Source organism: Mustelus asterias, chromosome 20 (genome assembly GCF_964213995.1).
Source record: "Mustelus asterias chromosome 20, sMusAst1.hap1.1, whole genome shotgun sequence".
NCBI classification, from domain to species: Eukaryota; Metazoa; Chordata; class Chondrichthyes; order Carcharhiniformes; family Triakidae; genus Mustelus; species Mustelus asterias.
This window is the reverse complement of record NC_135820.1, coordinates 64,586,216-64,730,394: the sequence shown is the minus strand read 5'-3', so window position 1 is coordinate 64,730,394 and position 144,179 is coordinate 64,586,216. Positions and strand designations below refer to the sequence as shown.

Below are 144,179 nucleotides of genomic sequence, written 5' to 3'. Positions count from 1 at the left end.
ACATCCCCACAACAGACGGAAGAGGATTGGGGAGCATTAGATTGTTAAAAAACTGACCCCAATCTGCCACTAACGTTTAGCTGTGGTGAGTTTGAAAAATCTGAATAGCCTGCCCTGGAGAGACAGGTCCATAATTATAGCATTTAAATCAGACATCATTTCCCAAATCTTCAAAGCCATTTAATTTAAATAGCCTCAGGCCAAATTTCCCAGTGTTCAGAAAATGCAGCCGTTGAAGCAAGGGAGATGGGAGGTGCCACATTCTCCAGGTTAGTGCTTTTCCAGCACGGCTTGTGGGTCCGGAGGAGCAGGAACCCTCCTGCCTTTCAAGCAATTCTTCTGCCATGATCTCTCTCCTTAGTGCAAATGCTTAACAACTACCCTAAACAAATACCTTGACTACAGCTCTTCACACCCCACATCCTGTAAGGGCTCCATCCCATTCCCTCAGATCCTTTGCCTCTGCCACATCTGCTCTGATGATGCCACTTCCCAAAATAGCACTGCTGATATGTCTTCCTTCCTGAGTCGTGGTTTTCCACCCACCGTGGTTGACAGGGCTCTCAACTGCCAATCTCTGCATTCAAAGGATCATCCTTTGCCATTTCTGCCAACTCCATGCATGATGCCACCACTCAACACATCTTCCCCTCACCCCCCCTGTCAGCGTTCCGTAGGGATCATTGTCTCCGGGACACCCAGGTCCACTCCTCCATCACACCCAAAATCTCACCCCCTGCCCACAACACCTTCCCATGCAATCGTAGAAAGTGTAACACCTGCCTTTTTACCTCCTCCCTGCTCACTGTCCCAGGTCCTAAGCACCCCTTTCAGGTGAAACAACGCTTCACATGCACCTCCTTCAATCTGGTCTATTGCATTCGCTGCTCCTAATGCGGTCTACTCTACATCGGAGAAACTAAATGCAGACTGGGTGACCGCTTTGCTGAACACCTTCAGTCCATCCACAAGCAGGGCCCAGACCTTCCTGTCGCTTGCCACTTCAACACACCATCCTATTCTCCTGTCCACATGTCCGTCCTTGGCCTTTTGCAATATTCCAGTGAACCCCAACGCAAACTGGAGGAACAGTACCTCATCTTCCGATTGGACACTTTACAGCCTTCCAGACTGAACTTTGAGTTCAACATCGTCAGAGCATGAACTCTCCCCTCCACCTTCACCCCATTTCCATTTATTATATTTCAGGGACCAATATCCTGGCGGGAAGGTTGGCTAAGGCTACTGGAGAGACTTTAAACTAGAAAGGTTGGGGGGAGGGAATCGAAATGAGGGGACTGAGAGCGAGGAGGTTAGCTCGCAAATAGATAAGGAATGTAAACAGGGTAAGAGGGAGGTTAGACGAGTGATGGAGAAGGGAAGTGCTCAGGCTGAAGGTCTGAGATGTGTCTATTTTAATGCCAGGAGTGTAGTGAATAAAGTGGATGAGCTTAGAGCGTGGATTGCTGCTTCGAATTGTGATGTGGTGGCCATTACGGAGACTTGGATGTCTCAGGGACAGGACTGGGTGCTTCAGGTGCCGGGTTTTAGATGTTTCAGGAAGGACAGGGAGGGAGGCAAGAGAGGGGGGGGAGTGGCACTGTTGATCAGGGATAGTGTCACGGCTGTAGAGAAGGTGGACGCCGTGGAGGGATTGACTACGGAGTCTCTGTGGGTGGAGGTTAGGAACAGGAAGGGGTCGGTAACGTTGCTGGGTGTTTTCTATAGGCCGCCCAATAGTAACAGAGATGTTGAGGAGCAGATGGGGAAACAGATCCTAGAGAGATGTAGGAATAACAGAGTTGTCGTGATGGGAGATTTTAATTTCCCAAACATAGATTGGAATATCCCTAGGGCTAGGGATTTGGATGGAGAGGAGTTTGTTAGGTGTGTCCAGGAGAGTTTCCTGACACAGTATGTGGATAAGCCTACTAGAGGAGAGGCTGTACTTGATCTGGTGCTGGCTAATGAACCTGGACAGGTGGAGGATCTCTCGGTGGGTGAGCATCTTGGGGATAGCGATCATAATTCTATCTCCTTCACGATAGCATTGGAAAGAGATAGGATCAGGCAGGCTAGGAAAGTGTTTCTCTGGAGTAAAGGGAAATACAGTGTCATCAGGGAGGAAATTAGACGGGTAAATTGGAAGGAGGCATTCTTGGGGAAAAGTACCGAAGGAAAGTGGAGGATTTTCAAGGAATGTTTGTCTGGAGCTCTGCATGACAACGTTCCGATGAGACAGGGGGGTGTTGGTAGGGTACGGGAACCGTGGTGCACGAAGGTTGTGATGAACCTGGTGAATAAGAAAAGAGAGGCGTACAGAAGGTTCAGAGAGCTAGGAGGTGTTAAGGATTTAGAGGAGTATACGGGATGTAGGAAGGAGCTTAAGAAGGAAATTAGGAGAGCGAGAAGGGGTCATGAGAAGGCCTTGGCGGGTAAGATTAAGGAGAACCCCAAGGCTTTCTACAAATATGTCAAGAGTAAAAGGATGAGATGTGAAGGCATAGGACCCTTAAAAGGTGAAGGGGGAAAAGTTTGTGCGGAACCGTCAGAAATGGCGGAGCTGCTTAATGAATACTTTACCTCGGTATTCACGGTGGAAAGGGATCTGGGTGGTTGTACTGCTGGTTTGCGGTGGACAGAAAGGATCGAGCATGTGGACATAAAGAAAGAGGATGTGTTGGAACTATTGAATGGCATCAAGGTTGGTAAGTCGCCGGGACCGGATGGGATGTACCCCAGGTTACTGTGGGAGGCGAGGGAGGAGATTGCGGAGCCTTTGGCGATGATCTTTGCATCGTCGATGGAGACGGGAGAGGTTCCGGAGGATTGGAGGATTGCAGATGTGGTCCCTATATTCAAGAAAGGGAACAGGGACAGCCCGGGAAATTACCGACCGGTGAGTCTAACCTCAGTGGTTGATAAGTTGATGGAGAGGATCCTGAGAGACAGGATTTATGATCATCTAGAGAAGTTTAGTATGATCAAAAGTAGTCAGCACGGCTTTGTCAAGGGCAGGTCGTGCCTTACGAGCCTGGTTGAGTTCTTTGAAAATGTGACCAAACACATTGACGAAGGAAGAGCGGTGGATGTGGTCTATATGGACTTCAGCAAGGCGTTCGATAAGGTCCCCCATGCAAGACTTCTTGAGAAAGTGAGAGGGCATGGGATCCAAGGGGCTGTTGCCTGCAGAAGGCAGAGAGTGGCTGTGGAGGGGTCTTTCTCTGCATGGCGGTCAGTGACCAGTGGAGTGCCCCAGGGATCTGTTCTGGGACCCTTGCTGTTTGTCATTTTCATAAATGACCTGGATGAGGAAGTGGAGGGATGGGTTGGTAAGTTTGCTGACGACACCAAGGTAGGTGGTATTGTGGATAGTTTGGAGGGATGTCAGAAGATGCAGCGAGACATAGATAGAATGCAAGACTGGGCGGAGAAGTGGCAGATGGACTTCAACCCGGATAAGTGTGTGGTGATCCATTTTGGCAGATCCAATGGGATGAAGCAGCAGTATAATATGAAGGGTACCATTCTTAGCAGTGTAGAGGATCAGAAGGACCTTGGGGTCCGGGTCCATAGGACTCTTAAATCGGCCTCGCAGGTGGAGGATGCGGTCAAGAAGGCGTACGGCGTACTGGCCTTCATTAATCGAGGGATTGAGTTTAGGAGTCGGGAGATAATGCTGCAGCTTTATAGGACCCTGGTTAGACCCCACTTGGAGTACTGCGCGCAGTTCTGGTCACCTCATTACAGGAAAGATGTTGAAGCCATTGAAAGGGTGCAGAGGAGATTTACAAGGATGTTGCCTGGATTGGGGGGCATGCCTTATGAGGATAGGTTGAGGGAGCTTGGTCTCTTCTCCCTGGAGAGACGAAGGATGAGAGGTGACCTGATAGAGGTTTACAAGATGTTGAGAGGTCTGGATAGGGTAGACTCTCAGAGGCTATTTCCAAGGGCTGAAATGGTTGCTACGAGAGGACACAGGTTTAAGGTGCTGGGGGGTAGGTACAGAGGAGATGTCAGGGGTAAGTTTTTCACTCAGAGGGTGGTGGGTGAGTGGAATCGGCTGACATCGGTGGTGGTGGAGGCAAACTCGTTGGGGTCTTTTAAGAAACTTCTGGATGAGTACATGGGATTTAATGGGATTGAGGGCTATAGATAGGCCTAGAGGTGGGGATGTGATCGGCGCAACCTGTGGGCCGAAGGGCCTGTTTGTGCTGTGGCTTTCTATGTTCTATGTTCTATGTTCATCTCATTCATTCATTTTATCATCCTTCTTTCTCACTTCCATTTTTCCACTTCTCCATTCCAGCTCTCCTTCTTGCCCCCACCCCACCTCCCGCCTTCAGTGGGCAACTGCCACATTCCTCAGGCAGTCCTTTAACAATCTGTACCTCTGTTCTGCCATTCACGCATTCTGATCACTTAATGGGCACTTTTAGCACCTTCTCAGCACTCTGTATCCTCATTTACATTCCCTTTGTTCCTTTTCCCCGCCCCCCACCCTCATAGTATAACTCCCTGCTGATTGTCTTTGTTCTCAGCTCTGACAAAGGGTCATCTAGACTCGAAACGTTGGCCCTTTTCTCTCCCCACGGATGCTGCCAAACCTGCTGAGATTTTCCAGCATTTTCTGAAATTACGAATGATGTCCGACTGTTAAATTCAGTGGGGCCTTCAACTTCCTGGTATTTCTAGGAGCCCTGGTGGCAGACACATACCCCATGCTCTCCCTAACTCTTTGTAAGCATTGTGGTCAATGTCATGCAAATTAAGGTGTTCAGTTTTTGTCAGATTTCTCCAACATTGCATTTCAGTATTAACTTCTCATTATTGTTAATTAGTTTAATCAATCCTATCCTTGCTATCGTTTGAAAAGTGGTTGGACATTAAAGCATAAACAAGGATGAAGGGGCGGCACGGTGACACAGTGCTTAGCACACTGCTGCCTCACAGCTCCAGGGACCTGGGCTCAATTCCCGATTTGGGTCACTGTCTGTGTAGAGTTTGCACGTTCTCCCTGCATCTGTGTGGGATTCCTCCGGGTGCTCCGGTTTCCTCCCATAGTCCAAAGATGTGCAGGTTAGGTGGATTGGCCATGCTAAATTGACCCTTAATGTTAGGGGGAGTGGCTAGGGCAAATGTATGGGATTATGGGGATAGAGTCTGGGTGGGATTGTAGTCGATGCAGACTCGATGGGCCAAATGGCCTCCTTCTGCACTGTAGGATTCTATGATTCTATAGAATAACTGAGCCTTAGACTGCAAGGGATTAGTCTGAGGTCTGTACACATCTTTGATGCTAACTATTGACTTGGTGGAAAATTGCTTCTTACAGCAAACTGTTTTAAACTGTCAAGAAGACTACTCAAAGACTTGCAGGAAAATGACCATCATAGATTGGTGCTTCAATGGAGTATTGGAGTTTATTTCCTATTCCACACTTGTTCACCCATTGGCCCTGAACCTGCTGATCAACATTAACTACTAGTCCACCAATAGCTTAATTTTTTACAGATACATCCTTATGGTGAAGCCCCTCAATGCAATCTCCACCAGCCCCACCAACCTTCCAAGAATTCTGCATCCCTGAGTCCCTTTGCCTCACTGTTGATGACTGTACCTTCAGCCTAAACTCTGGAATTCCTTCTCAAAACCTGCGGCCTTTCCAGCTCTCTCACCATAGCTGTAACAGTAAGAAGTCTCACAACAGGTTTATTTGGTAGCACGAGCTTTCGGAGCATTGTCCCTTCATCAGGTGAGTGAAGAGTTCAGTTCACAAACAGGGCATATATAGACACAAACTCAATTACAACATAATGCTTGGAATGCGAGTCTTAACAGGTAATCAAGTCTTTATAGATGCAGACAATGTGAGTGGAGAAAGGGTTAAGCACAGGTTAAAGAGGTGTGAATTGTCTCCAGCTAGGATAGTTAGTGAGATTTTTCAAACCCAGGCAATTCGTGGGGGTTACAGATAGTGTGACATGAACCCAAGGTCCCGGTTGAGGCCATCCTCATCTGTGCGGAACTTGGCTATCAGTTTCTGCTCAGCGATTCTGTGTTGTCGTGTGTCGTGAAAGCCACCTTGGAGAACGCTTACCCGAAGATCAGAGGCTGAAAGCCCTTGACTGCTGAAGTGTTCCCCGACAGGAAGGGAACACTCTGCCAGGTGATTGTCGAGCGGTGTTCATTCATCCGTTGTCATAGCATCTGCATGGTTTCCCCAACGTACCATGCCTCGGGACATCCTTTCCTGCAGCGTGTCAGGTAGACAACGTTGGCCGAATCACAAGAGTATGTACCGTGTACCTGTTGGATGGTGTTCTCACGTGAGATGTTGGCATCCATGTTGATGATCCGACACATCTTGCAGCAGTTGCTGTGGCAGGGTTGTGTGGTGTCGTGGTCACTGTTCTCCTGAAAACTGGGCAATTTGCTGCGGACAATGGTCTGTTTGAGGTTGTGCGGTTGTTGGAAGGCAAGAAGTGGGGGTGTGGGGATGGCCTTGGTGAGATGTTCATCTTCATTGATGACATGTTGAAGGCTCTGGAGAAGATGTCATAACGTCCCTGCTCCGGGGACGTACTGGACGACGAAGGGTACTCTGTCCGTCGTGTCCCGTGTTTGTCTTCTGAAGAAGTCTGTGCGGTTTTTCACTGTGGCACGTTGGAACTGTCGATCGATGAGTTGAGCACCATATCCTGTTATTACGAGGGCGCCTTTCAGCATCTGTAGGTGTCTGTTGCGATCCTCCTCATCTGAGCAGATCCTGTGTATACGGAGGGCTTGTCCGTTGGGGATGGCTTCATGAGCGTGTTTAGGGTGGAAGCTGAAGAATTGGAACATCGTGTGGTTATCCGTGGGCTTGCGGTACAGTGAAGTGCTGAGGTGACTGTCCTTGATGGAGATGTTTGTGTCCAAGAATGCAACCAATTCTGGAGAGTAATCCATGGTGAGTCTGATGGTGGGATGGAACTTGTTGATGTCATCATGTAGTTGTTTCAGTGATTGTTCACCATGAATCCAAAGGAAGAAAATGTCATCAATGTATCTAGTGTACAGCATCGGTTGAAGGTCCTGTGCGGTGAAGAGGTCTTGTTCGAACCTGTGCATGAAGACGTTGGCATATTGAGGTGCAAATTTGGTCCCCATGGCTGTTCCATCTGTCTGGATGAAGAACTGTTTGTTGAAGGTGAAGACCTTGTGGTCCAGGATGAAGCGAATGAGTTGCAGAATCGCATCTGGGGATTGGCAGTTGTCGGCGTTGAGTACTGAGGCAGTTGCAGCAATGCCGTTGTTGTGGGGGATGGTGGTGTAGAGTGCCGAGACATCCATTGTGATGAGGAGTGCTCCTGGTTCAACTGCTCCATGGGTGCTGAGTTTCTGTAAGAAGTCCGTAGTGTCGCAACAGAAGCTGGAGGTTCTTTGTAAAATAGGTTTCAGGATGCCCTCGACGTAGCCAGAGAAGTTCTCACACAGGGTTCCATTGCACGATACGATGGGACGGCCGGGTGTGTTGGCCTTGTGTATCTTCAAAGGCAGTACAGATCTCCAATGCGAGGGGTAAGTGGGATGAGAGAACGGTGGGTGCTCTGAAGGTCCGGATCAAAGGTCTTGATCAGTCTTTGAGTTGACGGGTGTGTTCTTTGGTCGGATCTGCGGGTAACTGTCTGTAGTATTCCTCGTTGTTCAGTTGTCGGTACACTTCGTTGCAGTAATCCGTTCTGTTCAGTATGACGATGACGTCTCCTTTGTCTGCTGGTTTGAGGACAATGTTGCGGTTGGTCTTGAGAGCGCGGATGGCGTTGCGTTGTGCTTGGGTGATGTTCGGGGTTGTCTTGTGAGTGCGGCTGATGAATCTGGCATTAACGCACTTCCTGACAGCTTGGACATACATGTTGAGCCGAGGGCAGGGGCCTCCCGGAGGGGTCCAATTCGACTCTTTCCTCTTCGGTCGCTGCACAGCAGATCTCTCTGTCAGCTGTTCTGGTTCATTGGCTGACTCAGTGTGTTGGCCTCTTGGGGTTTGTGGAAGAACTCCCGGAGCCTCATTCGCCTGATTAATTCTTCTGTGTCTGCGGCGAGGCTGATGGGGTCTATTTTGGTGGTGGGGCAAAAATTGAGTCTTAGGCTGAGAACTTCAATTTTGTCTGGTTGAAGTGTGTAGTCTGACAAGTTGATAATGGACTTCCCTGCAGTGGTACTGTTTTCTACTGTGGTTCCGGGGGAGATTTGGCTATTGCTTCTGATGATGCCGAGTTTCTCAAGTTTCCTGTTCTTGGTGTGCATGTAGATGGCGTCGTTTCGTTGTCTCGTCTGCTTGAGAACACCATCCACCAGGTACACAGTACATACTCTTGTGACTTGGCCAACATTGTCTACCTGATACGCTGCAGGAAAGGATGTCCCGAGGCATGGTACATTGGCGAGACCATGCAGACGCTACGACAACGGATGAACGAGCATCGTTCAACAATCACCAGGCAGGAGTGTTCCCTTCCTGTCAGGGAACACTTCAGCAGTCACGGGCATTCAGCCTCTGATCTTTGGGTAAGCGTTCTCCAAGGTGGCCTTCATGACACACGACAACGCAGAATCGCTGAGCAGAAACTGATAGCCAAGTTCCGCACACATAAGGACGGCCTCAACCGGGACCTTGGGTTCAGGTCACACTATCTGTAACCCCCACGAATTGCCTGGGTTTGAAAAATCTCACTAACTGTCCTGGCTGGAGACAATTCACACCTCTTTAACCTGTGCTTAACCCTCTCTCCACTCACATTGTCTGCATCTATAAAGACTTGATTACCTGTTAAGACTCGCATTCCAACCATTATCTTGTAATTGAGTTTGTGTCTATATATGTAAATGGAGTTGAAATCAACCATGATTGAATGGTGGAGTGGACTCGATGCTCCTTAGTGTCAGGGGGACTGGTTAGGGTAAATGGAGTTGAAATCAACCATGATTGAATGGTGGAGTGGACTCGATGGGCCGAATGGCCTTACTTCCGCTCCTATGTCTTATGGTCTTATGGTCTTATATGCCCTGTTTGTGAACTGAACTCTTCACTCACCTGATGAAGGGGCAACGCTCCGAAAGCTCGTGCTACCAAATAAATCTGTTGGACTTTAACCTGATGTTGTGAGACTACTTACTGTGCCTACCCCAGTCCAACGCTTGCAACTCCACATCATAGCTGTAACATCAGCACAAAGCAAAACCTAGGCCATAGATTTATTGTAAACTATAAACCTGACGAAGCACCTGACTTTAACTTTATGTAAACAAATAGATTTTCAGGGCGTTAAAATCAAGACTAAGTTACCAAATACCCATCAGCAAATTAAATCCAAATGTATTGTGATGGTTGGGTTCCAAATTAAACATTTTATGGACGACGGCCTTAAAATCCTGTTTGTTCCACTTGTGTGGCCCTTGGTCTAATAGAACAAATGAATGCTTTTATAGAATAACTAGAGTAGGTACTGCAGCTTAAGCCAGCCCTCCATGCTCATGCCAGGATCATCAGAGTTGCTGCAATTTAACATTGGGCGCCATGATGACATAGTGGTTAGCACTGCTGCCTTACAACACCAGGGACCCGGGGGTCTGATTCCCAGCTTGGGTCACTGTCCGTGTGGAGTTTGCACGTTCTCCCCGTGTCTGCATGGATTTTCCTCCGGTTCCTCCGGTTTCTTCCCACAGTCCGAAAGACGTGCTGGTTAGGTTCATTGACCCGAACAGGTGCCAGAGTGTGGTGACTCAGGGAATTCCACAGTAACTTCATTGTAGTATTAATGTAAGCCTTACTTGTGACTAATAAATAATCTTTAAAACTTTAAACAGGGACCCGGGTTTCATTCCCGGCTTGGGTCACTGTCGGTGTGGAGTTTGCACATTCTCCTCGTGTCTGTGTGGGTTTGCTCTGGGTGCTCCGGTTGCCTCCCACAGTCAAGAGGATGTGCGGGTTAGGCGGATTGGCCATGCTAAATTGCTCCTTAGTGTCAGGGGGACTGGTTAGGGTAAATGTATGGGAATATGGGGATAGGGCCTGAGTGGGATTGTGGTCAGTGCAGACTCGATGGGCCGAATGGCCTCCTTCTGCACTGTAGGATTCTATGATTCTTCATCAGTCCATAAAGTCTGCTACGAATACCAACATTAAAATAAAACTGCCTGGAACATTTAAGAATGATATCACTTTCTGAGCTAGCATAGTTGCACATTTTTGACTCTATTTTGCAGCCCAGTACAGTTTCTCAAAGGAATCTAATTCATCCAAATCATTCTTGTTAGCATTCACAAGGTCAGTATTGTGAGCTATCTAATGATTAATGCGTCTCTAACTGCCTGACGCTTTATACAAAAACAAAGAGATGTGACGCATTAACAACCCTATTTGTAAGAATGCCTTTTCAAAAATACTTTAACTGATTGGTATGCAACTCAATTGAGCCCTGGAGTAATAAGTGAGATAGCTATGGTGAATGCCTATGTATTATTTATGCCACAGGTAGCAGTCCAATACAGCTCCTAGCTCGACAGAAACTTCCCGTTACAGAGCACATATCTCTCTACGCTGATCGATTTTCCGAACTGTAATTTTTAAAACGAATAAATCTCAGCAACAGAAAATATCTCATTGCTGAATAAACACTTGTGCTTGCAAAATAGACAGACAATGGGCTGGGTTTTCCAACCGCGTTCACCCCAAGGCTGGAAAACCCCGCCTGAGGTCCACGGACCTTTGCATAGAGTCATAGAGGTTTGCAGCATGGAAACAGGCCCTTCGGCCCATCTTGTCCATGCCGCCCTTTTTTTTAAACCCCTAAGCTAGTCCAAATTGCCCGTGTTTGGCCCATATCCCTCTATACCCATCTTACCCATGTAACTATCTAAACGCTTTTTAAAAGACAAAATTGTCCCCGCCTCTACTACTACCTCTGGCAGCTTGTTCCAGACACTCACCACCCTCTGTGTGAAAAAACTGCCCCTCTGGACACTTTTGTATCTCTCCCCTCTCATCTTAAACCTATGCCCTCTAGTTTTAGACTCCCCTACCTTTGTCCGGGTCCGTGTCCCGTCCATTATGATTCTGCGGTGGGTGGGACAGGAAAATTCCGCCCGATGGCATTTTAGTCACCAACTGAAGAGAGGAGGGGCACTGCAGATGAGAGGAACTTTGAAACTAAGAGAGAAATGTGATAAATTAGAAACATAGAAAACAGGAGCAGGAGTAGAACATTTGGCCCATCGAGTCTGTTCCAACATTCAATGTGGTCATGGCTGGCCTTCTATCTCGACACCATACTCCCGCTCTCTCCCCATACTCCCTGACACCATTAGTGTCTAGAAATCTATCTATTTATTTCTTAAATACATTCAGTGACTTGGTCTCCACAGCCTCATGTGGTAGAGGATTCCACAGTGTTACTATCCCAGTTGATGTTACTGCTGGACTAATGGAATCCCGGCTCAAAGGGCCGTAACTGTTAACTTTTGTCAGAAAACGTGGAGGACCACAGGACTTCCAATTAACTTTTAGTAACAGAATAAAAACATTGATTAAACATGAAAAATTTGACTATAATACAAGACTCCTTCACTCCTGCTTACCTTCACAAATGTACACAGATTTTAAGGATAATACAGTTTACAAAACATATTTCATGCTATAATGTTCTCAGTAGACACACAGTCCCTGTAACCCAGGCTAACTGTGGTCAGACAACACCCCACTCTGAAACCAAGTGGCATCTGCCATCCAATTGAACTTCTGTGGATTTCTTTGCAGATGATCATCACATTGTGCACAAACTGGTCTCAGTAGGCTCTGGCTCCCACATGAGTGCTCCCAAACTCCATTCCTGAAAAGACATGCCTTAGAATCTTCTTTCAAACAACTCTTTCCTCAGCTGCCTTCAACGAGGATCCACTTCCAGGATTTCCAACTCTCCTTTCAGTATTCCTCTGTCTTGAATTGCCACATGCATTCAAGCTGCCACACAATCTCTCAGATATTCATCCATACCAATAGAACACTGTTGCTTCACAGGCTGTACTAAATGTAAAGCAATCCAACTTGAGTATTGCTTTAGATTTCTATCTTCTTGTTAACCGACTTCACCAGGCCTGCACCTTTCAGCTCTGTCTATAACTTGAATGAACAATGTCTTGTTCAAATTCCAATTCTCTTTACCCCTTTGACTGCAATCTTCCTGGAATTTCTCTTTTCATTCTCTGGTTTTTAGAACATTTGTTCTTCAGTTTCTCAGACTTGCTTTCTTCCCATTATTTCATGTCCTGTTGTTACCTCAGGCGGAGCTGTGAGAGTTGTTTCCTCTCCAGCTGCTAAGTTCCAACTGCCTTGGGTCCACTTATAACTAAACTCAATAGGTTTTTTCTCACCTAAAGGTGGCCTTGGTTGATAAGCAATAGCCAGGATTCTCCGACCATGTTCGCCCTGCTATTGCAGCCAGCGAGAACGGAGAATTTGGCGCTCGGCCAAAACTCCATTCACTGCAGCGGGACTGGAGAATTCCAGCCATGGGTGAGGTCAGAGAATTCCAACCAATAGCTCAGTCCTTTTTTTTAAATATTCATTTACGGGATACGGCGTCGCTGGTTAGGCCAACATTTATTGCCCTCCCTCATTGCCCTTCAGAAGGTGGTGGTGAGCTGCCTTCTTGAACCGCTGCAGTTTCTAACAGTGCTGTTAGGGAAGGAATTTCAGGATTTTAACCCAACAACTGTGAAGGAACGGCAATATATTTCCAAGTTAGGATGGTGAGTGACCTGGAGGGGAACCTCTTGATGGTGGTGTTCCCAGATATCTGTTGCTATTGTCCTTCAGGATGGTAGTGGTCGTGGGTTTGGAAGGTGCTGCTGAAGGAACTTTGGTGAGTTCCTAGAGTTCAATTCCTTCTTCTCTAAGCTCTGTTTTCTTTTCACGTCTTAAACTCTCTAAGCACAATACAGACATAGAAGCATAGAAACTAGAAGCAGGAGTAGGCCCTTCAGGCCTGCTCCACCATTCATTATGATCATGGCTGATCATCGAATTCAATATCCTAATCCCACCCTTCCCCCCATATTCCTTGATCCCTTTATCCCCAAGAGCTATATCTAATTTCTTCTTGAAATCAGACAACGTTTTGGCTTCAACTACTTTCTGTGGTAGTGAATTCCACACATTTACCACTCTCTGGGTGAAGAAATTTCTCCTCACCTCCATTCTAAAAGGTTTCCCTCTTATCCTCAAACTATGACCCCTCGTTCTGGACTCCCCCACCATTGGGAACATTCTTTCTGACTCTACCTTGTCTAACCCTGTTAGAATTTTATAAGTTTCTATGAGATCCCCTCTCACTCTTCTAAACTCCAGTGAATATAATCCTAAATTTGAAATTAAACCAAATCACCCATGCATGCAGCACCTTTGTTTAATATGAATCTAACTAAGGCCTTACCAGAAAAACTAAATTAAACCCACTTAAATCTACACCTTATTTCTAATATCCAACAATACATAGGTTACTTAAAACTACCTTTGCTCCCTGACAACAGGTTTACCATCCTCTAAGTGAAGGTATTTCTCCTCATCTCAGTTCTAACTGGCCTACCCAGGATGGCACGATAGTACAGTGGTTAGCACTGCTGCCTCACAGTGCCAGGGACCCAGGTTCAATTCCAGCCTCGCGTGACTGTCTGTGTGGAGTTTGCACGTTCTCCCTGTGTCTGTGTGGGTTTCGTGTGGTTTAGTTGGATTGGCCATGCCAAATTATCCCTTAGTCTCTAAAGATGTGTAGATTAGGAGGATTAGTCACGGTAAATGCACAGGGTTACTGGAATATGGTGGAGGTAAGAATATGGGTAAGAAGCTGTTTCGGTGAGTCGTTGCAGACTCGATGGGCTGAATGGCCTCCTTCTACACTATAGGGATTCTATGGTTCATACAACTCACAATTCCATCTAGTTTTTTGTCATCAGTAAACGTTGAAATATTACACCTTTGTTTAACATTTAATTATTTTCCTCATCCAAATCATGAATATATATTGTGAATATTTGGGGCCCAAACACTGATCCCTGTGTTACCCCACTAGTCACTGTCTTCCACTCAAAAAAAGACCCATTTATTCTTTCTCTTTGTTTCCTGCCTGCTAGCAATTCTCAATTCATGCCAGTATATTTCCCACAATCGCATGTGCTTTAACTTTACACAGTAGCCTCTTCTGTGGGACTTCATCAAAAACTTTCTGAAAATTCAAACGCCCACATCTACTCATTCTCCCTGATATATTCTACAAGCTGATCGTCCAAAAACTCCAGCAAACTTGTCAAACATGATTTCCCTTTCATAAATCCATGTTGACATTACCTAATCCCGTTGATATTTTCTAAGTGTCCTTTATCGCATCTTTTATAATAGACTCTAGCATTTTCCCCGCTACTGATGGTAGACTAATTGTTAAAGGTTATTCATTAGTGTCACAAGTAGGCTTACATTAACACTGCAATGAAGTTACTGTGAAAATCCCCAAGTCGCCACACTGTGGCGCCTATTCGGGTAACACTGAGGGAGAATTTAGCATGGCCAATGCACCTAACCAGCACATCTTTCGGACTGTGGGAGGAAACTAGGGCTCCCGGAGGAAACCCACGCAGACACGGGAAGAACGTGCAGACTCCGCACAGACAGTAACCCAAGCTGGGAATCGAACCCGGAAACCTGGCACTGTGAGGCAGCAATGCCAACCACTGTGCCACCGTGCCGGTCTGTAATTCCGTGTTTCCTCTCTCCCTCCTTTTTTAAATAGCAGTATTACTTTGGTCACCCTCCAATCTGTTGGGACTTTTACAGAATCTACAGAATTTTGGAAAATGATAACCATCACATCCATTATTTCCATGGCCCCCTCTGGGATGTAGATTATCAGCCCCTGAGGATTTATCAGCATTCAGTCCCATTAATTTCTCCAGCACGCTGTTTTCACTATTACTAATTTCCTTCAATTCCTCCTTCTTAGACATGACAGTTTACTGGAAAACCTCCATAGGAAAGCAATATTATTCACTCACATTCCATCATTAGACTGTGACATAGTAAAATTTCTGGTGTGGTGAAATTTTATTCTGTGAATATATCAACTTCATATAAATTGTATAATTTTATCAGATGCAATGACTGAACAAGAGTTTTTTAAAAGCTGGTACAGTTTATTCTGCTGTGGTTTAATGAATTTTTCATTAGGATTGATGCCCTGATTACGCACACTGCTGCAGACACACGAGTAGTGGTAAAAATTGACTCCCCTACTTTATAACTCCAAGTCTGGCCGTAGCAGGGCATTTTGTGAATTTAGAAGGATGAAGGAATTCACTCAATGTCTCTGTTTAACCATTCTTGTGCTGATTTCAAAGAACTGAGCCTGGCAGGTTTTCTTGAGGTTTAAAACACAAAGGAGATATGTCTCATTGAGTTAAAAACTCACCCACATAAATATAGCAAGGGATTTAAAGCCTGCACTTCTCAAACCTTCGTGACCTTCATTCACACCCATACAAGCATGCAAAATTTACAAGTTATACTGTGGGTGATTCATTGCTCACTGGTCTATAATTACCAGGGTTGTCCCTACTCCCCTTCTTGAACAAGGGGACAACATTTGCTGTCCTCCAGTCTTCTGGCACTATTCCTGTAGACAATGACGACATGAAGATCAAAGCCAAAGGCTCTGCAATCTCCTCCCTAGCCTCCCAGAGAATCCTAGAATAAATCCCATCCGGCCCAGGGGACTTACCTATTTTCACACTTTCCAAAATTGCTAACACCTCCTCCTTATGAATCTCAATCCTGTTTAGTCTAATAGCCTGTATTCTCCTCGACAACATTGTCTTTTTCCTGTGTGAATACTGTCGAAAAATATTCATTTAGCGTCTCTCCTATCTCTTTGGACTCCACTTACAACTTCCCACTACTGTCCTTGACTGGCCCTAATCTTACTCTAGTCATTCTTTTATTCCTGACATACCTATAGAAAGCTTTAGGGTTTTCCTTGATCCTACCTGCCAAAGACTTCTCATGTCCCCCCCTGGCTCTTCTTAGCTCTCTCTTGAGGTCCTTCCTGGCTAACTTGTAACTCTCAAGCACCCTAACTGAGCCTTCACATCTCATCTTTACATAAGTCTCCTTCTTCCTCTTCACAAGAGATTCAACTTCTTTAGTAAACCACGATTCCCTCACACGACCACTTCCTCCCTGCCTGACAGGTACATACTTATCAAGGACACGCAGTAGCTATTCCTTGAACAAGCTCCACAGTTCAATTGTGCCTATCCCCTGCAGTTTCCTTTCACATCCTATGCATCCTAAATCTCGCCTAATCGCATCATAATTTCCTTTCCCCCAGCTATAACTCTTGGCCTGCGGTGTATACATATCCCTTTCCATCGCTAAAGTAAACGTAACCGAATTGTGGTCACTATCGCCAAAGTGTTCACCTACCTCCAAATCTAACACCTGGCCTGGTTCATTACCCAGTACCAAATCCAATGTGGCCTTGCCTCTTGTTGGCCTATCTACATACTGTGTCAGGAAACCCTTCTGTAGACATTGGACAAAAACTGACCCATCTAAAGTACCCAAACTATAGCTTTTCCAGTCAATATTTGTAAAGTTAAAGTCCCCCGTAACGACTACCCTGTTACTTTCGCTCCTATCCAGAATCATCTTTGCAATCCTTTCCTCGACATCTCTGGAACTTTTCGGAGGCCTATAGAAAACTCCCAACAGGGTGACCTCTCCTTTCCTGTTTCTAACCTCTGCCCATACTACCTCAGTAAACGAGTCCTCATCAAACGTCCTTTCTGCCACCGTAATACTGTCCTTGACTAACAATGCCACACCTCCCCCTCTTTTACCACCTTCCCTGATCTTACCGAAACATCTAAACCCCGGAACCTGCAACAACCATTCCTGTCCCTGCTCTATCCATGAGTTTGTGGACAGCTGTCAGCAGAGCGAAAAGTGAGTGCTGCCCCTTCACCACTGTTCGAAAATCCAGGCCAGTATCTTTATTAATTATTATTCCAGGCTTTCACAACATAGCTAAATTATATCTTCCTTTTACAAAACTATCAAACCTCGTATTACTCCTAGTAAGCTGGAAGATCTGCTATTTAATAATAACAGACATATTACTGACAAAATTTAATGGGGAAAAGTGACAGGGTGTAAGTGTGATGCTTACTGGAAGTGCATGGCACGCAGAAGACATTTAATATACTACAAGCGAACATTCATTGGCCTTGCTAATGGTTTGCGAGGTGAGGTCTAATTGCATTTGTTCTAACAAATTGAGAGAGGTTACATGGCCCCCTCTAGAGCAAGTATGAGCAACAGGCAGGACAGCAGCTGGATACTAAGTGCTCTGCGACACCTCAAAACACTTCAAAGGCTCTCCACCAGCCGCAAGGCTCATGTCAGGAGTATAACGGATATCCATTATTCACTTGCATCAGCGCAGTTCCAACAGCATTCAAGAAATGCAGCACTATCAGGGCAATGTAATCTGTATGATCAGTGCCTCCAACACTGAACTCCTAATCATCACTTCATCACCAGTAGCATCATGTCTACAGGATGGACTGCAGTAACTCACCTCCCTCCCACTCCTTTCACCAACATGAAGGCAGAAGCAATGTCCTGATGTTACAATTTTAGGTCTGCTATTAATATCTTTTAGGGTTCAGTTGACCCTTTAAGTGGTGTGAGTGTCATCCTCTTGAAGGGCGTTGTCTCAAACTTCCCATATTTATCCCAAGTTTAGCCACCCTAGTTTTCAAAAAAATCTGTGTTTTTCTTCAAAGCACATCTCCCTGGAAGATGGGTGGCACGGTAGCACAGTGGTTAGCACTGTTGCTTCACAGCTCCAGGGACCTGGGTTCGATTCCCGGCTTGGGTCACTGTCTGTGTGGAGTTTGCACATTCTCCTTGTGTCTGCGTGGGTTTCCTCCGGGTGCTCCGGTTTCCTCCCACAGTCCAAAGATGTGCGGGTTAGGTTGATTGGCCATGCTAAAATTGCCCCTTAGTGTCCTGAGATGCATAGGTTAGAGGGATTAGCGGGTAAAGTATGTAGGGATAAGAGGGTAGGGCCTGGGTGGGATTGTGGTCGGTGCAGACTCGATGGGCCAAATGGCCTCTTTCTACACTGTAGGGTTTCTATGATTTCTATGAATATAACATTAAGATCAACAGTTAGATTGATTCCACCAGTTCAATCAGTTCCACTTACATTTACATCCTGTGCATCTCCACATCAGTAGATAATGACCCAGATCTTCTAGTCACTGCATCATCAGAGACTATCTGTACCTGCCAGTATACCCATTGAAACCCCTCGGGAGTCCCAATGCAATGATGCCAGGGAAGTTTGAATTTCTGACAGGCAATTCCCAGGATCCCCAGACTTCCGAAAAAGTCACCAACTCTGAGTTAGAGTCGGAGACTTTGGATGGTTTGACTTACTTACCTGAATAGTTACTCAGGAAATGTTATTCAGATTAAACCTAGCCTAACTCCTGGGTAACCATATAACTGCCCCATCCTGCAACCACTCACCTTAATACCCCCAACTCCCACCCCCACCCCCCTGACTGCCCCCAACCCCCAGTCATCGCTCTGACCTGACTTGACCAGATCCACCACTCAAACTACCCACCACCCGACTCGCCTACCACCCTATCCACACACCCACTTACCAACTAATTAACTTACCACACAACCCACATACCACCCTGCCCATCTATCATCCAGCCAACAACCTTTCAAGCACCATTCTGACCTGAAACTCAACCCACTTACCACACAACACGCCTTCCACCCTACCCACCTACCATTCTATCCACCTACTCACTTACCATCCAATCCACTTACCACCCGACCCGCCTACAATCATACTGACTTGACACCCAACTCACTTACCACTCTACCCACCGACTACCCACTCACCACCTTACCCCAATTACCACCCTATTCAACTGTCATCCTACTCACCTGCTATCCTACACACTCACCAACCTACTATCTCACCCATCTGCAATCTTACCCCGTTAATCATTTACCTCACCCACTCTAGCCCCTTACCTACCTACACACTCATCCATTCACTTATCCATTCACTCATACACCCAGACACTGAAAAGCTGCTTAAATGTCCCAAGTTTTCAGAGTGTTAGTGAGCACTGACCAGAATATGGCAGCTAGTGCTGTAAAAAGATGACATGGCCTGTCTTCCCCCAGTGATCGAGCACATCATGGTTAATGATGTCTGCTCTCGAATGGAGAGGAACGTGCAGTAAGAGTAGAACATAGAACATAGAACAGTACAGCACAGAACAGGCCCTTCAGCCCACGATGTTGTGCCGAGCTTTATCTGAAAGCAAGATCAAGCTATCCCACTCCCTATCATCCTGGTGTGCTCCATGTGCCCATCCAATAACCACTTAAATGTTCCTAAAGTGTCTGACTCCACTATCACTGCAGGCAGTCCATTCCACACCCCAACCACTCTCTGCGTAAAGAACCTACCTCTGATATCCTTCCTATATCTCCCACCATGAACCACATAATTATGCCCCCTTGTAATAGCTCCATCCACCCGAGGAAATAGGGGGCTCTAGTGCGGGTGGTCCGTATTAATGCCAATGACATAGGTGGAACTTTTTTTGCTTCAGCCATGCTGTGCCACAGCTCTGGCAAGTCATATAACTAGAGGAGTAGAGAAGGCTTTAAACTAAATAGTGAGGGCAAAAGTAGATGTGATGAAGTAGGCAGAAGCAGTTGGATTGAGATACGCTCTGTGTTTCTGAAGAGGCCGGGCATTGAACTCCTGCCGAGAAATGTGGAACTCTGGTGTGACAAAGGAAAGTAGGAGTGGAGCAGCAAACTGACGGTGATTGCTGCTCCTTGGAAGATTCGGGCCAATATTTGACTTGAACAAGAGGGAATAGAACAATTGCTCATTGTAACTCGAGCAAAGGTTTAGTAAAAACCCCAGAGAACTGCTCAACGGGACTTACATAGTTCAAGACTTGATTCATGGGGTTGTACAGTTTGTGGTAAGGTTAACAGCAAACCTCATGAAAGTCTGACCCTGCCTCACATCTGGTGGCACACTGCCACCATTGTAATCCTAGACTCTCATAGTTCTCTCTTCTTTTTCCCGTCACCTCTGATCTCTCTGTCTCAGTCTGTCTGGGCCTGTTGAGGTTTCTCCCTCAACTTCATGCTTCAAGTTTTTAGGTGTCCAGATCACCAACAATCTGTTCTGGCCCCCCCATGCTGGCACGATAGTTAAGACAGCCCATGAATGCCCCTACTTTCTCAAGAGGCTAAGGAAATTTGGTGTGTCCATTACGACTCTCACCAACTTTTACAGATGCACCATAGAAAGCATTCTTTCTAGTTGTATCACAGCTTGGTATGGCTCCTGCTCTGCCCAAGACTGCAAGCAACTACAGAGGGTTGTGAACAAAGCCCAAGCCATCACTCAAACCAGCCTCCCATCCTTTGACTCTGTCTACACTTCCTGGTGCCTCAGAAAAGCAGCCAACATAATCAAGGATCCCAAGCACCCTGGACATACTCTCTTCCATCTTCTTCCATCGGGAAAAGATACAAAAATACAAAAGTCTGAGGTCATGTACCAACTGACCCAAGAACAGCTTCTTCCCTGCTGCAATCAGACTTTTGAATGAACCTACCTCACATTAAGTTGATCTTTCTCTACACCCTAGCTATAGAATCCTACAGTGCAGAACGAGGCGATTCTCAGCCCATCGAGTCTGCACTAACCACAATCCCACTCAGGCCCTATCCCCATAACCCCACGCATTTATCCTAGCTAGTCCCCCTGACATTAAGGGGCAATTTAGCATGGCCAATCCACCTAACCTGCACATCTTTGGATTTGGGAGAAAACCGGAGCACCCGGAGGAAACCCACACAGACATAGGCTGAATATCCACATAGACAGTGATCCAGGCCGAGAATCGAACCTGGGTCCCTGGTGCTGTGAGGCAGCAGTACTAACCACTGTACCACCGTGCCACCCCCGATTGTAACACTACATTCTGCACTCTCTCTTTTCCTTCTCTATGAACGGTATGCTTAGTCTGTATAGTGTGCAAGAAACAATACTTTTAACTTTATATTAATACATGTGACAGTAATAAATCAAATCAAATCAAATCAAAATCATGTAGGAGTATCAACTCCAACCCTGGCTTTTGGAAGAGGTGAAAGCTTTCAGGTAAATACTTCAGTCAATTTAATTGATATTCAATTACCTTATTATGACCCAAGCATTTTGTTCCTCTATTTTAAATCCATATTTTGGCCATCAGTTATTTCAGTAAGCAATAAACTGAATAGCAATGAGGAACAATTTAGAAGTTATTTTGTAGGATTTGTGGAATCTGGTAGTCAATCTGAGTAACAATCACAGGCAAAATCCATTATGAATTTGAAATGGAAAAAAGGAAATACAGAAAGATGTGCCACAGATCAATGTGACAATATGTCATTTGAATATTTATAGCAACCAGGTGCAGTATATTCATTTCTCCATGACAAACTCAATGATCACACAAAATCTTGCAAGTGTTTTGGATATGTTGTCACTTATTTGAAATGTCAGAAATTATTTTCAACAATGCGTAGACTCTTCATATCTGGGAACAGGGAACACTGAGGATGTAAGTTGACTTATTCGAAAAAGCAATCGTTTTATTATATTATTTATAAAAAAATATAGATTTTCTTCAAAAATGGATCAATGTTGCCAGTACAAATTTGGCTTCTGTAGATCTAATGTTTGTGGGTTGTACTGTAAACTCAGGGTATGTTATTTATAATTCATAATGGTTCTCTGATTTGTTTTATATAACACAGACAAGCCCTGAAACCTTCTTTTAACTTCTTTCAACTCAATTTATATTAAGCAGTTTTGCATTTGGAATATTACTATTTCAAGTCCATTCCCAAAAGTGGAAGGTTGATCTTTTATTTTATACAAAGATTCAACAGAAGGGCACGTGGACATGAGATTATGCATGAGTTCGATGTAGGATGCGAATTTGTGCCCACATCTGCCACGAGCGCAAACAGCGACGCAGGTGCAAAATCTCATGAGAATTGGAAAATAAAATGCTTTTCAAAAATGTGACCCACCAGGGGTGCACAGGTAAGTATAACCCCTGGGGGGAGAGGGGCATGCCTGCACTGCCCCCAGCCACCCTGGCAGTGCCACCGTGTCAATGCCAGGGAACAGTGCCAGTGGTGGGCCTTCTGGGGAGCTCCATTATTGCGGTTCCCATTATGCGTGTGGGGGTTGCCCCAGTTTGTGTGGGCGGGGGAAGTTCCCTCTTTACATGGGGGAAGGAGGGGTCGCCCCTGTGCATCTGGCGGGGGGGTCATTTTGCCCCAGTGGTCATGTGCAGGGTGGGGTTACTCGTACCTATAGGGGGGAGGGGGCAGGCACATGCATTTCGTTAAGTGCAGAGCGTGGCGCCCTTTCCCACCCTGCCAATGCGATGGCACGGACCATGTCTCCAGATTTTCTGTGCACAGAGTGCCGGACTATCTGGACAGGAATCCCAACACAGAGTGAACACAGAGTGCAAAGTAACACCCGCATAGTGAATCAGGTGCTGGAAATCTGGTTCAGGTGGTGAGTTCCGGTAAAGCTTTTCTTAAGTTTAAATTTAGATTGGAAATGGCAGGTTCTTACTTTCAAACATTGTTAGATGAAAGCTAAGCCACCGAGTGAGTCATCAGAAGCTATATATATATAAACACTCCATCTGTCTAAATTATTAACTAATTGATTCATTAAATAAATAAGGTTGGACAGGGCTGGTGATGGTGCTGTAACTACAGCATGCGGAAATCTGTGGAATGCATTGCAATCTGGGGTATATCTGCGGAAAGTGTCTACAGCTTAGGCAACTTCTGCCCCAAGTTGCTGAGTTGGAGTCTGTTTTATGGGCAATGCAGGGTATCGGGGGGGGTGGGGGGTGGAGGGGTGGGGGGGGGGGTAGTTACCTGGGCACTTTGTTCCAGGAGGCAGTCACACCCCTTAGGTTAGGCAGAACTTTAGAGTTGGTCAATGGTCAGGGACAAGAAGGTGTCGGGCAGTTCAGGGGAACCAACATGTAGTGATGGAGGAGTCTTAGCCCCTAACTTTGTACAACAGGTAAGAACGAGATGCTTGCTACCTGTATGGATGAGGAGAAGGACTGCAAGGTTGATGGGCAGACTGAGCACGGCATCATGGTGAAGGATACCATTCAGGTGGGAGGAATGAAGAGGAATGTGATAGTGATAGGATACAGTAGACTCAGGGTGATAAATTCTGTTCACTGCAGTGAAGAACTTGAGTCCAGATGGCTGTGCTGTCTGCCTAGTGCCATGGTTAATGATGTCTTCTCTCGAATGGAGATGAACGTGCAGTAAGAGTAGGGGGCTCCAGTGCGGGTGGTCCGTATTGATGCTAGTGACATAGGTGGGACTTTTTTTGCTTCAACCATGCTGTGCCACAGTTCTGGCAAGTCATATAACTAGAGGAGTAGAGAAGGCTTTAAACTAAATAGTGAGGGCAAGAGTAGACGTGATGAAGTAAAGAAAGAGGAGAAGGTTAGAGAGCAGGATAGTAATAAGGGTCATGATTCTGTGATGGTGTCTACAGATTGGAAGGTAGCAAATGTGACCCTAATATTTAAGAAAGGAGGGAGAGAGAAAACAGGGAACTACAGACCTGTTAGCCTGACAGAGCAAAGGGAAAATCCTACAACCTATTTTAAAGGATGTGATATGGGCATTTAGAAAATAATATCTGATTGGGCAGAGTCAACATAGATTTATGAAAAGGAACTTACGTTTGACAAGCCTATTGGAACTTTTTGAGGATGTTACTAACAGGCTAGATAAGGGAGAACCAGTGAACATGGTTTATTTGGATTTTCAGAAGGCTTTTAATAATGTCCCAAGCAGGAGGTTAGTAAGCAAAATTAAAACCCATGGGATTTGAGAAAAGAGACTGGCATGGATTGAGAATTAGTTAGCAAACAGAAAACAGAAAGGATCTTTGTCAGGTTGGTTGAAAAAAAGAAAATGCACAGTATTTCTTAAATAGGGAGAGATTGGGAAATGTTGGTGTCCAAAGAAATCTGGGTGCTTGTGTTCATAAGTCACTGAAAGCTAACATGCAGGTGCAACAAACAACTAGAAAGGCAAATAGTATGTTAACCTTTATTGCAAGAGGATTTGAGTACAGCAATAAGGATGTCTATAAATAACCTTGGTGAGACTGTGCCTGGAGTATTGTGTGCAGTTTTGGTCTCCCTGTCAAAGGAGGGATATATTTGCCACAGAGGAAGTTCAATGGAAGTTCACCAGACCAATCCTGGAAATGGTGAGATTCCTCTATGAGGAAAGATTAAGGAGACTGGACCAGTATTCTCTTGAGTTTAGAAGAATGAGATGTGATCTCATTGATGTGTCCAAATTTCTTATTCCCCTCACTTCCCTCTGTCTTCCATTATTTGTCTTCTTCATCCACCTCCTTGCCCCTCTGCCTGCCATTATGAACCCTCACTTTTTCCCCTCCCGCCCTTATACATTCATAGAATCATAGAATCCATACAGTGCAGAAAGAGGACATTCGGAGGGGGGGATCATCTGTGCCGACTCTCTGGCAACAGGCCCACCCCATTCCCCATAATCCCACGCATTTACCCCTCTAAGCCCCCTAACCCACACATATTGGGACACTAAGGGACAATTTAGCATAGCCAATCAATATAACCTGCCCATCTTTGGAGTGTGGGAGGAAACCGGAGCACCCGGAAGAAACTCACGCAGACACAGGGAGAATGCGCAATTTCCACACAGAGAGTTACCCAATGCACTCCACACATTGGCTGCCTTGTCTCCGTCAGGCCTCCAGAATCCCATAATGCCACTGGCGGGGGCTGGGGACAATCGCGACATGACCTGCTGCCGACATATAACATTGCCAGTCACATCCGATACGAACATGAGCACAAAATCCTAGCCACAGCTTGTGATGACAAATTGTTCAGAAAAAATGGTCACTAATATAAAGCACACAGTGTATCATAAGGGGTGGTATTTTCCATGTAACCGACCATGTGACCCGTGGTGGTGGAGGCAGCCTGCTATTGGCCAGCAGTGAGATATTTTGGCCCCACCATTGTCAACCTGCAGCGGGGGTGCAGGGTCGGTGGGACCAGAATATGCCGCCGGCGCGGACATCCAGAAAGTTCCGGCCATGATACGCAGGTTACCCTGAAAATTGCACTTGTTTTGAGAAGTGCTTTTTCCTTTCTAAGTTACTGCTCAAACACATTGGCATATCATCAATAGTGAAATCTGACATGAGCCAGCATCTGAATTTTATAATTTATATTATAAAATGTAATCTTTTTTTGAAAATAAAAGTTTTTTAAAAATTCATTTTTAGTGTTACAAGTAGACTTACATTAACACTGCAATGAAGTTACTGTGAAAATCCCCTAGTCATCACACTCCGACACTTGTTTGGGTACACTGGAGGTGAATTTAGCATGGCCAATGCACCTAACCAGCATGTCTTTCGGACTGTGGGAGGAAACCGGGACACCTGGAGGAAACTCACGCAGACACGGGGAGAGAACATGCAGACTCTGCACAAATAGTGACCTAAGCGAGGAATCAGACCTGGGTCCCTGGCGCTTTGAGGCAGCAGTGCTAACTACTGTGCCACCGTGCTTTATAAGATATTCCTTGATGTATTTATGAGTAGTCACTTGGTAAAGTTAGATTAATACAGCTAAAAATGGAGTTATCTAAAAAAAAAGCATTTTTAATTACAGTGTCAATTCTCCACTTGTAAGTCACCCAATTTTAAATAATCAAAGTAAGCAAAATACTGCAATTGCTGGAACTTAAAAACAAGAACAAAGGATGCTAGAAAAACTCAGCAAGGCAGTATGGTGGCACAATGGTTAGCAATGCTGCCTTACAGCGCCAGGGACTCGGGTTCGATTCCTGGTTTGGGTCACTGTCTGTGTGGAGTCTGCATATTCTCCCTGTGTCTGTGTAGGTTTCCTCCGACAATCTGAAAGACATGCTGGTTAGATGCATTGACCATGCTAAATTCTCCCTCAGTTTACCTGAACAGGTGCCGGAGTGTGGCGACTAGGCGATTTTCACAGTAACTTCATTGCAGTGTTAATGTAAGTCTACTTGTGGCACTAATAAATAAATTTAACCGTAAGTCTGGCAGCACCTGTAAGGAGAGAAAGCAGAGTTAACGTTTCGAGTCCTTTTGGCTCTTCATCAGAACTTCTGTTAAATAATTGATAACAACTTTGAAAAATATACAGAATTATTTCCCAGTTTCTTCGACTTTTCTTTTCCAAGCACCACATTCAAGCAGTTTCAAAACATGCCTATTCGTGTCCCTGCACCCGGCTGAACAAGTTTAATTTTTAAAAACCTGCTCGAAGGGTTGTAACTGAACACGAGCAGCAGAAACACCCAACGGTGATTAATTCATCTTGGGGACACGGCCAGTTATTGTCATGGGACCACAGACTCACACATTTCTTAGACTAGAGCGAAAGGTCGCAGAAACTAGACTCGCACGACATATAACTGATGCTTAAAGTTCCACAATCTGCCTTGTTGGAGCGAGTTTGGGCAAATTGACGTTAAAAAAATCTAGCACAACCAAACCCCCAGATGTTTATCTTTGCTGTTGAATATTTATCAAAAGTATAATCCGAGGGCAGTAACAAGGAAACCCCATGTTAGGTGAAATCACTAACATATTCTTGCCTTTGCTACTGAATGTATTTCTCCTATTTTCCAGCAAGTGGATTCATAAATACTTTAATGAGACAAGGCTAATTATAAACCAAAATCCTGATTTATTTTGCATGAGAAAGGAATAAAATTAATAGTAACTTTTATCTCTTAATAGCCTAATAATGATAGATTTATTTTGTCAGCCAAATATATTAAGGGCCCCTGATCATCGAAGCGCTGAGCTGATGACAGGATGGGTGAATCAGGGGCCATCCACCAGGGATAAGTGGTGGAACCCCTACTCCTAAATCCTGCATTATAAAGCAGAAAAATCTGTCATTGCCATTGGCAGCCTCAACGCTTCATTTCTCAGCCTTTGCCAATACATGAGAAATTCCCACCAAGGGATTTTTCACCAGATCTGTGCAAATAGATCTCCCTTTCTTCTCTCCCTTCCCCGGCCACCCCCCCCCCCCCCCCCCCACCCCCCCCCCCACCCCGCACCCCTTCCATTGGTGCAAAGGGAGCCAAAATGTTGACCCACCTCCCACTGCTGTTTATCCCCAATTATTGGCAAGTTGAAGTGTCAATTGAACTACCATCATGGTTGCAGATTCCAGGCATTTACCCTTCCCACTGACTCAGTATTATATGTGATTTTTTAAAAAATTACTTCAAGGGATATTGGGATTACTGGCTTGGCCTGCACATGTTGCGCATTCCTAGTTGTCCTTGAGAAGGTGGTGGTGAGCTGCCTTCTTATAAATATTCATAGAATGACTTTAATGGACTTCTGTTGTCTGAAATTGATCTTGTACACATCTGGACAGGTATTTCATCTGAGTTCTAAACTGGATTGCCAGAAGCTGCTATTTGTGATTGCATTCCCTTGTAAGCTAAATCTTACTTAACAACAACATTTTATTTAAATTACCTGAAGCATCTTCCGAGTCAAATCACCAATAATCCTGAAATGATAGTTGCAGCACCCAGGTTATGCTAATAATTTCCTGATTTACCTATGAAAATGATGAACAGGAGAGTCTAGCAGGTCCAGTGAGCGCGTCCATACAGATCCAATGTATTGTTATCTGTGTTGACAGCTACTCCAAGCAATATAAATAATGACTCCTATGTGAAAACCTTGGAAGAGTTATTTTAAAATGCATTAAAATAAAATGTCAGTAATGACAATATAACACAGATATAACTGTAAGCAGCATAGGTTATACAATTCAGCAAAGTGCTGCCAATTGTACTTTTAAGATGTGAACCTTTATTGAGCTATTCCTCAGTAAGATGCATTGGACGCATGCCAGAAGTCATGCTTAATGTCAAAGAGCTCTTTCTTTTTTCCTTTTGTTTGGATAACATGCCAGCTTCAATAATTCAATCTACCTAAATGTTATAATGTCCAGTTCCTTAACTGGTTTGATTCTAGCAACAAAAAACTGATTTACGTGCGTTTTTATCACTTTTGTGTGCAAATCATTTGGAGTCTTGGCATTTGTAAAGATAAGATCATAGAAACTTAGGGCACAGACGGAGGCCATCCAGTTTGTCATATCCTGGACTATTGTGTGTAGTTTTGGTGCCCTTATCTGAGGTAGGATGTCCTTGCTATAGAGGGAGTGCAGCGAAGGTTTACCAGGTTGATTCCTGGGATGGCAGGTCTGTCGCATGAGGAGAGACTGGCCAGGATTTTACGACCTCGCTCGGGTGAAGCTCGTAAAATCCTACCCGAGGCCAACGAAGAATTCCGTTCTGCGAGCCCCAGAATCGGGGCAGGCGTGGGGGTAAGATTCCGGTCACTAAGTCGGTTAGAATTACATTCACTGGAGTTTAGAAGAGTGAGAGGGGATCTCATAGAAACATATAAAATTCTAACAGGGTTAGACAGGGTAGATTCGGAAAGAATATTCCCGATAGTGGTGGAGTCCAGAACTAGGAGTCATAGTTTGAGGATAATGGGGTAAACCTTTTAGGATTGAGGTGAGGAGAAATTTGTTCACCGTGAGAGTGGTGAATGTGTGGAATTCACTACCACAGAAAGTAGTTGAGGCTAAAACGTTGTGTGATTTAAAAAAGAAATTAGATATAGCTCTTGGGGCTAAAGGGATCAATGGATATGGGAAGAAGGGCGGATCAGGATATTGAATTTGATGATCAGCTATGACCAAAATGAATGGTGGAGCAGGCTCGAAGCGCCAAATGGCCTACTCGCCATTCTAGTTTCTATCTTTCTATGTTTCTATCCTCTCTGCTCAGGGGAACAGGTAATTCCTACTCAGTCTATCTTGCTATCTTGTTCATTACAATTAAACTTAGCTGAATTTCATATTTGGGGAGCAAGATGAGAGAGGAACAAATTTATTTTGTTTTATTGGTCACTCCTTGTTCTTAAAAACAAACAAATGGTATTTTATTCTGTTGACATGAGGTGAATAACATGAGGGACATTCTACTAACAACGCTGCATTTTAAACTTTTGTAACTGCTCTTGAGCCAAGAGAAGAGAATAGTAAATACAATAAAAATAATGGGCAGAATTTAACGGACATGGTGGTGAGCCCTACTACTGGCTGGAAACATTGCTGTGATCATACTAGCAACGCTGACAGGATTATAATTTGGTCATTAACTGCCTGCCCTCGGGGTTTCCTTACCTTCAAAGGAGAAGATCCTGCCCTCAAAAATCAATGATCAATTAGACAGCCAGCAGACCTTCTGTCCCAACAGTGCCCACAGGAGTGGTGCCCGTGGCTGGGACTGCAGGGTGCTCCGCAGTAGCTATCATGAAAGAGGGCATAAAATTGGGTGGGTTCACTGGGACCAATCAGGCAGGCCCAGCAAGGGGTTGGACATATGCTATGGAGGTCAGATTGGCTCTTGCCAATGGGCTTGGGCAACACGCAAGGTGCCCCAGAAGGAGGGACCCCTCTGAGCTGCAAGGGTATACAAGGCGTTCACCTGACATTGCATATAACTCTTCCCCCAATCAACAGTGATGGAATGAGGCCCTTAATTGGACACTGAAGGACTTCAATTTGCCTCAGGGCCATCTTTGATCTGCCCCTGCTGCTTACCTAATGGACTGGGGGAGTGTTGAAAAGGCAATGGGCTCTTCAACCTGTGCCTTCCCACCTGATCATACACCCACCCCCCAACCCACCCCTCCCCCCGCCCCCCCCCAAGCACCCCACCTTCTGCCTCCCAGCCCACTTCCTGGGAGGGGGGTGATTAAAATCAACCAATCTATACACTTAGCAGTAACTAATTTCAAAAAATTACAATGTCTAACCTCGGTTATTTTGTGACTTTTAAAAAAATACTGAGAAAAATGACTGTCACCCACTGTGCCTTTCTACATGACAACAGTCACTACAGGCTGAATTTCCGGCTGGGTTTTCACCTGCTCTTATGTATCTGGGCTGAGAGCCCAGACTTACCCTCAAGTACTTAAACACCTGAGTCCCAGGAAAAACATTACTTGATTGGCAACTTTGGCTCTCTGATCCAGGCTGTCAATTGCACAATCTTTATTTACTCATGATAAGGTGGCTTCAAGTGCCTGCAGTTTCTCCCACTGATACTTAAATGGGTCTGTATGATTGACACTTTAATTGGGCTATAGTAAAATGGAGCGTTTTTCAGAAAGTGGAAACTTATTAATGAATGAATGAATGCTTTTTTAAAGCTTTTTTTGCACCACCAATTGTCACTATGGTATATAACGGGTGATTGGGCATGTTCCATAGCTTGGCATGGGGGCAGAGTGGTGGGGGGGGTGGCTATGAGGGGCCATTAGGAGTAGGTGGAGTGTGTCCTTTGGCATGGTGGGTGTGAGAGGCCAGAGGGAGTGGGTGAGAAGACACCCCTTGGCACAAGGGCATGACTGTCCATGAGGGGCTGGATGGGGGAATATCTATTGGCATGGAAGCGTGAGGAGGACCTTTTTGAACTTAGCTTTCAAAGGATTTGCTCATGCAGACTGTGATTCACGACACCTCTGAGATGTTGTGACCCACGACCCTTTGAGAAGCTGGACCACCTCCATGAAAACAGCAGAGGAGTGAAGCGTACCTAACCCCACAATGCAGCTGGCCAGGTCAGGGATGCAGGGTACTGGCTCATGATCCAAACCAGTCCACACCCTGTTAAAAATCAGAAACACCAGGCATGGGGTCAGGAATCCTGGAATCGGGTTCCGGATGCCATTTTTAAAGGTTTGCAGACTACAGCTCAGAAATAACTCAGTGGACGTACCAAGGTTGTGAAAGATGCGAAACAAGTACAAGCTTTTTTCTTCTTTCCTTCAAAGCCTTCCACCTGAACAATGCAGAAGTGCTGAAGTAAAAGATCAATCGGAAAAGAAAATTAATGGAAAACCAGACCTCAGAAAAAGTTATAATCAGAGATGCTTGTTCCTATTGTATCATCCTCAGAGCATAAAGCAAAGGACATTCAAAGAGCAGTTTTCTTGGCTTTGCTTGGTCCAACATTGAGAATATGATGTGTCATACCTCATTTGGTATCTTGTTGAAGTTGTACAAGTCATTGGTAAGGCCACACTTGGAATACTGTGCACAGTTCTGGTCACCCTATTATAGAAAGGATATTCATAGAATCATAGAATCATGGAAACCCTACAGTGCAGAAAGAGGCCATTGGGCGCATCAAGTCTGCACCAACCACAATCCCACCCAGGCCCTACCCCCATATCCCTACATATTTACCCACTAATCCCTCCAACCTACGCATGTCAGGACACTAAGGGCAATTTTTAGCATGGCCAATCAACCTAACCCGCACATCTTTGGATATTATTAAACTAGAAATAATCAAACCAGTTACATTTTCCTCCAAATCATTTATATATATTACAAACAGCAAAGGTACCAACACTGATCACTGAAGAATGCCACTTGTCACAGCCCTCCATTCAGAAACGCACCCTTCCACTGCTACCCTCCGTCTTCTATGACCGAGCCAGTTTTGTATGCACCTTGCCAGCTCACTTCTGATCCCATGTGACTTCACCTTCTGCACCAGTCTGCCATGAGGGATCTTGTCAAAAGCCTTACTGAAGTCCATGTAGACAACATCCACTGCCCTACCCTCATCAATCATCTTTGTCACTTCCTCAAAAAACTCGATCAAGTTAGTGAGACACGACCTCCCCTTCACAAAACCAGGTTGCCTCTCGCTAATACGTCCATTAATTTCCAAGTGGGAATAAATTCTGTCTCGAGGAATCCTCTCCAATAATTTCCCTACTACTGATGTAAAACTCACAGGCCTGTAATTACCTGAATTATTTTTGAACAAAGGAACAACATTGGCTATTCTCCAATCCTCTGGGATATCCCCTGTAGCCAACGAGATACAAAAATTTCTCTCAAGACCTGAGCAATTTTCTCCCTTGCCTCTCTCAGTATTCTGGGGTATATCCCATCAGGCCCTGAGGACTTGTCTACCTTAATGTTTCTCAAGAACCCCAAAACCTCCTCCTTTTTGATCTCAACATGACTCAAACTATCTACACACCCTTTCCCAGATTCAACATCTATCAAGTCCTTCTCTTTGGTGAATACTGACACAAAGTACTCTTTTAATACCTTACCCATTTCCTCTGGCTCCACACGTAGATTCCCTCTCCTGTCCTTGAGTGGGCCAACCCACTCCCTGGCTACCCTCTTGCTCTTTATATATGCATAAAAAGCCTTGGGATTTTCCTTAATCCTGCTGGCCAATGATTTTTCGTGACCCCTTTTAGCCCTCCTTATTTCTTGCTCAAGTTTCTTTCCACTTTCCTTGTATTCCACACTTGCTTCATGTGTTCCCAGCCTCCTAGCCTTGACAAATGCTTCCTTTTTCTCTTTGACTAGGCTCACGATGTCTCTCATTATCCAAGGTTCCCAAAACTTGCCATATTTATCCTTCAGTCGGTGCAGGCTCGATGGGCCAAATGGCGTCCTTCTGTACTGTAGGGATTCTATTCCAAGAATTGGTATTTTCAAAATATAGGCTTTAAAAATGAATGATACAAGATAAGTATATTGCCTTAACAATCTAATTCACAGGCATGATGGCTGTATATTTTAAAGCTTAATAAAGCTCTTCAACTAAGTGACACCTCCTCCTATTTCAGGTACCATGGACCAGGAGGACATTGGTGATCATGGACTTCCATTGAATACGTCCAGGATTATGCTTGGCAAATAAACTGTAGTTGTTCAACCGAGTAACAGTGCCAGGATTTTCCATGCTTGCTAACCTTCTTGGGAGGTCTTACTGTGCAGTGACTTTGCCTCCAGGTTCGAGACCCACCTCAAGGCCAAGGAAGGTGAAAATTCTTCCAACGCACACCAATGACCGGTGGTAAGAACGGGAGAGATTCCTGGACAGTCATGTGATGGGAAAAATGTTGGAGCCTCTAACATCATTAAGCATAGCTCCAGATTATAATATGACTGTCGAAGTGTAAGTTGCCACAGCAACTTGGGCTTGCTGAGTGCACTGAGCACAGTATATTCACTAACCTTCTTACAACCATTTTTTTTCCAGTCAACTTTTAGTAAAATTTTCCACTAAACCAAAAGGTCGTGAATGTAGCCCAATCCATCATGCAAACAGTCTCCCAGCCATTGACTCTGTCTACACTTCACACTGCCTCGGAAAAGCAGCCAGCATAATTAAGGACCTCACGCACCCCGGACATTCTCTCTTCCACCTTCTTCTGTCGGGAAAATGATACAAAAGTCTGAGGTCACGTACCGACCGACTCAAGAACAGCTTCTTCTTTGCTGCTGTCAGACTTTTGAATGGACTTACCTCGCATTAAGTTGATCTTTCTCTACACACTAGCTATGACTGTAACTCTATATTCTGCACTCTCTCGTTTCCTTCTCTATGAACGGTATGCTTTGTCTGCATAGCGCACAAGAAACAATACTTTTCACCGTATGTTAATACATGTGACAATAATAAATCAAAGCAAATCAAGTGAAAAATCAAAGATCAAAAATCTTAACCAGCCAGATATATAGGGCAGGATTGTCCCCACCCCAAACTCCCCCAAGGACATGTCTTCTGGTGGCTGAGGCAGCTCACCATTGGCTGCCTGTAGGATCGCCTGGTCCCGCTGATGTCTACGGCATTTTGTGTGACACTCTCATTCCACCGCCGGGGACCCTGCAGTGGGGAGGACGTCTTCGGTGGGACCAGAACATCCCGCCGGTGGGATGGGCCATAAACCCTTACACCTGTACACTTCAAACAGAATTTAGAGGAAGCTGGAAGTAAAGAACAAAGGAAAGCTTAAGATTGTAATGGATACCAGTCAATTCATAAATGAATAGCGCAGCAGGAGCCAATTAATTAAATGGACCACTGGATACCTTGATAAATCAATAAATGAATGCAGTAACGGGCAATATTGAATAAATAAAGACATGGAGCATTGAGCATTAGTGCAATCAATGGAGCAGCAGGCAGCAATGAATTATCGAATTTCCAGATTTAGATAGTTTCTGACTACATGATGTGGAACACAACTCAATGATGAAGGATAGCTTGCATACCATCTTGCTTGGTATTAACACACTGCGTTTGTTTTAACCTTAAGGTCTGACATGGTGAGCACACACGTTTGATATAGTATTACCATTAGGAACTAAAACCGGGATTTTACGACCTCACCCGGGTGAGGCTCATAAAATCCCGCGCGAGGCCAACAGAGAATTCCATTCTGCGAGCCTCCCCCCCCGCCCCTTGCCCCCCGATTCCAGTGCAGGCGTGGCGGTAAAATTCCGGCCTAAATCTCTATTCCACAATGAGAACGTTGCAGATACTGAAATATCACAAGCCTACGGTGCCTGGTCTGTCAGCTGGGCTATGATGAGGTGCTGGTCACTGTTAAAGGTGCAAACAAATGGCAAAATCAGAGGCATTTGCCTATCCCCAACACAGGAGGTAACAGAAACAGGAAGGCAGATTACTGTCTGAATGGCCATAGATTGAGAGAAGGGAATGTGCAACAAGGCATGGGTGTCCTTGTAATATCAGTTGCTGAAAGTAAGCATGCGCGTGCAGCAGATGGTAAAGAAAGAGGATTCGAGTACAGGAGCAGGGATGTGTTGTTGCAATACAGGGCCTTGGTGAGGCCACACCTGGAATATTGTGTGCCATTTTGGTCTCTTTATCTGAGGAAGGATGTTCATGCTGTGTAGGAAGTGCAGTGAAGATTTAGCAGCCTGATTCCTGGGTTGGCAGGACTGAGGGAAGAGGGAGATTGAGTCGGTTAGGATTTTATTTGCTGGATTTCAAAAGAATGAGGCAGGCTGTCATAGAATCCTTAAAATTCTAACAGGACTAGACAGGGTAGATGCAGGAAGGATGTTCCCGATGGTGGGGGAGTCCAGAACCAGGGGTCACAGAGTGAGAATATGGGGTAGATCGTTTGGGACAGAGATGAGGAGAAATCCCTTCACCCAGAGAGTTGTAAGCCTGTGGAATTCTCTAGCACAGAAAACAGTTGAGACCAAAACATTGTTTGTTTTCACAAAGGCGTTAGATATAGCTCTTGGGGCAAAAGAGGTCAAAGGATATGGGGGTAAAGTGGGTTGGATGATCAGCCATGATCATAATGAATGACGGAGCAGGTTTGAAGGGCCAAATGGCCTATTTCTGCTCCCATTTACTATGTTTCGATGTTTCTATGACAACAGACAGGAAGGGCCTTTAACCGTGCTATTTAAATGGCCTATTCTTACAGATCACTTACTCCTTTGTCCTTTTAGACTGTTGGTTAACTCTTGGGCGTCCTGTTTTTAATTTTTTTTCTACATTCCACAACAAATTTGTGAGTTATGTCAACAACATTTTTCTGTCACTGCACAACTTTCATCTGCCTTCAAATAAATTTTGTTACAAGGCATGGATGACCTGGAGTGTCTGCCTTTGGGGCTGGAGAACTTTGAAGTTGGTTATTTGACAACAATTTCTGTCCCCTTCAGAAATGACTCACAACTCCTGTCAGCAACCCAAGCCGAGATCCGGGGCTGGCTCACAATGAGGGCCGTGCACCTAGAATCATAGAAGCATCATAGAATCCTACAGCGCAGAAGGAGGCCATTCGGCCCATCGAGTCTGCATCGACCACAATCCCACCCAGGCCCTATCCCCGTAACCCCAAATATTTACCCTGCTAATTCCCTGACACAAGGGTCAATTTAGCATGGCCAATCAACCTAATCCACACATCTTTGGACTATAGGAGAAAACCGGAGCACCCGGAGGAAACCCACGCAGACACAGGAAGAACATGCAAACTCCACACAGACAGTGACCCAAGGCCGGAATTGAACTGGGGTCCCTGGCGCTGTGAAGCAGCAGTGCTAACCACTGTGCCACCGTGCCGCCTTAATCATCCACCTGATTAGTGGACGATCAGCATGCTTCAGCAATGTCTCTGATAGCCGATCTGCGGTAGAGTCCTAACATGTCTCCCAGTTGTGATTATGTGCTGCATGCCACCTAGCTTTAGGATAATGAAGGGGCCAGCCCTTACCATCACCCAGGCAACAAGAAGTACAGGAAGAGGAGAATGGACAAGGGCGGGATACCGTCTGATAAAAAGGATGCACTGTTTAAATTTTAAAAAGGTTTGTATTTATTCATTGTCTTCACAAGCTAATCATGGCCCGAAACTCTTTGCAGGCAGTGGAGTACTTTTGAAGTGTAGTCACTTATAACTCATTGGAAGACCATAGGAAAGAATACAAGGGTGTTGATAAGATGGGGAATGGATTAAAAAGGGGGCTGATGGATAGATTTAAATGCCAGTCAGTGTAAGGTGCTGCATTTTGATAAAGGAAATAACAACAGTAATTATGTTTTGAATGGAAGTAAGCTAAGTGCTGTTGGGAGAGCAGACTTGGCACTTCGGGGGAAGGGCGGGGGGTTGGGTTAGGTTCACAGAACATTGGCAGCACTTCAGACTGATAAACCAATGCAAAAAAAAAGCTAAAGTACTTCTGGGTTTTATTCCAAGAAGTATAGACTATATAAGCCTAGACTGAATGATAAGCCTATGTAAAATGTTAATAAGATCTTAGTTACAATGGGGGCATAGTTTTAGGTTAAGGGGCAGGAGATTCAGAGGGAATTTGAGAAAAAAAGTTTTCACTCAGAGGGTGGTGGGAATCTGGAATGAACTGTCTGGGCAGGTAGTGGAGGCCGGAAACCTTACAACCTTTAAAAACTATTTGGATGAGAATTTGAAATAGCATAACATTCTAGGATATGGGATAAGTGCAGGAAAATAGGATTAGTGAGCAGTTAGTGGTAGTTATTGTCAGTGCAGACTCGATGGGCCGAAGGGCCTTTTCTGTGCTGTAAAACTCCATGACTCTATGACAATGCTTTGTTCACAGTTAGGTTCCACATCATAGCAAGGGTATTGAGGCTTTTGAGACTATATAATGAGAATGACAGGGATAGTGTCTGGTGTGAGGAGATACACGTGGAAATCTGGGGATCTGGTCATTCTCTTGCAATAGTTTATTTTAAAAGTGGACATCAATGAATATTCAGCTGACAGAAGCCCCTGACCCCCTGTGTTATCCCAACATCGAAAGCTAATTTTATCTCCCTGATTACCCAACACCACTTAAGTGTTGTCCTGCAGTCTTCACAATAGCTGCTTCTTTTGTATTATATATTTTAATAACCCTACAGAAAAAAATATTTTACCTTCCCCCTTGTGCTTAGTAGCATTGATTGTATAAGTTATGCTCTTTAATTTTGAGATGTTAGCAAAGGCAAGGGCTTCAGCAAGCAAATGCCATGCAAATGATACGATATAAAGGGAGCATCCAACGAATTTTGTATTTGTAATTATTCGACATTACAAATATTACTTTCTTATTTTGTATTGTTTTTTAAACAGATGTTTCTAACAGATGTGGAGTTAAAGTGAAATGTTCCAGTGCTTTTTTAATAAATACCAGCTACAACATCCATGCGCATATGCTGACACCAATCTGGATGACTTGCTGGTATGGATGAATCAATACTGATTGTATGAAACCTAATTACTAATCCACGGTCTGCATGAACCTTCTTTCATTTTGCACAATGTCATTCAGTTTTTGTGTGATTTTGGCATGAGTGTTTGATCTACAAGGGAGTCAAGCATTATGATGGAACAGGCAGGAAAGTGGAGAGAAGACCACAATCAGTTCAGCCACAATCTTATTGAATGGTGGATGTAAACTTGAGAGAACAAATGGTCACCTTCCTTCTCCTACTTATTATGTTCTTATGAACACACAGAGAAATATCCCACTTAACTATCAATCTTCAGCTGAGTAACAACCTGCTCAAAAAAGAGCAGAACAAGAGTTAAGGGCAGCAAAACACAGACACACACACACCCATACACACACAGACACCCACATACACACACACACACAGACACCCACATACACACACAGACACCCACATACACACACACACACAGACACCCACATACACACATACACACACAGACACCCACATACACACACGCACACCCATAAACACTCACAGATACACACAGAGAGATGCATACACACACACAAACACGCACACATAGCCAAACACACATAAACACACACACATAGCCAAACACACAAAGACACACACACACAGGTACACATACAAAGACACACACAGACACACGCACATACACAAACATGCATACATAGCCAAACATGCATAAACACACACACATCCACACATACACACACAAACACACACAGATACACACACACAGACACACACACATGCACAAACACGCATACATAGCCAAACACACATAAACACACACACATAGACACAGATGCACACACACACAAACATAAACACACAGGGATGCACATACAGAGACATACACATAAACATACACAAACACACGGATACACACTAAAACACACACATAGACAAGCACAGAAACACATGCACACAGACACACACCAGACAGACAGACAGACACACACACACACATACATAAGCACAGACACACACATAAACAGACACATGCACAAACACACAGACACATAAACACACATACAAACACACACAAACACATGCAAGCACAAACCACATACACACACACACACACACATACACATAGGGTAAGAAATAGAATTACTTGTAAAGTGTCTAAGAGGACAAGGAATGGTTAAATGACTGGAGTGCTTTAAGCAAGGGTCAATCAGGAGACACAATGAAAGGAATAAGACAAGCAGAAGAACTCAGTTGATAATATTTCTTTTAGGTGGCAATATTTCTTTTAGGTGGCTGCACTAAACGTAGCAATAAATCAGACAGTGGATGCTAATTCACTATCTGCGACCGACAATTTCACACCCAGAGTTTGTGAACATTTTCAATAAGTGGGAGAGTGACTGGCGAAAAGGAAAACATGAAAACTGGGTTCTCTTCATGCTTGTCTCTGGTTTTCCCTCCTTGTCCCTTAGTTCTGTTGTTCGTTAAATATTGTTCACCAATAATACCTTCTGGTTTTCACAAAGGGTCTGTAGATTTGAAATCTATTGACTTGCCTGTTCTCTAAAGGGTGCTTCCAACATTTTCAATTCTTACTTAAAACATTTGTGGTATGTTTTCTTTAAAATTCGATAGGTTATTAACATCACAAACAATTAAATAAAACAAGAACAACACATTAATCTTACTTGACTGCTTGTTGAGATAAAATGGTGATAAATAACCATGCTCATATGTAACAGTGAAGTTTAAAATGCCTCAGACCATGCCAGATTCAAAACATTTTCTGTTTGAAAGCACAGAATGTCAATTTTGCGGATGTTTGGCTCAATTGAATTTTAGCTCAAAGTGCAGTCACTGTTGATGTTTATTGTATTGTTTTCAAGGCTCCTGACCACAATACTTCAATTGGTACAAAACTTTGGATGGAAACACAACAGATCACCTTTTAAAAGATAGGGAGGTGGGCGGGGTGGGGGGGACTGTTGGTGAGGGTGTGGCCGGGGGGTTACTTAATACACCTGCTTGAAAGTCTGGATTTAGAATGCAGTTTGGGTCCTAATTACTGATTACCATAACTTGAACTTGCCATCGAATGTTAAAGACAGTGACACCTTCAGGTTTAGCACTCAAACACTGTTGAGATACATTTTATAAAGAGTGGTATATACATATATATGTGGATTCCATGCACCCACTTCCATTGGGGATGTGAAGTGGGCAGAATGACACACAGTGGCAGGTTTCAGGGTGACCCAGGGACCACCGGAGAGGGTGCACAGATGCACGGAGACGGGACTGGAGGTGGTGGAGGAGATCCGAAGGAGGAGGGTTTTCCTGGAACAGGGAGAAGGAGTCCACATCCCCCTCCTGACCCTCTCTCCTCCAGCAGGTGGTGCTGTTCTGCCTCGCCTCATGTCCGTCTCATAACCCTGATGCAGACAAAGGGAGCCCCCTAGCAAGATGCCCAAGACTGAGCTTCTAGTCACTCTCTATAAGGAGTCCAATAAAGTACAGTTTCACAATACTTAATCCCATAAGGAAAGACTTCAGAGAATCTCAAGATTAAGCGTTGGTGAAGACCTATCAAGGTTTCTGAGAAAGTCTCTAGATTTGTTTCAGAATTCCTGTTCAAAGCTTCAGCGGCAAGTGACCAGTGAAAGATTGAAATCCACTGCAATGATGTGTTTGTTTGGAGCCCCCCAGCAAGATGTCCAAGGCTTAACTTCTAGTCCATAGTCCATAGGCATAGAAAGTGTGAGATATTTAATGGTGGCACGGTAGCACAGTGGTTAGCACTGCTGCTTCACAGCTCCTGGGACCTGGGTTCGATTCCCGGCTTGGGTCACTGTCTGTGTGGAGTTTGCACATTCTCCTCGTGTTTGCGTGGGTTTCCTCCGGGTGCTCCGGTTTCCTCCCACAGTCCAAAGATGTGCGGGTTAGGTTGATTGGCCATGCTAAAAATTGCCTTTAGTGTCCTGAGATGCGTAGGTTGGGGGGATTAGTGGGTAGATATGGGGGTGGGGCCTGGGTGGGATTGTGGTCGGTGCAGACTCGATGGGCCGAATGGCCTCTTTCTGTACTGTAGGGTTTCTATGATTCTATGATTGTACTGGAGGGTGAGGGAATGAAAGATGAGTCATAGCCACAGAAACAAGGGGAAAGGCTGCTAATGGCAGCCCATAGAGAGAATAGAAAGTGTGAATGGCCAAACGGCAGAGAAGCTGGAATCAGAGGATAAGCTGTGACAGGTGAAGATGTAGGGGGAGGGGGAAGATGTGTGGGGAGAGAGGTAAAATTGAGAAAAAGGGGGAAAAAGGAAGTAAAGGGGGAGAAAAGATAAGAAAAGGGGGATAAAATAGGGGGAAATAATGAAGAGGAAGAAAAATAAAGAAAGACAATAAAGAAATAAAAGGTAGAGAACTGGGAGGCACGGTGGCACAGTGGTTAGCACTGCTGCCTCATAGCTCCAGGGACCTGCGTTCGATTCCTGGCTTGGGTCACTGTGTTGAGTTTGCACGTTCTCCCTGTGTCTGCGTGGGTTTCCTCCAGGTGCTCTGGTTTCCTCCCAAAGTCCAAAGATGTGCAGGTTAGGTGCATTGGCCATGCTGAATTGCCCCTTAGTGTCCCGGGATGCGTAGGTTAGAGGGAGTAGTGGGGTAAATATGTGGGGTTACGTGGATAGGGCTTGGGTGGGATTGTTGTCAGTGCAGACTCGATGGGCCAAATGGCCTCCTTCTGCACTGTAGGGTTTCTATGAAAAATTAAATAAAATGAAAACAGAGGGGGCTGAGGTGGGGTAGAGCTAATCATCTGAAGTTGTTGAATTTGATGTTGAGACTGGAAGGCTGTAAAGTGCCTAGCTGGAAGATGAGATGCTGTTCCTCCAGTTTGCGTTGAGCTTCACTGGAACATTGCAGCAGGCCAAGAACAGACATGTGGGCATGGGAGCAGGATCGTCTGTAAAAATGGCAAAGAACCAGAAGGTCAGGGTCCTGATTGCGCACAGACCGAAGGCGCTCAGCAAAGCGATCACCCAGTCTACGCTTGGTCTCTCCGATATAGAGGAGATTACTTTGGGAGCAATGAATGCAATAGACCAAATTGAGAGAGGTGCAAGTGAAACGCTGCTAACCCAGGAATGAGTGTTTTGTGGCTATGATTCATCTTTTATTCCCTCATCCCACAGTATAAATATTTCCCACTTTCTATGCCTTCTATCTTTGACAAAGGGTCATCTGGGCTCGAAACATCAGCTCTTTTCTCTCCTTGCAGATGCTGCCAGATCTGCTGAGATTTTCCAGCATTTTCTCTTTTGGTTTCGGATTCCAGCATCCGCAGTAACTTGCTTTTATCCTAAGCTTCTCGTCATTTGGGAACCCCCAAATATGACATTGGGGAGCCAGGAACTCTCTCCTTCAACTCCACCCCATTTCCATTTATTTTCTTTTATTTAATTCACCTCTTTTATTTATTTTTTGTTTTCATTTCTTCCATTATTTCATTTTCCACCTTTTTTTAGAATCTTACTTTCCATCTTTCCCCGCCCCTGCCAAGGTTCCCCCGCCCCCCATCCCACTAGGGACATCTGTTACATGTCTCAGGTTGTCCTTTGACACTCTGCTTAACTTTGTTCCTGCCATTTACACATTCTGATCTTTTAATGGCCGCTATTAGCACCCTTCTTAGCCATGATCCCCACCACTTTGTCTTTTTGTCTACAGCATCGTTGTCAATCGCCCCTCACCCCCCCAACCCACCCCCACCCTAACAGTATAAGACTCACCCAATGTTCTATTGTCTTCAGCTCTGAAGAGTCACCCAGACTCGAAACATTGGCTCTCTTCTCTCTCCACAGATGCTGTCAGACCTGCTGAGATTTTCCAGCATTTTCTGTTTTTTGTTTCAGATTCCAGCATCCACAATAATTTGCTTTTATCTTTAGAATTGGATCTTGCTCCTTCAATTCTAGTTCCACTGAGATGAATAAGACCCAGCCATCCATGGTAGATTGAGTTAACTGTTAATAGCTGGGTCACTTTATATGGGGAAGTTTAGTTTGTCTTTCAGAGATACTGGAGTTATTCAGAATGTACATCAGGTTTGGCAAAAGAGGTTTGCATGATAATATCATCTCAAATCCTACCTTTAAAATTCAATAGAATTTTGTTTTGAACGATCAGTCAATGATGCTTGAAGGAGGATGAAGCATCAGAATATTTTTGCTTAGTAACTTCATTTGTATTTATGAGATTACTATTGTAGCTGCCTGTCATGATAAACAAGATATTGGAACTTGGGAACACAATAGAATATTATTTTAAAAGGAGGCAAGTTTATTGCAATTAGTTTTTTTTAAATTCCACATTCATAACATGCGTCATCGTTGAGAAGCTGGACTGGGTGTTGAATTTAAAATACTTTTACGCTGAAACCATCAGATAATCAAAAAGCTTTATTGATTTGGTGGTTATTGTTTTGCAAACCATGACTGAATCGAATTTTTATTTCTGACAGAATGCTCCAAGTTTGCATGAGGGCATCCATTCTGAATTAAATAACAAAGATTTGGTATATGTTTCTTTCTTTTCCTTTTCCTTTCCCACTTTTTCCTTAATAATGTTGAAAAAGAACAAAAGGAAACTTATAAGCTAAATTTGTAATGGCCCATGTCTCACTGGCTCCTCAGTGACGCATTTGGGGGGAGTGCCACAAAGATGCACTGGGGAATCCCTCTCAGATGTTCGCAGATAAGGCTTTACCTGGCAATTGCCAAGAAGCGCTAACCTACCCCGGACAATTGCGCTGGGCTGGGAACTCAAAGCGATTTAAATTGCTAATTTTGGATGGTTCTGCCAGTGTTACACAAATAGTTACTCAGAAAAAGTTAGAACAAATAAAACCATTTCTAACTTCAGCGTAACTATTCTAAATACCCAGATTGATCCATGCCTGGATACTCCTGACCTTCCTGTCTCTTCCTGTGGGGGGGCACTTCAGCAGTCACGGGCATTCAGCCTCTGATCTTCAGGCAAGTGTTCTCCAAGGCGGCCTTCACAACACACGACAGCGCAGAGTCGCTGAGCAGAAACTGATAGCCACGTTCCGCACACATGAGGACAGCCTAAACCGGGATGTTGGATTTATGTCACATTATCAGTAACCCCCACAGCTTGCCTCCTGGACTTGCGGGCTGTCCTGTCTGGAGACAATACACATCTCTTTAACCTGTGCTTAATGCTCCCTCCACCCACATTGTCTGTATCTTTAAGATCTGGTTGGTTGTAGGGATTCGCATTCTAATCAGTATTCTGTAACTTGATTTTGTGTCTCTGTGCCCTGTTTGAGAGCACATTTCCACTCCATCTGATGAAGGAGCAGCGCTCCGAAAGCTAATGGTATTTGCTACCAAATAAACCTGTTGGACTTTAACCTGGTGTTGTTAAAACTCTTACTGTACTCCTGACCACCCAGGGGGTTTCCCCACCCCCAACCCATAAGCACCTCCCCCCTCCCACAATATTCCAGACCCACAACAAACACACCCATACTTCAGGTGGTCCTGAAACATTTTCCCACCTTCTGTTTGTTTTTCCTTCCTTCTGCTTTTCTAATGCTTCTTCCTAAATTCCCCCTCTCAACATTTGCTTAGTTCAATTAATTTATCTTGTCCTGATAATGTCAGAATATATTGTCCCTGGACTATTGCCAATACCTCCTCAATAATTTACTTCCCCATCCATTTTTCTTTCTCCACGCGTCTCCAACCCACTTCTTCCTAGAAGTCTGACTTCTCAATGTCCAAGTTCCAGTACCAGATTACATAGCAAACTCTTTTCTATTTTTTTCTTCTGTTCTCCAACCAATTATCCAGGTAAAAGCCTGTTCCAATTATTAAACACAGCTATATCGATTGTAATTCTAGCATTCTTGGCACATCTGCTACATTTGGTCATTATATTTCCCAGCTATTTAAGTTGTCTCACTTAATCCAATTATTCCTAATAAAATGTTCACTCTTCTACCTTCATTACTAAAAACCATCATAAACAATGTGATGTACCTTCCAGAATTAATTATTTGTGGCATTGTCATCACTAGTAGTGTCTTCAGCAGTAATTGAGCTTCAAGGGCTATCTTCCTTAATCACAATGGAAGTATTACTGAAAAGAGAGACTTGTTGAAACTTTTTGTTTTGCACTCATCAGGACAGATGCAAGAATGTCAAATTTTAAAGGAAGCAACAATTAATACTTGTAGGAGCTTTTCAGAGACATATGTATTATGCTGGCTTTCATGTGAGAGATTTCTCTTTATTAAATACAGCTCAGCAAATACAAAGAACTCACAGAGACTTTGAAACATATGGTCCTCTGATTGAAGCTGCTTTAGCATCTGGAATTTTAATCACCTTATCATTAATGGCCTTGTCTTCGGTTGACTGGGCCATAATCTTTGGAACTCCCTCCTTCTGCGGCACCATTCAAACCCACGACTTCTACCATCTCGAAGGACAAGAGTAGCAGATGCATGGGAACACCACCATCTGGAAGTTCCCCTCCAAGCCGCACACTGTCCCGACTCACCATTCCTTCACGGTCGCTGGGTCAAAATCCTGACTTTCGCTAACGGCGCTGTGGGTCTACCTACACCTCAGGGACTGCAGCGGTTCAAGAAGGCCGCTCACCACCACCTTCTCAGGGGCAATTACGAACGGACAATAAAAATGTTGTCTCCGCCAGAAACACCCATGACCCACAAAAGAATTAAAAAAGAAACCTCTCTGTCTCTCAATCTTGCAAGACATGAACTAAAACCTATCTCTATGGCCAGACGTTTGGCCATCTGACCTAACATCGCCTCAAGTGACTTGGTGTCTGTAATGACTTTAATCAGGCCATTGAAGTTGGCCTATTGGAGTATGAACTCCTTGATTAAAAGGATGCACCAGGTGGGGAGGGGGATGGGGAAGGAGGAGGACCCTCTCATGAACCTGCTCCTGGGTCTGGCAAGGCGTGCCATCTACAGGTCCTGGCAGGGGGCATCCAACTTGACCGTCTGCCCCTCTTACCGTGGCTGTATTCACGCCCGGGTGTCCCTGGAAAGGAAGCATGCGGTGTCTGAGGGCACCGTTGATGCTTTCCATGCCCGCTGGGCACCGCAGGGACTGGGGTGTATTATTGACCTCTTTAATCACATTTTAATTTGATGTTTTAAGTTTCCTTTCCGCTTTGTCTTTTGGTTCGGGCGGTTCCCCTCCTTTTAGGGAGCTGCCTCTTTTGAGTTGTCCCTAAGTTAAGTTGATTTTGTTTATTTGGTTAAACGCAAAAAGATGTCCCTGATTAAAGGGGCAATTGATGGGCCAGTCAGGGAGACTTTAGTTTGTATATCACCGGGAGTGTCAGTTCCTCTATCACTCCTGAAGGTAGACTGCTGCAATCTGTGTACTGCTGTTGGAACTATAAATAATGGGATTCTGGTAAAGGGACTTCTGCTTCTGTGAGCTTATTACAGTGTCACATTTTGTTTTATAATCTTCCTCTGAAGGACCTTTGGATGATTTATCGTGGTAAAGGTGATGTATGAATACGAGTCACTGATATTAATAATATTTTAATGGTTCTGATATGAAAAATCATAGCTACCTCGAGTTTGTAAAGAATGTTATTGACAAAGTTAAATCAACTCAATCTTACTTTTCAATTGGGCTGATTTCAGTGAAGAATTGGATTTTGTGGGTCTGAATGGTAGTGATTAAATAAACATCATGAAATGACCAATTTCTTATTCAATTAGCTTAATGTGGAAATTAATTTGTGGCAATGAAACTTGCTCCCTTTATTTGTTTCTTCCCATCTGATTAATTTATTCTGATGTGGTCATGATCTGAATCTGTCAATCCCATCAAGTCAGCTGTGGCCTGCCAATTACAGATCTCAGCAATCACTCTGGCAGTCAAAATACTGCCTGCAACCACTGGGCAAAGACCTAAAGGCTGCAATAAGATGTGCGGCGTCTGATAAAATCACAGTATTTCTGAATTCCAGAAGTTGGTAGAAGAGAAAGACTGCAAATGTTTGCACGTAACAATATTACATCTTTGTTGAGTAAATATAGACATGTGAAATACATTTGTCTTATTGTGAGTGCATGTAAGGTTCTTCCTGCTAAATTATAGCATGTAGCTAAAACAATTCCAACGTTCTATTGGACAACACTGCTGCATCATAAACCTCTAGGTAAAAGAAATCTTGTGCATATATGGCATCTTTAATGAGTTTAGGACTATAATATGACTTTCTACATCATACTGTGAGCAGTACTGTTTTCCTGTCCCACGTTAACCCTTGCTCTGCCATTATATTACAATGTGGAGATGACGGTGTTGGACTGGGGTAAATACAGTAAGAGTTTTAACAACACCAGGTTAAAGTCCAACAGGTTTATTTGGTAGCAAATGCCGTTAGCTTTTGGAGCGCTGATCCTTTGTCAGATGGAGTGGATATCCACTCCATCGGTATTCACGAAGGAGAGGGACGTGTTAACCGGGAGTGTCTCGGAGGGAGGTGTTGACCCGTTAGAGAGAATCTCCATTACAAGGGAGGAAGTGTTAGGTTTTTTAGGGAACATTAAAACTGACAAAGCCCCAGGGCCTGATGGCATCTATCCTAGACTGCTCAGGGAGACGAGAGATGAAATTGCTGGGCCTCTGATGGAAATCTTTGTCACTTCTTTGGACACTGGTGAGGTCCCTGAGGATTGGAGGATAGCGAATGTGGTCCCGTTGTTTAAGAAGGGTAGCAGGGATAACCCGGGAAATTATAGGCCGGTGAGCTTGACGTCCGTGGTAGGGAAGTTGTTGGAGAGGATTCTTAGAGACAGGATATATGTGCATTTAGACTGGAACAACCTCATTAGTGACAGACAGCATGGTTTTGTAAGAGGGAGGTCGTGCCTTACAAATTTGGTGGAGTTTTTTGAGGAAGTGACAAAAACGGTTGACGAAGGAAGGGCCGTGGATGTTGTCAATATGGATTTCAGTAAGGCATTTGACAAAGTCCCACATGGCAGGTTGGTTAAGAAGGTTAAGGCTCATGGGATACAAGGAGAAGTGGCTAGATGGGTGGAGAACTGGCTTGGCCATAGGAGACAGAGGGTAGCGGTCGAAGGGTCTTTTTCTGGCTGGAGGTCTGTGACCAGTGGTGTTCCGCAGGGCTCTGTATTGGGACCTCTGCTATTTGTGATATATATAAATGATTTGGAAGAAGGTGTAACTGGTGTTATCAGCAAGTTTGCGGATGACACAAAGATGGCTGGAACTGCGGATAGCGATGAGAATTGTCGGGCAATACAGCAGGATATAGATAGGCTGGAAAATTGGGCGGAGAGGTGGCAGATGGAATTTAATCCAGATAAATGCGAAGTGATGCATTTTGGAAGAAATAATGTAGGGAGGAGTTATACAATAAATGGCAGAGCCATCAAGAGTATAGAAACACAGAGGGACCTAGGTGTGCAAATCCACAAATCCTTGAAGGTGGCAACACAGGTGGAGAAGGTGGTGCAGAAGGCATATGGTATGCTTGCCTTTATAGGACGGGGTATAGAGTATAAAAGCTGGAGTCCGATGATGCAGCTGTATAGAACGCTGGTTAGGCCACATTTGGAGTACTGCGTCCAGTTCTGGTCACCACACTGCCAGAAGGACATGAAGGCGTTAGAGAGAGTGCAGAGAAGGTTTACCAGGATGTTGACTGGTATAGAGGGTCTTAGCTATGAGGAGAGATTGGGTAAATTGGGGTTGTTCTCCCTGGAAAGACGGAGAATGAGGGGAGATCTAATAGAGGTGTACAAGATTATGAAGGGGATAGATAGGGTGAACGGTGGGAAGCTTTTTCCCAGATCAGAAGTGACGATCACGCGGGGTCACGGGCTCAAGGTGAGACGGGCGAAGTATAACTCAGATATTAGAGGGATGTTTTTTACACAGAGGGTGGTGGGGGCCTGGAATGCGCTGCTAAGTAGGGTGGTGGAGGCAGACACGCTGACATCATTTAAGACTTACCTGGATAGTCACATGAGCAGCCTGGGAATGGAGGGATACAAACGATTGGTCTAGTTGGACCAAGGAGCAGCACAGGCTTGGAGGGCTGAAGGGCCTGTTTCCTGTGCTGTACTGTTTTTTGTTCTTTGTACTTTGAATTTAACCTGGTGTTGTTAAAAATCTTACTGTATTATGTTACAAGGCATGCTGCTACCACTTAAAAGCATATACAACACAACCAGCCAGATCTTGTAAATATTTGTACGTGATGTGAAAGATCTGGGGTGGCACAGTGGTTAGCACTGCTGCCTCACAGTGTCAGGGACCCGGGTTCAATTCCAGCCAGTTCTCCCAGTGTCTGCGTGGATTTACTCCGGGTGCTCCGATTTCCTCCCACAGTGCAAAGATATGCGGGTTAGGTGGATTGGCCATGCTAAATTGCCCCTTTAGTGTCAGGGGGACTAGCTAGGGTAAATGCATGGGGTTATGGGGTTAGGGCTTGGGTGGGATTGTGGTCGGTGCAGACATGATGGGCCGAATGGCCTCCTTCTGCACTGTAGGAATTCTATGCTTATCCTACAATATAATCAGGCCATGCAGGCCACTATATGTGCCTGGTTGCATTGCAATTATATACACCACCTCGCTCAATGGATACCTCTGCCTTCAATTGATTTTTTAAAAACTGTTTTGATCCAATTTTGGCTGGAAAAATGGCATCCTTTTTGAATACCGTTTTCTTCACTTTGTTACCTTGGCTCAGCGAGGTGAACTTACAATCTGAACATCTCCTTTTTATTGGGTATTTAAGAATCAACAGAACTGGAAACACAACAGACAGGAGACCTGGAACTGGCACACTTAAAACATTGCACATGTTTGCACATTAATTGGTAACATGCACAATGACCGTACACTCAAGTCCCCTTGATCTTTTACAGTTGTCCTTTAAACCCGCCATTGGAATGAATCTTTACACCAATCCTACACGTTCAGGGGCTGAAATAATGAATGCAGATTTTCAGTTGCGCAAGGAGACAATCATTTTAATGGTTTCCCATTTGCGTTTTTTTTGAATAGTGTTAAAAATATTTATATTTATTGAGGTCTGCTCTGTATTTTCTGTTTCCTTTGATGCATTTTTATGGCATAAACCTAGTCATGTTAAAAATGGAAAACTTCCTTCATCCCAAAATCTTAAATATGTTATGCTTGATGTGCATGAATGATGGTCAAATGAGTTCAATTTTAAATTTTCACATTCAAAGGAGAAATATACCAGTGGAGCTTCCTTAGGCCCCAGTTGTCTTTGCTGATTTATGTTCATTTTAATTTCAACCCTGTTCTAATGCAATTGGAAGGATACTTGGGCCAACATTTGACTTGTGCACAACGGACACAACATTGGTTTCAATTTTCATGACGACCTCTTGGTTCTATCCCAGGAGGAAGCTTCAGGCTCACAGAGCCTGGGCTATTACCTTATTACTCAATGACATACAATTTTCTTTCATTGCTGTTTGCTCAAAACAATCTTCAAAGCAACTACTTCTAGTTCAAAGGAAAAGATCCCTTTTTGAAAGCAAATTACTGCGGATGCTGGAATCTGAAGCCAAAAGAGAAAATGCTGGAAAATCGCAGCAGGTCTGGCAGCATCTGTAAGGAGAGAAAAGAGCTGACGTTTCAAGTCCAGGTGACCCTTTGTCAAAGCTATAAGGCATAGGAAGTGGGAGATATTTATACTGCAGGGTGAGGGAATGAAAGATGAGTCATAGCCACAAAAACAAGGGGAAAAGCTGTTAATGGCAGTTCATAGAGAGAATCATAGAATCATAGAAACCCTACAGTGCAGAAGGAGGCCATTCGGCCCATCGAGTCTGCACCGACCACAATCCCACCCAGGCCCTACCCGCTAATCCCCTTTTTTTTTTACCCGCTAATTTGCCCGCTAATCCCTCTAACCTACGCATCCCAGGACTCTAAGGGGCAATTTTTAACCTGGCCAATCAACCTAACCCGCACATCTTTAATAAAAGGTGTGAAAGGCCAAATGGCAAAGAAGCTGAAATCAAAGGGTAAACTGTGACAGATGAAGGTGTGGGGGGTTGGGTGGGAGAGAGGTAAAATTGAGAAAAAGGGGGGATAAAATAGGGGGAAAGGGTGGTGGGGGGGAAGAAAAATAAGGACAATAAAAAAGTAAAAAGTAGCTTTGACAAAGGGTCATCTGGACTCAATGTCAGTTTTTTTTTCTCTCCTTACAGATGCTGCCAGACCTGCTGAGATTTTCCAGCACTTTCTCTTTTGGTTTCAGATCCCTTATGATCCAGGTTCTTTTGCATGTTCTTCAATGGGGTGACACAGTGGTTAGCACTGCAGCCTCACAGCTCCAGGGACGTGGGTTCGATTCCCGGCTTGGGTTGCTGTATGCGCGGAGTCTGCATGTGCTCCCTGTGTCTGCTTGAGCTTCCTCCAGGTGCTCCGGTTTCCTCCCACAGTCCAAAAATGTGCAGGTTAGATGAATTGGCCATGCTAAATTCTCCCTCAATGTGCCCGAACAGGTGCTGAAGTGTGGTGACGAGGGAAATTTCACAGTAACTTCATTGCGGTGTTAGCCTTACTTGTGACTAATAAATGAACTTTAAACTGTATTCAGGAGGTGGCTAGATATAGCACTTGGGGCGAATGGGATCAAAGGTTATGGTGAGAAAGCAGGATTAGGCTACTGAGTTGGACGATTAGCCATGATCGTAATAAATGATGGAGCAGGCTTGAAGGACAAATGGCCTCCTCCTCCTCCTATCTTCTATGTTTCTATGTAACTCTGCAAGATATAATTTTACATAATCTTTTCATTCTGTAAGAAATATTAGTCTTTCAGAACTTTTCAATACTTACATTCTTGAATAATGATGCTCACAACTGCTCCTTTGATGTCTAACTTGCCTAAGTGTCACCCAAATGACTCTCAGGATCTATTTTTTTAGTAGGACATTGATTGGCATATTAACAGGACCTCCAACTTGAAATAGGGAGGCAATTCTTCTATCCATTGCTAGCCGAATATAGAACAGAAATGGGATGCTAAGATTTTTCCCTTGATTTTCAGGTGACTTTGGAGAAAGTAAGAATTCACCCAAAACTTATAAAAAATTATTAAACATTGCACCTAACCAGCACATATTTCAGAATCTGAGAGGAAACCAGAACACCTGGAGGAAACTCACATAGACATGGGGAGAACGTGCAAACTCCACACAGACAGTGACCCAAGCTGGGAATTGAACCCGGGTCCCTGGTGCTGTGAAGCAGCAGTGCTGACCACTGTGCTGCCATTCAATGTACATTCAATGTTTTGGCATCAACTATTTCCTGTGGTAATAATTTCCGCAGGCTCACCACTCTTTGGGTGAAAAAATGTTTCCTCACCTCTGTCCTAAATGGTCTACCCCGAATCCTCAGACTATGACCCCTGGTTCTGGACTCCCCCACCATCGGAAATATCCTCCCTGCATCTACCCTGTCTAGTCCTCACTCACCTGAGGAAGGAGTAGTGCTCCGAAAGCTCGTGATTCCAAATAAACCTGTTGGACTTTAACCTGGTGTGGTGAGACTTCTTGCTCTGTCTAGTCCTGTTAGAATTTTATAAGTCTCTAGGAGATCCCCTCTTATTTGTCTGAACTCCAGCGAAAACAATCCTAACCTAGTCAATCTCTCCTCATACATCAGTCGCGCCATCCCCGGAATTAGCCTGGTAAACCTTTGCTGCACTCCCTCGAGAGCAAGAACATCCTTCCTCAGAAAAGGAGACCAAAACTGCACACAATATTCGAGGTGTGGCCTCACCTAGGCCCTGTATAATTGCAACAACACATCCCTGCTCCTGTATTCGAAACCTCTCGCAATGAAGGCCAACATACCATTTGCCTTCTTTACTGCCTGTTGCACCTTCAGCGGCTGGTGCACAAGGACACCCAGGTCCCGCTGCACACTCCCCTCTCCTAATTTGCAGCCATAGTTCTTGTTACCTCCCAGATTTATCGAGTCTCAGTGAAGGGAAGCAGTAAGATAACAGTTATAAATCATGGCCTCCAGTTGCCATCTTAGATGCAACTGAAGATTCACCCAGATCTGCACCCATTGTGCCAAAGTCAAGTCATTCCCTGGGTATCCTTCCAATCTCATTCGAACCTGTACTTGAAATAGGCAGAAAGCAGTGTAAACAACTGGAGCTGATGAGAACAATATATGTTTAAATGATTTTTTTTTGTGGGAATTTTGCTCTGGCCTCCACTACGTTTATGTGGACCTAAATATTCAATTCCTCATCTGCCATAAATTGCAAACTCTTTCTGGGACTGCTGCCAATCAGGCTGTTCCCTGGGCCACCTGATACAGAGCCAGCCCAGGGATAGCGAGCTCTGCCTGAATCTCTGCCTGAATCATAGAATCCCTGCAGTACAGAAGGAGGCCAATCAGCCCATCGAGTTTGTACCAACCATAATCCCACGCTGGCCCTATTCCCGTAATCCCACACACTTATCCTGCTAATCCCCTTGAAGCTAGGGTCAATTCAGCATGGCCAATCAACCTAACCCGCACATCTTTGAGGTCTGGGAGGAAACCGGAGCACCCGGAGGAAACCCACGCAGACACGGGGAGAATGTGCAAACACCACACAGATAGTGACCCGAGGTTGGAATTGAACGTGGGAGGCAGCAGTGCTGACCACTGTGCCGCCCCTGCCTGTTTAACATCCGGAGCCTGTTGAAAGCTGTCTAAGTGAACCGGGCCTCTGACTAGCATTATCATGTGGCAGCGTGGTGCCCTCTCCCAACTGGCCACCAGATTATGAAAAGCTAGGCCTTCAAATTGGGAACATTGAAATTTAGACAAAAGCATAAGAAATGTCTGAAGGGTAAGTACAAACTGTAACGTCTTCTATTGATGATAACCTGATCAACGGGTAATAATGGTGAACAAGGCTGTGGTTGAAGTGACCCACACTGAATTAGGGATGGAGGCCAGGAGTCTGATGAACTTGGCGGAGAATTAATCATAGAGATTAATAAGCAAGTGGTTGGGCCTTTTGGCTAAGATCAAGTGTAGTATGGTTGGCAGCCCACGGTCGGCCGCACTTGGTTGAGGTCATTAGGTTACACTGAAGCTTCATATGTTTCAGATGAAGCAATTTTTAAAAGCGGCATCTCGGCCTTTTGGCTAAGATGCAAATGAGCTCAAGTCTTGGAGGAGGAACCTCCCCCTTCTCCAATCAGCTTGGCTCATGTAGATCGGGCCCAGGACAGGGTGGTTTGGTCGCTCGCCCTGTCTTGTCAGCCTGGATCTGAAATGTCTCAACTTGTTGAGACTCTGAATTGGATTTGATTTGATTGAATTGGAAAAGTATTAAAAAAATAAGCAAGTGGTATGCCTACACTGTGCACAGAATACAGCCAATAGGGTGTAGGAGCATCCTAATATTCCTAACATTAGGGTAACTAACAGAAGGTTTTGTTACATATTCATACCTTGCTTGAAACACGCCAAGTTATAGTTTGTTTGTCTGCAACTATCACTCATACTCACCCAGCAGATAGCACATGACTGGTTTCCATATGAAACCACGGGAACTAACTTTCAGCTCTAACAGTCCTCCTTGTTTCTGAAACTAATAAAAGATTAATTCTGTGATTTTTTTTTATTGGCATGATATTCCAATGAAAGGTCATTGACCTGAAGCATTGGGCAGAATTAAATGTTTCCCTGGAAGTAGTCTGGGATACCCTCACAGATTACCACTCACCACCCCCAATCAAGTCCAGGATGGGAAGGGTTGAGGGTGGCCTTCACTGTCCAGAAGTCAATTGAGGCCCTTCATGACAACTTAAGGACCTCATCCTGCCATGCCATGTGGGCAAACCGCCAGGTAAACCCTGATAGGTATACCTCCAACCTGGTGTCAGGGGAGGGGGGTGGGGGGAGGGGGGGTGGGAGGTGGTGTGCTCCTTCTCAAGCATCCGGCACCCAAAGGAGAGATGCTTTGGTAAAAGTGATGTGAGGAAAAGATTTTTCACCCAGAAGGCGGTTAGAGTCTGGAATGAACTTCCTGAAAAGGTGGTGGAGGCAGGTTCGATCAAAGGGTGGCACAATGGTTAGCACTGCTGCCTCACAGCCCCAGGGACCCAGGTTCAATTCTGGCCTTGGGTGACGGTCTGTGTGGAGCTTGCATAGTCTCCTCATGTCTGCGTGGGTTTCCTCCAGGTGCTCCAGTTTTCTCCCACTGTCCAAAGATGTGGATATTAGGTGGATTGGCCTTCTGACTTGCCCCTTAGTGTATCAAGATTTGTAGGTTCAATGGATTAGCCATGGTAAATGCATGGGGTTATGTGGATAGAGTGGGGGAGAATGCCTGGGTAAGATACTCTGTCAAAGAATCGGTGCAGACCCAATGGACCAAATGGCCACCTTCTGAACAGTAGGGATTCGATAAGGAATTTAGAAGCAAATTGGATTTCTATCTGAAAAGAAAGAATGAGCAAGGTTACATTGATAAGGCAGGGGAGTGGGACTAGGTAGAATGCTCTCTCAGAGAGATAGTGCAGACTCGATGGTCCAAATGGCCTTCTTCTGCACTGTAATGATTCTGTGGTTCTGTGACCCGCTGGTGGCAAGGAAGTGACCTCTGAGAAGCCACCTCTTGCCCTTGGCAGTGACCAAAACTTGGCAGGTCCCCTCAGACTGACCCTGGCAACCCCAATCAGCTCAACTGCTTTCCAGCAACAGTCTTCATGTTTGGGCCTCCTGCAGTTCAGGCATTGCTGCTCCTGGAGATCTGCTGGCCTCTGATTGTCCGCCTGCTCTCGGAGGTGGGGACATCCACCCTTCAGGACAAGGTGCAGTGGAAAATTCCCATTGCTGGAGCTGGGAACTCCAATGGTAGCCAGTGGGTTGCCTAATTGGGACTTAATTCCAATACGGCTCCAGGAACTGCTGCAGTGGGATTACCATCAACACTGCAGCCAATGGATGATCCCACGCCGTGACCTACAAGTTCCTCCCATTAACCCCGTTTCTCTCCACGGGTGCTGCCTGACCTGCTGTGCATTTTCCAGAACTTTCTATTTTTATTTCAGATTCCCAGAATCTGAGGTAGTTTGCGACATAACCATACTCTTTTTTAAATTTAATTAGTTTCCTTTCATCGGTTGTTCTTCATTCACTTCATGTGATTGTAAGTTATAGAATCATTCGCTGGAATTCTACCGCCACGGAATCGGAGTGGGCAAGTGGCGGACAACGGAAATGTCCGTTGAACTCGAGCAGGAATTTCCGGTCTCGCTCAAGCAAAGCTGTAAAATCCCCACCCATAGAATCACACAGGGCAGAAGAGGCCCTTTGGCCCATCAAGTCTGCACTGACACATGTGAAACACCTGACCTCCCACCCAATCCCATTTCCCAGCAATAGAATCATACAGTCACACATTTGTTTCTGATCTGGTTTTCCATGTAATCCTGCTTGTGATATCTTAACATTTCCACTCTAAGTGTCATACCGAATCAATAACAGCCCTGATTATATATTGCTATCAATATCTCGTAACTGGGTTGAAAACTCAATTTGTTCGAAATGTTTCCTTTCACATAAAAATCCAGTAATACCCTTTTGTTCTCATATATTTTGATTCAGAGGTCACACAAACAAAATGCTGAGGATTACACAGTGGTTCACAGCGCCAGGGACCCGGGTTCAATTCCAGCCTTGAATGAATGTTGTGGAGTTTGCATGTTCTTCCCCTGTCTGTGTGGGTTTCCTCCAGGTGCTCCGGTTTCCTCCCACATTTCAAAGATGTGCGAGTTAGGCTGATTGGCCATGACAAATTGGGGTTTTGCAGAGGGGTTACGGGGGCATGGTCTGAGTGGGATTGTTGTTGGTGCAGGCTTGATGGGCCAAATGGCCTCCTTCTGCACTGTAGAGATTCTACGATTCTATGATTAGTATTACTACTCTATTGCAACTAACCTCTCCTGAACTTGCACAGGCAGATAGGATCTTTGTCGCTGTTGCCATAGTGAATACTTCACAGACAGACATTTACCTTCATCAGATTTTATTTTATTTCCCAGCGTATTTTATTTCCCAATAAGGCAGAGTGCATAGATCCAAGAGAGGCAGATGACATTTTGTGAGATATCAAATGATGAGTTAGGTGATTGAGGACTCTGACCAAATACTGAGTGCAATCTCATTTTTCCTGCATCTAATACAGGAAGAACCTTGTCGCTGTTCGAATCGGTGATGAGAAATTGTTGTTCGAGTACAGAACAAAAAACGGAATTTTTCCCATGCATAAATGACTTCATTGCTAAATGACTGCACTGCTTTGTGGGAGAAAACAAAAACTAGGAAACATTTAATTTGCAGTAAAAAGCTTTTCCTAAAAAAAAGATATTAAACAAAGCTAATCATGGTTATCTTTTTCAGTAAAAAAAGTGACTTAATTTCCAGGACTCAACTATAACATTATTTCAAATTGTACATTTATTTACAACCGTTAGAAATATTTTTGTTCCTGTAGCTGGTTGGAAGATCCGGTTGTTGTAAAGCAAAATCATCCAGTCAGAGCCTGTTGTGCGTAATGGAAAATAGTGAATTAAGTGGTTAAGAGGTCCCAGCACTATCCATGTTGTAAGAGTGGTAATAGTAACATCGTTTCATTGCTGCTTCGGAGCTCCAAGAGACCTTCCTCTTTATCGCCCTCTCTCTCTGTCTTTCTCTTTCCTCCTTTAAGACACTCCTTAAAACCTTTCTCTTTGACCAAGCTTTGGATTTGATTTATTATTGTCACATGTATTAACATACAGTGAAAAGTATTGTTTCTTGCGTGCTATACAGACAAAGCATACTGTTCATAGAGAAGGAAACGAGAGAGTGCATGTGGTGTTACAGTCATAGCTAGGGTGTAGAGAAAGATCAACTTCATGCTAGGCAGGTCCATTCAACAGTCTGACAGCAGCAGGGAAGAAGCTGGTAAGTGACCTCAGACTTTTGAGCCTTTTTTCCGACGGGAGAAGGTGGAAGAGAGTATGTCCGGGATGCGTGGGGCCCTTAATTATGGTAATTTGATAATTGACTCTAATATCTCCACATGTGGTTCAGAGTCAAATGAGGTTCAGTAAAAGTGAAACCCCTTGGGATATTTTTGCTACATTAAAGGCGCTACAAAAAGATATCGGCTGGGATATTACTGCCGGTTGGCTGGCCATCAAATTCTTCGACTTCACTACAGCGGGAGCATGGCGTGAATGGCAGATAAAATCACACCCAACAGACAAGTGATGAGGAAACTGTGTTCCTATTTCAATATTTGTACCCTATGAGAGGTTATAGTGGATTTATTTAATCTTGTTCAGCATATTCTTGGAACGGCACGGTGGCACAGTGGTTAGGACTGCTGCCTCACAGCGCCAGGTACCCGGGTTCGATTCCTGACTTGGGTCACTGTCTGTGCAGTGCAGGACCTGCACTAGTAAATCCTGCCTGTGCAGGATTTTCACAGTACCTTCATTGCGGTGTTAATGTTAGTCTACTTGCGACGAATAGATAAATGAACTTTATAATACAAACCTGTTTGGCTGTACTTAAGAAAATATTTTTTGTGGTATTTGATATATCAATACAGTTGTTACGTCACCATTATGCTTTGTATAACAATGTATAAGATCTTGCTGCTGATCACACTATTTTCTTATAAGCATATAAATAGGGCAGGAATTAATATTTTACTGTCCAAAACTAATATTTATCACAAATATCCACGGCTGGTGAATTTTATTTGGGGTCAGAATAACCAAAACCTGGGCCGAAAACTCTGCCCAGAAAGTTTGCTGTTCCACAGTGATCTCTCTCTCTCTCTCCCTCTTGTGTATCTTCACACTCACTTTTACCCTTTGGGAAATAGTGGGGGAAGTGGTGGAAGGATTTCCAAGCTGATTATCAGCCCACTGATCGCTCCATCCATGGCTGACAAGACCTGGCATTGAACCTGAACCCAGAACTTCCGGTCCAGCGGTATGGGTGTTAATACTATGCCACAAGACCTCCTTCCACAGCGATAATACACTGGCAGGGGCCTTAATTACTTGAGAGCACAACTTCTGCGCCTCAAACACAGGAAATCCTACCCTATACAGCTGCTGGCCAATCTGATTATGTAGACACAGCAGCCCCTGAGGAGAATGTTGACCACTGCTGGGATTATCGGCGATCCCCAGGAAGGAAGAAGATGTCTCCTGGGCTTGAAGATAAGTCTAGGCATTTTGGGCAAGCAGGGGTTGGAGACCACAGTAACTGAAGGTAAGGGGAGTTGGTTTTAGAGGCCTGCGAAGGAGGCACAAATGGGTGGGAGTACCATTGGGTGGGGGGAGGGGGGATTGTCTCCAGTGGGCATGGAGACATCCCACACTGTCAAAGTTCCTCGGTTGGCAGCTTTCTTTGTGCCTTCCCTAGCCATATGTATTATAGCGATGGAGGTGGAATGAGGTTCTGAAGGGGCCAATGTTTGTCCACTGAAGGATCTCGATAGGCCTAAGAGTGGGTGGGTTGCCTTACCCATTGCGCATACTGTGATTTGCATGGCAGGGTGGGCGAAAGATGGTGCCCTAGTCACCTGCCATTTTTATGTGCCCCCTGCCTTCTAATACGCTTGATGTGGAGATGCCGTTGTTGGACTAGGATAAGCACAGTAAGAAGTCTCACAACACCAGATGAATCACCTGATGAAGGGGCAGTGCTCCGAACGATTGTGGCTTGTGCTACCAAATAAACCTGTTGGACTTTAACCTGGTGTTGTGAGACTTCTTATTGTTCTAATATACTGCCAGGGAATCACAGGATTCCTCCCCCTGATTTCATATTCTCACTGTAGCACTGCACTCACAGAACCATGTCTTCCAGAATGTTTTAAACCTACTTCTGATCCACTGTCACTGTGATCATAGCTTTTTCATTGGTAAACCTGAAGCACAAAATCATCCTTTTCATGCCAAATTGTGGTACTTGGCCAGAAATGTGCACTGTTATGAACAGTGTACTGAATCATGGGCTGTGACATTCTGTTAGAAATGATTTAGCTTTAAATGGAATAAGTATTTGCAATATGAACTTAAAAATCATTACTCATTGCTGGTGACCACCACGTTAAAGATGGCCTGTGTCATGAGATACCATTTTTTGTTTTGCTCTAGAAAGAAATTGGAAAATGCGAGTAATGAAGATACCACGAGATTAGGTAAGTGTGTCAATAAAAAATAATTTAGCAAAAGGTATAGCATATAGAAAGGATACATAAGGTGGTGAAAGTCAGATTTTCCAGTTATCAGAAAGGGACAGACTCAGATAAAGAAACGAGCTTTATCTTGAAGAAAAAGAGAATAAGGGCTTTTCCCATAACATCCATCAATCAGCACAAGGTGCCCAATCTTGTTGCAGTGAAACAGTCTGAACATTTACTCCTACTCTCAAAACTTTTCTTTGTATCCTGATGAGGGAGCACTCTTAGGTTTCCAGCTTTCTCTTCTTGTTCCTGACTCTTCACCTTCTTTTCATCCTCCCACCTTCTATTCTTCTCGGGCTTGTGGGGGTGACGGAGAAAGGAGTTCCCCTGGGGTAAGGGCTTATGGGGCAGCTCATAATCATCAGCCGCCTGGTCTGCTTATGTCGCTTTTGAAACCTTTTGGTTCTCCACATGTGTCTTTATATAGATAGGGAGTGAAGTTTTAAAATTCATGAATGAGAATTACCTCTCTTGATGCTTTCATAGTCTCTAATTTGCGTAGAAACATAGAACTATAGAAACTTAGAAGATAGGAGCAGGAGGAGGCCATTCAGCCCTTCGAGACTGCTCCTCCATTCATCACAATCATGGCTGATCGTCCAACTCAATAGCATAATCCTGCCTTTTCCCCATAACCTTTGATTCCGTTCGCCCTAAATGTTATATCCAGCCACCTCTTGAATACATTCAAAGTTTTGGCATCAACTACTTCCTGTGGTAATGAATTCCACAGGCTCACCACTCTTTGGGTGAAGAAATGTCTCTTCATTTCCATTCTTAATGGTCTACCCTGCATCCTCATGCCTGCATCCAGTGGTCAAAGGCAAATTGCTTGACATAAGTTTAAACATAAAACATAGAACAGTACAGCACAGAACAGGCCCTTCAGCCCACGATGTTGTGCCGAGCTTTATCTGAAACCAAGATCAAGCTATCCCACTCCCTATCATCCTGGTGTGCTCCATGTGCCTATCCAATAACCGCTTAAATGTTCCTAAAGTGTCTGACTCCACTGTCACTGCAGGCAGTCCATTCCACACCCCAACCACTCTCTGCATAAAGAACCTACCTCTGATATCCTTCCTATGTCTCCCACCATGAACCCTATAGTTATGCCCCCTTGTAATAGCTCCATCCACCCGAGGAAATAGTCTTTGAACATTCATTCTATCTATCCCCTTCATCATTTTATAAACCTCTATTAAGTCTCCCCTCAGCCTCCTCCGCTCCAGAGAAAACAGCCCTTGCTCCCTCAACCTTTCCTCATAAGACCTACCCTCCAAACCAGGCAGCATCCTGGTAAATCTCCTCTGCACTCTTTCCAGCGCTTCCACATCCTTCTTATAGTGAGGTGACCAGAACTGCACACAATATTCCAAATGTGGTCTCACCAAGATCCTGTACAGTTGCAGCATAACCCCCACGGTTCTTAAACTCCAACCCCCTGTTGATAAAAGCTAACACACTATAGGCCTTCTTCACAGCTCTATCCACTTGAGTGGCAACCTTTAGAGATCTGTGGATATGAACCCCAAGATCTCTCTGTTCCTCCACAGTCTTCAGAACCCTACCTTTGACCCTGTAATCCACATTTAAATTTGTCCTACCAAAATGAATCACCTCACATTTATCAGGGTTAAACTCCATTTGCCATTTTTCAGCCCAGCTTTGCATCCTATCTATGTCTCTTTGCAGCCTACAACAGCCCTCCACCTCATCCACTACCAATCTTGGTGTCATCAGCAAATTTACTGATCCATCCTTCAGCCCCCTCCTCTAAGTCATTAATAAAAATTGAAGTTTGTTCAGGTTTTTTTCGTAGGGTTTAAAATTTATGTCTGTAAGCCTCAGGCACTGACTCATAAGCACTGAGGATAGTCTTTTTGGCCATCTCAAACTGTGGAGGTCTCTTCAAAAAGCATGGCTATACCATGTGGGTTTTTCCTGTTTACCTGCTTTGCATTATCAGTGTCCAGTTTTCTGCAGGCCAATTGGATTTATTTTGCAATTTTTTCAAATGAAATAGACAAAAATGCCTCTATGTCCACCAAGCTTTGGGATTGCAAATTTGAACAACTATGCAGTTACCCCTGAAACAAAAACAGTAAATGCTGGAAAATCTCAGCAGGTCTGACAGCATCTGTGGAGAGAGAATAGAGCCAAAGGTTCGAGTTTGGATAACTCTTCATCAGAGCTTCGTCAGTTACGCCTGAGCTGGGGTCAGATCACTTCCAATTGGTGCATTCACTGTGTCCAGGGATAGTCTCCCCTCTTATTCAAGCTTTTTTAATTGAAACTCTCTTTATTTCCTCCATTCCTGCCACTCTCTTTCTTTGAAATGCTTTTTTTTCTCTTTGAAATATCCCTCCTCTCTCCTCCCTGCCTCCCTCACTCCTTTTCTCTCTCCTAAACTTCTAGCTCTAGCCTCTTCTGTTCCAACTATATTTTTGCTGAAGTGAGTTTTTTTATTTCTGGTTCAATGCTTACCTCCAACTCTTCCAATTCAATTTCAAGATTGCTGCCATTAGTCTTTGAACTTCTTGTTCCTTAGCTTTTGGCCAAAATTCTATCTCAACTATTGAGCCACGTTTTTCAGTTTGTCAGTGGAGAAAGTCTTTAAATTATTTCAAGTTATTCCACTCTGTTCTGCAATCATACTCACTTGGAAAGTGATCTTCACGGTAACTTCACTGCAGTATGAATGTAAGCCTACTTGTGACTAATAAATAAATTTTACTTTATCATTTGAGTTAGCATGGGATGCATGCTAACTAATGCACAAGAAAACTGAACTTAACTTTTTAAAATTATATACGTTAATTTAGTTCCCATTTCCAATTACTTTTGTTTGCCTAAGCGTTCAAATGCCAAACATAAGCACCCAACTATCTGCTATGACTAAATCGGGAGAGCTAACTCATTTCTTTATCCAACTCAAGCCCACCAATGTCTCTACTTTTGAAGGAGGCTAAGGAAATTTGGTATGTCCGCTACAACTCTCACCAACTTTTACAGATGCACCATAGAAAGCATTCTTGCTGGTTGTATCACAGCTTGGCATGGGTCCTGCTCTGTCCAAGACCACATGAAACTACAAAGTGTCATGAATGAAGACCAGTCCATCACGATGCAAACCAGCCTCCCATCCATTGACTCTGTCTATACTTCCCGCTGCCTCGGAAAAACAGAGAGCATAATCAAGGACGCCACGCACCCCGGACATTCTGTCTGTATCTTTTTCCCAACGGGAAAAAGTGGAAAAGTTTGAGGTCACATACCAACCGACTCAAGAACAGCTTCTTTCCTGCTGCAATCAGACTTTTGAATGGACCCATCTCACATTAAGTTGATCTTTCTCTACACCCTAGCTATGACTGTAACACTACATTCTCCTTTCCTTCTCTATGAACGGTATGCTTTGTCTGTACAGCATGCAAGAAACAATACTTTTCACTGTATATGAATACAGGTGACAATAATAAATCAAACCAAATCCTGAGCTAGTTATAACAGAGTTTGTATTCAAAAAGAGGTGACTTTACCAATTCAATATATACACTTAAATGCGTGTAGGTCTGGGCAAGAAATAAACCAGCCAGGTTCCTTAGCTTAACAAATAAAGTGTTAGTTTTATTGTTAAAACTCACCCAGGTAAGGATGCAGAAACTATTAAGAAAAAGATTGAAAAATGTACAAATATATTGAGCTTCCCACTAATTCACAAAATACACATACGCACACATAGCACCTCCTTCCCATTCTCCTCTCAGCCTGCACAAGAACAGATAAAACTTCACAGACAACCTAATCTTAGAACTTGGCCAAGTAAAATGTAAAGTCAGAAAATAATTATTCACAGATTGTCTGGATTTTTGCTTACAACTGATTAGTCACTTCCCACAGTGGTTGCTGATACTGGGGGTTTTCCACTGAAACAATCACTCTGCAAGTTAGTTAGTTGATTCTGGTTTCCTTTGCAGATACTAGTGTTGATTTAGAATCTTCCTTTACCAACTCTCAGTTTCCAGCAATTAGATCTTCTGGTGGGTTTTCAAACCTCAAACAGCTCAAAAATAAAGTAAAGTTTATTTATCAGTGTCACAAGTAAGCTTACATTCACACTATGATGAAGTTACTGTGAAAATCCCCTCGTCGCCACACTCCGGCGCCTGTTTGGGTATACTGAATGCCAATTTAGCATGGTCAATGCACCTAACATGCACATCTTTGGACTGTGGAAGGAAACCAGAGCACCCAGAGGAAACCTATGCAGACACAGGGAGAATGTGCAAACTCCACACAGACAGTGACCCAAGCTGGGAATCGAATCCAGGTCCCTGGCCATGTTATGATGAGCGAATTTTCAGAAGGGAGGTGGTGAATAGGTTTATTGCTCCTTCCATTCCTGTGGCAATCTCTGACTATTAGTTCAAATCCAGTATATTTCACCCATGAGCTGTGTCACATGGCCTTTCTCTGGTTTCAATCTGGGTTTACTTTTTCTGAGAGCTCTATTGACTCTGTGTCCCCATAAAGCAGTGTATGTCCTTCACAAATGCAACACAGTAAAAGATAAAGTTGCCATCATCCCAGATGGCCATAGGGTGCTCTCCTCTCTGACGGGAAGAGCTGACTGGAGGTAATTTTACCTGAGGATCACCACATCTCAGGCGAGGGGCATGGCGCACCCTGAACTGACTGGCTTGGGAATGATAGGAATGAAGTTTGATCCAATTCTGACCGTTTTGTGCTCAATTTCCAGTTCTGAGCTGTTGCTATATAATGAAATAGAAATATTTATCATTCGTTGCTTCGTAAAAGTATTCTTTTCAAAATGTTCAATATATACACGTGTGTGTATGTGTGGTAATGTATGTCCAGATTTGATTTATTATTGTCACATGTATTAACATACAGTGAAAAGTATTGTTTCTTGCACACTATACAGACAAAGCATACCATTCATAGAGAAGGAAACGAGAGAGTGCAGAATACAGTGTGACAATCATAGCTAGGATGTCGAGAAAGATCAACTTAGTGCGAGGTAGTTCCATTCAAAAGTCTGATGGCAGCAGGGAAGAAGTCGGTTGGTACGTGACCTCACACTTTTGTATCTTTTTCCCGACGGAAGAAGGTGGAAGAGAGAATGTCCGGGTTGCGTGGGGTCCTTAATTATGCTGCTGCTTTTCCATGGCAGCGGGAAGTGTAGACAGAGTCAATGGATGGGAGATGATGACATTATAAATTAATATGCTGCATAAAAAATCATCAGAAGAGAGGATTGATAGTAAATAACATTACAAATGGTTAGTAAGAGGAAAGAGTATAAGAGGTATGGTTAGTTTTTCAGATTAAATCACCCCTTACTTTTATATACCAAGGGAATACAAACAAAGAACAAAGAACAATACAGCACAGGAACAGGCCCTTCGGCCCTCCAAGCCCGCGCCGCTCCCTGGTCCAGGATTGAATCCTGAATCCAGGATCCCCGCCCAATTTTCCAGCCTATCTACATACCAATATTCTATCCACCGAGCTGTCCCTCACAGCTACGATGCTTTGTTCATCACAACCTATTAACTCACCCCCACCCCCCCATTCCAGACCATGTGATCTCCAGGGAGAGGCGAAAACCCAGAGTGAAAACCCCAGGGCCAATATGGGGAAAAAAAATCTGGGAAATTCCTCTCCGACCCCCTGAGGCGATCGAAACGAGTCCAGGAGATCACACTGGCCCTGATCGGAAAATGCTTCCCAACCCTAGTCATTTCCACTTCCACGAACACCATATGAATTCCCTGCCCCCGAGACAGGTTCCCAACTATCCGCAGTCTCGCTCTGTACTGGCACCAGCAAGATGATCATAGAATGAAGCCTTGAAACGAGAAACAAGGAACAATTAGCCCGCGCCGCTCCCTGGTCCAAACTGGACCACTCTTTTGTATCCCTCCATTCCCACTCCGTTCATATAGTTGTCTAGATAAGTCTTAAATGTTCCCAGTGTGTCCGCCTCCACCACCTTGCCCGGCAACACATTCCAGGCCCCCACGACCCTCTGTGTAAAATATGTCCTTCTGATATCTGTGTTAAACCTCCCCCCCTTCACCTTGAACCTATGACCCCTCGTGAACGTCACCACCGACCCGGGGAAAAGCTTCCCACCGTTCACCCTATCTATGCCTTTCATAATTTTATACACCTCTATTAAGTCTCCCCTCATCCTCCGTCTTTCCAAGGAGAACAACCCCAGTTTCCCCAATCTCTCCTCATAACCAAGCCCCTCCATACCAGGCAACATCCTGGTAAACCTCCTCTGTACTCTCTCCAAAGCCTCCACGTCCTTCTGGTAGTGTGGCGACCAGAACTGGACGCAGTATTCCAAATGCGGCCGAACCAACGTTCTATACATCTGCAACATCAGACCCCAACTCTTATACTCTATGCCCCGTCCTATAAAGGCAAGCATGCCATATGCCTTCTTCACCACCTTCTCCACCTCTGACGTCACCTTCAAAGATCTGTGGACTTGCACACCCAGGTCCCTCTGCGTCTCTACACCCTTTATGGTTCTTCCATTTATCGTGTAGCTCCTCCCTACATTATTCCCACCAAAATGCATCACTTCGCATTTATCAGGATGCGATATACATCAATACAAGACTAATCTATGCAACTTATCATAAATTGACCTTTATACAGACTATTAATTCAGTGCATTAAGTTTTTGAGCCCACACTAGCTATTTGAGCATTTTAATTCTGTTTAAATTTCTAGAGGTAAAAGCTAGCGTCGGGAAAAGTCAGCATTATAATAACCCATTTTTTTGTCATTATCTTCTTTAGAGAAATAACCCTGGCATCCTTACCTTGTCTGCTTTCAATGTGGTCTAACAATCCATTCAACTGCCACCAATTTTTCAGGGCAACAGGGATGGGTAATAAATGCCAACCTTGCCAGCAACGTCCATTTCAGTTCTAGGGCGTTGCTGCAAGAGTTCCTCAAGGAATTGTTCGAGGTCCAACCATCTTCAGTTGTTTCCTCAATGACCTTCCCTCCATCATAAGGTTAGAAGTGGGGATGTTCACTGATGATTGCACAGTGTTCAGCACCATTCATGACTCTTCAGATACTAAAGCAGTCCATGCCCGTATGTGTGTGTATGTGTATGTCCAGCAAGTCCTGGACAACATTCAGGCTTGGGTTGATAAGTGGCAAGCAACCTTCATGCCATGCAAGTCCCAGGCAATGACCATCTCCAACAAAAGAAAAGCCAACCATCTTCCCTTGACATTCAAAGGCATTATCATCACTGCATCCCCCGTGATCAACATCCTGGAGGTTACCACTGACCAGAAACTGAACTGGACTCGCCAAATGAATACTGTGCCTGTAAAAAACAGGTCAGAGGCTGGAATTCAATGGTGAGTAACTAACCCCATAGCTCCCCAAACCCTGTTCACCATCTACAAAGCACAAGTTAGGATTGTGATGGTATATTCTCCACTTGCCTGGATGAATGCATCTCTAAGTTTAAAGTTTATTTATTAGTGTCACAAGTAGGCTTACACTAACACTGCAATGAAGTTACTGTGAAATTCCCTGGTTGCCACACTTTGGCAACTATTCGGGTACACTGAGGGAGAATTTTTAGCATGGCCAAATGACACGTCTTTTGGACTGTGGGAGGAAGCCAGAGCACCCGGAAGAAACCCACGCAGACATGGGGAGGGCGTGGAGACTCCATACTCACAGTGGCTCAAGCCGGGGATCGAACCTGGGTCCCTAGCGCTGAACGGCTGCAGTGCTAATCATTGTGCCACCTGCAACACTCATCCAGGACAAAGGAGCCTGCTTGGTTGGCGATCCATTTATCACCTTCAACATTGAATCCCACCACCACTAATCACAGTGGCAGCCGTGTGTGTCATCTATGAGATGTACTGCAGTAATTCATCATGGCTCCTTCAACAGCAACTTCCAAACCCATGACCTCTGCTACCTCGAAGGACAAGGACAGTAGATGCACAGGAATGCCACTGCAGCACTGCTGCCTCACAGTGCCAGGGACCCAGGTTTCATTCCCGACTTGGATCACTGTCTATGTGGAGTCTACACATTCTCACCGCGTCTGCATTGGTTTCCTCCGGGGGCTCCGGTTTCCTCCCACAGTCCAAAAGACGTTCTGGTTAGGTGCATTGACCATGCTAAATTCTCCCTCAGTGTACCCGAACAGGCACCAGAGTGTGGCAGCTTGGTTGCGGTGTTAATGTAAGCCTACTTGTGACACGAAAAAATAAACTTTAAGACTTTAAACTCTCCTCTAAGCTGTTCACCATCCTGACTTCGAACTATATCGCCATTCCTTCCCTGTTACTGGATCAAAATCCTGGAACTCCCTCCCCAACAAACTGTGGGTGTACATATACCTCACGGATGGCAGTGGTTCAAGAAGGCAGCTCACCACCATCTTCTCAAGGGTAATTAGGAATGAACAATAAATGCTGAGTGAAGAACATTGGAGAGTGAAGAATTTTTCACAATATTCTAACGCTGCCTTTAAATTGTTAATATTTCAATTCCCAGAAAGCTTTTCCAGGCTGCTTGTTCCAATCCGATACTCATAGACAGATGCTTCCAGCTATGTTGTCAGTAGAAAATTTGCAGGCTTTTACAGCTGGATGCTTTAAGTTTCTTAGCAACAGTATTTAAGGACTTGCTATCGGATACTCCTTGGTCACCTACACAATAAATATTTGCTTCAGTGGATGTTATAGTTTATCAGAATTACCTAAAGTAAACAAGAATGTCACTGAGATAGTCTCAAGAAATCTGGAAAGAAAAATTGCATCCATTTCTTTCCCATTTAAGAACTGATCTTCCAAGCATAAATATCTCTGGCCCTTCCTTGACAAACAGAACAAATTCAGATATTTTTCATCGTCATCCATAATAAATGGATTAATAAAGAATTAAATGGTCCAATCTATATTTTCATTCCATAGTGAGTTGTGTTCTTTTTCTCATGAAATAAAAAAAATAGAATTACATTGACTATCAGTTCTATTTAATCTCAAGGCTTTATTTTATGTTTGTACTTTCAAAAAGACCCTTAAATGCCTAACTTGACAGAAAAACAAAGAAATCCTCAATATTCTGGTGAATAATTAGGATTTTTCTTAATTTATCTACTGATATCATTTATATTTTGAATTTCTATATCAATATAAAAATGTAACTGGCTGTATAAGCTTGAGACAAATCAATCCTTTTAATATTTTGTTACTTAAACATAGAATCATAGAGGTTTACAGCATGGAAACAGGCCCTTCAGCCCAACTTGTCCATGCTGGTCCTTTTTTTAAAAACCCCTAAACTAATCCCAATTGCCTGCATTTGGCCCACATCCCTTTATACCCATCGTACCCATGTAACTGTCTAAAAGCTTTTTAAAAGACAAAATTGTACCCGCCTCTACTACTACCTCTGGCAGCTTGTTCCAGGCACTCACCACCCTCTGTGCGAAAAAATTGCCCCTCTGGACACTTTTGTATCTCACCTTAAACCTATGCCCTCCTAGCTTTAGACTCCCCTACCTTTGGGAAAAGATATTGACTCTCTAGCTGATCTGTGCCCCTCATTATTTTATAGACCTCTATAAGATCACCCCTCAGCCTTCTACACTCCAGAAAAAAAAGTCGCAGTCTATCCAGCCTCTCCTTATGACTCAAACCATCAGGTTCCGGTAGCATTTTAGTAAATCTTTTCTGCACTCTTTCTAGTTTAATAATATCCTTTCTATAATAGTGTGACCATAACTGTACACAGTATTCCAAGTGTGGCCTTACCAATGTCTTGTACAACTTCAACAAGACGTCCCAACTCCTGTATTCAATGTTCTGACCAATGAAACAAAGGAGCTATGAATATGTACCCCTCGATCTCTTTGTTCTGTAACTCTCTCCAACGCCCTACTATCAACTGATTGTAAGTCCTGCCCTGGTTCAATTTACCAAAGTGCATCACCTGGCATTTATCTAAATTAAACTCCATCTGCCATTTGTCAAACCACTGGCCCAATTGATCAAGATCCCATTGCAATCGGATATAACTTTCTTCACTATCCACTATGCCACCAATCCTGGTGTCATCTACAAACTCACTAACCATGCCTCCTATATTCTCATCCAAATCAATATAAATGACAAATAACAGTGGACCTAGCACTGATCTCTGAGGCACACCGCTGGTCACAGGCCTCCAGTTTGAAAAACAACCCTCTGGCTTATGTCAAGAAGTCAATTTTGTATCCATTTAGATACCTCACCCTGGATCCTGTGAGATTTAACCTTATGCAACAACCTACCATGCGGTACCTTGTTAAAGGCCTTGCTAAAGTCCATGCAGACAACATCAACTGCACTGCCCTCATCTACCTTCTTGGTTACCCCTTCAAAAAACTCTATCAAATTTGTGAGGCATGATTTTCCACTCACAAAGCCATGCTGACTGTCCCTAATCAATCCTTGCATCTCTAAATGCCTGTAGACCCTCTCTCTCAAAATACTTTCCAACAACTTACCCACCATAGATGTGAGGCTCACTGGCCTGTAGTTCCCAGGCTTTTCCCTGCAGCCCTTTTTAAACAAAGACACAACATTTGCCACCCTCCAATCTTCAAGCACCTCACCCGTGACTATCGATGATTCAAATATCTCTGCTCGGGGACCTGCAATTTCCTCCCTCGCCTCCCACAATGTCCTGGGATACACTTCATCTGGTCCCAGGGATTTATCTACCTTATCTACCTTGATCTACCTTGATGTGTTTTAAGACTTCCAGCACCTCCTTCTTTGTAATATGTACACTCCTCAAGACATCACTATTTATTTCCCCAAGTTCCCTAATATCCATGTTTTTCTCAGCAGTAAATACTGATGAGAAATATTCATTTAGGATCTCACTCATCTCTTGTGGATCCGCACATAGATGACCTTGTTGATCCTTAAGAGGCCTTACTCTCTCCCTTGTTACTCTTTTGCCCTTTATGTATTTGTAGAAGCTCTTTGGATTCCCCTTTGACTTATCTGCCAAAACAATCTCGTGTCAACTTTTAGCCATTCTGATTTCTCTCTTAACTCTACTCCTCCACCCTCTATACTCTTCAAGGGATTCACTTGATCTCAGCTGCTTATGCATGTCATGTGCCTCCTTCTTCTTCTTGACCAGGGCCTCAATATCCCGAGTCATCCAGGGTTCCCTACTTCTGCCAGCCTTGCCTTTCACTCTAAGAGGAACGTGCTTACCCTGAACCCTGGTTAACACACTTTTGAAAACATGATGCAATTCCATTAAATATTCAGCAAATAAATCCCATTTTTCAATATTTTTGACAACACCATGCTTTGTCACCAGTTTAATTCAATCCCAAAATAATCCACTAACTATCTGGAGAGATTGTTTGAGTGCTTGTTTAAATGGATGTATTAATTGACACTCAACTGCATGATGAGAAAATCGGCTGGTGCAAATAGGTGTTCAGTAACTCAGCCCAGTGAGAACTGTGCAGATAAAGTTAATCCTGTTTAGGGTTGTATGAAATGTAACACCTTCCTGAGAGAGCACTGCAAACAGATAGTTTAATATAGTTTTTTAGTTCTACTTTATAATATTTGGTAGTAAAAGAACAATTAGCCTGATTAAAGAACAGTTGTGAAATATTTGTATAAATAAAGGCAATATGATGCGAGGATTTATTTCACATGTGACTTAGTTCATTTTATAATCTAGAAGAAATAACTTTAAGTGCTTTGACTAGGAATAGCTTGTTGTTTTGGAAATCTATTGTACAAAATGGCTCTATGCAGCATACATCCAAGAAAAAAGGATATCATGCCACTATTAATTCAGTGTATTATTTAATATGATAAACAGATCAATGAACGTAGCTTAAACTGGGGAAATTTCTGTTGCATGTTAGATGAAGAATGACAGACTTTGTCACTGATAATCCAAAGAGGTTATATTAAAATGTCACAGTGTAAACAAGCAATCAATAGAAGAAAAATAGACACTTGCATAATGCTTATTTCCACAATTTTGTATCATTCTTCCATCAAAGACTCAATCGGGCATGGTTTCAAGTATATTAACAATGCTTCACTCAGTAACCATTCAAACTCTGTGAGACTAGATAGCAGGCATTGGAAACCTATTTGATTTTAGAAGGCCACTGCAGCCATTTTTAATCCAGCCCACACCCAAGGTCCACATGCACATCTTTTCAAAGATGACTTGTGGAATCAGCTGTGGGAACTCAGACTGATTTCCTTCTCCTTTTGAAAGCAGTGGCATTAAAGTGCATATTTCAGGGCTGCACTCAACTACAAAGAATTGTGCTGACACATACAGAGATATATTGTGGTCCTTCCCCCACATCCCTCCCCACCTCCCCCCAAACCCAACAATAAACTTAACCCACCCTCCAGCTCAGTTGGTTAATTCAGGGTGGAATCTACCAGAACTATGCGACTCACTGACCAGTTGGTGGAGTTGGAATTGGGTACAGGAAAGAGAAATGTCCACTGCGGAGCAATCAAATAGATTGATAATTTGATCATGTCATAGAGGCTTACAGCATGGTAACAGGTTCTTTGGCCCAACTTGTCCATGCCGACCAGTTTTTAACCACTAAGCTAGTCCCAATTGCCCGCGTTTGGCCCAAAACTATCTATACCCATCTTACCCAGGTAACTGTCTGAATGCTTTTTTAAAGACAAAATTGTACCTGCCTCTACTATTGCTTCTGGCAGCTCATTCCAGACACTCGCCACCCTCTGAATGAAATAATTGCCTCTCGAGACTCTTTAAACCTATGCCCTCTAGTTTTAGACTCCCTTACCTTTGTGAAAAGATTCCCCTACCTTTGGGATTTATTACTTTGAATATGGAAACAGGCCAATCAGGCATGGCATGGTGGCACAGTGGTTAGCACTGATGCCTCAGAGCGCCAGGGGCCTGGGTTCGATTCCTGGCTTGGGTCACTGTCTGTGCGGAGTGTGCACATTCTCCTCGTGTCTGCGTGGGTTTTCTCCGGGTGCTCTGGTTTCCTCTCACAGTCCAAAAATGTGCGGGTTAGATGGATTGACCATTTGTCAGTGACTATTTTGTATTTATGGCCCCTGCTTTTAGATTTCCTCCCCACTGACGTAGAAACAGCTTAACTATGTTTATTCGATCCAACAGCGACATCATTTTAGAAAGCCTTATCAGATCACTATTTCCTGCACAAGGGGCCACAGCCCGTTCAGTCTTTCTGGGTAGGTATAATCTTTCAGTTCTGGTATCATCCTCAGAAAACAGAGCATGCATTAAGTGTTTACATGACAACTTTGTTAATTTCCAGGCCTTTTCATTTGCTTCCAAACAAGACTGGTTGAATTAAAATTGTTTCTCGTTAACTGCTTGGATGAACATTTCCAGGAAAATAACATTTGCTGTGAAAAATCATGTTTACCTTTCAGGAGAGGTGGCCAATTTCAAAAGTACATTGAAGATCTGATCAAATCCACCATAAAAGGTACCCAGAGAGTGTAGGGAAGATTCAGAAACTACACAAAACCTTCACCAGAACAGCTCCAAGGGTGAGACAATTCAGTTATGTAGGTACGGTAAGAAGTCTCACAACACCAGGTTAAAGTCCAAAGGTTTATTTGGAATCACGCGCTTTCGGAGCACTGCTCTTTCATCAGGTTAGTGACTCACCTGATGAAGGAGCAGTGCTCCGAAAGCTCATGACTCAATATAAACCTGTTGGACTTTAACCTGGTGTTGTGAGACTTCTTATCTTGCCCACCCTAGTCGAACGCCGGCATCTCCACATCATGGTTATGTCGACAGTTTGGAGAAACTGGAGCTGTTCTCCTTCAGAGAAGATAGAGAGGAGATTTGATAGAGATGCTCAAAATCAGGAGGGGGTTAGGCAGAGTAGCTAGGGTCAAACTGTTCCCATTGGTGAAAGGAAGGCACATATTTAACGTACATACATTAGGAGCAGGGGTAGGCCACTCAGCTGCTTAAGCATGCTCTGCAATTCAATAAGATCAGGGCTAAATGCACATTCCTACCAGCCCCCGATAACCTTTCACCCCCTTGCTGATCAAAAGTCTATCTAGCTCTGCCTGAAAAATATTCAAAGATTCTGCTTCCACTGCCTTTTGAGGAAGAAAATTCCAGAGACCAGCATTTTCTGGCTTTGAAGAAGGAATTGGATTATGATCTGAAGAGGAAAAATGTAAAGGGCTTTAAGGAGAAGGCGGTGACGATGGGTGAGGGGTTAGTGAAACATTGAAAAAGGTGCAGGAGTAGGCTTGCACCACCATTCAATATGATCATGGCTGATCATGCACTTTCAGTATCCCGCTCCCACGTTCTGCCCACACCCCTTGATCCCTTTTGCCACAAGGGCCACGTCCAGCTCCCTGTTGAACATTTCTAACGAACTGGCTCTAACAGCTTTCTTTGGTAGAGAATTCCACAGGTTCACAACTCTCTGAGTGAAAAGGTTCTTCCTAATCTCAGTCCTGCATGGCTTACCTGTTATTCTTAGACTGTGACCCCTAGTTCTGCACTTCCTCAACATTGGGAACATTCTTCCCGCATCTAGCCTGCCCAGTCCCATCAGGATTTTGTATATTTCTATGAGATCTTCTCTCATTCATTCATCTAAATTCCAGTGAGTACGAGTGGTGGCAGAAGGTGAATTGCTCCCTCAAAGAAACAGCACTGACGGGCGGGACTGAATGTATTCTAACTGTTTCAGTAAGAAACGCAGAGTGTGTTGGTAGCAGGAAAGCAGTCAGCGCACCACTTATCTTTAAACAGCTCTGAACTTTGTGGGGTTAGATGTCTGGGATTTCAGCCAGGTCTCACAGACACTCAATACAGCTGGGAGGAGGGAAATACTGAGAGGGTCAGTCTCGCTTTATAAAATCACTCCCTTCCCGTGGGGCTGGGTTCGGAACTCTATCGGATCGGCAGGATTCCGCAGAGGATCTGCAGCTTGGACACTGCAACCAGAAGATGGAAATCCGATTGTAACGATGATTGTTTTCTTCCCCACATTTGATAAGAGTCAGAAAAGAAGGGAGGCGACTCTTCCAGCTCGCTGCACTGCTTTAGCTGCACAGTGGGCTAGGAGACTCAAATGGAGGCTTCCCACTGGGCGCCATGGCCTCCACGCATCTCCGGGCGCCGGATTTCTGGCATCGTCAGCTCCGTGCCTGAAATGGGCATGGAGCTGGATAGATCATGTAGATACTGCTTTCAATACAATTTGAATATTATTAGCGGGAATGGCACTGCAGTCTGCGGGCCTACTAGCCTCCCCCACCCACCCCCCTGCCCCTCCAGGAGTGTTTCATTCCAGCAGGGTTTACTTGTGAGGATCTGGCAGCCCGACCCCGCTGGAGTGAAGGGAGAATACGGAGACCGCCCAGGAGGTCGGGGGTATGGGGGTGCCCCCTTGACATTGCCAGCTTGGCATGTCAGCTTGGCCTGCTGCCCAAGGGTCAAAGTGACAATGCCCAAGGGGCACCTTGGCACTGCCCACCAGGCATCGGGCAGTGCCAAGGGGATGGGACCAGAGGAGACAGGGCCTAATGGGAGTGGGGCCTGTGGGTGGGGAGATCGGTGGGGGTCCTCGCTGCCACTCTGCTCTCGGCAGTGACAGAGAAAGGGAGGCCAGTGATCGGGCTGGCCATCAGTGTGGGGGTCGGCTGCATGGAGGGGTTGAGACTGCGGAAGAGGGGTTGTGATTGTGAGGGGGGGTGGGGTGTCAGGGCTGCCGGTGCAGGGGGGTGGGGTGGATTGGGAGATCGGGGCTGCCATGGGGGGGCGGGTGGGTGGAGAGAAGGCCGTGGGATGGGGGGGGGGGGGCGGTGGCGGGGGGTTGCACGGCCAGCGATGCAGGGTCACGGAGCTGGCCAGCGATCAAGATGGGCAGCGATCAGGAGACCAGCAATGTGGGACTACTGCGCATGTGCCGGTCTCAGCGCTGACAGATTGGTGCAGGCGCAGCGGCCCGCTCAGTGCTATGCTGCCCACTTCTCCAGTGGGAACAGGCCCCACCCCCAATTTCCAGCGTGATTCACGCTGGGGCACTTTGCACAGAGCGTGGGAGATTCATTTTGAAAATCCAGCTGAAAAAAAAGCAGGATTTACTCCAGTTTTTACACGAATTAGAATTTTTGGGGGAGAATCGCCCCTCCCCCCCCCCCAAATGTTGGGGGTGGGCCATTCATTTCTCTGGAGCCTCCAAGCACACTGGAAGGATAGATGGTCCTGCCACTTTCCTTAATGAAACCGTTTCTAGAGATGCAGAAGCTGCTTCGCATTTAGAATCGCTTTCACCTTTGCTCCCCGCCTTTTCGAGAGTGTGGTGAAAGAAATGTTGATGTTCAAACTGCCCCCACCTCCCCCTCCCACACACACTGGAGCTGCTGTTTCAGGGTGTTTGCACTTCACAGCCACAGTGTGTACATTTCATAGTGTACATTTCGCAGCGTGTACAATTCACACAGTGAACATTTCACAGTGTGCACATTTCACAACCACAGCGTGTTTCATAGTGTGGACATTTCATAGTGTGTACATTTCACAGCGTGTACATTTCACAGCTACAGCGTGTACATTTCATAGTGTGCATTTCACAGCGTGTACATTTCACAGCTACAGCGTGTACATTTCATAGTGTGTGCATTTCACAGCGTGTACATTTCAGTGTGTACATTTCACAGCCACAGCGTGTACATTTCATAGTGCATACATTTCGTTGTGTGCACATTTCACAGCGTGTACAATTCACAGCGTGCAGTTTTCATAGTGCGTACATTTTGTAGTGTGTACATTTCATAGTGTACACATTTTACAGCGTGCACATTTCACTGTGTACATTTCCTCCGGAGCAGTGTCCAAATATCTGGGTCTCTCCGGCGGGTTCCAAGAAAAACTTGCAACAAGTGAACTGCCCGAAGCGAAACCTGCCGCCTGCACTCGGGAAGCTGAGGGTGGAATGAATGAAGTTGTCAGAATCTCCATTCACAATCCGCAAAGCCGTTCATTCTAAAAAAAACCAGCAGCAATAAAACAACGTGTGAAACATGTCAGGGTGTTGGGGTGTGTGTGTGTGTGTGTGTACCGGGGTGATTTCTGAATTCTCTGAACCAGAAAGCAAAATATTGCGGATGTGAGAGATCTGAATTAGAAACGGAAAGTGCTGGGGATAATCAGAGAGGGGATTAATTGCATTTTCCTCTAAGCTGCCAAATGAAGCCGAAGCTGGTCTGAGAGATGGATGCTGGTGACTGGGTTGAAGAACAGAAAGGACGCAGTGAAATCTTAACCCTTTTCACGCCGGCTACAGCAAAACCGAAATGTTTAATCGCCCTCGGGAATGAGAGAGAAAATAAAAAACCCGAAAACTTGGCAGATTTTCCCGTCCGGAGCGTTACAATCCAAGTGGATGTTGTATGTGAGTCTCTGCTCCATCCCCTTATGTGTAACCAAGATTAATTTCAGCAAATAAATTGTTTTAAAACAACAAAAAAACACTTGAATCTTATAGCAGTGTGTACATTTCATAGTATGTACATTTCACAGCGTGTACATTTCATAGTGTGTATATTTCATACTGTGTACATTTCATAGTGAGTATAGTTCACAGCGCGTACATTCAGAGTGTATACATTTCACAGCGTTCACATTTATTCTGGTCCAGTCTCCTGCTGTGTGTCACTTTCGGATGAAAGGTACTTGTGTGTGTGTGTGGGCGAGGGGAGACCCAGATATAAAAAGCGCTGCCTTCCCTCCACAACAGTCAGTGCATCTTAGTGACCGGATCACACTGAGAGCTCAGCCTTGTCCAAGATTTCTCCCGAGCAATCTCAAAGTAAATCTCTCTCTCTCTCTCTCACAGGTAAAATGAGCCTCATCCTGAACTCCAGTTTGGAGAGGAGCGATGCTTTAACCGGGCTATCTGATGACAGTGGACAACCGCACGAATTTGCAGCCAGCAATCTCACCCATGGGGGGCTACACGGCGCTGAGAGCGACCTGGATGTGAACACTGATGTTTATTCCAAGGTGGTGGTCACCCTCATCTACATCGGTCTCTTCCTCCTGGGCTCGCTGGGAAACTTCATCACCGTGCACACCCTGGTGCAGAAGAAGTCCTTGCAGAACTTGCAGAGCACCGTGCATTACCACCTGGCCAGCCTGGCTCTCTCCGACCTCCTGATCCTGCTCCTGTGCATGCCCATCGAGCTGTACAACTTCATCTGGGTGCACCACCCCTGGGCGTTCGGGGACGCGGTGTGCCGGGGTTATTACTTCCTCCGGGACGCCTGCACCTACGCCACCGCCTTTAACATCGCCAGCCTGAGCATCGAGCGCTACCTGGCCATCTGCCACCCCTTCAAAGCCAAAACCTTGATGTCGACCAGCCGCACCAAGAAGCTGATCTCCCTCATCTGGATCCTCTCCTTCCTGCTGGCCACTCCCATGATATTCACCATGGGGGAAATGTACGCCAACACCATCCCCAACCCAGATGATCTGATCTGCACCACCATAGTGGAGGAACCGACTGTCAAAACTGTGGTCCAGGTGAGTAATTGACTATGTGCGTGTCTGTGCTGGAGAAAAAAACTGTTTCAATTCCGTCCAAGCAGAGGAATGGCAATCCCACCCAGGCCCCACAGTGGCATAGTGGTTAGCACTGCTGCCTCACAGCGCCAAAGACCCGGGTTCAATTCCACGGGTCACCGTCTGTGCGGAGTTTGCACGTTCTCCCCGTGTCTGCGTGGGTACCCTCTGGGTGTTCTGGTTTCCTCCCACAGTCTGAAAGACGTGCTGGTTAGGTGCATTGGCCATGTTAATTTCACAGTAGCCTCATTGCAGTGTTAATGTAAAGCTTACTTGAGATAAATAAACTTTACTTTTAAAAAAAAATTCTCCCTCAGTGTGCCTGAACAGGTGCCGGAGTGGGGCAACTAGGGGATTTTCACAGTGACTTCATTGCAGTGTCAACGTAAGCCCACTTGTGACTAGTAAACTTTATCTTTACTTTTACCCGAGCTAGTCCCCCTGACACTAAGGGTCAATTTAGCATGGCCAATCCATCTCACCTGCACATCTTTGGGCTGTGGGAGGAAACCGGAACAGCCAGAGGAAACCCATGCAGACACAGGGAGAATGTGCAGACTCCACACAGACAGTGACCCAAGGCCGGAATTGAACCTGGATCCCTGACGCTGTGAGGCAGCAATGCTAACCACCATGCTGCCCTTATCTGTCTCAGTTCATTATTTGTCCCTTGCCTGTTTAAGTGGAGTTGCTGTCCCAATTGTTTCTCGTCAATGTACTGACTTTCGTGGTCCATGAAAAGCAAGACTAAACACCAGTAGAACTCGGAACACCATCAACACTCAGCTACCTTGGAGGGCTGAGCTCAGGACTTGTTGGGGAGAGGGGGGTGCGTGGGGCGTGGATTTCAGCAGGATCAGGCTGGGGCAAGGGCGCTCAATGGGCAGGGAAACATTTGGAACAGAAAGAAGGAGTTCTGCTGCCACAAGAACAGCCGGAAGCACAACTGGGCACTTTCAAGTGTATCAGCAGGCACCAAAGGCATTGAGGGCTAGATGCATGGAGGAATGCAGAAGATGACATGCAGGGTGAGGGGCTTAAAGGTAGAAGCAGACATTCAAAATGGAGGGAACCTCAAAGCGTCAGGGATCTGGGTTCTATTCCTGGCTTGGGTCACTGTCTGTGCGGAGTCTACATGCTCTTCCTGTGTTTGCGTGGGTTTCCTCCGAGTGCTCCAGTTTCCTCCCACAGTCCAAAAGACGTGCTGGTTAGGTGCATTGGCCATGCTAAATTCTCCCTCAGTGTGCCTGAACAGGCGCCGGAGTGTGGCGACTAGGGTATTTTCACAGTAACTTCATTGCAGTGTTATTGTAAGCCTACTCATGACACTAATGAATAAACTTTAAACCTCCTCCCCACCACCAAAACAAAATGAATGAAATAGCTGACTGTAAAGGCTGGTGCTATGTGGAATATAGTCAACATTGCTCCTGCCACAGGATGTTATCATTCATTCTTTTGGACTTCCATTGTATTAAAAAAACTCAAGAAGAGCATCTTCCCTGCTGCCATCAGACTTTTGAATGGACCTACCATGTATTAAGCTCTCTCTTCACCCTAGCTATGACTGTCATACTATATTTTGCACCCTCTCCTTTCCTTCTCCCCTATGGACACAATGAATGGTATGCGTTGTCTGTATAGCATGCAACAAACAATACTTTTCACTGTATCCCAATACGTGACAATAATAAATCAAATCAAAATTAAAAAAATAACAATAGGTGTTGTTGGGGACTTGAGAAATAACAAGCACTATATGGGATGCCTTTTACTTTTGGATTTAGTATCAGACACTCCTAGGTCCGGTAAAACTCACGGCTAAGGACACTCTCTACTCTGTCTCAACAATGTACCTCAGTTCCCATTTCACAAGAATGTCTCTCAGTATTCATCCCATTCTTTGCATGACCGACCCTTTTGTTTTCTAAGAATAAGTGAGATATTTTGCTGTAAATTTGGGCCACATGTTACATAGATTTATACTTTGAAATTTTCCTGGAAGTTTAGCGCTGTTATTCATACAACAGACACTCTGAAATATTGAGTAAACTTTAAAATAAATCTAACTGGCATTCAGAATGGAATGAGTCAAATCCTGTCAATGAGTCTTAACTCAATTGCACAGAACTGTGCAACCTGATCAGAGCAATGCCCACAATACAACTCAGTTCTTTCTGTCCACATGGCTTTCAAAACATGTACATGTCTCAATCATTTTCAACTCCAGTTACTTATAACAACTGTGCCATTTGCCACTCGAAGGACTGTATAAGATAAAAGTTAAATTGCTCAACAATCATGCAATTCAAAGAAAAATTAGCAAGGTGAGAATTTTGTACTGAAGATTTGAATTATTAGAGATAATTTGAATGAGGCAACTTCAAAATGCAAGAAATAGATTTGGAATATGCTCACCATATAACCATTGAATCATTGAGTCCCTATAGTGCAAATGTGGTCATTCAGCCCATAGATTCTGCACCGACTCTCTGACAGAGCATCTTATCCTCTGCCCCGCCTAACTCTGTAACCCCACACATTTACCATGGCTAATCCATCTAACCTACACATTTTTGGACTGTGGGAGGAAACCGGAGAACCCGGACAAAACCCATGCGGACACGGGGAGAACGTGCAAACTCCACACAGTGACGCGAAGCCGGAATTAAACCCAGGTCGCTGTGAAGCAGTAATGCCAACCACTGTGCCACCATGCCACCCTATGGTTAAAGTTTATCCCTGATTGTGTTTTGTTTTCTTTAAGATGCATCTGAGTTTGTTTCCGACACTCAGTAACAGGAATAAATCATATTATTTTCATAATATAGTACTTATGTGTCTGTGAGGAGTATGCATCAGAATACAGGTCCTTTCGTTTCTACCAAAGAACCTTCCATCAAATGTATTCATAAATTATGCTGTTCTGGAGTGATTACTTCAAGTTTGCTTTCCTCTATTGAAATTGAATGTTTGATTAATAGATCTTGCTGAATCTTCAATAACTCTTTAGGAATATAACCTGCACAGCTAATTATGAAGATTGGTGAGGAGCATGAGAATGAAAGGTTGCATGAATAACTGAAGAGCTTTCCCTATTATACCTTTATACTGCTTTGGTCTTTGATCTTTGATGCTTAAAGATGAAATGGAATGAAAAGCAGGCAGATTCTGTAAAGGGCAGCCAATCCACCCAACTGGGTTACTGTCCAGCAGATGAAGATTAAAAACAATCTACCCCACAGAGTGCAATGTCCATAATAAAATGAACTGGAGAGATTACTGGTTTTGCCAATCGAGTTGGAAGTAGTCCAGATGTCTCTCACTGTCTGTGAGTTTAGTTTTATGCCTGCATGTTCTCCCTTTTTTTAGTTTCACTGACCAAATAGAATCATAGAATCCTTAAAGTGCAGGAGTCGGCCATTTGGCCCATCGAGCCTGCGCCGACGACAATCCCACCCAGGCCCTAAGGGCCAATTTAGCATAGCCAATCAACCTAACCCCCACATGTTTGGACTGTGGGAGGAAATCGGAGCACTTGGAGGAAACCCATGCAGACAGAGGGAGAACGCATAGTTACACGAGGCCAGAATCGAACCCGGGTCCAAGGCGCTGTGAGGCAGCAGCGCTAACTGCTATGCCACTGTCCCGCCCATGTACACCTACCTTTCTCCCGTATCCATTTCTGACATTCATATGCAGTTTATTTAAGCACTTGCACAGCAAACGTGACCGTCAAAACCCTACATTTAATTTTCTGTAAGCCTTTTATTCCATAGAACAAAGAAGGCAAATGCAGCAGATTATATGTTTTTGTCTTACTTGGTGCCAAAGAAAGTCGATAATTGCAGAGCTAACTTGTGTTGTTAACAGACACTGATCAAGCTGCCTGTACAGTGTAACTCAGAGACGGAGATAGATGACCAAGTCACTCTTCAGTTTTATATCTGCAATGCATTAGCTACTTGTCTTGTAATTAAGTTTAAGCAATTGCACTTGGTTGATCGGGTATGGGGTAGGGTGGGAGGGTTGGGGGGGGTGGGGGGTGCGGGTGGCACGCACGTTGCGAGGGGGCAGGAGCTTGACATTTGCTGAGTGTGTAGATTGGCCGTGACGCTTTGATCAATGCACATGATGTCATGAAGGAGATTGCTGAGGCGTTAATGCCTGATATCATGATGCACTCATCAGAACGCAAAGAGGATAAAAATGCTGCGCTCGCTATTTGGGCACCATGAAACCCTTTAAGATGCTGAAATCTGTGATATGCAAGCAAAAGTCCAATGCAAAATGCTTCAAGTGGCTAGCTTTTGTGTGCCGAGAGTCTGCCAGAAATATGTAGTGCAGCAAATCATGATACCAGTCAGTCCCTTCTCGGCCTTTTGGCTAAGATCAAGTGTGGTCTGCTGATTTTTTTAAATACTTTTCCAATTCAATCAAATCAAATCCAATTCAGAGTCTCAACAAGTTGAGACATTTCAGATCCAGGCTGACAAGACAGGGCGAGCGACCAAAATCACCCTGTCCTGGGCCTGATCTACATGAGCCAAGCTGATTGGAGAAGGGGGAGGTTCCTCCTCCAAGACTTGAGCTCATTTGCATCTTAGCCAAAAGGCCGAAATGCCGCTTAAAAAAATTTTTTTTTAAATACTTTTCCAATTCAATCAAATCAAATCCAATTCGGAGTCTCAACAAGTTGAGACATTTCAGATCCAGGCTGACAAGACAGGACGGGAGACCAAAACCACCCTGTCCTGGGCCTGATCTACATGAGTCAAGCTGATTGGAGAAGGATCCTCCTCCAAGACTTGAGCTCATTTGCATCTTAGCCAAAAGGCTGAGATGCTGCTTTTAAAAATTGCTTCATATGAAACATATGAAGCCTCAGCGTAACCTAATGACCTCAACCAAGTGCAGGCGATCCATACTACACTTGATCTTAGCCAAAAGGCCGAGAAGCGTGTGTGTGTGGTCTGCTGATGCTGCACTTGGTTGAGGTCATTGGGTTGCATTTAAGCTTCATTTTCATATGAAGCAATTTTTAAAAGCGGCATCTCAGCCTTTTGGCTAAGATGCAAATAAGATCAAGCCTTGGAGGAGGAAACCTCCGCCTACTCCAATCAGCTTGGCTCATGTAGATTAGGCCCAAGACAGGGTAGGGGTTGCATACCCTGTGTTGTCAGCTTGGATCGGAAATGTCTTAACTTGTTGAGACTCTGAATTGGACTTCATTTGATTGAATTGGGAAAATATTTTAAAAATCATGATACCAGTCAGTGTGCAATGCTGATTTGACACCAGCACGGTTATTCTGCAGTTCCATGCTCCAGCCTGTATTCTCCCGTTCTCTCTTGACGTCTCTCATAGCTGATGTGTTCAGTGGCACGAAGAACTCCCACACCCACCACCCCCTGCATGTTGTGGCATCAATTGTGTGGAGTCAGTTTCGTGTAAATACAGATACTTGTCAGTTAAATAGCAAAATGCTGTGTATTCTGGAAATCTGAAATGGAAACAGAAAATACCGGAAATGCTCAGCAGGTCAGTCAGCATCTGTGGAGAATGGAACAGAACTATCAGGAACATAAATGGCATTTAACTAATAAGGAAAAATCACACAGCAGCCCCCCCCCCCGCCCATATCAACCACAACAGTATTATTTAAAGGAATGATCAACTACTTACAAGTTGTTTGCTGATTTCTGGCTGTTGCTGCAATTTTATGCCTTTTGGGTGCTTTTCCATCCTTGTTAAACGTTTTAACAGTCTATAGGGAAAGGTCTGGTTAGTGTGGAAAACATTTGTGGTAGTTAAATGTTGGTGTGGAAATCATTTTCTTCCAAGCTTATTGGCTTTCCTCCCCTCCTAAGAGTCGAGCATGACTGGAAGAGTGAACAGAGTCCTCCCTTAGGCAGAGGACATTTAGAAGGCACATAGGGAATGGGAAGCCACTGGGCAGGTGGACAGCACTCAGGCAGCTCGGGGGTGTTGTTGGGGGGGTGGAGGGGCTGCTGTGTGTTTTTTCCTTATTAATAAATGCCGTTTATGTTCGCGATGTGGAGATGCCGGCGTTGGACTAGGGTGGGCACAGTAAGAAGTCTCACAACACCAGGTTAAAGTCCAACATGTTTACTTGGTATCATGAGCGTCTGCTCCTTTATCAGGTGACTGACTCACCCGATGAAGAAGCAGCGCCCTGAAAGCTGGTGATTCAAAATAAGCCTGTTGGACTTTAACCTGGTGTTGTGAGACTTCTTACTTTATGTTTCTCACAAAGTCTGTGAGTGTGCATCATTTCATTGGCCACAAGGATAGGATAGATTATGGGAACACTGCCTGTGGCCCGACATGTGTGAGTATCCTGTTTTAATCAAAGACTGAAGGAAAAGGATACTCACCCGAATGCCTGTCTTTGGGTGAATAGACCCTGTGAGATGCTGAGATATTGCCACACCCTGGGGGACAGATGAGGAACAAATCTGAATTGGCTACAGTCAGAGGTTTAGAAATATATACAAGGAGGGCAAAAGAAAATAACACCTCAGAAGCATGAGCTGTGATTTTGAGTATAAAAGAAAAACTTAAAAAAACAAAGAGTTGCTGCAAAGGGTTTTAGAAAGCACAGGATGAAGAGGGAAGAATCATAGAATCCCTACAGTATGGAAGGAGGCCATTTGGCCCATTGAGTCTGTACCGACCACATCCCACCCAGGCCCTAGTCCGGTAACCCCACACATTTACGTTGCTAAATCCCCTGACACTAAAGTCAATTTCGCATGGCCAATCAACCTAACCAGCACATCTTTGGACTGTGGGAGGAAAATGGAGCACCTGGAGGAAACCCACGCAGAGATTGGAAGAACGTGCAATCTCCAAAAAGACAATTTCCTGAGGCTGAAATTGAACCTGGGACCCTAACGCTATGAGGCAGCAGTGCTAACCACTGTGCCACCCAAATGTCTCAGGGAACTGCAGGACCTGTCCCAAAAGTGCAGGAAAATGAAGAGCCGGAGACGCCTGGCTTCCGATCAAAGCAGAGCCTGCGGGAGTTCCGCGTTAGCAGTCTCTACACCGATAGAATGCGGGCAGCGAAATTCTGGAGCTTTAGCGAGAAACAAAAGTAACCAACTTTTTGAAAAAAAAGTTAACAAGCTTTTAAAAAATGTCCCTTAGACCTCGGGAATGTGGGATCTTGCAGTGAAATCAACAAATGAAATGGGCACATCAAAAGCAGAGGGAAATGAACTCTCCAAATGGCCCAGGGGAAAGAAGAACTGCGGGGACCGCTAGCAGGCTTTCTACCTTCTACCAGTAGAAGTGAAATTTTAAAAGTTTAAAAAATGTTCCAAGGAGTAGCAGTCAGGTTCACACCAAGTCTTCAAAGGCGCGAGGAAAACAGAGAGCTAGCAACTGCTGACAGCAGTAAAAAACAAGTTAACAGCCTGAAAGTGGTGATGCATTTAAAGAGGTAATGCACTTAAAATGCTAATACATTTAATATGACAATGCACTTAAAGCGGCATCCAGAAGAAGATGCAAATGGCAATGGACAGGAAAATTGGAGAAGACCCCATGATCAAGGGCAACTCTCAAAAAAGGTCCATAAGCAACAAAGACATCAAGGAAGAGGCAATGCTAAACCGTAGAGAAGGCAATGAAGTCCTCGAGGAAGGGGCAACGAAAGATGTCAAAGAGGAGACAATAGAAAGACCCCAGAAGGAGGGCACTGAAATTCCCCAAAAGGAGGGCAACGAAATAACCCAGGAGGACAATGAAAGGCCAAATGGAGGGCAATGAGAGAATTGTAGAATGGAAACAAGTCAATACTTCGTCAGGACAAATCCGACCAACAGTGAAGCCAAAACGGTTTAGCTGAAGTTAAGACAAGTAGAAATGAAAATTCCATTTGTGAAATATATATGTCCAGTAAGAACATGATGGATTCACCTCGGAAGAAATGCAGAAACTAAAGACTTGAGAAGAAACTAAGAACTATTGAACATACAGAGGAATCAGCAAAATGAATTAAAGCTCTAGAGAAGACATTCAAACAACACAGCAACCTGGCTGGAGGGAATAATTGGGACTGAGAGTGGGTAAACACCCCAGGGGGATGGAGTCTTTTCTCAGACAGAAAACAGCCTGAAGGCATGTAGAAGATATATACGGACTGGGGCAGCTGATGGTCTGCTCTAGGGCTGCCAGCCTCTGTGCAGTTTGGCTTTTTAATAAAAACCCATTGTGTTCCTGACAAAGTCTGTGAGCGTGCATCATTGCGATAACAGATTGTTAAATTGCTGTGATAGTTGGAAGACCCTCTGGACACCAGTACCCAGAGCCATGATGGCAGAACTCTGAGCTTTCACTGCAGAACTGAGACTTCGGGTGGCTGCTGCTTGTGTATTTTCTAGAGGCACCCAGCAGATGCTGCATCACGATTGCGTCCACAGATGTGCTGCTGGAGTTGGCCAGCTGTTCTCAGCTGGAAAGGACGGGCTCCAAGCTTGGAAAAAAAAACCCTTTCCAAGTTGGTGCTGGCCTCCTGCAGCATTGCATGCTGATTTCCTGGTGGGCTTCCCAATGCACCAAGACTGAATGGATGCTAATCTGACCCAGTGTTAAAGCATCTGAAGAAACCAGACTCTGGAAATTATAGACCTGTCAATTTCTGTCAATTTCATGTCAATTGCAGTGAAGGTGCTGAGAGACTATTGTAAAGTTGGTGAATTGTGATTATTTGGAGAACTTCTCAATTCCGCCAGGATAATTTTAGGAATCGGATGCACTGCTTTACTAATCTGATTGAATAATTTGACGGAAAGACCAAGTTAGTGAATGATTATCGTCCAGTAGCTTTATATTATATGTTATAATCTCATAGATCAAAAGTTATTAATGTTTCTAACTTATTCCAATCTATTTTACATCAAGCTCAGGTTGTTTTTATATATATATATGGGCTGGGATTCTCCGGTTTCGCATGCCCCACCACCGCTGCCGTCGAGAACGGACAATTCGCCGCTCAGCCAAATCTCCAGTCACAGCAGCGGGACCGGAGAATTCCAGCCGCGGGCAAGGTCGGAGAATCCCGGCCGCAGTCACAAAATTTATCGCAATGATTTTTGTCCTTATCGGTGTTTGCAAGTGTTAAATTGCATGTTGTGGCATCATTTGTGTGGAGTCAGTTTCGTGTAAATACAGATACTTGTCAGTTAAATAGCAAAATGGTGTGTATTCTGGAAATCTGAAATGGAGACAGAAAATGCCGGAAATGCTCAGCAGGTCAGTCAGCATTCTGTGGAGAATGGAACAGAACTATCGTTTCCGTTCGATGACCTTCCATCAGACAGCTTTCTATGCTTTCAGAACTCGAAAAAGTTGGAGATGTAACAAGTTTTAACAAGTATAGAGGCAAGGAAAGAACAAGGAGAGAAAAGAACATAAAAGGTCTGTGATAAAGTGGAGGGCAGGAGAGGTTTAATGACAAAACAGATATTAGCTCGAGGCAGAAGAAGATGGTAGTGAGGCAATTACTGGTGTAAATGAAATGTTGACATAAAATGTATACTTGAAGGTTACTTGCTTATTAAAATCTGATTAAATAAAACAAAATTTTCCGTGCATGAATGTTAGTTCTCAATATCAAGAGACCTGCTCTGTTTATCTCTGTCATCACACACTTTATGTGCACTCATTTAATTCAGTATCCAATTGGTATCTCTTCAACTTCAGAGCTTTGCCAGAGGCATGTCAATAAACTAAATTAAATAAAGTCCATTAAACTAAAAGACTGCGTTTAATGATCTGTTAGGTGTCCAGTAGAATAGGTGCAGAGACTGAAAAGGCTCCTTCGACAGCACCTCCCAAACCATGATCTTTACCGTGTAGAAGAATAAGGGCAGCGGATGCATGGGTACACCATTGCCTCCAAGTCAAACATCATCCTAACTTGGAACTAGATCACTGGTCAGAATTTTCCGGTCCCCCGCGGAGGGTTTTCCTGGTGGGATCTCCTGGTCCCACCAAGGTTGATGGCAAAGTTGAGGGCCTGTTTTCACAATGATGGGGACAACCTGTAGCGGGGATCAACTTCGGCAGGAACTGAAGATCCCACTGGCAGCACAGCGACAACCATGCTGCCCAAAAGCAGGCTAGGGCTCTCAAGGTCCAGGACCCCGCAAAAGGACATGGATGTCAGCATGCCTCCCCAACCTCAGCTGCGGATCCTGGGGAAGCACCTGGATGTATTGGGAGGGTGAGGAAGAGTAAGAAATGATGATCACCTAGTTGGCATGGGTGAAAGTAGGCACTAGTGTAGAGAGATCACCTCTGCATATAGTTACAAATAAGCAATCACTCTGTTCACTCACATTTCATGCCGCCAAGCTTGGTGAATCCAAGCACACACCCAGCGCTTCATCCCTGTGGAATGTGAGCATGGCTGTCACACTGAGGACAGAGAAAATAAACTCTGCCCCAGGCAACACCACCCCCCACCCCCACCCCAACACCCTCCCCCCACCCCCCGCGGCCCATCCACCAGGACAAGAGCATTTCAATTTTACATCTCTTCATCTGAGCGGCAGTGACCAAGGGGCGGTCAAGGTGCTGATTGCTTGCCCACCTCAGGTGTAAGATGAAAGTGAAAACCTGGTCACATACTTAGAGGAGTCTGCAGTGCCTGAGACCCCAGTTATTCCAGCTTTGATGAACCCAATGATGTGTCTGTTCATTGGCAGAGCACATGCAGCTCTCTGTTAGGCAGGAGTCAGACATATCGCTGAGGATGAGAAAAGCATCGCTTTGTCCTCACTACAAGTCATCATCATTCTCCTGCAGAGTCAGACCAATGGCTCCAGCCCCCTGCCATTGAAAATGTGCAACGAAACGGTTCGATAGTGGTGGCAGAAGAACGTTAGCTTGACCGTACACCCATTGCGGGAAACCTCACCACCTGCGACTCCTGTCCGTCCCCGAAACCAAGAGGCGATCAGGGCAGCCCTTGGTAGACGGCGAATTCTGGCCCTGTCCAGTACCCAGCGTTCTTCCTCCTCAGTATTGTTAGGCCCACTGCCCTCTTCAACACCCTCTTCATCCGAGGAGATCTGGCACTCACCCATCTCCTCCAGGTCTAGGTTGTCTCCCCTCTGCAGCGCTATGTCCAGAGAACACCACAGACTACAATAATTCAGGACAGCGCTGACGTGAGCTCAAGCAGACAGACACCAACTGAATATTGGGTGCGGGCTCAGTATGCGGAGTGAGTGCTCGCAATGAGATGCTGATGCATTCAAATTAGGTTCATGGCCTTCCCCGGCGTGTTTCACATCACTCCGCCAGCGAGGGCAGCTCAAAATCTGAAAACACGATCTTACCGGTGAGAATCACGCTTTTCCAACATCTCCGCATTCTGAGCCAGTAGCTCAAGATCCCGCCCATTGTACATCACTTAAGAACATAAGAACATAAGAAATAGGAGCAGGAGTAGGCCATCTAGCCCCTCGAGCCTGCCCCGCCATTCAATAAGATCATGGCTGATCTGACGTGGATCAGTACCACTTACCCGCCTGATCCCCATAACCCTTAATTCCCTTACCGATCAGGAATCCATCCATCCGCGCTTTAAACATATTCAGCGAGGTAGCCTCCACCACCTCAGTGGGTAGAGAATTCCAGAGATTCACCACCCTCTGGGAGAAGAAGTTCCTCCTCAACTCTGTCTTAAACCGACCCCCCTTTATTTTGAGGCTGTGTCCTCTAGTTTTAACTTCCTTACTAAGTGGAAAGAATCTCTCCGCCTCCACCCTATCCAGCCCCCGCATTATCTTATAAGTCTCCATAAGATCCCCCCTCATCCTTCTAAACTCCAACGAGTACAAACCCAATCTCCTCAGCCTCTCCTCATAATCCAAACCCCTCATCTCCAGTGTCAACCTGGTGAACCTTCTCTGCACTCCCTCCAATGCCAATATATCCTTCCTCATATAAGGGGACCAATACTGCACACAGTATTCCAGCTGCGGCCTCACCAATGCCCTGTACAGGTGCATCAAGACATCCCTGCTTTTATATTCTATCCCCCTCGCGATATAGGCCAACATCCCATTTGCCTTCTTGATCACCTGTTGTACCTGCAGACTGGGCTTTTGCGTCTCATGCACAAGGACCCCCAGGTCCCTTTGCACGGTAGCATGTTTTAATTTGTTTCCATTGAGATAGTAATCCCATTTGTTATTATTTCCTCCAAAGTGTATAACCTCGCATTTATCAATGTTATACTCCATTTGCCATATCCTCGCCCACTCACTCAGCCTGTCCAAATCTCTCTGTAGATCTTCTCCGTCCTCCACACGATTCACTTTTCCACTTATCTTTGTGTCGTCTGCAAACTTCGTTACTCTACACTCCGTCCCCTCCTCCAAATCATCTATATAAATGGTAAATAGTTGCGGCCCGAGTACCGATCCCTGCGGCACGCCACTAGTTACCTTCCTCCAACCGGAAAAACACCCATTTATTCCGACTCTTTGCTTCCTGTCGGATAGCCAGTCCCCAATCCACTTTAACACACTACCCCCAACTCCGTGTGCCCTAATCTTCTTCAGCAGCCTTTTATGGGGCACCTTATCAAACGCCTTTTGGAAATCCAAAAACACCGCATCCACCGGTTCTCCTCCATCAACCGCCCTAGTCACATCTTCATAAAAATCCAACTTCTGTTGGAGTGTGTTTAATTGTACATTGGCACAGGCTACAGAACTCAGGCTACCAAATTATAAGCAGAGAGCAATGTTATGAATGTTTAACAAACTCATATGATATTCTTGTCACCAACATTTTAATGGAGCAATTAGCTCATTTACAGTAAATAGATTAGCACTGCTGTTATAATAACAGAGGAATTAGTTATGAACATGAATGTTTCTATGATGATGTGGAGATGCTGGCGTTGGATTGGGGTAAACACAGTAAGGAGTCTAACAACACCAGATTAAAGTCCAATAGGTTTATTTGGTAGCAAACGCCACTAGCTTTCGGAGCGCTGCTCCTTCGTCAGGTGAGTGGGAGTTCTGTTCACAAACAGCAAACAGGGCGTATAAAGACACAAACTCAATTTACAGAATAATGAATAATGATTGCGGCCTTCACGACACACGACAGCACAGAGTCGCTGAGCAGAGACTGATAGCCAGGTTCTGCACACATGAGGACAGCCTCAACCGGGACCTTGGGTTCACGTCACACTATCTGTAACTCCCACAACTTGCCTGGACTTGCAAAATCTCACTGGCTGTCCTGTCTGGAGACAATACACATCTCTTTAACCTGTGCTTAATGCTCTCTCCACTCACATTGTCTGTACCTTTAAGACTTGATTAGTTGTAAAGACTCGCATTCCAATCATTATTCATTATTCTGTAAATTGAGTTTGTATCTTCATATGCCCTGTTTGCTGTTTGCGAGCAGATCTCCCACTCACTTGACGAAGGAGCAGCGCTCCGAAAGCTAGTGGCGTTTGCTACCAAATAAACCTGTTGGACTTTAACCTGGTGTTGTTAGACTCCTTACTGTGTTTCTATGATAACATTATTCAAGCCAATTTCTGGCCGTACATAGTCAGCTTACCGGGCTGAAAATGAATCTATTGTGTGCTGTTCTTATTGCTCACTTTGAACTCATAGCTCAGTCACAAATATGGAAATAAAATGTCTCGACTTAATTCCAGGAGCAGAGTAATTGATGAGTAATTTTGTAACCGCATCCTTGCCACCAGATGGCATTATTTGAAATGGCATTGCTTACAACAGGGTTGGAAATTAGATTCCTCCACCTTCAGATACCCTGCCTTAAGAGGATGTTGGTGACCATGGACTTCCATTGGATTGGTCAATAAAGGCGGCACAGTGGGTAACGCTGCTGCCTCACCACACCAGGTATGCGAGTTCAATCCCAGCCTCGGGTCACTGTCTGTGAGGAGTATGCACATTCTCCCCGTGTCTGTGTGGATTTCCTTCAGGTGCTCTGGTTTCCTCACATAGGCTAAAGATGTAGGTTAGGTGGATTGGCCGTGCTAAATTGCTCTTTAGTGTCCCAAGGTCAGGGAGGGGGGGGGGAATCAGCTGGGTAAATATGTGGGGACACGGGAATAGGTCCTAGGTGATTTTGATTTGATTTGATTTATTGTCATATGTATACAGTGTATACATTACATTAATTATTGTCACATGTATACATGTATACAGTGAAAAGAATTGTTTCTTGTGCACTATACAGACAAAGCATACCGTTCATAGAGAAGGAAAGGAGAGGGTGCAGAATGTAGCATTACAGCCATAGCTAGGGTGGAGAGAAAGATCAACTTAATGCAAGGGAGGTCCATTCAAAAGTCTGATGGTGGGATGCTCTATCGGAGAATCAGTGCAGACTTGATAGGTCGAATTGCCTTCTTTTGCACTGTAAGGTTTGGATGATGATTGATCTACAATGATGCTTAGCAAAGTACTAAGTACTAAGACCTTTCAGTTGTAGTACATTGAGGGGCTGGACATTGTATTGAGCCCCTCATGCTGTATACCTCACATTGAATGTATACAGTAAATAGTACACGCATCACAATTGTAATGAAGGACCTCATAGTCTGACATAACCTATGTGGAAAATTTGAATAGCATTACATCTTTTCATGACCATTTTGAAATGCTTGTAATGCTCGTTTAGCTATTTTATGAACAAAGTATATTTTTGCAAAGAAGCACCAAGACTGGTTCGATAGGAATGACGAGGAGCTGATAAGCCACAAACACAAGAGTTGTCTGAACCAGAATCAGCAACCCAGCTCGAGAGTAACAAAGCAGCTCTACAGACAGCTGAAGGTTGAGGTTCAGCAAAAAAGTTGTGACTGAAAGAACAGATGGTGGGTGCAGAAAATGAAAGAGATCCAGCAGCTAGCCGATAACCATGTGCACAAGGTTTTTTTTAGCACAGTCCATGTTAAGCCTCTCAGTTGCAGTCCAGTAATAAAAGATGATGCAAGTCCAGCTTCTTCACAAACTCACTTTATTCTCTTTTACAACTCCATATACACACACCCAACACCCAGTGCCACCTGTAACTCCTTTATATATCCCAGTGAGTACTATTAAACAGTTAACATACAAATTAGGTCTAAAGTGGGAGGTTGCAGTTAACCCATTCCTAACAGCCCAGGCACACAAGGCTCCACCCCACTGTTGGCCAAGAACATAGAGGTGCTCCTCAAGAACTGAGAGGTAATCAGCACCAGCTGGAAGAAAGACTTTGAAGACTTTCTGTCTTCATCGTGAGTGTCCTCAGTTCCATCCCGCAGCATGCTACCTGCCACCATCTCAGCGCAACACCAACCTGGCACAAAGGCCATCTGACAGCTAAAAAACAAGGCATCAGGAGCAGATGGAATCACCACTAAAACATAGCGGAGAAGCACTATTGGCGTCAATACATGACCTCATTTCCCTGATCTGGAAGGAGGAGAACATGCCTGGAGATCTGAGAGATGCTGTCATCATGACCACCTTATAGAGAGATGACAAGTCCGACTCCAGTAACTATGGAGGAATTTCTCTGCTGTCAGTCGCTGAGGAGGTCTTCGCACGAGTCCTCCTTAATCGCTACATCCTACGGCTGAAGAACTCCTCCCAGAGTCACAAGGTTGACTCTGCCCACTAAGGGGGCACAATGGACATGATCTTCACCACTTGGTAAGGACATGGGAAATGCAGGCACAGCACCAACCCTTCTAAATGGCATTCTTTGACCACATAAAGGCCTTTGACACGGTCAACCACAAGGGATTATAGAGTGTCCTTCTCTGTTCCCGTTACTCCCGAAAGATTGTTACCATCTTCCGCCCACCCCATGATAACGTGCAAGCTGTGATCCTGACCAAAGGATGCACTGCAGACCCAATTCACATTCCGTTTGGGCACCAATGCTCTCCCGATCTCCCTTGCTGCAATGCTCCATCCCACCCTCAGCAAGCTTCCCCGCTGGAAAGGAGCTAAACTACCAAAAAAGAGCATCTGTTCAAACTGCGCCATCTTCAGGCCAGATCCAAGGTCATGCCATCCTCTGCCATTGAACTACAGTGTGCAGAAGATGCTTACGTCTGCGCACACTCGGAGGCTGAGCTCCAAGCCATTGTCATTGAGGTGAATGGGAGCATGGGCCTTACACTAAACATCTGCACGACAAAGGTTCTGCCCCTGCCACACAGCACTGCCTCCCGGCTATCAAAATCCACAATGAGGCCTTGGACAATGTGGGCCACTTTCCACACCACTGTCAACGAGGGCAGATATCGATGACGAGGTTCAACACCACCTTCAGTTTGCCAGCACAGCCTTCCGCCACCTGAGGAAGATAGTCTTGGAAGACCAGGATCTTAGACCCGGCACCAAGTTCATGCAGAGCAGTGGTGATACCCGCCCTCCAGGATTTGTGTACAGTGGGCACCTCAAAACCCTGGAGATGTACCACCAGTCCTGCCTCCACAAGATTGGCAGGATAGGCGCACCAATGTCAATGTTCCCACTCAGGCCAACATCCCCAGCATGGAAGCATTGACGTGCCCACTGGGTGGGCAACTTTGTCTGCATACTTAACATGAGATTCCCAAACAAATGCTCTATTCGGAGCTTTGACGTGGCAAGTAAGTCCCAGGGGGGCAAAGGGAATGCTTCCAGGAGGCTCAAAGCCTCCTTGAAAAAGTGCAACATCCCCACTCACAGCTGGGAACCCCTGGCCTGAGACTGCCCAAAGTGGAGATAAAACATCTGGGAAGGAGCTAAATGCCTCAAGTTTCATTGCAAAACTGTTTCACCAATGAGCGTTGCAGAGAGGGCGCTTCGGAGAGTCGAGGTCTAAGGAGTAGGCTTGGCCAGCCTGGGCCCAGTATTATAAGGCTGTAGGGCCTTTGGCATTTTTGGATACTCCCAAGTTATCATTAAAGGCTAACAGCCAATGCGGGGTTCGAATGGCTAAGTATTGACAAGGTCCAAGGCCTATTTTGTTTTTCAAAAATTAACTGCGAGCCACCATTTTGTTTTTTCAAGCATCGACAGTGAAAAGAGCACCTGGCAACCCGGGCACCCCACCCACCCGCTCCTCCGACCACCGTCTGCCCCCACCTGTGACAGAGACTGTAGGTCAGGCTTGGACTCCTCAGTCACCTGATAATTCATTTTTAGTCTGGAAGCAAGTCAGGGACTGCCTAAGAAGGAGATGACACATGTCACCTCTTTAAGAGGCCAAGCTGCTGCTGCTTTGTTCATCTACCTTTTCTCCGTGTAACAAAAGTGGCAAAAGAGCTCTGGGCTTCATGATGATGAAGCGCAGAAATTAATACGGAAATAAAAATCTCTCAGGCAATCTTTCCTGTGGAAGTCAGAAAATATTTCCAATAATCTGTGTCACTTTAAATATTGCCTCCAATTATCCTAATCCCGCTTGATTTACACCCACCACTATGATAACCAAGCAATTTGTTGAAGCATCAATGCACCAGTTTAGCCTCATTGCTACATGAAATTCTTTGATGTCAATCAGGCTCCAAGGCAGCTTTAACAAGCAAGTACAGAAATGCTGCCCAGCGTTGACTAACTGGAAATCCTAGCATGATTCTTTCTGAAGGGTAATTCGAGTGATATTCAAAGGGGCGCTCATCTGCTGAAAGTGATAACAGTTCATCTCTTTCCAGAGGAGCACAGGCCACGCCAATGCGAATGACTCCAATCAGGGGAAGAAGCCTGGACCCCAAAGTGGCAGGCAAACCTTTCATAAAACAATATTTGGATCAGTCCCTTACACCTTGATCTCGGTGGAGAGCTCTTGAGACCGAGGGACTGGGTGCCGAGCAACTCCTCAGATGGCAGGCAGCTGTTAGGTATGTACCCCAGTGGCAAGCGATGCACCACTGGGCACATTCTCAGTCACTTGAGATCATCTAAAGCTCTGCTGCCTGTGTCTGAACTCTCAGAGTCTCTTTCCCCAACCACTCCTTCACTCGCTGACCAATATTGATTCCCAGTCAAGCAACACTTTGATTTTAAAATTCTCATCCTTGTTTTCAAATCCCTCCACGGCCTCACCCCTCCCTACCTCCGTAACCATCTCCACCCCCACAACTCTCTGATCTTCCTGCACTCCCCTCGGGCGGCACGGTGGCACAGTGGTTAGCATTGCTGCCTCACAGCACCAACGATCCAGGTTTGATTCCCGGCTTGGCTCACTATCTGTGTGGAGTGTGTATGTTCTCCCTTTGTCTGCATGGGTTTACTCTGGGTACTCCAATTTCCTTCCACAATCCAAAAGACATGCTGGTTGGGTGCATTGGCCATGCTAAATTCTCCCTAAGTGTACCCAAACAGGCACCGGAGTGTGGCAACTAGGAGATTTTCACTTCATTGCAGTGTTAATGTAAAGCCTTCTTGTGAAACTAATAAAAATAATAATTCTGGCGGTTTGTACATTGCAAATTATAATTGGTCCATGATTGGCTGGCGGCCCTGCCTTCAGCTCCTAGACCCCAAGCACTCCAATTCCCTTCTTAAAGACCTCTGCCTGTCTACCTCACTGAAGGACACTTCTTAAAACATGCCTGTAAGACCGGATGGTCACGTGTATAGAATCCTACAGTGCAAAAGGAGGCCATTTGGCCCATCGGGTCTGTACCGACCACAATCACAACCAAGTCGCGTCCTCATAACTCCATGCGTTTACCCTAGCGAGTCGCTCTGACACTAAGGGGCAATTTAGCATGGCCAACACACCTAACCCACACATCTTTGGACTGTGGAAGGAACCCGGAGGACCCGGAGGAAACCCACGCAGGCATGGGGAGAATGTGCAAACTCCACACAGTCCCTGGGGGACTGTGCCATACTGACCTATACATGTACGTCAGGATGACATGAACACAGGAAGTGACATGAACACAGGAATTCCCCCGCAAAACAGGCAGAAAAACAGCTGGTAAAAGCTGTTCAGATTCTTAAAGAAACCCTACTGCTTGTGAGTCCCTTATTGCCAGTCTGTACAACCCAGCAACATCTACACAGTGTCAGGAGCTGGCCGAGATGGCACAATGACTTCACCAGATCGGCCCACGCATCTTTGATGAAAACATTGCAGATAACTGGATCAAATTTGAAAAAGAATGGCGCAGCTACTGTGATGCCGGCCTCTCCGATAAATCATAAAAGCTACAAGCGTCCATGCCGTTAAACCCAGTGCGTCCCAAGGCAGCTGAAAGATTTAAATCCTTTGCCTTCCATGGGGAAAATGAGAAAGAGGACCTAGAGGTATTGTTAAATCAATTCAAACAGATCTGCTTGCCAGTGAAAAGTGTCACATTGGACAGACATGTGTTTAATACAACTAACCAAAAACTCGATCCATTGACTCTGTCTACACTCCTCGCCGCCTCGGCAAAGCAGCCAGCATAATTAAGAACCCCACGCACCCCGGACATTCTCTTTCCACCTTCTTCCGTCAAGAAAAAGATACAAAAGTCTGAGGTCATGTACCAACCGACTCAAGAACAGCTTCTTCCCTGTTGCCATCAGATTTTTGAATGGACCTACCTCGCGTTAAGTTGATCTTTCTCTACACCCTAGCTATGACTGTAACACTACATTCTGCACTCTCTCCTTTCCTTCTCTATGAACGGTATGCTTTGTCTGTGTAGCCACAAGAAACAATACTTTTCACTGTCTGCTAATACCTGTGACAATAATAAATCAAATCAAATCATATGTTCACTGAAAGCTTGTGAGAGGTTGCATTGTCTGTGGAACCCATTGTGATGTCGTGCGTAAACAGTCGCTTTGAGAGAAAAGTCTATCACTCGAGTTTACCATCAATATCTGCATGTTAAATGAACAATCAGAAAGAAGCATTAAAGAGTTAAGGCCACAAACAGAGGTTTTCACTGTACAGAACATGCCTTGCAGCAGCCATCACTCACAGAACAGAAGTTCATACTTCACAACTGATAAACGCTGCAACAAGTGCGGCAAGTGGAATCATTTTGCCGAATACTGCAGGTCCAGGTTACAGCAACCTGTTTCTGCCACTAGTCATGGTTCAGCCATAACTCACCCAGGATTCAGAACATGGACAAGGTGAATGAACGGCAGCTCAATCAGAACAGCCAGAGCACTGAGCCTCTCCAAACGCTCTATCACGAGAGTGGCGACTCCCTCACGGAAAAAGTGAAATCTTCGCCATGTTAAACATTGCCCTCAGCAATGCGAAACTCAAAGTCAGGGCTGACATTGGAGCCAAGTGCGGTGTCTTACCCAAGCAGCTGGTGTGGGAAATCGACCCACATGCTGCACCAGATTCCACCACCAAGGTAAATCTTGCAGCGTACGGCAGACAAACCATCCGTACGGAAGGTGTGGCCACTCTCCGTTGCACGCAGGGTAACATCCAGTTTCATGTGGTCAACCAAGATGTAAAGCCGCTGTTGGGTTTCCAGGACAGCATCTCACTGGAGTTAATCCACCTTGGTCTGGACGTACACACTCTGCAGCACCAGGTCCCAGAGATGCCAGATTACAAAGAGCTGTTTAATTGCAGCATCACTGGGAAGCTGCCCGTCGTATTTTTGATTTGATTTGATTTATTATTGTCATATGTATTAGTATACAGTGAAAAGTATTGTTTCTTGCGCGTTATACAAACAAAGCATACCGTTCATAGAGAAGGAAAGGGGAGAGTGCAGAATGTAGTGTTACAGTCATAACTATGGTGTAGAAAAAGATCAACTTAATGCGAGGTAGGTCCATTCAAAAGTTTGATGGCAGCAGGGAAGAAACTGTTCATGAGTCAGTTGGTATGTGACCTCAGACTTTTCCCCAACGGAAGAAGGTGGAAGAAAGTAAATCCTGGGTGCGTGGGGTCCTTAATTATGCTGGCTGCATTTCCGAGGCAGTGGGAAGTGTTGAGTGTCAATGGATAGGAGGCTGGTTTGTGTGATGGATTGGGCTACATTCACAACCTTTTGGAGTATTTTTGCGGTCTTGGGCAGAGCAGAAGTCATACCAAGCTGTGATGCAACCAGAAAGAATGCTTTCTATGGTGCATCTGTAAAAGTTAATAAGACTCATTATGGCATGCCAAATTTCCTTAGTCTTCTGAGAAAGTAGAGGCGTTGGTGGGCTTTCTTAACTATAGTGTCGGCATGGGGGGACCAGGATAGGTTGTTGGTGATCTGGACACCTAAAAACTTGAAGCTGTCGACCATTTCTACTTTGTCCTCATTGATGTAGACAGGGGCAGGTTCTCCACTACACCTCCTGAAGTCAATGACCATCTCCTTTGTTTTGTTGACATTGAGGGAGAGATTATTGTCATCACACTAGTTCACCAGATTCTCCATCTCTTTCCTGTACTCTGTCTCGTCATTTTTTGAGATCTGGCCCACTATGGTGGTGTCGTCAGCAAACTTGAAAATCAAGTTGGAGGGGAATTTGGCCACACAGTGGTATGGTGGGTAGGTCTTATGAGGAAAGGCTGAGGGACTTGAGGTTGTTTTCGTTAGAGAGAAGAAGGTGACTTAATAGAGGCATATAAGATGATCAGAGGAATAGATAGGGTGGACAGTGAGAGCCTTTTTCCTTGGATGGTGATGGCTAACACTCGGGGACATAGCTTTAAATTGAGGGGTGAGAGATATAGGACAGATGTTAGAGGTAGGTTCTTTACTCAGAGAGTAGTAAGGGCATGGAATGCCCTGCCTGCAGCAGTAGTGGACTCGTCAACATTAAGAGCATTCAAATGGTTATTGGATAAACATATGGATGATATTGGAATAGTGTAGGTTAGATGGGCTTTAGATTGGTTTCACTGGTCGGCGCAACATCGAGGGCCGAAGGGCCTGTACTGCGCTGTAATGTTCTATGTTCTATATTCTATATATCATATGATGATTGGATGACTTGACAACACCCACTGTCTGTGCTCCAAGAAGAGTGTCCCTCGTGATAAAACAGAAAGTAGCCGATGAACTGGATCGGATGACAAGACTCGGCGCCATCGCCCCCATAGACGAGGCCACAGAGTGGGTTTCAGCAATGGTAGCTGCAGTAAAGAAAGACGTTGTGATGTTATTATGAAAGGCTGACCTGAGTCATCAGAAGAGCTTCCCCATGAGCTCCACACCTTCTTCACTATGAGAGAGGAGTCAACCATACAAGACGGACTGTAACTGAGTGGTCAATGATTCGTCACCCCCATCTCTCTGCAGAGGTACTACATCCAGCAACTCCACCGAGGACACCCAGGGTTAGGAAGGGTGAGGTGTAGGGCAAAGGGATGCCTGTACTGGCCCTCCATGTATGCAGACATGGAGAGGGAAGTGTCCAGATGTGCATCATACAACGTGCCCAAGCCTCATCAAACCAAAGACCCACTGCACCTACCTGAGTTCCCAGATTTCCCACGGTCACTGATGATGGTATACATATTTGAATGGAATGGAAAACAATACTTGATCCAGGTTGACTTGTACTCTGGTTGGTGTGAAATGAACTATCTGCCTGATATGAAAAGCAACACAGTCATCGGCAAACTGAAGAGACACTTTGCCACACACGGCATTCCCCAGAGGGTAAGGACAGACAGTGCTCTGCAGTTCATCCCCAGGGAGTTCAAGGAGTTTGAGCAAATATGGGACTTTGAGCACATCACAAGTAGCCCCCTCTACTCACAATGGAGCAGTCTGTGAGAACAGGGGGCTCACTCAGCAAAGCACCTCCTTGAGAAATGTGCCAGAGGTAAGATGGACTTTTATGCTACACTACTCAATCTGGAAAACATGCTGAGACCTGCCTTCAGCGGCACAGAGAATGTTCTCCAGCTGTACCAGAACCATGACCTCTGTCACCAAAGCTCTTCCGCAACCAAAGGTGTAGACAAAGGGGGGTGTCACTCTCGTGAAGCAGCGACTAAGAAGGAAAAGGCACTATGACCGCAATGCCCATAGGCTCTGCACTCCAGAACCAGGCCAAATGGTCAGGATCCAGATCACATGTGACCATGGCAAACTGGCGGTGGTACACAGCCATGCCCCATAACCAAACAGCTACGTGGTTACCTTGGGCAGTGCTCTCTATGTCAGGAACTGCGTCACCTACTGCAGGTACCTGAACAAGCACCACCAACCACCACAAAGTGGAGGACCTTCCCAAGGCCAATGCAGCAAGCCCTGCAGTCACTGGGCACACCACAAGGACATCTGATGCCATCCACATTGAGGCCAACAACCTGAGGACATCCCAGAATCACAATCACGCACTTAGGGCACCTGAGCATGTCAAGTTCAAAGTTCAGGGACTATGTACTGATCTAGTCTACTGTGTTTCTTAAAAAAGGGTGGGTAAGAGACGTGATGGACTGTGCACCAGGTTTTATAGCCCAAGTCAGGGCTCTGCATATTGCAAATAGTTTAGATTCTGTTACTCAAGTTTGTGCTCTGTATATTGTAAATAATTTATAACGTTGTCATATGCTTGTATTACCGACTGTCCCAACTTAAACGGGAAAGGTGTAGACCGGGTGGTCATGTGTTCATTGGGATGACATGGACACATGAAGTGATGCGTCAGTAGCGCAAGGGTTCTCCACCAGCATGGGCAGACACACAGCATGTAGGAGCTGCTAAGATTGTTGAATAAACCCTTCTGCTTGTTAGTCCCTTGTCGTCTGTCTACATAAGCCAGCAACCTATGCAATACCTCTTTAACCTTTTTGGTCATCTGACTTTAATATCTCCTTATGTGACTCAGTATCACAATTTGTTTTATAATGTTCCTGTGAAGCGTTCTGGGATGTTTCATTACATTGAAGGTGCTGTTTCAATATAAATGGTTGTTGCTATTGTAACCGCAGGAAGCACAACCCAGGGATTTTCAGGGGCATTATATAGCTATGTTGCTGATAATTACAACCATTTTTCTATTTTCTAATTGCACTCATTTGTCTTATTTGTAGGTGAATGCGTTTCTCTCCTTTGTTATACCCATGGTAATCATTTCAGTCCTGAATACAATCATCGCCAATCAACTCATAGCGATGTTCAAGCAGGCAGCTCAAGACAGTCGGGTGTGCACGATTGAGGGACAGCAGACCACGCTGAGCATTTCAGTGGAGCCAAGCCGTATTCAGTCTCTCCGACACGGAGTCAAGGTCCTCAGTATGTATCACTCTTTACTTGTATACAGAAAAGACTTTGTACAAGTGTCCATTTGTAGAAGTCAAGTATTCTTCCTTTATCAAAAACAGAAAATGCTGGAAAATCTCGGCAGGTCTGACAGCACCTGTGGAGAGAGAATCGAGCCAACATTTACACCAGAATTCTACCACCCTGTCTCACAAAATCGGAGCTGGTGAGGGGCGGACAACGGGAATGTCCTTTGACCTCGGGCAGGAATTTCCGGTCTCGCTCGAGTGAGGCCATAAAATACCGCCCTTAGAGTCTGGATGACCCTGGGTAGCTCTATTCTCTCTCCACAGATGCTGTCAGACCTGCTGAGATTTTGCAGCATTTTCTGTTTTTGTTTCAGATTCCAGCACGTGGAGTAATTTGCTTTTATCCTTCCTTTTATTTGGAGAGGGTGCCGAAGAGGCTTACCGGGATGCCACCTGGATTTGAGGGTATGAGCTATAAGGAGAGGCTGGACAAACTAGGGTTGTTTTCTCTGGAGCGGCAGAGGCTGAGGGGAGACCTGATAGAAGTCTATAAAATTGTGAGAGGCAGAGATAGGGTTGACAGTCTTTTTCCCCAGAGTTGAAATGTCTGATACTAGGGCGCATGCACTTAAATGAGAGGGGGGGGGATGTTTAAAGGAGATGTGAGGGACAAGTCTTTTACACAGAGAGTGGTGCGTGTCTGGAATTCGCTGCCAGGGGAGGTGGTAGAGGCTGCTACAATGGGGGCATTTAAGGGGCTTTTATTTAAGCACATGAATATGCAAAGAATAAAGGGATATGGACCAAGGGCCGGCAGAAGGGATTAGTTTAATTTGGCGTCATCTTTGGCACAACATTGTGCCAAAGGGCCTCTTTCCTGTGTTGCACTGTTCTATATCACTCTGGCAGTTACATGGCCCATGTGGAGTGTGTTTATATCTAGTTAATGTTAGCTGTGTGCCACACCTACCAGATGCCACCAGCAATTTCCTTGGGATCTTCTCCTGTTTGGCTACTGTGGAATCTTCAGAAACACCGCATCAGCCCAAGATACACCATATGAACCGGTTTCCACCAATCCTCTGCTGAAATTGTAACATCTGATTTGGGGGAAACAGGGGAATTTTCTGCCAATGTAGAAATGAATAAAAATTAAAGGCTCTTAAAAGCAGTGAACAAGAATTGAATTATTCCCTTAGAGCACAGTACAAATATAGATTGGAATGTATGGCACTGTTGCCAACTCAAGTTTACAGAACTGTCAGCTGAGTCGGTTTCGAGGAAAGAGCGTAATCTAAATAGAGAAGGAGCCACAATCCTAAGAATTCTGTTAATAGTAGAAGCCAATTAACTTCTTTAATTAAATGGAGAAAGTTATAGTCTGGAGAAAAGCTCTGTTAGACAAAGGGCGGAATTTTCCCGTCCCGCCCGCCATGGGAATCGTAGCGGGCGGGGCACGGACTATGCAAATGTTCGTTGACCTCGGGCGGGATTTTCCGGTCTTGGGGTGAACGCAACCAGAAAATCCCGCCCAAAGAGTGCAAAATTCTCATGGTGATGGGTGGAGCAGGCAATAGGGAAGCTGAGGGTGAAGAGGAAGGTGAATATTTGGCAAGTTACTAGGACAATTTACTGCAAGGCCTTAGGCTTCATTCAAACTGGGAACAAACTTAAAGTGGTGGCTCAATTTGGAATGCTTGCCATAAGAAAGGAGGAAAAATAGATGACACTGAACTTCAAGGTCCTTAAACTGAAGTCGTTATTTAGAATGTTGCAATCATTTTTCAGCTGAAGAGCTAATTATAAAATATATTTGTATTTCAACTTGGAAGTTGGTGTGCATTTTGGTGATAGTGACCACAATTCGGTTACGTTCACCTTAATGATGGAAAGGGATAGGCATGAACCTCGGGCCAGTGGTTTTAGCTGGGGGAAGGGTAATTATGAGGCTATTAGGAGAGAATTAGGAAACATAGGTTGGACTAGGAGATTACAGGGACTGGGAACGTCCGACATGTGGAGTTTTTTCAAGGAGCAGCTACTGCGAGTCTGTGATAGGTATGTCCCTGTCAGGCAAGGAGGAATTGGTAGGGCTAGGGAACCGTGGTGCACCAAAAAAGTTTCTTTGTTGGTTAAAAAGAAAAAGGAGGCTTATGTTCGGATGAGACGTGAGCACTCGGGTAGTGCACTAGAAAGCTTTAGATTGGCTAAGAGGGAGTTGAAGAGCGAGCTTAGAAGGGCTAAAAGGGGACATGAGAAGACTTTGGCGGATAGGGTTAAAGAGAATCCTAAGGCGTTCTATAGGTATGTCAAGAACAGAAGGTTGGTTAGGGCAAGTTTAGGGCCAGTTATAGATGGCAGAGGGAAGTTATGTGTGGAACCGGAGGAGATTGGTGAAGCATTGAACCAATATTTCTCTTCGGTGTTCACGCAAGGGGACATGAATATAGCTGAGGAGGACACTGGGTTGCAAGGGAGTAGAATAGACAGTATTACAGTTGATAAGGAGGATGTGCAGGATATTCTGGAGGGTCTGAAAATAGATAAATCCCCTGGTCCGGATGGGATTTATCCAAGGATTCTCTGGGAGGCAAGAGAAGTGATTGCAGAGCCTCTGGCTCTGATCTTCAGGTCGTCGTTGGCCTCTGGTATAGTACCAGAAGATTGGAGGTTAGCGAATGTTGTCCCATTGTTTAAGAAGGGGAACAGAGACTTCCCCGGGAATTATAGACCGGTGAGTCTCACTTCTGTTGTCGGCAAGATGTTGGAAAAAATTATAAGGGATAGGATTTATAGTTATTTGGAGAGTAATGAATTGATAGGTGATAGTCAGCATGGTTTTGTGGCAGGTAGGTCGTGCCTTACTAACCTTATTGAGTTTTTTGAGAAAGTGACCAAGGAGGTGGATGGGGGCAAGGCAGTGGACGTGGTATATATGGATTTTAGTAAGGCGTTTGATAAGGTTCACCATGGTAGGCTTCTGCAGAAAATGCAGATGTATGGGATTGGGGGTGATCTAGGAAATTGGATCAGGAATTGGCTAGCGGATAGGAAACAGAGGGTGGTGGTTGATAGTAAATATTCATCATGGAGTGCGGTTACAAGTGGTGTACCTCAGGGATCTGTTTTGGGGCCACTGCTGTTTGTAATATTTATTAATGATCTGGATGAGGGTATAGTTGGGTGGATTAGCAAATTTGCTGATGACACCAAAGTCGGTGGTGTGGTAGACAGTGAGGAAGGGTGTCGTAGTTTGCAGGAAGACTTAGACAGGTTGCAAAGTTGGGCCGAGAGGTGGCGGATGGAGTTTAATGCGGAGAAGTGTGAGGTAATTCACTTTGGTAGGAATAACAGATGTGTTGAGTATAGGGCTAACGGGAGGACTTTGAATAGTGTGGAGGAGCAGAGGGATCTAGGTGTATGTGTGCATAGATCCCTGAAAGTTGGGAATCAAGTAGATAAGGTTGTTAAGAAGGCATATGGTGTCTTGGCGTTTATTGGTAGGGGGATTGAATTTAGGAGTCGTAGCGTTATGTTGCAACTGTACACAACTCTGGTGCGGCCGCACTTGGAGTACTGTGTGCAGTTCTGGTCCCCACATTACAGGAAGGATGTGGAGGCTTTGGAGAGGGTGCAGAGGAGGTTTACCAGGATGTTGCCTGGTATGGAGGGGAGATCCTATGAGGAGAGGCTGAGGGATTTGGGATTGTTTTCGCTGGAAAGGCGGCGGCTAAGAGGGGATCTTATTGAAACATATAAGATGATTAGAGGTTTAGATAGGGTGGATAGTGATAGCCTTTTTCCTCTGATGGAGAAATCCAGCACGAGGGGGCATGGCTTTAAATTGAGGGGGGGTAGTTATAGAACCGATGTCAGGGGTAGGTTCTTTACCCAGAGGGTGGTGAGGGATTGGAATGCCCTGCCAGCATCAGTAGTAAATGCGCCTAGTTTGGGGGCGTTTAAGAGATCCGTAGATAGGTTCATGGACGAAAAGAAATTGGTTTAGGTTGGAGGGTCACAGTTTTTTTTTTTAACTGGTCGGTGCAACATCGTGGGCCGAAGGGCCTGTTCTGCGCTGTAATGTTCTATGTTCTATGTTCTATTAATAACAGTGGGAGACATTTAAAGAAACATTTCAAAATGTTCGACAAAAATACATTCCATCGATGAAAATTAAAACTCAGCAAGAAAGACCCACTTGTGGCTCACTCAGGAAGTTAAGGATAGTATTAGATTGGGAGAAGAGGCTTACATTCTTCAAAAATAACAGTAAGTCTAAGGTTTGAGAGTGCTTTAGACACCAGCAAAGGGCCAGCAAAAGGTTGGTCAATAGGGCAAAAAATAGAAACATAAAAACAGATTGTAAGAGTTTTTATTAAGTATGTGAAAGGGAAAAAGAGTGGCTAGAGTAAACATTGGTCCCTTAAGAAGGAGAGGCAGGAGAAATTATCATGGAGAATGAGGAAATGGCGGAGTCATTGAACAAATATTTTGTAATGTCTTCACAATAGAAGACGCAAGTTTCATATCAGAAATTGATAATAACCGAGAGGCTAAAAAGAGTGAGGAAATTCATATCAATATTAATATGAATGCTGGGGCATGCCCCTTTAAGAGAATGGGTCAGGTGACCTGGCACTGAAGTTCCACCCTGGGTGGAGCTTGCCTAACCAGTCTTGTGCTGACTGTGCTAGAGAATAGATGGGTTAATAAACCGTCTCCATATTTAAGAAAGGATATACCTGCATTGGAAGCGGTACAGAGAAGATTCACTAAATTGTTCCCTGGGATAAGGGGGTTGTGCTACAATGAGAGGCTGAGTAGCTTGGCCTTATATTCTCTGGAGTTTAGAAGAATGAGCGGCAATATCATTCAGATATGCAACATTCTGAAAGGGCTTAATAGGTGGGCGCTCAGAGATGTCTCAACTGGGCTAAAACCTGAGCGCACATTCTCAGGATAAAGGGGCCAATCATTTAGAATCATAGAATCCTACAGTGCAGAAGAAGACCATTCAGCCCATCGAGTCTGCACCGACCACAATCCCACCCAAGCCCTATCCCCGTAACCCCATGCATTTAGCCTAGCTAGTCCCCCCGACACTACAGGGCAATTTAGCGTGGCCAATCCACCGAACCCGCATACCTTTGGACTGTGGGAGGAAACCGGAGCACCCAGAGGAAACCCACGCAGACACGGGGAGAATGTGCAAACTCCACGCAGACAGTGACCCGAGCCGGGAATCGAACCCGGGTCCTTGGCACTGAGAGGCTGCAGTGCTTAGGACCGAGATGAAGTTAGGTTCCTTCAGTGAAAGGGTGCTGAATCTCTGGAATTCTCTACCCCAGAGGGTTGTGGATGCTCCACCATTGAATACAGTAAAAGTCTAGGATAGACAGATTTTTGGCCTCTCAGGGAATCAAGGAATGTCGGGGATGGGCCGGGAAGTGGAGCTGAAATGCAAGATCAGCCACGATTGTATTGAATGGTAGGACAGGTTCAATGGGCCATGTGGTCTACCTCTGCTCCTATTTCTAGTGTTCCCGTGCTAATAGACTCCATTTGAAAACCCTGACCATTGGCTCAGCTGTTATCACCTGATTTTAAAAAATGGGAAATGATTCTGGGTGAACCTCACTTAATATTTACACCACTGAGTGTCAAGTCTTTAAACTGCTGCAGAATTTAATTAAATACCCACAAAAATACTTTGTTCTGAAACATTGGTCCCAAACAGGAAATTTTAAGGTGACTCCTGATTTAATATTTCTACCTAGTTCATGGAGAATGAGGAAATGACAGAGTCATTGAACAAATATTTTGTATATCCTTTCTAGTTCAATCTGTGAGCACATTCAGGCATCCGGACAGCACGCCTGTCTCTGTACTTCACTGATGCACAAGGGAAGTGACTGGCGATTTACTTATCAGCAGAAATACTTCCATCACTTTTTCAGTGTGAAGGAGCAAAAACATGAGTGCGTCTTTAACAGGATTCAACTGCTTCACACATGCAGAGCTACATCAATAGCACACAGCCTCCAAACAATAACACCATTGCACGTACAATTAGGAAAGGTTTTTGTTCCATTAATGTGTGGATGGCATCGGTCCACAAGAACAGGATTACAGCGATGCACGAGAAGCTGCCAATCTATAGTGAGGGTTGTCAGCCAATTGGAGGGTCGACAGCACTTCAGTCTCAGCAGTACCACAGGCAGCAATGGCCGCCGCTGGTACTGCACCCAGCCAGGTGCAGCCACAATGGAGGAGGCTTCCGAATCCAGGTAAGTGTAACTCCGCAGAGTCAGACGCACAGGCCCCAGGAAGGTGGAAATGGGCGATGGGGGTCATTGCTGAGGCTAGGGGAGTGTTTCAGTGGGGCTAGCTGCAAAGGGAGGGGTGAGGGAGACCTCCATGGGTCACAAGGTGCCCGATATGTGGCAACCCTTGACCTGAGCATAAAAGAAGGCTGCCAGCCTTCACTGGGCAGCCTCCCCATTTGGCATAGAGCCACCCTGCCAAAGATAGAATGTCAGTGACAGTAGGATGGGGCCCTTAATTGGCCACTTAAGGACCTGAATTCGTCTAAGGATGGGAAAGACCTTCCCCATCCCTAACTTAATCACCAGGAAAGCGATGGGCACTCCATCCTTCACATTCCCGTCCGATCCTTCACATCTCCACCCAGCCTTCAGTCTCACCCAGAGTGTGAACCATGCACCATTTGGTAAAGAGCCACTGCATGCATAAAATGGCCGCCAGGTGACTGTTTTAATACTGCAATTGCCTTTTACCTCAGGTACTTCTGTTTTGAACTTTAATCCCAACCCACCCTGGCAAAGGCTGAAACAGGCAAGAAGATGTTGCGATACCAGTCCTAAAACATTTTCTGTACTTATTTCTGGCTTTCTCCCAAACCTGCCTTCACTGTCTTCCACCCATTGAAGCTAATGCTTCCACTTAAAGTCTAGTGGAACATAGAACTGGAAGGCTCAGAGCTTCTGATAAAAGCAAATTACTGCGGATGCTGGAATCTTGAAACCAAAAGAGAAAATGCTGGAAAATTTCAGCAGGTCTGGCAGCATCTGTAAGGAGAGAAAAGAGCTGACGTTTCGAGTCCAGACGATCCTTTGTGACAACATATCTAAAATGATTTATATTGTGCAAATTGGAGTCCAATGCCTTAAATAGTCGCATTAACATGAATGAGAGAAGCTGTATCTGGTATTGGTCCTGTGCAGATGGCTATTTTTTGTTTTCAATTATTCATTCATGAAATGTGGGGATTGCTGAACATTTATTGCCCATATCCCATTGCCCTTGAACCAAGTGGTTTGCTAGGCCAGTTCAGAGGGCAATTAAGAGTCAACCACATTTCTGTGGATCTGGAATCACATGTAGGCCAGACCAGGGAGGGATGGCGGACTTCCTTCTCTAATGGGCATTAGTGAACTAAATGGGTTGTTATGACAATCAGTGATAGTTTTGTGGTCAACATTACTCAGACCACCTTCATATTCCAGGTCTTTTAAATTGAATTAAAATTCTACCAGCTGTCATAGTGAGATTCAAGCTCACGTCCCCATTACCCTGGGCACTTGAGTGACTAATTCAGTGGCATTAGCCCGCCATCTCCCCTGCCATTTGCTTTATTGTGGATTACACATTTCCTAATCATTCTCACATTCCTGCACTCGTGTCAAAGCAGTATTTTTGCAGTCTTTTACATACCATGCAGGGAGTTCTTAAAATTCCCAAAAGCACTGCATGAAGAACTCTACACATTAATTAAATGCACTCTTTGGACAGCTCTTAAGACAGAAGTGCGCAAAAATTAGATCGTGGTCAATCAGGAACTTGTCTGCAATCGACCGCACACTTTCTGTTCACGGCATACTAGGCACACGCACAATGGGCACTTTCTGCACACTGCACAGGGTCGGCACATGCACTGTGCACACTTTCTGTGTGTTTATTCTCCGTGGAAAAAGCAAGAGTAGCCTTTATATAATTACACTATAGAAATATAAAGCGTATATGATGGTGCAATAGCAACTAAATTAGATACTTAACTGTTTTGCCCAGGCTGATGAAATGTAACTCCCACCTACTCCTGTTAGCTGCAAAAGTCTTCTTTCTATCCATAGATAGGCAGTATAAAGCCTTATATTGTGCAACACCTTTGAATGTGAGGGAGGGTGGGAAGACCATTCTGCTCCATCATTTAAGGATGACTTGTCAAAAAGTAGATCGCAAGCCACTAAGGGCTGGGCACCCCTGCCTTAAGATAAAGATCCAAGTATCTGGCAGCAGGGGGAACAACTGATTGTCATAAAAACCCATCTGGTTCACTAATGTCCGTTAGGGAAGGAAATCCTTACCTGGTCCGGATCCATCTATTTCTACACATTGTTGCTGCTCTTACCCTGCCACCTTTTAAAAAATTCATTCATGGGATGTGGGCGTCATTGGCTAGGCCACTATTTATTGCCATTCCTAATTGCCCTTGAGAAGGTGAATTGCCTTTTGAACCGCTGCAGTCCATGTGGTGTAGGTACACCCACACTGCTGTTAAAGACTCATTGTTGAGGACTCCCAGGGCAACTCCCTCCTGACTGTATGCTATTGTGCCACCACCTCTGCTGGTGATGGTGGTGGCTGGGACATTGTGAGATATGATTCCATCAGTATGATTATGCTACGCTATTGCTTGGTTCTCCAAGTTTTGGCGCAAGCTCGCATATGTTAATAAGGAGGACTTTGCAGGGTCAACAGGGCTGGGTTTGCCGGTGTCATTTCTAGTGCATATGCTGGGTGGTCTGTCCAGTTTCATTCCTTTTTATAGGCTTGATAGTGGTTTGATAGGTCAGTTCAGCGGGGATTTAAGAGTCAACCACATTGCTGTGATTCTGGAGTTACATGTAGGCCAGACCAGGTCAGGACAACAGATTTCCTTCCCTAAAGGGCATCAATGAACCAGATGTGTTTTTATAACAATTGACAATGAGTTCATGAGTTTAATTCCAGACATTTTATTAATTTCACATTCCACCATGTGCCAGGGTGGGATTCAAACCCAAGTCCCCAGAGAATTACCCTGCGTCTCTATATTACTAGCCTTGTGACAATACCACAATGCCATCACCTTCCCCTGAGCTTCCTTCTCCTCATGTGTAAAGTGTTCTTTCCTGACCCTTTCTGTTTTCACTGAGGAGAAATGATCAGGTGCACCTTGAAAGATGTGCAGATGCACTTGCACATGTTTATGTGTGTGTATGTGTGTATGTTTGTGTGTGTGTGCATGTTTGTGCACATGTGCGAGTGTGCGAGTGCATGCATGTGTGTGTGTGTGCACATGTGTTCTTAACTTTAGTGGCAGTAATTTAATTCATACAGCCCCGTAAATAAAGGAGAATGGAGCATGTTCAACATGCCAAATGCTTGAAATTTTTCTGGATGCTGTTGCAATGTCAATGAATTATGTTCCACCCTCCTGCAGGGAGGGCAGGTGTCTTGTAAGTCATCAAGAAGGTGATTTTGGAAGGGAAGAAATAGGAATTAGTGATGTCACTTGCCTTTATGGGCTGTCACTGCACTGTTCTGCTCCCCCTGGCTTTTGCCATCAAAACTACATGAAGAGCTACTGCCTTCATGTCAGTTCACAATTGAGAGATTGTCAAACATATCACCATTACAGCTTCTTTCTCTATGACTGAGTAAAACTTCTCCATTATCTCCCTCTTGAAACCATTCAATGATTCAGACTCCACTGTGCTATGGGGCAGCAAGTTCCACAAATTCACCACCCTCTGTGAGAAGTAGTTCTTCATCATCTCAAATTTTAAATCTACTGCCTCTCAACCTATACCTGTGACCTCTTGTTTCAGATTTCCCCACAAGAGGAAACATTTGGTCTACATTTACTTTATCAATCCCTTTTAAGATGTTATATACCTCGATCAGATCCCCTTTCATTCTTCTAAACTCCAGCAAGTACAAGCCCAAACTGTTTAATCTCTCCTCAGGTGTCAACCCTTTCATCCCTGGAATCAATCTGGTTAACCTCCTCTGAACTGCCTCCAATGCCACTACATCCTTCCTCAAATAAGGAGACCAAACTGTACACAATGCTCCAAATGTGGTCTCACCAACACCCTGTACAATTGCAACAACACTTCTCTACTTTTATATTCCAGTTCTTTTGCAATGAATGCCAACATCTCATTTGCCTTTTTTATTACATGCTGTACCTGCATACTGACTTTCTTCGATTCATGGAAAAAGACACCCAGATCCCTCTGCCTGGATGCATTTTGACCTAATTGGATGATTAATTGGACATACGTACTAAACAATTATACCAAGACTAATGACCAATTTAAGATTGTCAGCCGGGCTCACAGTGTGGCTCACTTATCTGTACCGAAAGTTATATATATTGACACACATAGCCCTATCCTTTAGAGAAAGAAAATGTCCACATAGTGTGCCTTTTTTAACTAAACAAAAGCTTGACAGACATCTATTTACTGGTTCATTCCTCATGGCAATGTCTTGCCATTCGCAGTGGTTTGAATTTAAACGAAAGCATTCCAGTTGACTGTTTGGTGGTGAATTCTCCATGGTAATGCCTCTACCAATCAGAATCCACTTTGTAACCAATTAGCGCCCTATTCTCATGCAGTATAAATTGTTGTTCCCTTTGAGGAACGTGGACTCAGGGGGATGGCCTCAAAATAAGGGGGAGCAGATTTAGGACTGAGTTGAGGAGGAACTTCTTCACCCAAAGGGTTGCGAATCTGTGGAATTCCCTGCCCAGTGAAGCAGTTGAGGCTACCTCGTTGAATGTTTTTAAGGCAATGATAGATAGATTTTTGAACAGTAAAGGAATTAAGGGTTATGGTGAGCAGGTGGGTAAGTGGAGCTGAGTTCACAAAAAGATCAGCCATGATCTTACTGAATGGTGGAGCAGGCTCGAGGGGCCAGATGGCCTACTCCTGCTCCTAGTTATTATGTTCTTATGTTGAGATTAGTTGTTCTTGTGATACTGTCCTGAGGCGTGCAAGACGAAAAGCTTCAACGGCATGCCTTTTGTTTTCTTGAATATCAATAAGCCGCTATGATGGGCATTTGTTAGGTTCAATCCATTCACTTTCCAACACTAGACAAACTATTAATCGTGGTTGGCAGTAGTGGGATTCCTTTTGCACCCCCCTAGCTCAGATTTGCTAAAGCTACTATAATGTCACTGTTGCCACCCTGTAAGGTATGTGTCTGTGTGGGGAGCATCCAATTATATAAAAAGGAAGAAAGCATGAAAAATATCGAACCGGAAAGATGTCAGAATGTTTTTGCAGGCTGTGAGATGTGATTTTTCAGCTGGTTGCTATGAGGGAGATGTTTGAAATTCCAAATAAGGGCTGAATGCGTGAGGAGTGGGGTGAGAGGGACAATGAACGTTGACATCCATGCTGTGCTAGAATAATTTCTCTAATTATTTTATGTGCGCGATTGCGATGAAAAGAAGGCCACGTCATAATACCGCCTGCATTGTCGCATTCTGCCTTGATCTAAGTTCAAAGTAGATTAAAAATGAAGAGTTTTTAGATACTTTAGCCATGGGAATCCTTTCATCCAGGCGCTTGCTGGACTACTAGTAATTGTTGCTTTACATTAACAAAGTAGAGAAAGGACAAAGGGTGGTGATCACTAGTGTAGGCCAAGCCTTTGAAACCTAAGCAGATCATGCATTATTGATGCTTGAGACTACTGGCAACTACAAATGACTTTAGACCTGACTTTTTAGTCCCCGTTGTCTTGTCCAGTGGGCTGAATGATATTAATTCTGATGAGGTTTTATCCTGGCTGAAGCTGATGGCTTTTAAAAATCACTTCCTGCTGTGTTCCTCACAGTAAGTCGGAAGATGAGCCATTTCGTAATGACAGAAGCAACATGGCACGTGATGCACAATCCCTCGCACAAGGAGCACATTCATTGAAGTGGCTGCTGCGAATGTGTTATTTTGCATCTTTTAGTCTCGCTCTGTGCTTTCCCACTTCCCAGTAGTCTCTGCAGGGCCACTCAACAAATAGTCATGAAGACACATGGCATCAGCCTGGCCCCGTCGCATTTTAGTTCTCTCTCTCGTAGGGATGACTGCCCATGCTTACCAGCAGTCGTAGTAACAGAGTACAACTGTGAACCTCACCATTTAGGGAATTGTGAATGTAAACCCACCAAATGACACCGTTGGGAGTTCCAGCACTATTCCATAAGACTTATAGATAGCATTCTCTGCATTGCCAATGCTTAAAATGTTTATCTTGATATTAAACTAGCTCTTATTTCAAAGGTCTACAATAAATTGAATTTCTGTCCTCAGCATTCACAAGACTATTTATATCTGTAGCTGAATTCGGAAATACACCATTTTGCGTCAAACGGACGGAATTGATTGCGGCAGGTATTAAATTTGTATCAATTTGAATGCTGGATTTTCTCGAGTAGTTAATGATGGAAACATAGGAATGTATAGGGTCAGGAAAGTTCACTGTAACCATCGAACTGGATCCTATACTCTATCAAATTTTTTTCTTTGACAGATATATATCCAGTAACCCTAATGCTAACATTATCAGCCTGTATCGTCTGCCTTAACAGTCTGTTCCAGACATTTCCCACATTTGTTAAAACAATCAAACTTAAAGCTGTTTTCAACATTATCTCAATGATCACAACTCTATCAGAGATTGACAGGTTATCCTCTTTCTGTGGAAGTATTACAATATTATATCACTAATTTTACTGTGGGCGCCACTGTGACACAGTGGTTATCACTGCTGCCTCACAGCACCAGGGACCCAGGCGCGATTCCCGGCTTAGTCACTGTCTGTGTGGAGTTTGAACATTCTCCCCATGACTGTGCAGGTTTCCTCCTGGTGCTCCAGGTTCCTCCCACACTCTGAAGATGTGCGGGTTAGGTTGATTGGCTATGCTAAATCATCCCTTAGCGCCAAGGAGATTAGCATGGTAAATACATGGGATTACAGGGATAGGGCCTGGGTGGGATTGTTGTCAGTGCAGACTCGATGGGCCAAATGGCCTCCTTCCGCCCTGTAGGGATTCTATAACTCTATGACTAAGAGCAGATCTTTAGCATTTGCTTTCGGAAACAGCATCTGCAATCTTGCTTCAGCGGTCAGGCGGCAGACAGCGGGAGCCTTGCTCCGACTTCCAGTTAATGAAAGTCGCAGGGAGATGAAGGAAGGGACTTCCAGAGCTCAAGATCTAGTCAGCTGAAAACACAGACACAGTGAGGTAGCAATTAAACTCAGCGACAATCAAAAAGCGAGAAATCAGAGGGAAAATTCTCCAATCCCACATTTGTGGCAAGGAATGCGGCTCAAATGGAGTGTGGTTAAGGGAATTAAAGCTACATTGTTGTCGATCCATCTATAACTCACGCTCTCTTAGGTATTTTAATGGAATGTTAATATCTGTAAGTGTGTGCAACCATGACAGATAGATGATCAATAAATATTTATGTGCAATCTACTCTACGGAAATGAGGTGGTGGTTTTTGTTAGGTAATTGGTTTTGGGTGCAATTGGACATCTGTCTCTGTTTCAGGATCCTGTAATACACTCTGCTTTTCACATGATAGTGACCAAATGAAAAAGATGCAAAGTTGCTCGTGCGCCATGTGTGGAAATAGGTTCATTGGACTAGAAATCAATTGTCTTTTTCTTCAAGGAGACATCTTCCTTTAAAAATAGGTGGTTCTACACAGGACCAGAGTCAGTTCATAGATAGAATCCCTACAGTGCAGAAGGAAGTCATTCGGCCCATTGAGTCTGCGTTGATCATAACCACACCAAGGCCCTATCCCCATAGCCCCATGCATTTACTCTAGCTAGTCCCCCTGACACAAAGGAGCAATTTAGCATGGCCAATCCACCTAACCTGCACAGCTTTGGACTGCGGGAGGAAACCAGAGCACCCGGCGGAAACCCACACAGACACGGGGAGAACGTGCAGGCTCCGCACAAACAGTGACCCAAGCCGGGAATTGAATCTGGGTTCCTGGCGTTGTGGGACAGCAGTGCTAACCACTGTGCTACCGTGCCACCTGGTTCTACGTTAGGTAAAAATAGAAAGTGTTGGTAGAACTCAGCAGGCCTTGCAGCATCTATGGAGAGAGAAACAGTGGGGTGGGATTTTCCGGCCGCGCTCACCCCAAAACCAGAAAATCCCACCCGAGGTCAACGGACTTTTGCATGGACCGTCTCCTGCCCGCTACTATTCCTGTGGCGGGTGGGATGGGAATGTTCTGGTGAGAGTTAACACTTGGAGTCCAATATTCTTTCACAGGATGTGGGTGCCACCGGCAAGGTCAGCATTTGGTGCCCATCCCTAATTGCCCTTGAACTGAGTGCCTCACTCAGCCGTTTCAGAGGGTAGTTAAGAGTCAATCACATTGCCGTGGGCCTGGAGTCACATGTAGGCCAGACCAGGGCGTTAGTGAACCAGATGGATTTTTACAACAATCGATGCTAATTTCATGGTCGCCATTCCTGAGAGAGTGTTCACTTCCCGATCTTGTTAATGGAATTTAAATTCCATCAGCTGCCATTCTGGGGATTTGAACCCATTTCTCCAGAGCATTAGCCCAGGCCTCTCCAACAATACTACCACTACACCAACATCACCCCATAGATATGACTCTTCTTCCCACATCAGTGTCCATTCCTCTACTTTTACTCAAAGCAAATGTATTCACAATAAGACAATGGCATGCAGATGCGGAATTGTGACTGTAAACAATTACTAAGCATTGCTTAGAGACAAAAACAATGCTGGAAATCTGAAATGAAAATTGGAGATATTTTTCAAAAATATTTAAATATACATCAGCGATAAAAAAACATAATTTAACACTTCCAACATGGTAACTTAAAAATATCAAATCTGCGACAAATGTGTATTTAGCATCTAGAATTCATAATCCTTTAATTAAAATTATATTATTTTGATTTGAAAATACCTACCCAAACATTTTGATATCATTTTTGTTTTCATGTGTACTCAGGTTGCTGAGTATATTTGATAGCTTTGAGTATGCACGGATGTTGCTTTGAGCACATTATCAATTTGATATCAAGTTAATTCCAAATTGGAACTACTGATATCTAATCGTAACCAAAAGTCCTGGGAGGAATTTTCCAGATTTTACCGCTCCAATGACAAGTTTCCCCGTCCCATGGACATCGACAGGACCAGAAGATCCCACTGGCGAGCTGCCTCCACTGCCAGAAAACACATGGGGGGGGGGGGGTGCGGGGAGGGCGAAAAAGCACGGTCCCATGAGGGGATGTTGCATACAGTTCCATTTCCATGGTGGAGGAGCGGGGGAGGGGGGTGAAGGGGGGGGGGGCAGGGTTTCTGGTGATGGTTGGGGAGCAGAGTTCTGTGTGGTGGGGGAACAAAGTTCTGTAGTGGTAGTGCCGGGGGGGATTGGGGAGTTCCGTAGTGGGGTTTTGCAAAGTATTTACAACCAATACTGACATTTTCATTTACATGGTGGGTGGGATATTATGGCCGCGCCTGCCCTTATATCGGAAAATCTTGCCCGAGGTCAACGGACCTTTCCATGGTCTGCCCCTTGCCCGCTACGAATCCCATGGCGGGTGGAACAGGAAAAGTCACCCCAGTGTCTTTAACATGGTAAGATGTCCCAAAGTACTACACAGGAGTGTAATCAACACAGAAGTTAACATTTCTGCAGAGCTCTGAGCATTATTATTATTATCATTTGTCTTGGCGATGATTGACGGCACCCAGGGTATTGAACAACATCTGTTGTGCCTGTAGAGACTGATACGCGAGTGGCAGTCCCTTCCACAACTGGATACCATTGGCCTGAGGTCAACTGATGTTTTTTGCCTTCCTGGGGCCTTCTTTTCTGCCATCGGGTCACCTCTTCTGTTCTCTGCTTTTTCCATGCCCTTCCTGACTGCTAGTCTCTTGGCACTCAAGGTCCCTGCACTCTGATGTACTTCCAAATTCAGCATTCTGTCTTGACAGAAGATGCCCAATACTCATCTGAGGTAGAGAAGGTGGAAGCTGTTCAGCCTCTTTCCTTGGCTCACATAAGTTGTCCATATTTTGTTACTGTAAAGGAGGATGCTAAGGACTTGATCCTGGTACACACAGAAGCTTTGTATTTTTGGCCTGTTTGCACATGTATAGATATCAGGAAAGGGCACCAACGGGTTCAGAAATAACTTTTCCTTTGGTCAAGCAGTCTGTTAGCACTTACTACCAAAGCTCACAAGTTACCATAAGACTATAAGAACATAAGACCATAAGACCATTCGGCCCATCGGGTCTGCTCCGCCATTCAATCACGGCTGATATGATTCTGATTCCCATTCTCCTGCCTTCTCCCCGTAACCCTTGATCCCCTTATTGATCAAGAACCTATCTATCTCTGTCTTAAAGACACTCAGTGACCTGGCCTCCACAACCCTCCGTGGCAATGAGTTCCACAGATGCACCACCCTCTGGCTGAAGAAATTCCTCCTTATCTCGGTTTTAAAGGAGTGTCCCTTCACCCTGAGGTTGTGCGCCCTCAGGTTCTAGTCTCTCCCACTAGTGGAAACATCTTCTCCATGTCCATTCTTTCTATGCCTCTCAGCATTCGGTAAGTTTGTTAGATTCCCCCTCATCCTTCTAAGCTCCATCGAGTATAGACCCAGACTCCTCAACTGCTCCTCATTTGACAAACCCTTCATTCCTAGGATCATTCTTGTGAACCTTCTCTGGATGCCCGCCAAGGCCAGCATATCTTTCCTTAGGTATGGGGCCCAAAACTGATCACAATATTCCAAATGGGGTCTGACCAGAGCCTTATCCAGCCTCAGCAGTACATCCCTGCTCTTGCATTCTAGCCCTCTAGAAATGAATGCTAATATTGAATTTGCCTTCCCAACTGCCAACTGAACCTGCATGTTAACCTTAAGAGAATCCTGAACCAGGACTCCCAAGTTCCTTTGTGCTTCAGATTTCCAAAGTCTTTCCCATTTAGGAAATAGTCAACGCCTCTATGCTTCCGACCAAAGTGAATAACCTCACACTTTCCCACATTGTATTCCATCTGCCACTTCTTTGCCCACTCTCCTAACCTGTCCATGTCATTCTGCAACCTCCCCACTTTCTCAACACTATCTGTCTATGTACATATCCTTGTATCATGCACAAATATAGCAACCATGCCCTCAGTTCCATCTTCCAGATCATTGATTTATGTAGTGAAAAGTTGTGGTCCCAACACTGAACCCTGTGGAACACCACTAGCCATGAGTTGCCATCCTGAAAAGGACCCCCTTATCCCCATTCTCTGCCTTCTGTCATCAGCCAATCTTCAATCCATGCCAGTACCTTGCCTCTAACACCTTTGCCTCGTAGCTTATTTAGCAGGCCCCTGAAAGGCACCTTGTCAGATGCTTTCTGGAAATCCAAGACAAATCAGGTCCACTGGCTCACCTTTGTCTAATTTCTTCGTTACCTCCTCAAAGAATTCTAACAGATTTGTCAGACATGACCTCCCTTTGACGAAGCCGCGCTGACTCAACCCTATTTTATCATGCATTCCCAAGTCCTCTGCAATTTCATCCTTAATAATGGACTCCAAGGTCTTAGCCACAACTGAGGCCAGGCTAACTGGCCTATAATTTTCCATCTTCTGCCTCCCTCCTTTCTTAAACGGGTGCTACATTAGCCTTTTTCCAGTCCTCTGGGACCTTCCCTGACTCCAGTGATTCCTGAAAGATCACCACCAATGCCTCCACAATCTCCTTCAGAACCCTGGGGTGTAGTCCATCCAGTCTGAATGATCATTCATTCATGTGAGATATCAGGATTTCACCTGGGTCCATGGAACCATATCAAATCCTCAGAATAGAATTGTTACAGCACAGTAGGAGGCCACTTTCCCTTGAAGAACAGGGGAAAAAGTGGCTGTGACATCTCCACAAGATGTGCTGGTTAGGTGGATTGGCCATGCTAAATTCTCCCTCAGTGTACCCAAACAGGCGCCAGAGTGTGGCGACTAGGGGATTTTCACAGTAACTTCATTGCAGTGTTAATGTAAGCCGACTTGTGACACTAATAAAACAAACTAAACTATATAAACTAACCTACAGGGCAACATTCCTTCTCTCTGCAATATTACCTTCCATATTACATACAGTTAACATGTTAGTTGTGGAAAGAAAGAATGTCTTGTATTTATACAGGCCCTTCCATTACCTCAAGACATCCCAAAGTGGTTTGCAACCAAACATGTACTTTAAAGTGTTCTCCCTCCTGTAACGTAGGGACTATATCATTCAGTTTGTGCACAACAATGGTCCACAAACATTATTGAGATAATGATGAGATAATCTGTTTTACTGATATCGACTGAAGAATCAATATAGGTCAGGAGGTGGGGAAGAATTCACTTCCTCTTCGTCAAAATAGTGAATGGGATCTTTTACTCCCATACCAAGGTTTACCAGGCTGATTCCTGGGATGACAGGCCTGTCATATGAGGACAGACTAAGTCGGTTAGGATTATATTCACTGGAGTTTAGAAGAGTGAGAGGGGATCTCATAGAAACTTACAAAATTCTAACAGGGTTAGATAGGGTAGATTCAGAAAGAATGTTCCCAATGGTGGGGGAGTCCAGAACGAGAGGTCATAGTTTGAGGATAAGGGATAAACCTTTTAAAACTGAGGTGAAGAGAAATTTCTTCATCCAGAGAGTGGTGAATGTGTGGAATTCACTACCACCAAATGTAGTTGAAGCCAAAAAGTTGTCTGATTTCAAGAAGAAATTATATATACCTCTTGGAGTTAAAGGGATCAAGGGCTATTGGGGGAAAAGGGGGATTAGGATTTTGAATTTGATGATCAATCATGATCAAAATGAATGGTGGAGCAGGCTTGTAGGGCCGAATGGCCTACTCCTGCTTCTAGTTTCTATGTTTCTATCTCAAAGGGTGTCTGGGGTCTTGGTTTGAGGTCTCATCCAAAAGATGGCATTCCAGAAGGTGGCATCAATCTCTTTACAGAAGCAATGTAATAAAGCAAACCCTCCACTGCTTCTGGAAAAGAAGATCCAAGGGGTTTTGGAGGATGTAATTAAACCGCAGTTGATCGCACGAGCTGACAAAAGACCAGATGGTTTATATTCAATGCCATGTGTGAGATCTTCACCATCACAAAGATATGATCATAAGGAATCTAATATGTCATGTCTTTTTGGGATATTGCAGGAAACACAACAGAAAATCAATAAGATGACTATACTTCTGAAAGCAAGATCAATGCGGTCAATCAGAAAAGTGCAGATAATGTCAGCAAAACTTATGATGACACATATTTTAATTGCCTGTCTAATCCTCTAGAACAAGTGCAGTAAATTACATTGATAAAGCGCAAAGCAAGCAACATAATCAGCTGGATTTGTGGTCCTCACAATCATTTCACTTTGAGCAATAATCAACAGCACTTCTGTTTTACAAACTTGAGTATCTATTACTATCAAAGAACAAAGAAAATTACAGCATAGGAACAAGCCCTTCGGCCTTCTATCCACCTGAACTAAAACCCCCTACCCTTCTGGGGACCATATCCCTCCATTTCCATCCTATTCATGTATTTGTCAAGACACCCTTTAAAAGTCACTATCGCATCTGCTTCCACTACCTCACCCGGCAGCGAGTTCCAAGAACCCACCACCTTTTGTGTAAAAAACTTGCCCTGTACATCTCCTTTAAACCTTGCCCCTCGCACCTTCAACCTACACTCCCTAGTAATTGACTCTTCCATCCTGGGAAAAGCTTCTGACTATCCAGCAGGATACTGAAGCAATATAATAATACAAACCCTCCTTAAACCAAGACCCCTTTTATACTGGTGTCTTTCCACCTAAGCTGGGTATTAAGATACATACTAGAGAACATCAGAAAACATGAATCTATTATCCGAGTTATATAAAAGTTCTAAATCCTTCAGGGTTTGGTTGTGTAATTTGCTCTATATCCTCTGTTGGTATCATCAGAGAAGAGCTGGAGATTTTACTTACTGGAGCCTCAAATCAATCCATTTTTGGCATTCTAAAATCCTTTTGTTTAGAACACATTCAGAGAATCTGCAAATATTGTCTGTTTCTTTTCAGAAGATCTTTATTTATTAGTGTCACACGTAGGCTTACGTTAACACTGTAATGAAGTTACTGTGAAAATCCTCTAGTTGCCACACTCAGGCGCCTGTTCGGGTACACAGAGGGAGAATTTAGCACAGCCAATGCACCTAACCTACACAAATTTCGGACTGTGGGAGGAAACCGGAGCACCCAGAGGAAACCCACGCCGACACAGGGAGAAGGTGCAAACTCCGTACAGTGTCCCAAGCCAAGAGTTGAACCCTGGTCCCTAGCGCTGTGAGGCAGCAGTGCTAACCAATATGCCACCGTGCCACCTTATTTGAATATTTGAATACAATTTACTCAAACAACCATATGTTCACTTAATCATGTTAATTCATTCAAATGTGGACGATTAGAAAAGCTAGTCTTGTACAAGCAACCCACACAAAAAATAATTGATTAAGACATTCTAATGTTTTGAAAGTTGTCAATCAGGAAACATTATAAGCTAATCAGAATACTCAAACATTTTTCCAACTTCCTTCTGCAATATACTTTATGCAATTTATAACATACAAAATACATGACACAAAGGGTGGGATTTTCCAGCCACATACGCCCCCAAACCAGAAAATCCTGCCTGAGGTCAGCGGCCCTTTCCAAGGTCTGCCCTTCACCTGCTACGTGGGCGGAATGGGAAAATTTGCCCCAAAATCTTTAAGATGCTCACCTGCTGTTGGAAAGCAATCCAATAAATTTGTTCTAGAGACCCATATTCCCACAGAGGCCTGTGGTTTGAGTTATGCTTCTTTCCTCACGTTTGCTTTCTTCAGTGGGGCCTCTGTACAATCCAATCCCTTGTACAGTGGAGCCCTGTTGTAACGCGCCTCGATTTAGCACGAAATCGGATATGATGCGGTGAATCATTGGACCTTTTTTTTGCTCCTTCCAGTTTAGTGATTTAGCGCGACCCCGATTTAGCGCAACCCCGATAACATCTGCGATAACATTTTATGGACCCCAACCAACGCATTACAACGGGGCTCCATTGTATTTCCTTGCCTGCCCCAACTTCTCTCTAATTTGGTCCTATTGAGTTTGACCCTGTGTACTCCACTGGTCATCCTAGATCATCACCCATTACTTATCCATCCTGCACGATTCACCCATGATTCACCTAACTCCCACATTCTCTTCAACTCACACCAGCCCTGGATTCAAGTGTTCCTTCTCTGTTCTTATCCTTGTCAACAGATCTGCCCAGTCGGCCTTTCAGCATTTCTGTACTCCTCCATAATATTAACTTCTGAGTCCAACTTTCCTCTCTCCTTGACCAGGTATTCCTGCCTCTAACTATCTAACTAGCTCAAAAGCAGTACCACAAGAATCCTCTAATCTTGTGCAGTCATATCCTCTGGCTGTCAGATAATCTTAACTGTTGTCAAAACAGAAGACCAGTCAATCCATCAAACCTGTGCAAGCTCTTTCTAAAGAGCAATCTAGTTTCCTTTGCAATTTTTGATCCATTAAATATTTATCCAAGTCCATTTGGAGGCTACTTTAGAATCTTTATCAGACAGGGTGTCCAAATCTAACCACGGTGTAAAATAGTTTTTCCTCATGTTGCCTCTGGCTATTGGTCCTTCAAACATTGGAAACGGTTACTTTTTATTTTGTCTGAATTCATCACAACTTTAAACAAGTCAATTCTCTCTTCATTCTTCTCTGCGCTAGGAATAATTCAGGCTTCTCCAGTCCACCCATGTCACTGTAACCCCTCATCCCTGCATACTTTCTACAGGGTTAGGAGCTCTTTAGTCCATTGCACCTGAAAGTTCTTCCCTCATTACTAGGAAATCTAACTATGTAAATCCAGTAGGTTCAAGGATATTGCTATCAGCTGCAAATTCTAATTAGTAAGGGGAGTCATTCCCTTGCCTATGTCCAGTCCCATTATCAGCATGAGAAACAGTGCCAACCTCATTAACCATGATCTAATGAACTGGTAAATCTCTCCTGTACCCTCTCCAAAGTCTTCACGTCCTTCCTGAAGTGCGGAGCCCAAATCAGGACATAGTAAATCACCTGGGGCTGAACTAGTATCTTACAATTGTTTAGCATCACTTCTGTAAGAGGAATTTTCCAGGGTGTCCCTCTGGGGGGGGTCTTATTCTCAGCTGAACTCCACCAGCACAGAGACCATGAAAGACAGCATGTAGTTTAAGAGCTAGAAGAAGCTTATTGCTAATACATGCATCAGGAGAAAAGATAGTCAACAAGCACCGGCTATGCTTTCTGACATAACAGTAAAAGTGTGCGATTGATATATTCTTATGAACACTTCGATTTCCCACCCACCTTGTCACCCAAACTGGAGGGTCCAATTACAATATTACACATTACTACCTTAGCCAATAACATTCTTCCTGTCAGCAGGCTTAGGAGCTCATTAGCCCATTGCACCTGAAAGTTCTTCCCTCATTACAAGGAAATGTAACTATGTAAATCCAGTAGATTCAAGGATATTGCTATAAGCTGCAAATTCTAATTAGTAAGGGGAGTCATTCCCTTGCCTGTGTCTAGTCCCACTATCAGCATAAGAAACAGTAACAACCTCATTACCAATGATCTAATGAACTCCCGTACATTCCAAAGCCCTGATTAACTTGCAGCTACCTTACTCAAGCTGATAAGGAGAACTGCTCTCTCTATACTCCTTTGTCTCAAAAGAATTTGGTCTGTCTACTACTGTCTATTTCCCATCATGCTGAGCAGTTAGATGGCCCATTGGCCAAGGTTTACAGAACCCTTTTAATTAATGCAGTTTAATTTCATAATACTTGATTAAATTTTGGTTATACAGACAATACCTTTGCATATTGTATTAGGCACACGGTGAATCCTTATTCTATATATAAGGCACCTTGTAATCTTTACCTTAACCTAGTCTCCTTATTATTACCCTCCCTTATTATTATCCTTCAACTTCCTAACTTTTGTACTCTATGGGGGTAATCTTACCATCGCACCCCACCGGCCGATGGGCAGGGCAAGCCAGGTAAGATCGCAAGAGAGCCGAGAAATCAGGTTCACGCCTGATTTCTCACCTCTCGCAATCTTACCGGCACCGGATATCCGCTGCACTCAGCCTCACGCCCACTTGCAACATGAGGCTAAATAAATTATTTAACAATTATTTAATAAATTATTTATATAAAAAGATTATTTAAATGAAATTAGCGAGCCCGAGACTCAATCTTCAGGGATCACTTGCCTCTGTGGTCTCGTCGGGTGAAGTTCTCTCCGATGAGAATCACAGTTGGTGATTAAATGTGATGGCCTCACTGGTAGACCTGCACATGCACAATGGCACCCTGTGCTGCTCTCAGCCAGCATTCTGGTGATGTAAGCCCTGCCCCCTCCTGGCAAGAAATGGGTTTTGAGGGGTGTTATTTGCTCTAACAGCAAAAGATCGCAGATTTCAATTTGCCCAAAACACGGATCAGAAACTCTCCAGTTTTCACACTCATTCTGGACTTAGAATTATTTTCATAAGATCGCCCCCTATGCCTCTGTTTAAAAGTTCTGGACCCCATATACTTTATTAACTACTCTATTAACCTCTCTTGTCATCTTCAAGGATTTGTGCACAAATGGCCAGATGTCTTGCTGCCTTTGCAATCCCTTTAAAATTGTACTATTAGTCAGACCATGGCTCTGATTGCAATAACATCTCCATTCTGTTGCATTCTACGATGAAGCCAAGCATCCCATAGCCACCCTGATCATTTTTCAAGCTAGCTTCAATAGCTTATGTACTTGAGTGCCTAAATCTCTGTTCACCTACCCCTTTAGCACTTATTCAGTGAATGACATTCCCTCCTGCCATTCTTAAATACATCACAAATCGTTCCAGATTGTGTAACCCACAACTTCTAAAAGATCCTAAATGAATACTTTGCGTCGGTATTCACAAAGGAGAGGGATGTGTTGACTGGGAGTGTCTCGGAGGGGAGTGTTGAACCGTTGGAGAAAATCTCCATTACAAAGGAGGAAGTGTTAGGTTTGTTAGAGAATATAAAGACTGACAAATCCCCAGGGCCTGATGGAATCTATCCAAGGCTGCTCAGGGAGACGAGAGGTGAAATCGTTGGGCCTCTGACGCAAATCTTTGTCTCGTCACTGGACGCAGGTGAGGTCCCAGAGGATTGGAGGATAGCTAATGTGGTCCCGTTATTTAAGAAGGGTAGGAAGGATAACCCGGGTAATTATAGGCCGGTGAGCTTGACGTCTGTGGTGGGGAAGTTGTTGGAGAAGATTCTTAGAGATAGGATGTATGCGCATTTAGAAAGGAATAAACTCATTAACGATAGTCAGCATGGTTTTGTGAGAGGGAGGTCATGCCTCACTAACCTGGTGGTGTTTTTTGAAGAAGTGACCAAAATGGTTGACGAAGGAAGGGCCGTGGATGTTGTCTATATGGACTTTAGTAAAGCGTTTGACAAAGTCCCTCATGGTAGGCTAGTGAAAAAGGTTGGATCTCATGGGATAAAGGGGGAGGTGGCTAGATGGGTGGAGAACTGGCTTGGTCATAGAAGACAGAGGGTGGTAGTGGAAGGGTCTTTTTCCGGCTGGAGGCCTGTGACTAGTGGTGTACCGCAGGGCTCTGTATTGGGACCTCTGCTTTTTGTGATTTATATAAATGATCTGGAAGAAGGAGTAACTGGGGTGATCAGTAAGTTTGCGGACGACACAAAACCGGCAGGACTTGCAGATAGTGAGGAACATTGTCAGAGGCTACAGAAGGATATAGATAGGCTGGAAATTTGGGCAAAGAAATGGCAGATGGGGTTCAATCCTGATAAATGCGAAGTGATGCATTTTGGTGGGAATAATGTAGGGAGGAGATACACAATAAATGGAAGAACCATAAAGGGTGTAGAGACGCAGAGGGACCTGGGTGTGCAAGTCCACAGATCTTTGAAGGTGACATCACAGGTGGAGAAGGTGGTGAAGAAGGCATATGGCATGCTTGCCTTTATAGGACGGGGCATAGAGTATAAAAGTTGGGGTCTGATGTTGCAGATGTATAGAACGTTGGTTCGGCCGCATTTGGAATACTGCGTCCAGTTCTGGTCGCCACACTACCAGAAGGACGTGGAGGCTTTGGAGAGAGTACAGAGGAGGTTTACCAGGATGTTGCCTGGTATGGAGGGGCTTGGTTATGAGGAGAGATTGGGGAAACTGGGGTTGTTCTCCTTGGAAAGACGGAGGATGAGGGGAGACTTAATAGAGGTGTATAAAATTATGAAAGGCATAGATAGGGTGAACGGTGGGAAGCTTTTCCCCGGGTCGGTGGTGACGTTCACGAGGGGTCATAGGTTCAAGGTGAAGGGGGGGAGGTTTAACACAGATATCAGAAGGACATATTTTACACAGAGGGTCATGGGGGCCTGGAATGGGTTGCCGGGCAAGGTGGTGGAGGCGGACACACTGGGAACGTTTAAGACTTATCTAGACAGCTATATGAACGGAGTGGCAATGGAGGGATACAAAAGAGTGGTCTAGTTTGGACCAGGGAGCGGCGCGGGCTAATTGTTCTTTGTTTCTCGTTTCAAGGCTTCATTCTATGATCATCTTGCTGGTGCCAGTACAGAGCGAGACTGCGGATAGTTGGGAACCTGTCTCAGGGGCAGGGAATTCATATGGTGTTCGTGGAAGTGGAAATGAATAGGGTTGGGAAGCATTTTCCGATCAGGGCCAGTGTGATCTCCTGGACTCGTTTCGATCGCCTCAGGGGGTCGGAGAGGAATTTCCCAGATTTGTTTTCCCCATATTGGCCCTGGGGTTTTCACTCTGGGTTTTCGCCTCTCCCTGGAGATCACATGGTCTGGAATGGGGGGGTAGGGGTGAGTTAATAGGTTGTGATGAACAAAGCATCATAGCTGTGAGGGACATCTCGGGGATAGGATATTAGTATGTAGATAGGCTAGAAAATTGGGCGGGGATCCTGGATTCAGGATTCAATCCTGGACCGGGGAGCGGCGCGGGCTTGGAGGGCCGAAGGGCCTGTTCCTGTGCTGTATTGTTCTTTGTTCTTTGTTCTTTGTTCTAAACTCTAAAAACCCGACCAGGGCAGCAGATTGGAATCCAAAAAATTTGAAAATTCGTATTTTTGACTAGGAGAGATGGACTGCTTCTAAGAGCAACAATGCATAAATGGAATCTACTAACAGGAGGAATTCACCTATGACTGTGCGGCCAAATTCCCCTCCAATTCGATTTTCAAGTTTGCTGACGACACCACCGTAGTGGGTCGGATCTCAAACAATGACGAGAAAGAGTACAGGAATGAGATAGAGAATCAAGTGAACTGGTGCGGCAACAATAATCTCTCCCTCAATGTCAACAAAACAAAGGAGATTGTCATCGACTTCAGGAAGTGTAAAGGAGAACATGCCCTTGTCTACATCAATGGGGATGAAGTAGAAAGGGTCGAGAGCTTCAAGTTTTTAAGTGTCCAGATCACCAACAACCTGTCCTGGTCCCCCCATGTTGACACTATAGTTAAGAAAGCCCACCAACACCTCTACTTTCTCAGAAGACTAAGGAAATTTGGCATGTCAGCAACGACTCTCACCAACGTTTACAGATGAACCATAGAAAGCATTCTTTCTGGTTGTATCACAGCTTGGTATGGCTCCTGCTCTACCCAAGACCACGCGGAACTACCAAAGGTCGTGAATGTAGCCCAATCCATCACACAAACCAGCCTCCCATCCATTGATTCTGTCAATATTTCCCGCTGCCTTGGCAAAGCAGCCACCATAATTAAGGACCCCAAGCACCCTGGACATTCTCTCTTCCACCTTCTTCCTTCGGGAAAAAGATACAAAAGTCTGAGGTCATGTACCAACCAACTGAAGAACAGCTTCTTCCCTGCTGCTGTCAGACTTTTGAATGGACCTACCTTGCATTAAGTTGATCTTTCTCTACACCCTAGCCATGACTATAACACTACATTCTGCACTCTCTCGTTTCCTTCTCTATGAATGGTATGTTTTGTCTGTATAGTGCGCAAGAAACAATACTTTTCACTGTATGTTAATACATGTGACAATAATAAATCAAATCAAATCAAATTTCAAATTCACACATTTTGGAATTTTATTGCCCGAGTGCTAAAAATAAACATTAAATCAATCACAGTCTCCCACCAAGACATGCAGTCCAGCAGCGCAGACATAAATAAAAGCTCACCATCTTAGTAAAACAGTCAGCTCATTTCTATCTGAAATTTAACTCTGTTTCTCTCTTTGTAGATGCTTCCTGCTCTGGAGTATTCCCAGAATTCTGTATTTATTTCAGATTTGAGGTGCCTGTAGCATTTTGCCTTTGTTGTAAGTAACTTTCCACTGATCCATTGCAGTCTTGTAATGATCCAGGTCCAAGGATCCCTTATACATAATTTTCTGGCTCATTTAATGAGGTCATTGACTTTTCACAATGCAGCATTCCGAGGTCAACCTTTCATGATTTTTTCATTCATTCGTGGGACATGGGCATAGTTTGCTGGTCATCATTTATTGCCCATCCCTAGTTGCCCTTGGAGGGCAGTTGAGAGTCAGCCACATTGCTGTGGCTTTGGAGCCACACGTAGGCCAGACCAGGTAAGGATGGCAGATTTCCTTTCCTAAAGGACATTAGTGAACCAGATTGCGACAGCCAACAATGGTTTCATGGTCATCAGCAGATCCGTAATTCAGATATTTTTTATTGAATTCAAATTTCACCCATCTGCCGTGGCAGGATTCGAACGGGGTCCCCAGAACATTAGCTGAGTTTCTGGATCAATAGTCTAACGATAATACTACTCGGCCATTGCCTTCCTTATAATTATGCTTGAGAGGTTTTCTGTTCCATCTCAAAAAGTTTCTGATTCCCTACAATCTGGAGGGGTTTGAACCTGAAGAAGTCTGCATAGACCCTGGGGCATTCATCACTTTGTCAACAGACTCACACTGAAAGCAAACAGCTTGGGCAAGCATCTGTTCAACAAATCACTCAGTTGAGAACAATTGTGGGGGACCTGGGATTCTTGCAGAATTGTCTCGTGTCTAAATTTATATTGTACATTTTAACAGCGAACTTCAAATTTTGCAAAATGAATCGATGTTCTTGTAAGTTAAAGTAACTTGAAAGTGGACTTATCTATTTACTTACCATATTGGAGGGAAAATTATACCCAGGACTTTACAGTTGAGCTGCCTTGATGATGTTAGCTAGTCTGTGATGCTTATCAATGTCATCTTAAAGTTATTGACTGGATTACCAACTCATAACATCTCATCAACCTTTAAGTCATTCCTTCCAGCTATAATTTCACCAACTGGATAACTTGACTCGTTCCAACACAAATTGTTACTCGTGTGAATCAGCGGACAGTATCCTTTTCACAAAGAATGTTTATTATGGTAGAATTCCTCAATTTCCTTTATTTTCTCACTGAAGATTAATTTGATTTGATTTATTATTGTCACATCTATTGGTATACAGTGAAGAGTATTGTTTCTTGCGCGCTATACAGACAAAGCATACTGTTCATAGAGTGCATGGGGAGAAGAAAGGAGAGGGTGCAGAATATAGTGTTACAGTCATAGCTAGGGTGTAGAGAAAGAGCAACTTAATATAAGGTAGGTCCATTCGAAAGTCTGATGGCAGCAGGGAAGAAGCTGTTCTTGAGTTGGCTGGTATATGATCTCAGACTTTTGTATCTTTTTCCCGACGGAAAAAGATGGAAAAGAGGATGTCCGGGGTGAGTGGGGTCCTTGATTATGCTGGCTGCTTTCCCGAGGCAGTGGAAAGTGTAAATAGAGTCAATGGATGTGAGGCTGGTTGCATGGTGGACTGGGTTATGTTCACAACCGTTGTAATTTCTTGCAGTCTTGGTCAGACCAGGAGCCATACCAAGCTGTGATACATCCGGAAAGGACATTTTCTATGGTGCATCCTTAAAAATTGGTGAGAGTCATAGCAGACATGCCGAACTTACTTAGCCTCCTGAGGAAGTAAAAGCGTTGGTGGGCTTTCTTAACCATAGCGTCGGCATGGAAGGGCCAGGATAGGTTGTTGATGATCTGGACACGTAGTCAATAAGTCAGTAAAGCACAGTAAGATAACATTTAGGATGAGAGTTAAAGGTTTGTGTCTTCTTTTTTTGCAGGAGCTGTGGTCATTGCCTTTGTTGTCTGCTGGCTTCCTTACCACATTCGGCGACTTATGTTCTGTTATGTCCCTAAACATCTCTGGACAGAGTGAGTGCTTCGCGATTGACTAGAGTTCTAATTTGATGGTATTCTTTTTTAATATTGAAGAAAGAAAACAAAAGATTATTTTTGTTATTTTATATGTATTTGGCTATGAGTTACACAGCACGGCATGGTGGCATAGAGGTTAGCACTGCTGCCTTACAACGCCAAGGATCCAGGTTCAATTCCGGCCTTGGGTGATTGTGTGGAGTTCGCATGTTCTCTGTGTGTCTGCATGCGTTTCCTCTGGCTGCTGTAGTTTCCTCCCACACTCCAAAGATGTGCAGGTTAAGTTGGTTGTCCACGCTAAATTGCCCCTTAGTGTCAGGGAGATTAGCAGGTTAAATACATGGGGTTACGAGGACAGGGCCTGGGAGGATTATTGTCAGTGCAGACTCGATGGGCCAAATGGCCTCTTTCTGCACTGTAGGGATTCTATGATTCAATGACATTATTCAGTTTATGAGGGAACTGACTGAACAAAATTACAGTGGTTTCTATGTTGAGTTTATTGACGCAAATTGAGTTCAACTTCCCAAGCTTCATATTCATCCATAAAGCACAATGTTCTAAATTAGAAACATGTCAGTAACAGACTGCATAGTAAAGAGCCAAGGCAGGCATGTTTGGCCAAGTGGCCTCCTCCTGTGTTTTGCAATTCTATGCGACTGGACTAATGACCGGTTCACTACCCCAAAGCACTCACTGCACACATATCATTTCAGTTGTTCTGGCTTTACTTTCAAGAAAAACAAGATGGTTTAGTTCCAAAATAGTTTCATATGCGTGAATGCAGGAAATATTGTGCCTATAATACCACCACAACACATAGCCAACAAAACGGTGTTGTGTTACCAGGCTGTGCTCAGAAACTAAAGCCCTATCGCACTGCTTCTCACCATAATCAATTAATGTAAAAGACGTTGGCCGGGGAGGAATCTTACCAAACAATTCAGAGTGTTGTTTCCAGCCAGAAAACTGGCATGTTTCTCTCCGGATCTTATGACCGTCTGCCAAAGGAAAGGAGTCGGCACTTCTCTCCCCCCCCAGCCCGATCATCAGCCCCTTACCCTCCCCTTGATCATCAGCCCCTCCACCCCCATCATCATCACCTTCCCCTCCCATCCCCAAGCATCGGTCTCTTCACACCCCACCCTATTCCCTAGATCACCAGCTCCTCTTCCTGCCCTCAGTCGGAGCTGGTACTCACAACCACCCCCACCGCCCTCCCAACCCCTACCCCACCCTCAAAGCCCATTGCCGGCATTCCCTGCTCCTCCAAACGCTCCTGGCCCAAATATGAATGAATCCCCCCATCCCCTCCTTTCCACGAGACTCCCACTGCCCCCCCCCCTCCCCCACCCCCCACAGCCTCCCCATGACAGACTCACGTCCAGGCGAACCTGTTGTAAATGGCACCAGCATGGTGTCACGCTGGCCGCCGCAGAGTATCCAGTGAGGGTGGAAGTCCCGGCAAGACTGCTCACTAATGCATTAAAATGAGTTTCCTAGGGTCCCGCGGCATCTTTCACTCTACTCTGTCAGTGAGGGGGCTGGAAGGGTGGAACTTGGAAACACACCGGCGTGGATTGCCCTTTCTGAGCCTCTCCAGAGTTTGAGCATGCTGTCATTCCCACAGTAAGAAGTCTCACAACACCAGGTTAAAGTCCAACAGGTTTATTTGGTAGCAAATACCATAAGCTTTCGGAGCACTGCTCCTTCATCAGATGGAGTGGAAATGTGCTCTCAAACAGTGCAAACAGACAAAATCAAGTTGCAGAATACTGATTAGAATGCGAATCCTACAGCCAGCCAGGTCTTAAAGGTACAGACAATGTGGGTGGAGGGAACATTAAACACAGGTTAAAGAGACCGGCATCTCCACATCGTCAATCCCACAGACAGAGAGTGTGGGCTCAAAATCGCCCCCACTGACTTAATAACTTGGTCTACTATCTATAACATTTGTAGATTTGCAAACTTCAGATTTCCAGAACTTAGAACTCCTTGCTTGGTGCGTTGACTTTAATTCATTTTAAGTATTTATAGAAAATGCTGTATGTTATGAAATAATATAATTCAGCTCCTTTCAGAAACTGGGTACAGTAAGAAGTCTCACAACACCAGGTTAAAGACCAATAGGTTTGTTTGGTGAGTCACTTGATGAAGGAGCAGCGCTCTGAAAGCTCATGATCCCAAATAAACCTGTTGGACTTTAATCTGGTGTTGTGAGACTTCTTACTGTGCCCACCCTAGTTCAACGCCGGCATCGCCACATCACAGAAACTGGGTGCCATACAGTCCTTTCCTATTTGAGATTTAGGTGTGACAAAAAGGAAGGAAGCCTAAATGAAGCCATTTATGGATGGTTATTAGTTAATAGGATACGCAGCAAAAAATCTGCACAGTGCCTGCCAAAAAATATTTGCCAGCTGGAAATATATTCTAATCTTTAGCACTTACCAGATCCAATAATGCTTCTGTGAACTGCCTTGCAACACTTTACTATATTAAAGATGATAGTGAAAGCCCTTATTATTGTATACCTTAAGAGGTCAAAATACAATTTGAAGCCTGACTGGGCAAGTTAGGGTGCTGAAGAGGTGAGCTCCCTTTGAGCAAATGGCCCTGTCCTCTCTTTGACTGTACTCAAGTGAAATGATTTTTGTGAAGTATGTTGTATCTTGCCAGAATTGTCTCTTTGACATAACTGAAATTATTCTAATGTTGATCTGAGTCCTAAATTGTGTAAACCCTTTTGAGAAGGCTCAGTGACATTCCGTCGAAATTCCAATACGATATTTATTCACATAATTAGACACACTTGTTAATATTCTGGATAACCTGCTAGCTGTGAGTTATTGGAGCATAAGCTTGGGAATCTTAATTTTTCACTATTTAACAGGTGGAAAATCTTATCTGAATCTCTGTGTGATGGTTGACTGCCAAGATTGACACATCATTTTACTTCCACTGACAGTTATGATGAATATTTTTTCTCATGGAAATAACTAATCATGTTCAGCTTTTGTAACTGGGGGACGAAAGATGCTGGAATTTGAATGGGCTATGTGGTTTTATTAATTTTTTATTCATTCATGGAACGTGGGCGTCGCTGGCTGGGCCAGCATTTGTTGCCCATTCCTAGTTATCCTTGAATTGAATGATTTGCTCGGCCATTTCAGCAGGCAGTTGAGAGTCGACCACATTGCTGTGGCTCTGGAGTCACATGTAGGCCAGACCAGGTAAGGATGGCAGATTTCCTTCCCTGAAGGACATTAGGTTGTTGTATAATGGGATGGAGTACTGAAGCCGGTATCAGATTGTGCAAAGATACTGTTTTACCTTGTGTGGGCAGCATGATGGGCCAGTGGTTAGCACTGCTGCCTCACAGCGCCAGGAACTCGGGTTCGATTCCGGCTTGAGTTATTGTCTGTGTGGAGTTTGCACATTCTCCCCGTGTCTGCGTGAGTTTTCTCCGGGTGCTCCGGTTTCCTCCCACAGTCTGAAAGACGTGCTGGTTAGGTGCATTGACCCGAACAGATGCTGGAGTGTGACGACTAGGGGAATTTCACAGTAACTTCATTGCAGTGTTAATGTAAGCCTTACTTGTGACTAATAAATAAATGAACTTTAACTTTCTTTCGGTGTGTTAATTATTTGCACATTCTTTTGAATATATAAGATCTTTCTGATGGCATTTTTTTTGTATATGTAATCTAGTACATCTGTTTTACTGTTAAGAAATATGCAGGTGAACTTTAAATTCTTGTGGTTGTTGCATTGTGTTTATTTTTCTTTCCCCATTTTCCCATTAACATTCTTGTTGATTTTTTTATTTTTCAATTCCAGTGAAAGTTTCTGTCTGTGTTTCCCTCGCCTTTCTCTTAATGTATCATTTTCTCCATCTTTCTGATGACTTCTAACCATTTACAGCCTGAGATTAACATTTTCCAACCTGCAGATTAATGTGAATCAAAACATACAAATATTTTGACCTTATTTTTCCTTAAATACCAATGTTTGAGATGAAAATAGATTTAAATGTCAAACCATTCATCCACAGGCATGCAGAATTATTCTGCAATTTTGGAGGCTACATTTCCCGCCCCTCAATCACTCAGAACTAACATGCGAAAAATGAAGCTGGACCTTAAATTTCTGCTGTTCCTAAGTGAGGAACTGGGTGGGTGGAGAACGGGATAAGCCAAATGCACTGCTGTTTCATAGGATAGAATAGAATCGTAGAATCCCTACAATGCAGAAAGAGGCCATTCGGCCCGTCGAACCTGCACCGACAACAATCCCACCCAGGCCCTATCCCCATAACCCCATGTAGTTACCCTGACACTAAGGGGCAATGTAGCACGGCCAGTCAACCTAACCCTCACATCTTTGGAGTGTGGGAGGAAACCGGAGCACCCGGTGGAAACCCACGCAGATACGGGGAGAATGTGCAAACTCCACACAGACAGTGACCCGAGGCCAGAATTGAACCGGGTCCCTGGCGCTGTGAAGCAGCAGTGCTAACCACTGCGCCACCATGCCGCTCTATTGGCCTCATTATCGGCCTGTCAGAATTTTCGGAATGTAAATGGAGGCAGATGTGTTATGGCAACGCAGAAATGAAAGAATTATAATGGGAATTTTTTCCATTTGCACTTTGGCACTGCCCAGTGTAAGGGGGAATTGGACATTCCACTGATGCCAAGAGCAGTCAGAAAATGGTGCCTGAGGCGGGCGACAATGTTTTCCCTTTAAGCAAAAAACAACATATTGTTGTGACTTATGTTCAGCAATGTATTTTTGCTCTTCCGTGAGGTGTTGATGATGAGAGGTGTTTCTTTCCTTCGTTAGCCCTCATTTTTAATTGATGATTCATAACTAACTCACCAATCGGAAAAGAAAATAGTATTTTAATATTCGTGCTGTCAAAACCCTTCATCTTAAAAAACTTTATTAAGGTTTTCTATTCTTGGTCTTACCTGCTTCAATTCAAGTAGTGCTGCTACCCATACAACTATATTTTCCCATTCTGGGCATCATCCTGTTCTGTAGAAGGGTCATATTGGACTCAAAGCTGTTGGAGGAGGAGGGGGTTCGAGCTCACAAGAAAATGGCAAAGTGTTCATACCGGCGAGAAAACCACCGAGAAACCAATTGGTTTTCTCTCCAGATCTTGTGACGCTTTGCCAAAAAAAATCAAGAAGGCATTTTTCACGCCATCGTGCATGGGGGCGGGGTCTAACCACCCCCATGTAAAGCCCACCTGCACTGAGATTCGGGCGCCATCTTTAAAGGGCACCCTGATCAGAACCTGTGCAGACTTCCCCACGGAGAACTCGGAGGCAGCCCCACCCTTGATGGGAGCCAGCATTCAACTCTGACCCCACCATCCCTGCCCGATCATCAGCCCCCCCCCCCCCCCCCCCAACTTCAATGGCCATCACCGGCATCCCCTGTTCCTCTGTCTGCTCTGGCCCACAACCATATCTAAATGAATCCAACCCCCTTCCCCCATGAAGCTTCCACTGGTGTCCGCCCCTTGGCACAGGTTGCCACTGCCAGGTTGGCAGTGCCAATCAGTGCCGGGGCATTGCAAAGCCATATCCCTCTCCCACGGGATCCCCATGACAGATTCACGTCTGGGTGAACCTGGGTTGAATATACGGGCGGAGAGGGTCTCAATATCTGGTGAGGGTCCATGTTAATAATCTGAAAATGTCTTTAAATTAATGCAAATCAGGTTCACACCTGTTATGACATTTGCACGGATGACGGGAGTGGGCTCAAGAATGCCCCCAAAGTGTTTCTCTCTCCATAGATGCTGCCAGACCTGCTGATTTTATCTAGCATTTTCTGTTTCATCCCATTGAATCTATGTTGAATGCTCTATGGTTTTAATGGTCTTTCTGTAATGCAGCACTCAGAACTGAACACAGTACCATTGCCTAGCCGAGTGCCTTATATAAATTCATCATTCTCCCTTTACTTTTATAGTCAGTGTCCCTACTTTCCCCAAATCCTCTGGATCTTTGTGCCGATTATATTACTTCACTCAATATTTCAGGGAATTTTGCATTTGAGCCCCTGGGTCTTGCTATTCAGCCTTCCTTTTCAGCGTCCACGATTTAGCAGCCATGCTAGCCATAGACACATATCCCATAATGGCCACTAAATCTCAGGAAGGCGAAAAACGGGATTTACGCTGGTGAGATTTCAGATCGGGATCTTCTCCAGAGATTCAGAGCAAGATCAAATCCCACCCCAGCAGATAATGAAATTTGAATTCAATACAAATCTGGAATTAAAAGCATCATGGTGACCATGAAACCATTGTTGGTTGTCAGAAAAACCCCACCTGGTTCACTAATTTGCTTTAGGGAAGGAAATCTGGCGACCTTACCTGGTTTGGGCTACATGTGACTCCAAAGCCACAGCAATGTGGTTGGGTTCTTAACTGTCCTCTCAAGTGGAGGGCTGTTAAGGACAGGCAATAAATGTTGGCCTTGCGACGCTCACAATCCACAAAATGAATAAATAAAAAAATTAATTCTCACAAAAATGTAGTACCACACACTTATTGACATTAATTTTCCAGTCCAGCCCACTGTGGGAATTGTTGCAGGGACAGGACCAGCCAAAAGTCTGTTGATGTTAAGCAGAAATTTCTGGTCTTGTCCTAAGCTGCATCAGCCACTAGTCTGCCCATTTCAATACCCACATCATAGAAATCATGGAAACCCTACAGTGCAGAAAGAGGCCATTTGGCCCATCGGGTCTGCACCGACCACAAGCCTACCCAGGCCATACCCTTATATCCCTACATATTTACCCGCTATTCCCTCTTACCTACTCATCTCAGGACACTGAGGGGCAATTTTAGCACAGCCAATCAACCTAACCTGCACATCTTTGGACTGTGGGAGGAAACCGGAGCACCCGGAGGAAACCCACGCAGACACGAGGAGAATGTGCAAACTCCACACAGACAGTGACCCAAGCCAGGAATCGAACCCAGGTCCCTGGAGCTGTGAAGTAGCAGTGCTAACCACTGTGCTACCATGCCACACATGTCTGTTTTCCTGATGTCTTTTGCAGTCCTCTTCAATATTTTCCAGACTTTTATGTCTCAGCAAATGTTGAGATTTTGTTCCATATTTACAGAGAGGAAATAAAGGTGGATCTCGCCCCTGACCATTTTGGTACAGAAATCCTAACATATCTATTTATCGAGATAATTTTCGACGTGTCAATTAACTTTCTCTCTCAGCTGTTAACATTTCATATTATAACAACCACCTGTTTTTTTTCTGATCAACCTCTTGTGAGACATCCACAGCTTGTTCTTATATAGTGTCTTTAACATAATAAACCATGCCAAGACGCTTCACATGAGTGTTATCAAATGCAAGTTGACATTGAGCCACAAAAGGAGATTTTAGAGCAGGTAACCAAAATGCTCGGTTAATAGAATCATGGACCCCTACAGTGCAGAAGGAGGCCATTCAGCCCATTGAGTCTGCACTGACCACAATCCCATCCAGGCCCTATCCCCATAACCCCATGCACTTACCCTAGCTAGTGCCCCTGACACTAAGGGGCAATTTAGCATGGCCAATCCACCTAACCAGCACATCTTTGGACCGTGGGAGGAAACTGGAGCACCCGGAGGAAACCCACGCAGACATGGGGAGAATGTGCAAACTCCACACAGAGAGTGATCCAAGCCAGGAATCAAACCCGGGTCCCTGGCACTGTGAGGCAGCAGTGCTAACCGCTGTACCACCATGCCGTCCCTTTGCCACTGTGCCATCTCTGTGTGTTTTAAGAGTGTCTTAAAGGTGGAATAGAGAGGAAGAGATTTACAGAGGGAATTCCAGTTCAGAGGGCCTTGGCAGCTCAGGGCACCATTGGTGAAAGACTTGCAATTGGGACGCTCAAGAGGTCAGAATTAGAGGAGCACAGAGGGTTATATGGCTGAAGAAAATTCCAGAGAAAGTGAGGGGCAAGGCCGTGGGCGGGATTTGAAAACAAGGTTGAGAATTTTAAAATCAAGGCAATGCTTAACTAACAGGCATCAGGGATCATGGGTGAATAGGCAAATTGGAGCACAGGAAGCATAGTTCTGAATGACATCAGGTTTACTTGTGAGGCACTGACCAGGAGTGCATTGAAATAGTCAAGATAACAGAGGAACAGATACAGGTTTCAACAGCAGATGACAGGGGAAAAGTCAGACAATGTTACGGAGTTGGAAATAATCCTGGTAATCAGAGAATCATAGAATCAACTACAATGCAGAAGGAGGCCATTCGGGCGTGCATCGACAATAGCCCCACCCAGCCCTATCCCTGTAACTCCATGAATTTACCCTGCTAGACGCCCTGACACTAAGGGGCAATTTAGCTTATAGCGTTGACGGGCGGGCCAAATGGCCAGGCGGCCTTTTATGTTTTATCTTCAACCTCGATCCAAGGCGGGATGAACTGTCTGGGCTGAAATAAAATTTTAAAAGGTGTCCGGGTTTGTGCGCGAATGTGCCTCCTCAATACTTTTTGCATAGTTTTTCCGTCGCTACCGATTTTTGACAGATCTGCAGCTCCCTGAGACAACTCCTCAGCCACTGTCCCCCTGAGGGAGTAGATTAGAAATCATAGAATCCTACAGTGCAGAAGGAGGCCATTTGGCCCATCGAGTCTGAACTGACCACAATCTTACCCACGCCCTAACCCCATGCACTTACCCTAGTTAGTCCCCCTGACACTAAGGGGCAATTTATCATGGCCAATCCAGCTAACCCACGCATCTTTGGGCTGTGGGAGGAAACCGCAGCACCCGGAGGAAACCCACGCAAACACGGGGAGAATGTGCAAACTCCACACAGACAGTGACCCAAGCTGGATTCGAACCCGAGTCCCTGGTGCTGTGAGGCAGCAGTGCTAACCACTGTGCCACTGTGCCAGCCCGCACCCTCCCTTTCCTCAGCACCCGCCCTCTTCCTGCCCTACACAGCAACAATCAGCCTTTCCCAGTGTGTTTTTCATGACGGATGCCCACGAATTGGCCAACCATTGTGAAATCATGTTCTGAGGGGCCGTCCCCGGTCGGAGGTGCGTTTTGCTCCCGCTTCCAGTCCCACCAAGTGTGCGCATCCAACAGATGGAAAATTCAGGCCAATGGCTTGGGCCTTCTGAATATTTCCTTGTAGGAAATTTCAGCTTGCCCAGTACTGATGTTAGTCTGGTAATTTAAAGACAAACAGTACAGATAATAAAGTATCACAAATTAGTTAATACACATTAATAAATTCTATGAGGAAGCCGCTGGATATTTGAATAAATGTAGGAATCTTGGTTCCAATAGTAAGCAGAGGTCATCAAATGCTCTGATGTGACACTATATGTGATTTTTCTGGGTTGACTTATAACAGATGGGAATCCTGCCATATTTTGAGTCTCTTAAGGGCCATGAGGAAATTTCACCGATATTTTCTACTCCATACAGTTAAACTGAGGTTAGTCGCTTTACTCAGGAGTTAAGCTTGGAGAAAAGAGCCAACATACTTAAAATGGCACGGTGGCACTGTGGTTAGCACTGCTGCATCACAGCGCTAGGGACCCGGGTTCGATTCCTGGCTTGGGTTACTGTGTGTGTGGACTCTACACATTCTCCCCTTGTCCGCGTGGGTTTCCTCCAGTTTCCTCCCACATGCTGAGTTAGGTGCATTGGCCATGCTAAATTCGCCCTCAGTGTACCCGAACAGGCGCCGGAGTGTGGCGACTTGGGGATTTTCATAGTAACTTCATTGCAGTGTTAATGTAAGCCTACTTGTGCCACTAATAAATAAATGTTATTATATATTTGAGCAACTCTCTTCAATAAGAGTGATTCTTGCATCCACAAAATGGGCGACACGGTGGCACAGTGGTTAGCACTACTGCCTCACAGCGCCAGCGACCCGGATTCAATTCCGGCCTTTTATGAAGTGTAGAGTTTTCACGTTGTCCCTGTGTCTGCGTGGGTTTCCTTCGGATGCTCCGGTTTCCCCCCTGAGTGCAAAGATGTGCTGTTTAGGTGGATTAGCCGTGCTAAATAGCCCCTTTGTGTCAGGGAGATCAGCAGAGTAAAATGTGGGGTTGCAGGGATAGAGCCTGGGTGGAATTGTTGTCGGTGCAGGTTCCATGGGCCAAATGGCCTCCTTCTGCACTGTAGGGATTCTGTGATTCTATGAAAATGCTGGACAGTATATTCTCAATCAATGCTGATGGCTCTGCTGGATATTCCCAGCATGTTGTGTTATTTTTTATTTCTTAATCTATGCTTGTGATTAGTTTTGCTGCCTTTTGTATTCCTAATCGCTCTTATTACTTCTTCCAGTTTTCTCTACGATTTCTATCATTACTTCTACATGGTGACCAATGTCCTCTTCTACGTCAGCTCAACTATCAACCCGATCCTGTACAACCTGGTCTCTGCAAACTTCAGGCAGGACTTCCTCTCAACGCTTAGCTCTTTGTGTCATCTCAGGCGACAAAAGGCAAAGACTCCTCCACTTAGCAGAAAGTCAAACAGCATTTCCAGCAATCATACCTATATCAGTAATGCCACCAGGGAAACCATGTACTAGTAGATTCCGATTGGGTGTCAAAGAGTTGGAATAGAAGTGGGGAGGTGGGGTGGGGAGCGGGGAAGAAACAAGATTAGTGATTACTGTCTTGAATTTTGGAGACAATCACAATAGCGGGGAGTTTAGTGACTCACTGGGAATTTTAAAAATAAATAATTACATGGAGGAGCTTTGTACAAGTTGGAAGGTGGCAGAGTGGAGATCTCATTAGGCTGCATTGTTTTTCTTTCAGCGCAGGTGAACCAGGGAAGGGGTTTCTATTGCAAATTACATCCAGTGCAAATTGAGATTCTGTGATATTTTGTGCTAGTTCATAAAATATCACAAAGAAAAAGCCAACCCAATTCAACAAAAATCAGCCTTGCCCCCAACTGGAATTGGGAGTTTTCACTACCTGTGCTCATCTGCGGGTGTTCAAGAAGGTACCTAAAATTGCACCTTTAATTTGGATGCAAAGGCACTAGTGGGTCTATTTTAAAAGCTGCTGTATATGCATAACGATTTCATTTACACAGAAGCTGACTACAGTGCAGGAATGAAACTAGCAAATGAAGGGAACAAGCTTTCATTTTGAGTTATTTAAAATTGACTCACTTACAGGCAGTGGATGGGTCAAAACGCTTATTTTGGTGATAAATTCATTCCAAGCAGCGTCGACCAAATGGCACCAAATTGCCATTCCGAAAATAATATCAAGGAATGTAGCTGAAGGCCCGATTCGGCTGGGTCGATGGCAGATTTTATATTCTTGATACGCAAATAAGTTTCAGCAGACACTTAGGGGGGGAAAAAAAAATCTCCTCAGA

The 144,179-nt window shown here is 44.7% G+C and overlaps 1 protein-coding gene across 1 annotated transcript; it reads left to right on the top strand.

Annotated features, from left to right (window-relative positions):
* Positions 1 to 23,272: 23,272 nt before the first annotated feature.
* On the top strand, positions 23,273 to 143,373 carry ntsr1 (neurotensin receptor 1 (high affinity)). The gene is made up of 6 exons (XM_078237023.1): positions 23,273 to 23,517; positions 60,218 to 60,261; positions 78,278 to 78,966; positions 103,039 to 103,240; positions 132,659 to 132,749; positions 143,124 to 143,373. The coding sequence occupies exons 1-6, from the start codon at positions 23,273 to 23,275 to the stop codon at positions 143,371 to 143,373; spliced, it is 1,521 nt and encodes a 506-aa protein (XP_078093149.1).
* Positions 143,374 to 144,179: the final 806 nt, after the last annotated feature.

Coding starts and splice junctions, on each gene's coding strand:
- ntsr1 (XM_078237023.1), top strand. CDS start 23,273: ATGCTTGCTACCTGTATGGATGAGGAGAAGGACTGCAAGGTTGATGGG. Junction 23,518..60,217: donor CGAATGGAGATGAACGTGCA/GTAAGAGTAGGG, acceptor GTTTTGCTCTAG/AAAGAAATTGGAAAATGCGA. Junction 78,967..103,038: donor CTGTCAAAACTGTGGTCCAG/GTGAGTAATTGA, acceptor TCTTATTTGTAG/GTGAATGCGTTTCTCTCCTT.